The sequence below is a fragment of the Coregonus clupeaformis genome, chromosome 14, assembly GCF_020615455.1.
Source record: "Coregonus clupeaformis isolate EN_2021a chromosome 14, ASM2061545v1, whole genome shotgun sequence".
Taxonomy (NCBI): Eukaryota; Metazoa; Chordata; class Actinopteri; order Salmoniformes; family Salmonidae; genus Coregonus; species Coregonus clupeaformis.
Genome location: NC_059205.1, coordinates 17,123,285 through 17,261,763, shown reverse-complemented (window position 1 = coordinate 17,261,763; position 138,479 = coordinate 17,123,285). Strand labels below are relative to the sequence as shown.

Sequence of the window (138,479 nt, the reverse complement as noted above, 5' to 3'; positions counted from 1 at the left end):
TAAAATACAGTATATCCTTATGAGATGAGTAATGCAAGATATGTAAACATTATTAAAGTGGCTAGTGTTCCATTTCTTAAAGTGGCCAGTGATTTCTAGTCTGTCTATAGGCAGCAGCCTCTAATGTGCTAGTGATGGCTGTTTAACAGTCTGATGGCCTTGCGATAGAAGCTGTTTTTCAGTCTCTCGGTCCCAGTTTTGATGCATCTGTACTGACCTCACCTTCTGGATGATAGCGGGGTGAACAGGCAGTGGCTCGGGTGGTTGATGTCCTTGATGATCTTTTTGGCCTTCCTGTGACATCGGGTGCTGTAGGTGAAAATGTATGCACTCACTAACTAAGTCGCTCTGGATAAGAGCGTCTGCTAAATGACTAAAATGTAAAAGTAAAAATGTGTCCTGGAGGGCGGGTAGTTTGCCCCCGGTAATGCGTTGTGCAGACCGCACCACCCTCTGGAGAGCCTTGCGGTTGCGGGTGGTGCAGTTGCCGTACCAGACGGTGATACAGCCCAACAGGATGCTCTCAATTGTGCATCTGTAAAAGTTTGTGAGGGTTTTATGTGCCAAGCCAAATTTATTTAGCCTCCTGAGGTTGAAGAGGCTCTGCTGCGCCTTCTTCACCACACTGTCTGTGTCAGTGATGTGTACGCCAAGGATCTTGAAGCTTTCCACCTTCTCCACTGTGGTCCCGTCGATGTGGATAGGGGGGTGCACCCTCTGCTATTTTCTGAAGTCCACGATCATCTCCTTTGTTTTGTTGACGTTGAGTGAGAGGTTATTTTCCTGGCACCACACTCCCAGAGCCCTCACCTCCTCCCTGTAGGCTGTCTCGTCATTGTCAGGTAATCAAGCCTATTACTGTTGTGTCGTCTGCAAAATTGATGACTGAGTTGGAGGCGTGCTTGGCCACGAAGGGAGTACAGGAGTGGGCTGAGCACGCACCCTTGTGGGGCTCCAGTGTTGAGGATCAGCGAAGTGGTTTCCTACCTTCACCACCTGGGGGCTTATTACATGTGACCTTTCCTATAATGAGAAGTTGTTCAGGGGTCTGGTCCTCAGTGCTGAAACAGCAGCTGCATCTGCTGACCACATAGCGGGACCTGATCAGTGATCCTAGAACAGCAATGCTACCCTGACACTTTGGGGGGAATTCCAACCCGAGTTAAGCGCACGTAAATGGAATGTAATTCCCTTTTTATGCACTTGTCTCTCTACACGTATTCTGACCATGAACTTAAGCATGAGAATAGCATGCTAATCAACCTCTATTCGTTTTGGGTGGCGATCAAAAAAATTACGGTTATGGCGGAGGTGTGTCTACAGATGCCATATTCTGACCTTGACTTAATTCCCTCATAATTCCACCACCTTTATGCGCAATGAAACAATGAATAAGGTCAAGCAACTTGTCGGTTCCAAGTGGAACAACATCTAGTTTATTTTTTCAGAAAGAAACAACACCATTCTCCATGCACTGTAAATTACAAATTGATAAGAGCTATCGATAAGAGCAAGGTAACTGAGTAAGCTGTTTGGATAAGGGGATTGTAAATATAAATGACAATTGTTTTAGATCTATTTTACCTTATGATCGCTGGAGACAAATGTGAAAACAATCAAATGGCAGCAAACTGAAGCATATCAACATGTCACCTTCTCCACAGTGAAGTTTATGAAATGATGGCCTTATAACTTGCAAGGATGAAATGTGTAGACCCAAGCTATAGGCTTCTGTAGCCATGCACAAATGACAGTATAGCGCCAAATCTACTGAGTTGTTTTATGATTTCTATAACGTTTTAATTATATGGCCAGACTTTTCACTGTATTTTCTACAATTTGTATCATGTTAAATATTAGCCACTATCGGTAGCCACGGTCAGTTATACCCACATACATATACAACTGTCACTTTAGTGTTAGTTTCCTTACATTTTGCACCATTCCATTCCATAGTTAGTTTACCTTTCTTTCTTCTGTCACGTTTATGTGGTTGTTCCTGAGGATTGCTAGCGCTAGTGGATCATATTAGGCTAATCTATTACAAGTTGTGCAATAATGTTGGACATGTAGCCTATTTGTATCATTATGGAACGCAGACCATACATAACAGTTTAAACCTGGAGCCTGGTGCATGGTTCATGACTACTGGACTCGGACCATAGTCATCACAGTTCCATGATTAGTGAGGATTATTAGGGTAGATTTAAAGGACTACTGTTGAACCCCTATTGTACACCTTCCAATATTCCATGGATTGAACAATTGAATATGGTAACTTTCAGGATGAATCACACCATTCACCAATATATTTTGTCTGTAAAGGCTGTCCAAACCAGTTTTTTTATTATTATTCATAAATAGTTTCCTAACTCTAAATAACATATAAGATCAGAGTATTTTTAAATCTACCAAGTGGTGCTGAAAAGGAGATGAATATACGTGTATTTAGGCCTACATGGCTTTCTTTCATTCTTCTCTCCATATATTCTAGTGAGTCTGGTGAGAAAATTCAAATAAAAGGTACACCAAATTCAAAGGGATTGCTTTAGATAAATGTACTGAAACCCCTATTGAATGCAAGGGAACCACGCCTGCAAAGCCCGATTCGCACCTTCATAAGGTAAGTCTGAATACCAACTACTGAGAAGTGCGTTGGAAAGGCATGCGCAAGAAAGGCGTAAATATCCTAAGTCTGAATCGGGCCCCAAGTGAATTAGCTCTTCCTTGAATTGTATGTGTGTAAGTAAGTGGGGGCGCAGAGACGAATGTACTGCAGGTGTGTGTGGTGGCCTGGCTGGTGATTTGTTAATGGGCTGTAGCCTCAGTCCTATGCCTCTTAATTCTCTGACCATTCATCTTTATTTGATAGCAGAGAGAGCAAATGTGAATATTTGTGCAATCAAAATGGAATATTCACAAGGTATAGATCAGACCTTCAACTGTGTGAAGAAGAAGCCGAAGCGACGGATCAGACAGTGAGGAGACAGACAGGATGTTCTGGTGCTCACCTCTCTTAGAGGCTTTTATTTACAATATTAACAGGTGCAGGACTAATTGGCCAATAAACTTTGTACAGAAAATAACAAACAGGATGTTGACAAAGACTTGAATAAATCAAAGATATTCTCAGTATAAACTATTCCGGCAACAACTCTTTGCCTATAACGAAACTCTGGTATAACTCTACTCTAGCCAACCTGTTCCCTGCCCAGCCTGCTCTCCCCCAGGCATAAACCAACTGAGCACCTAAATTCTCTTTCCAGGAACTCCCTTCAGCTAGGAATGTTCCATCATGATAGCCCCAAAGCACATTTCTACCATAAATGCGTAATTTCCCATGGTCATATAACATCATAAACAACAGTTTTACATAAACACACACTTCAATAACTTGTGCCATACCTTCTTCTTTAAGTCACACAATATACATTCATGAAGTAATTCACCCCTGGCATCACTTTGGTTATTCCTGTCAACCAATAAATGTTCCTCAATGACTCGTAGACGAATTTGCATCATGCATAATCCACCCTTGCACTTCAACAAGGAAACAGCGCGGCGCTTCTGACAAACACACGATTATACTCCACCAACACTTCGATCGTTATTCTAATAATATAAATTATTTCACATTGCTAGAGCATGTACAGTTGAAGTCGGAAGTTTACATACACTTAGATTGGAGTCATTAAAACTTGTTTTCAACCACAAACTATAGTTTTGGCAAGTCGGTTAGGATATATCTACTTTGTGCGTGACACAAGTAATTTTTCCAACAATTGTTTACAGACAGATTATTTCACTTATAATTCACTGTATCACAATTCCAGTGGGTCAGAAGTTTACATACACTAAGTTGACTGTGCCTTTAAACAGCTTGGAAAATTCTAGAAAATGATGTCATGGCTTTAGAAGCTTCTGATAGGCTAATTGACATAATTTGAGTCAATTGGAGGTGTACCTGTGGATGTATTTCAAGGCCTACCTTCAAACTCAGTGCCTCTTTGCTTGACATCATGGGAAAATCAAAATAAATCAGCCAAGACCTCAGAAAAAAAAGAATTGACCTCCACAAGTCTGGTTCATCCTTGGGAGCAATTTCCAAATGGCTGAAGGTACCACGTTCATCTGTACAAACAATAGTATGCAAGTATAAACACCATGGGACCACGCAGCCATCATACCGCTCAGGAAGGAGACGCGTTCTGTCTCCTAGAGATGAACGTACTTTGGTGCAAATCAATCCCAGAACAACAGCAAAGGACCTTGTGAAGATGCTGGAGGAAACAGGTATAAAAGTATCTATATCCACAGTAAAACGAGTCCTATATCAACATAACCTGAAAGGCCGCTCAGCAAAACCACTGCTCCAAAACCGCCATAAAAAAGCCAGACACCAGTTTGCAACTGCACATGGGGACAAAGATTGTACTTTTTGGAGAAATGTCCTCTGGTCTGATGAAACAAAAATAGAACTGTTTGCCATAATGACCATCATTATGTTTGGAGGAAAAAGGGGGTTGCTTGCAAGCCAAAGAATACCATCACAACCGTGAAGCACGGGGGTGGTAGCATCATGCTGTGGGGGTGCTTTGCTGCAGGAGGGACTGGTGCACTTCACAAAATAGATGGCATCATGAGGAAGGAAAATTAAGTGGATATATTGAAGCAACATCTCAAGACATCAGTCAGGAAGTTAAAGCTTGGTCGCAAATGGGTCTTCCAAATGGATAATGACCCCAAGCATACTTCCAAAGTTGTGGCAAAATAGCTTAAGGACAACAAAGTCAAGGTATTGGAGTGTCCATCACAAAGCCCTGACCTCAATCCTATAGAAAATGTGTAGGCAGAACTGAAAAAGCTTGTGTGAACAAGGAGGCCTACAAATCTGACTCAGTTACACCAGCTCTGTCAGGAAGAATGGGCCTAAATTCACCCAACTTATTGTGGGAAGCTTGTGGAAGGCTAACCGAAACGTTTGACCCAAGTTAAAAAATGTAAAGACAACGCTACCAAATACTAATTGAGTGTATGTAAACTTCTGACCCACTGGGAATGTGATGAAAGAAATTAAAGCTGAAAAAAAAATCATTCTCTCTACTATTATTCTGACATTTCACATTCTTAAAATAAAGTGGTAATCCTAACTGACCTAAGACAGGGAATTTTTACTTGGATTAAATGTCAGGAATTGTGAAAAACTGAGTTTAAATGTTGTCACGATCGCCTATGAAATACGACCAAAGCGCAGCGTTGGGAGTGAACATGACTTTAATGTAGAAATAACGACAAAACAAAACACGATCCGTAACGTCCTCAGTACATAGACTGAACATAGAACAAAAACCCACAAACAAACAGTGAAACACAACAGTATATATATGGCTCCCAATCAGAGATAACGAGCCGACAGCTGACACTCGTTACCTCCGATTGGGAGTCATTGACCAATCACCACTAAACACAAACAAAATGAAACTCACCCAACCCCAACACCACCAAATGAGATACACCCTGGCTCTAACACACAGTCCTAGAACCAGAGTGTGACAGTACCCCCCCCCAAAGGCGCGGACTGCGACCGCGCCTAACTACAAGCAAACAGGGGAGGGCTGGGTGGGCATTCCTCCTCGGCGGAGGCTCCGGCTCCGGGCTTCCTCCCCACTTCCTCTCCAACCCCCCAAAGTACCCCTGGGCCTGTCTAGCCCCGCTGGCCGGAACCGGACTGACGACACGCGCCCCCTGGCTTGGTGCGTGGATCCTGGCTGGACGGCTCTGGCGGATCCCGGCTGGACGGCTCTGGCGGATCCCGGCTGGACGGCTCTGACGGATCCTGGCTGGACGGCTCTGGCGGATCCTGGCTGGAAGGCTCTGGCGGATCCCGGCTGGACGGCTCTGGCGGATCCCGGCCGGACGGCTCTGGCGGATCCTGGCTGGAAGGCTCTGGCGGATCCCGGCTGGACGGCTCTGGCGGATCCCGGCTGGAAGGCTCTGGCGGATCCCGGCTGGACGGCTCTGACGGATCCCGGCTGGACGGCTCTGACGGATCCTGGCTGGACGGCTCTGGCGGATCCTGGCTGGAAGGCTCTGGCGGATCCCGGCTGGACGGCTCTGGCGGATCCCGGCTGGACGGCTCTGGCGGATCCCGGCTGGAAGGCTCTGGCGGATCCCGGCTGGACGGCTCTGGCGGATCCTGGCTGGAAGGCTCTGGCAGATCCCGGCTGGACGGCTCTGGCGGATCCCGGCTGGACGGCTCTGGCGGATCCCGGCTGGAAGGCTCTGGCGGATCCCGGCTGGACGGCTCTGGCGGATCCCGGCTGGACGGCTCTGGCGGATCCCGGCTGGACGGCTCTGACGGATCCTGGCTGGCCGGCTCATGGCTGGCTGACGGATCTGGCTGCTCATGGCTGGCTGACGGATCTGGCTGCTCATGGATGGCTGACGGATCTGGCTGCTCGTGGCTGGCTGACGGATCTGGCTGCTCATGGCTGGCGGAAGGATCTGGCTGCTCATGGCTGGCGGAAGGCTCTGGCTGATCCTGTCTGGCGGAAGGCTCTGGCTGATCCTGTCTGGCGGAAGGCTCTGGCTGATCCTGTCTGGCGGACGGCTCTGGCTGGACAGGGCTGACGACGCACCCCGTAGGCTCGGTGCGTTGAGCAGGGACAGGCAGAACCGCACTGGGGACACACACCCCTGGCCCTACACGGGATCAGGAACGGGCCGGACCGGACTGGAAACACCCCCAGTACCTCTCGCCGTGCCTCCACACTTTCCATCCCCTTCGTAACCAGTGGCCCCCTTAAACTGGCGGCCATATCTGCCAACCTCCTGCACTCCTCCAACCCGTACACCTGCTGCCCCGACGTCGTGAGCCCCCCCCTAAAAATTTTCTGGGGGTCTCTCCTCTCCGTGGACCAGGCCTCCATCATTCTCGCCCAATTCTCGCTCCTCTGTTTCCAATTATCGCCCTTCAGCTCCTGGACACGCTGCTTGGTCTGGTCTTGGTGGGTTTTTCTGTCACGATCGCCTATGAAATACGACCAAAGCGCAGCGTTGGGAGTGAACATGACTTTAATGTAGAAATAACGACAAAACAAAACACGATCCGTAACGTCCTCAGTACATAGACTGAACATAGAACAAAAACCCACAAACAAACAGTGAAACACAACAGTATATATATGGCTCCCAATCAGAGATAACGAGCCGACAGCTGACACTCGTTACCTCCGATTGGGAGTCATTGACCAATCACCACTAAACACAAACAAAATGAAACTCACCCAACCCCAACACCACCAAATGAGATACACCCTGGCTCTAACACACAGTCCTAGAACCAGAGTGTGACAAATGTATTTGGCTAAGGTGTATGTAAACTTCCGACTTCAACTGTACATTTAAAAATGGGCAGCTTTATACACGGTAGAAACATGGTTAACAAGTTACATTGTTTTAGTAACTGGCATGCAAAACAAACACGACTTTGCGGCCTTACAGTGCCTTCGGAAAGTATTCAGAACCCTTGACTTTTTCCACACTTTGTTACGTTACAGCCTTATTCTAAAACGGATTAAATAAATATAAATCTTCAGCAATCTACACATAATACCCCATAATGACAAAGCGAAAACAGGTTTTTAGAAATTGTTGCAAATTTATAAAAAATAAAGAACAGAAATACCTTATTTACGTATTCAGACCCTTTGCTATGAGACTCGAAATTGAGCTCAGGTGCATCCTGTTTCCATTGATCATCCTTGAGATGTTTCTACAACTCAATTGATTGGACATGATTTGGAAAGGCACACCTGTCTATATAAGGTCCCACAGTTGACAGTGCATGTCAGAGCAAAAACCAAGCCATGAGGTCGAAGGAATTTTCCGTAGAGCTCCGAGACAGGATTGTGTTGAGGCACAGATCTGGGGAAGTGTACCAAACAATTTCTGCAGCATTGAAGGTCCCCAAGAACACAGTGGCCTCCATCAATCTTAAATGGAAGAAGTTTGGAACCACCAAGACTCTACCTAGAGCTGGCCACCCGTCCAAACTGAGCAATCGGGGGAGCAGGACCTTGGTCAGGGAGGTGACCAAGAACCCGATGGTCACTCTGACAGAGCTCTAGAGTTCCTCCGTGGAGATAGGAGAACCTTCCAGAAGGACAACCATCTCTGCAGCACTCCACCGATCAGGCCTTTATGGTAGAGTGGCCAGACGGAAGCCACTCCTCAGCAAAAGGCACACGACAGCCCGCTTGGAGTTTGCCAAAAGGCACCTAAAGACTCTCAGACCATGAGAAACAAGATTGTCTGGTCTGATGAAACCAAGATTGAACTCTTTGGCCTGAATGCCAAGCGTCACGTCTGGAGGAAACCTGGCACCATCCCTACGGTGAAGCATGGTAGTGGCAGCATCATGCTGTAGGGATGTTTTTTAGTGGCAGGGACTGGGAGACTAGTCAGGATCGAGGCAAAGAGGAACGGAGCAAAGTACAGAGAGGTCCTTGATGAAAACCTGCTCCAGAGTGCTCAGGACCTCAGACTGGGGCAAAGGTTCACCTTCCAACAGGACAATGACCCTAAGCACACAGCCAAGACAACGCAGGAGTGGCTTCGGGACAAGTCTCTAACCTGTTAATTTGTGATATATGTTAACATACTGTATGTGACTTGCTCTATCATAATCAGTCACATTGACCCCAAAACACATTTGGAGTTTTATACAGTGCTGAAAAGAGGCAAATGTTAGCTTTCTAATGAAACCTACATGATCTCTCTACTAGCTGTAGAAGAACGCACATCTGCACAGTTTCACATTGTACATCCCTCTCTCGTTTAATGACATGCGCCACTCATTCTGTCAACCCATTCATCCATAAAGCAGCACACTGTCGTAAACCATAACAACATACAGCACGTCGTACCATACATAACACAAATATCAAGCGAGTTATGCGCCATTACATGCTGAGCGTGTTTTTGAGAACGTGTATAGGCTATACTCAAACACATTTTTTCCGTCTGACACGTCCCTGGGTACAGCACACAGCATATGCAGATGTGCCCAAGCAACCCTCTCACAAACCTAGGACCTGAATTTTTATGACAGCCACACAGCGTAAACGACATCTGAAAAGAGCTAAAACAGGAAAGGGGACGGAGGGTGTGAGAGCTAAAAGGGGTCAGAGTAAGCTCTGGTCTCTCTAAACAGCAACTAAAATTAGAAATGTTAAAGAAAATATGACCACAAACACACGTCACCAGAGAGTAAGGACTGACAGCCTATTTGGATCCGATTCGTGTGGGCTTTGGTTAGAGTCTTTGCCGCTGGTCCACTTACTTGAGATGTTGAATGTTTGATTTAGGAAAACACTCAACATGATCACGCGTCAAAAAGTTTTGTACTTGCGCCACACAGAGGACTTGGTCTCAAATGTCAGTAACACCCGGATGTCTGCTCTCTTAAATCCAGGGATCCGTCCTGGGAGCGACATTGTGTGGACATCATCAAAGTTGTTGATATAGTGGACAATTCTCTGAATATCCTCGTAGGACATCACCCATTTGCTGGCGAGATGACCACCACACCTCTTCTTCCTTGGAGCCACACCATGTTCCTTGTAGAACTTAATCACTGCAGTCAGCTTATCTGACTCCCGAGTGACGCAGCGGTCTAAGGCACTGCATCTCAGTGCTATAGGCGTCAATACAGACCGAGTGACGCAGCGGTCTAAGGCACTGCATCTCAGTGCTATAGGCGTCACTACAGACCGAGTGACGCAGCGGTCTAAGGCACTGCATCTCAGTGCTATAGGCGTCACTACAGACCGAGTGACGCAGTGGTCTAAGGCACTGCATCTCAGTGCTATAGGCGTCACTACAGACCGAGTGACGCAGCGGTCTAAGGCACTGCATCTCAGTGCTATAGGCGTCACTACAGACCGAGTGACGCAGCGGTCTAAGGCACTGCATCTCAGTGCTATAGGCGTCACTACAGACCGAGTGGCGCAGCGGTCTAAGGCACTGCATCTCAGTGCTATAGGCGTCACTACAGACCGAGTGGCGCAGTGGTCTAAGGCACTGCATCTCAGTGCTTGAGGCGTCACTACAGACCCCCTGGTTTGATTCCAGGCTGTATCACAACCGGCCGTGATTGGGAGTCCCATAGGGCGGCGCACAATTGGCCCAGCGTCGTCCGGGTTTGGCCGGTGTAGGCCGTCATTGTAAATAAGAATTTGTTCTTAACTGACTTGCCTAGTTAAATAAAGGTAAAATAAATAAAATAAAATATGTAGAAATTATGAAACCAGAAAAGAAATTATTTCAAACATGCATTTAATATGTGCTGGAAGGCACAATGTATTCTCTGCTCTTTTTTCTATTCATGATACAGTCTACTGCTACTCATTCCGCCTAAAATGACATACCCAAATCTAACTGCCTGTAGCTCAGGACCTGAAGCAAGGATATGCATATTCTTGATACTATTTGAAAGGAAACACTTTGACTTTGTGGAGATGTGAAATGAATGTAGGAGAATATAACACAATAAATCTGGTAAAAGATAAAAACAAAACAAAAACACATGCGTTTCCTATTTTTATTTTTGTTGCATCATCTTTGAAATGCAAAAGAAAGGCCATACATTGAGATAGGAAGCTGGGGATAATTTAGATGTTGTCCACAACAGGGCAACAGTGTGTGTGCAAAGTTTCAGACTGATACATTCAAGAATGAGAGAGCTCACGAGTTTGCCCAAATGTACCCAAGTGGCCTCCAAGTGGACGAATTGGTCAATTGATACATTTTAAAGTACATAACTATAGAGAACATAGAAAAATGCTATGGTAATAAAACATTTAAGTTTACACACTCCCAGGAATGTCATACATGATGTATCACTAGCTTCCCTAACAGGTACTAACAGGAGACGCGACGAGAACGCTGATCCAAAGCCTCCCAACACAGAAGTTAACTATTTAGATAAGGGCCATGTTAGCACACACACCACAAACCACACACAAAGTGAGAGAAATAAACTATTGACGCACTATTTACAATTAGAGTATTTAGAACACCCACAGTTCTCTACACAAGATTGTGCTGCTGATGCCAAGTCCCATAGCAGTCTCTTTCTGCTGTGAAGCAGAGGGTAACAGCACAAGTAGTGCAGGTGATGGGAGATTTCTTGTGGCACCGAGTACAACGACGCTTCCCTGTTGTGCTCTTTTGGCCCTGAGGCACATTCAGGTCTGCAGTTATGTATTTTGGCCGGGCGGTGGTGGGTGGGTGTGGAGCCAGAGACAGCAGCAGGGGTCAGACTGGAGGAACCAGTTCCTATGTTTGAATGAGTGGGGGATGGAGGACTTGAATGTGGTCTCTTTGGAGTTGGCTCCCAGAGGTCATCTGAGTCTCTACCACTATTGAGGATTTTCAAAAATTCAGCTGGAAGTTTACTATTACTTATTTTATTGAACCTTTATTTTAGCAGGGGGTGAGCCCTGCATCAATACTTTTACGGATGAGCCCTGCATCAATACATCAAATACACAACACATACAGTGGGGGAAAAAAGTATTTAGTCAGCCACCAATTGTGCAAGTTCTCCCACTTAAAAAGATGAGAGAGGCCTGTAATTTTCATCATAGGTACACGTCAACTATGACAGACAAATTTCGAAAACAAAATCCTGAAAATCACATTGTAGGATTTTTTATGAATTTATTTGCAAATTATGGTGGAAAATAAGTATTTGGTCACCTACAAACAAGCAAGATTTCTGGCTCTCACAGACCTGTAACTTCTTCTTTAACAGGCTCTTCTGTCCTCCACTCGTTACCTGTATTAATGGCACCTGTTTGAACTTGTTATCAGTATAAAAGACACCTGTCCACAACCTCAAACAGTCACACTCCAAACTCCACTATGGCCAAGACTAAAGAGCTGTCAAAGGACACCAGAAACAAAATTGTAGACCTGCAACAGGCTGGGAAGACTGAATCTACAATAGGTAAGCAGCTTGGTTTGAAGAAATCAACTGTGGGAGCAATTATTAGGAAATGGAAGACATACAAGACCACTGATAATCTCCCTCGATCTGAGGCTCCACGCAAGATCTCACCCCGTGGGGTCAAAATGATCACAAGAACGGTGAGCAAAAATCCCAGAACCACACGGGGGGACCTAGTGAATGACCTGCAGAGAGCTGGGACCAAAGTAACAAAGCCTACCATCAGTAACACACTACGCCGCCAGGGTCTCAAATTCTGCTGCGCCAGACGTGTCCCCCTGCTTAAGCCAGTACATTTCCAGGCCCGTCTGAAGTGTGCTAGAGTGCATTTGGATGATCCAGAAGAGGATTGGGAGAATGTCATATGGTCAGATGAAACCAAAATATAACTTTTTGGTAAAAACTCAACTTGTCGTGTTTGGAGGACAAAGAATGCTGAGTTGCATCCAAAGAACACCATACCTACTGTGAAGCATGGGGGTGGAAACATCATGCTTTGGGGCTGTTTTTCTGCAAAGGGACCAGGACGACTGATCCGTGTAAAGGAAAGAATGAATGGGGCCATGTATCGTGAATTTTTAAGTGAAAACCTCCTTCCATCAGCAAGGGCATTGAAGATGAAACGTGGCTGGGTCTTTCAGCATGACAATGATCCCAAACACACCGCCCGGGCAACGAAGGAGTGGCTTCGTAAGAAGCATTTCAAGGTCCTGGAGTGGCCTAGCCAGTCTCCAGATCTCAACCCCATAGAAAATCTTTGGAGGGAGTTGAAAGTCCGTGTTGCCCAGCGACAGCCCCAAAACATCACTGCTCTAGAGAGATCTGCATGGAGGAATGGGCCAAAATTGGGCCAGCAACAGTGTGTGAAAACCTTGTGAAGACTTACAGAAAATGTTTGACCTGTGTCATTGCCAACAAAGGGTATATAACAAAGTATTGAGAAACTTTTGTTATTGACCAAATACTTATTTTCCACCATAATTTGCAAATAAATTCATTAAAATCCTACAATGTGATTGTCAGGATTTTTTTTCTCATTTGTCTGTCATAGTTGACGTGTACCTATGATGAAATACAGGCCTCTCTCATCTTTTTAAGTGGGAGAACTTGCACATTGGTGGCTGACTAAATACTTTTTTTCCCCACTGTATCTATAAACATATAAACAGTGGGGGAAAAAAGTATTTAGTCAGCCACCAATTGTGCAAGTTCTCCCACTTAAAAAGATGAGAGAGGCCTGTAATTTTCATCATAGGTACACGTCAACTATGACAGACAAATTGAGAAAAAGAAATCCAGAAAATCACATTGTAGGATTTTTAATGAATTTATTTGCAAATTATTGTGGAAAATAAGTATTTGGTCACCTACAAACAAGCAAGATTTCTGGCTCTCACAGACCTGTAACTTCTTCTTTAACAGGCTCTTCTGTCCTCCACTCGTTACCTGTATTAATGGCACCTGTTTGAACTTGTTATCAGTATAAAAGACACCTGTCCACAACCTCAAACAGTCACACTCCAAACTCCACTATGGCCAAGACTAAAGAGCTGTCAAAGGACACCAGAAACAAAATTGTAGACCTGCAACAGGCTGGGAAGACTGAATCTACAATAGGTAAGCAGCTTGGTTTGAAGAAATCAACTGTGGGAGCAATTATTAGGAAATGGAAGACATACAAGACCACTGATAATCTCCCTCGATCTGAGGCTCCACGCAAGATCTCACCCCGTGGGGTCAAAATGATCACAAGAACGGTGAGCAAAAATCCCAGAACCACACGGGGGGACCTAGTGAATGACCTGCAGAGAGCTGGGACCAAAGTAACAAAGCCTACCATCAGTAACACACTACGCCGCCAGGGTCTCAAATTCTGCTGCGCCAGACGTGTCCCCCTGCTTAAGCCAGTACATTTCCAGGCCCGTCTGAAGTGTGCTAGAGTGCATTTGGATGATCCAGAAGAGGATTGGGAGAATGTCATATGGTCAGATGAAACCAAAATATAACTTTTTGGTAAAAACTCAACTTGTCGTGTTTGGAGGACAAAGAATGCTGAGTTGCATCCAAAGAACACCATACCTACTGTGAAGCATGGGGGTGGAAACATCATGCTTTGGGGCTGTTTTTCTGCAAAGGGACCAGGACGACTGATCCGTGTAAAGGAAAGAATGAATGGGGCCATGTATCGTGAGATTTTGAGTGATAACCTCCTTCCATCAGCAAGGGCATTGAAGATGAAACGTGGCTGGGTCTTTCAGCATGACAATGATCCCAAACACACCGCCCGGGCAACGAAGGAGGGGCTTCGTAAGAAGCATTTCAAGGTCCTGGGGTGGCCTAGCCAGTCTCCAGATCTCAACCCCATAGAAAATCTTTGGAGGGAGTTGAAAGTCCGTGTTGCCCAACGACAGCCCCAAAACATCACTGCTCTAGAGGAGATCTGCATGGAGGAATGGGCCAAAATACCAGCAACAGTGTGTGAAAACCTTGTGAAGACTTACAGAAAATGTTTGACCTGTGTCATTGCCAACAAAGGGTATATATCAAAGTATTGAGAAACTTTTGTTATTGACCAAATACTTATTTTCCACCATAATTTACAAATAAATTCATTAAAAATCCTACAATGTGATTTTCTGGATTTTTTTCCCTCATTTTGTCTGTCATAGTTGACGTGTACCTATGATGAAAATTACAGGCCTCTCTCATCTTTTTAAGTGGGAGAACTTGCACAATTGGTGGCTGACTAAATACTTTTTCCCCCCACTGTATTATATAGAGTATGGGGAACACAATCACTATAATGAAATATGTGGACCAATAGGCAACAAGACACTCATAAATCACAGCCACAGCATGTCATAGCCAACAAAACATACACATAGGCTATGCTAATACATTGTATGCCTCAGGTCTATATATACACAGCACCTTCGGAAAGTTTTCAGACCCCTTGACTTTTTCCAAATTTTGTTACGTTACAGCCTTATTCTAAAATTGATTAAATAGTTTTTTCCTCTCATTAATCTACACATAATATCCCATAATGACAAAGCAAAAAATGGGTTTTAGAATATTTAGCAAAGTTCTTAAAAATAAAAAACAGAAATATTACATTTACATAAGTATTCAGACCCTTTACTCAGTACTTTGTTGAAGCACCTTTGGCAGTGATTACAGCATCGAGTATTCTTGGGTATGACGCCAAAAGCTTGGCACACCTCCATTTGGGGAGTTTCTCCCATTCTCCTCTGCAGATCCTCTCAAGCTCTGCCAGGTTCGATAGGGAGTGTTACTGCACAGCTATTTTCATGTCTCTCCAGAGATGTTTGATCGGATTCAAGTCCGGGTTCTGGCTGGGCCACTCAAGGACATTCAGAGACTTGTCCCGAAGCCACTCCTGTGTTGTCTTAGCTGTGTGCTTAGGGTCGTTGTCCTTTTGGAAGGTGAACCTTCGTCCCAGTCTGAGGTCCTGAGCGCTCTGGAGCAGGTTTTCATCAAGGATCTCTTTGTACTTTGCTCTGTTCATCTTTGCCTCAATCCTGAATATTCTCCCAGTCCCTGCAGCTGAAAAACATCCCCACAGCATGATGCTGCCACCACCATGCTTCCCTGTAGGGATGGTGCCAGGTTTCCTCCAAATGTGACGTTTGGCATTCAGGCCAAAGAGTTCAATCTTGGTTTCATCAGACCTGAGAATCTTGTTTCTCATGGTCTGAGAGTCTTTAGGTGCCTTTTGGCAAACTCGTAAGTGGGCTGTCATGTGCCTTTTACTGAGGAGTGGCTTCCATCTGGCCACTCTACCATAAATGCCTGATTGGTGGAATGCTGCAGAGATGATTGTCCTTCTGGAAGGTTCTCTCATCTCAACAGAAGAACTCTAGAGCTCTGTCAGAGTGACCATCGGGTTCTTGGTCATCTCCCTGACCAAGGCCCTTCTCACCCGATTGCTCAGTTTGGCCGGGTGTCCAGCTCTAGGAAGAGTCTTGGTGGTTCCAAACTTCTTCCATTTAAGATTGATGGAGGCCACTGTGTTCTTGGGGACCTTCAATGCTGCAGAAATTGTTTGGTACCCTTCCCCAGATCTGTGCCTCGACACAATCCTGTCTCGGAGCTCTACGGACAATTCCTTCGACCTCATTATTTGGTGTTTGCTCTGACATGCAATGTCAACTGTGGGATCTTATATAGACAGGTGTGTGCCTTTCCAAATCATGTCCAATCAATTGAATTTACCACAGGTGGACTCCAATGAAGTTGTAGAAACATCTCAAGGATGATCAATGGAAACAGGATGCACCTGAGCTCAATTTCGAGTCTCATAGCAAAGGGTCTGAATACTTATGTAAATAAGGTATTCCTGTTGAGTTTTTTTATACATTTGCTAAAATTTCTAAAAACCTGTTTTCGCTTTGTCATCATGGGATATTGTGTGTAGATTGCTGAGGAACTTTTTTTATTCAATTTTAGAATAAGGCTGTAATGTAACAAAATGTGGAAAATGTCAAGGGGTCTGAATACTACAGCTACAGTGCATTCGAAAGTATTCAGACCCCTTGACCTTTTCCACATTTTGTTACATTACAGCCTTATTCTAAAATTGATTTTTTTTCCCCTCAGCAATCTAACCAGACCCCTTGACTTTTATATAGAAATCAAAGAAAAATATCTCAAATGAATATGCAACCATTTAAACAACCGCATTAGCATGAGAAGCAAAAACGTATTTTACTGACTGATCTAAAAGTGGATGTTTTCCTTCCAAAAACATTTATTCCGCGTTGGAATCAAAACTGTGCTCACTCAGAGTCCACATCCATTCGTTCTGTGTCACTCTCTTGGTCAATTTCTGCAATAATCTCATCCAAATGTGTATTCTTGGACTTCTATTTAGCTTTTCCACTCTTAGTAGCCATGTTTTACTTTTTCAGTTTTTAGAAAAGTTTGTAGAAGAGAACGAACCGCTGCGTAACGTAAACTACGGTGCGCCCTGTTTGCTTTCCCCTAGAGAATGACACTGTTGCGCACAGCTCTAGTTGGATGGTTGTTTGTCGTACAAAGGGCGTTCTCATACTACTGTAAAGCGCAGCTCATTGGCTATCTAGCCAGCTATGTTTCAAAACGATAGGTGGTCATTGGACCAAGACCCTGTCAATCAAGTGAACACCGCTAGTCTCATTGGTGCGTAAAGATGGCTGTCCTTCATGGGCTAATTGATGTGTTGTGTAGCCAATACATAATGTAGAATGATTAAACACGTTTGGTTGCCTTCTAGAATGTCTGAGGATTGCACAGAAACCAAACTTGACCAGGTTAAGCAAAGTTGTGCTGATTAGATTTCATAATTTGTTTTGTTGTAAATTGAAAGAGTCGGAATTCATGCAAAACGCTGTATACAACATGGATTGTGTTAGAATATAAAAAATTGATTTTATCAAACAAAACTATGCTACATTTTATCTCTGGGACACTCAGGATGACAAATCAGAGCAAGATTACTGAATGTAAGTACATTATTTACCGTCAGAGGTGAATGTATCAAACCAGTTGCCTTGATAAAAGTGTTTTGTTGTTGTGCACTATCCTCAAACAATAGCATGGTATTTTTTTAGCTGTAATAGCTACTGTAAATTGGACACTGCCGTTATATTAACAATAATTTAAGCTTTTTGACGATATAAGACATGTCTATGTCCCGGAAAGTTGGCTGTTGTTTACAATGCCATTCAAGTCAATTATCGCATATTGAGCAACAACTGTCCCGATTTCGGGATACTGATCCAGTAGAGGTTAAATTAACTACCTAATGAACTTTTTAATACTGTTGCAGCACCAACAGAAAACATAAAGTTCTATTACTCTTAAAGACAACTTACGTGTGTAGGAACTTAAATGTTTCTCTGCAGATTTGCTCGCTATCAAGGAAATATGATGTCCTCTGATGTTTTCTTTCTTTTTGTTTGCTTTGTTTGCTCCAAGAGAGGGCCGCCCATCAAAACTCACGGAACAGGTAAGGAGGGCATTAATCAGAGAGGCAACAAAGAGACCAAAGATAACCCTGAAGGAGCTGCAAAGCTCCACAGCGGAGATTGTAGTATCTGTCCATAGGACCACTTTAAGCCGTACACTCCACAGAGCTGGGCTTTATGGAAGAGTGGCCAGAAAAAAGCCATTGCTTAAAGAACAAAATAAGCAAACACGTTTGGTGTTTGCCAAAAGCCATGTGGGATACTCCCCAAACATATGGAAGAAGGTACTCTGGTCAGATGAGACAAAAATGTAACTTTTTGGCCATCAAGGAAAACACTATGTCTGGCGCAAACCCAACACCTCGCATCACCCCGAGAACACCATCTCCACAGTGAAGCATGGTGGAGGCAGCATCATGCTGTGGGGATGTTTTACATCGGCAGGGACTGGGAAACTGGTCAGAATTGAAGGAATGATGGATGGCACTAAATACAGGGAAATTCTTGAGGGAAACCTGTTTCAGTCTTCCAGAGATTTGAGACTGGGACCGAGGTTCACCTTCCAGCAGGACAAGGACCCTAAGCATACTGCTAAAGCAACACTTGAGTGGTTTAAGGGGAAACATTTTGTCTTGGAATGGCCTAGTCAAAGCCCAGACCACAATACAATTGAGAATCTGTGGTATGACTTAAAGATTGCTGTACACCAGCAGAACCCATCCATCACACACACACACGAACTCAGCCACTGACAGATAGACAGACACTGAGACACGCACACATTCCACATTACTCACTCACAGCCAACTAAACTTGATTAATAGTTGAATGGCAAGCACTTAACATTGGTGAGTTCATTCATCTGGTCACGTCTCTTGACCATCTCCTCGGGGGTAAAAAGCAAATAGCAGGGCTTTCCTTCGTTGGACTGTGAACTTGCGAGCCTTTTCAATTTCTTGCCCAGCATCACTGACATATTCCCCCTTGACAGACTGAAGCACCGTAATTGATGGCTCCACCATTAATGGGTGGTCATCCTCGGTTGCCTCCTCAAGGGGCTCGGCCTCGACTTCGGTGAGCATGTCTGAGTTGCTGTCTGTGCTGTCTGTTTAGTCTGCAGAATCGCTGATGGAGATGCTCTCCGGCTCAGGTGTCAAAAAGTATTCACCAATAAGTTGACGCCACTGATCGTCTGAACCAGCTCCCAGCAAAACTTTACTATTTAAAAATCTAGTGATTTCTCTCTACCAGGAATCCAACGATGCAGTAGAAAGCTTCGCTAGCTAAGGTGTAGGCAGTAGTGACAGTGTGACTATGTATGATGGGTTTTTGACAGACCTGAAGAGTGGAGAGAAAGAGAGTAAAGCCTGAGCTAAACTTTTTTGTTTTCCCACGGATGATATGCTACAGTAGCTTTGATTGGGAAAACAGGAAAATAATCAGGTTGAATAACCTATTGCAGTTTGATTCAAAACATATAGCTAAATAGTTTGCAATTCATTCATGATTTCGGAATAGGGCAGGGTTTTTTATTGAATTGAGAGATAGTGATATACTCACTGTTGAGCATTCCATTTAAAATAGTGTAAAAATAGAGTCATATTGTCTCAGCACAGTAGGTTACAGCAGGGTTAGAGAGACATGTCATGCAACAATAGGGTGATCAAATTAAGATCCTACACATTCAGAGAAGTAGGCCAATTGTCGCAGCAATAGTCGTGTTCACAACATAATAGTATAGCCTACATCTGCCTTTAGCAGGAAAGGATGTTGGTGAAGTATAGCCATACCAATAAAAAGGCTTATTTTAACTTACGGCTGTAACTACATGAAGTTAATGATGATCAGCTGAGATACCATACTGTGCCTCTCTCCTGTGGGAACATTCAGAACTCACACAGACAAAGACAGACACACACACATCAGCATTGACTATAGCTTAATTGGATATTGTTGTATGTTTAAGAAATAGCTACGTTAGTTATGCAAAGTGCCAGATAGGTAACCATTTACAGTAACTGCTGTTCATTATTAGTAATTCAATAAACACCATCAGCCGACAGAAGGTCTAGCTAAATTAGCTACAGAAAGTAATGGAAAAATCTGACCTTTCTGCAGCAGGTAGCTCTGGCTGGGCAGCTTCATCTTGTAGCAGGTTGAGGGACTAACTTACTTCCACTAGCTACTAACTAGCATGACTATAGCCAGTAACCAGGTAGGGCTAGCTAGCCAACCTGCTAGCTAGTTAGTAGCCAGCTAGTGCTAGCTAGCCAGCTAGTGATAGCTAGCTATTCAGCTAGTGCAAACCAACTTTGTTCAGTTTTTGTTGAGTTTGTTCTATTGGTATGCTAACTTCATAATAAGTTCTGCATCTTAGCTAACATTAGCATTTTTATCTTCGAACAGTCTAATCCTTTCTTTTTCTTTTTTTCCATGTCCAATTTTGTCACAATAAATAAGAAAACAGATAGATTTCCGATTTTAGTTTTTCAAATTCAGAAATGAAAAACGAGCCATTTTCCGTTTTCCACTCTCCGTTTTGACTCGGAAATCAAAATAACAAACGGTACACAGAACCGCTCAACATCGTTCCAGACTTTTTTATATTTCACACTCACTGCCTTCACAAAATGTACTTTGTCTTTTAATATGTCCTAGATCCAATTTGACGGTTTAAATCCAAAATAATTGAGCACTGAAATAAATATGCACATTTCAAAGGCACCACAAATAAAATAAAAACACCCAAAGAAATAGCACGTGTTCATGTGTTCTGTAGGTTGTATCTAATCATTCTAAACATACACTGAAGGCCTGCATAAATCAGAAATAAAAGCGATCACTGAATTCTAAATTAATGGAAGTCATATGGACACAGACATTTTAAAAAAGAACAAAAAAAACAATGGTGCCTTGACGCACGTTTTACAAAATCCTCAACATTTTGCCCCATGTCTGGTCACAGGAGTGCAGTCAATGGTGCTGACCTGCCTGCCAGGGCACTGACTGCATACTGGTCAACCATGCCCCACTACACAAGTATCCAGCTACCACAGCTTCAGAGGACAACACTTACGTGGTCCTCTGTAGCTCAGCTGGTAGAGCACGGCCCTTGTAACGCCAAGGTAGTGGGTTCGATCCCCGGGACCACCCATACACAAAAAAAATGTATGCACGCATGACTGTAAGTCGCTTTGGATAAAAGCGTCTGCTAAATGGCATATTATTATTATGTTGGCGTTAGCTGATGTTGCGCTCCAGGGGGTATTTTTGCTTAGTTGGCCGATCTGTGTTATATTTAACTGGTGTTAACCCCCAGGGAATGGCAAACTGAAGCTCTGATTTCACAGATCTGTTACCCTCCTCATTAGAGGACTGCCATGGCTGTCAAACGCTGGGAGTGATAAATGGGGGGTTAGGATACCCCCTCCCATACCTGTATGTATAGGGTACGACTACGAGGATGAGGTTGCAGGATTTCGAGGAGACCCTATCAGGGTTGCGAACTCTTCAACCCCCAGGATAAGATGGGCATCAGGGCCACGTTCAGTAGCCAAATGTTGCAGATAGAAATGCCACGAAGAGCCGACGCGATTCCTTATTCTACACGTCAGAGGCATGTTTGTTCTACATAGCATATTTCTACCTGAGAGTTCCAAAATGTTGCCTACTGCTGAACGTGCACCAGGTGTACCTCTATTACACATTATACAAAACTCATTTCAACCATTGCTCCTTGCACACCTGCAATGCCCTACAATAATGCAAATGTGCTATTTGCAAGTACAAACATGCTACTTGCTCTGTGAAATAAACATTTTCACTAATAGAAGTAGTGTTTTACACATACTATGTAATGGACATTCACTTTATCTTGCAGATAAATCTTTATTTGATCTACACTGTGGAATTGGAGTTTGTCAGAATTGAAATAATATATACTGAACAAAAATATAAACGCAACATGCAACAATTTCAAAGATTTTACTGAGTTACAGTTCATATAAGGAAATCAGTCAATTGAAATAAATTAATTTGGCCCTAATCTATGGATTTCACATGACTGGGCAGGGGTGCAGCCATGGGTGGGCCTTGGAGGGCATAGGCCCACCCACTAGGCAGCCAGGCCCAGCCAATCAGAATGAGTTTTTATTACAGACAGAAATACTCCTCAGCACCTCTGGGCTGGCGTGGTTACACATGGTCTTTGGTTGAGGCCGTTTGGACGTACTGCCAAATTCTGTAAAACCACATTGGAGGCAGTTTATGGTAGAGAAATTAACATTCAATTCTCTGGCAACAGCTCTGGTGGACATTCCTGCAGTCAGCATGCCAATTGCACGCTCCCTCAAAACATGAGACATATGTGGCGTTGTGTAGTGTGACAAAACAGCACATTTTAAAAGTGGCCTTTTATTGTCCCCAGCACAAGGTGCACCTGTGTAATGGTGTGGTCCTCTGTAGCTCAGCTGGTAGAGCATGGCGCTTGTAACGCCAAGGTAGTGGGTTCGATCCCCGGGACCACCCATACACAAAAAAAATTAAATAATGTATGCACGCATGACTGTAAGTAGCTTTGGATAAAAGCATCTGCTAAATGGCATATTATTATAATGATCATGCTGTTTAATCAGCTTCTTGATATGCCACACGTGTCAGGTGGATGGATTAATCTTGGCATAGGAGAAATGCTCACTAACAGGGATGTTAACACATTTGTGCAGTAAACTTGAGAGAAATAAGATTGGAAGATTTCTGGGATTTTTTTATATCAGCTCATGAAAAATGGGACCAACACTTTACATGTTGCGATTATATTTTTGTTCAGCGTAAAATTGGTTTCCACAAGTCAACAACAGAGGGCACTGATCAGCTACAAGCATACTCCACTACTATACATTCAAGACTATTTAATATTTTTATTTTTCACAGTGAAGCATTTTACATTCGTTGCTTGAATTTACGATGTAAATAACACATTTACGATGTGTTAACACTGTGTTCAAATCTTTGAAGAAGGGTGATCAAACAACCATAGCAAAACCATGCACAGAAAGAACTACAAAGCCATTTATTATCAGTCAAATTATGTATTTTGGTTACTGTCATTGCCAAGTAACATCTTGAACATGTGAAGAAATTAAAATCCAAGCAAAAAGACAGACGTCACAATACAGAGAGGACAGGCAGTGTTTATAGGTTGTTCTGCGTTTTGAATCGTGACTAGGATCAGATCATAAGCCATCACAATGATACCCTAGCCATCCGATTGATCAAATATGATACTTTGATTCTGCAGTTGAGTCAGATTCACATCAACTGAGTCTTAGACAACTTCAATTAGATCCGACAAATCCGTCCTCCTTATTCTCCAACCTAAACAATTTATCAACGACTATAAAATTCCACACAATCTAGAGGAGATTACTAGATTACTAGACTAGTGTCCTACAGTTTGTTCCCACAACAAAGATAAAGGCATAACTGGGCCATCATGCCACTGTTGGTGGTTTAAAAAAGTAAATTCGACAAAGTCGACCAAATTCAGGCCTCTTCATCAGTAGTATGGTCTCCTTGGGTTGTTCTGAAAAAAAAGAAACGTGTTACCAAAAACTCTTACCAATGCCAGGTCATCTGAACAGAACAGTTTGCAGATTGCATTTATGTAGTAATTACCAGTGGGTTAGGCCTGAAGCGATAGGCTAGCATCATCCTCTTTCTGAAAGCGTCATACTCATCGTCCTGTCCTGAGAGCTCAGCGGGCCGGTCCACACCAAACCCTGCCCCGTCAACAGCCGTGATTCCCCTGGAGCAAACCAAACCACAGCAGCTGGTTAGGTGTGTGTGTATAAGCTGTGTAGAAGACCTTGTATCAGCCAATAGAGTGGGTGTTCATGTCCAGTGTTTGCATGTCTTCGTGTGACTATCCCTGAGTCCAAGTGTGTATACTATGTGTCTGTGAATTTGACAGTCCCCCACCTGTGGACAGGGGCCTTGATGCCCTGTCCGTCAGAGCCGAGGCCATCGCCCTCCTTCCAGCCCATCTTCATGAGCATCTGGAAACCGAGGTTCTCCACCGTTAGCTTAAAATCCTTATACTCCGAGTAGTCTGGGTCATGGCCTTCCTGCAGAACAACCCAAAACACAATGCAAGAACATGAGATCATGTGAATAGAATATGTGTTTCCCAAATGGTGGTTTCCGGGTCATTCCTTTTTGGCTGAGGCTAGACAACGAAGGGGTAAAGGGTTAAGTGCCAAAGAGAAGAGTTGGGGAGAAGATTTGGAACTGACCTTGAGTGCCTTGAAGGTCTCCATAAACTTCTCCAGCTCCTCCGGAGGTAGGAAGTCACCAATGAAGTGCTTCCCCTTTCCCATGTCAGTCAGCGACTCCGCCCACTCTGGAGGAAGAGCCAAGCAGCCATTTACGTCAGGGGCGCATTCAGCAGGACACAACGTTTTGAACATTCAGATTGAACGAGGCCCAGGTTAATATGATGAGGTATATCTCAGAGTTGATTAATGAGTTGTTGACACAGAATGTTCTGAAAGTAGTCGTTGATTAAACCAAAAAAAATGTCAGTAATAAACGGATCTTTTCAAGAATCAAATCTCACATTCAAAAAGTTCTTTCACTTTAACATAAACACATTGGGCGCATTTGACATTGCAGCCGACTTTAAAGGCGAGTCGAGACTGACTGATCTACAAATCACCTTGTATCATAAATAACTACTCAATATTATTTATAGATCATTCAGTCAGAATTTACTCATGATACATCATGGTTTTGATGATCTCGAACACGGCCATTGTCTTCATGAATCTTACCACGTGTTTTCTCCATCTCCATGTGACGGAGGCGGTGCTCCCAGGTGCCAGCCTGCTGGTCTACCTCCTCGTCACTGTCGTACTCATGGGAGTGGTCCCGCACCGCCTTCTCCCACATCACCTGCATCTCCGCCATCGCACGCTTATGCTTCATGATCATGTCAAACATCTCCTGCATCTGGGGTGAGAACACAGACACACATGCATGTGCAGGCCGGACACACACCTCAGTCAAGGTTTCAGAGACGGATTTCAAGGTGGCTGAGAAAGGACGCAACTGAGCCCATCTGGTCTTGTTAGAGACTAGGTTTGAAGTATGCTGGGCACTCCCATACCAAACCAAGGCGCGCCCAAAATACTAAAATTATTAACACTGCCCAGTCCCCGACAATTCAAACAGTGAAAGTACAATTTGTTGCCATAGTGTATTGTGCTCTGTCTGTCTGTCGGTCAAGCAGTACCTCCTGTTGCTCTTTGAGCTGTTTCTTCTGGTCGTCTGAGAGCTCTGTTACCCCGACCAGGCCCACAGGCTTTCCCTTCTTATAGCCCAGATCTCTCAGTTCATGAACTGAAACACACCACACACACTCAGCAAGGATGGACACAACACAGGGCCAGGATAGACATACCTTACAAACACTGTTTTTAGTCTAAGATATACTAAAACAACGGTCTCTTGTTCTAATATTACTATATTTCTTAATTTGTTGGATTTGCATGTATCGTTTTGTATTGTTAGGTATTACTGCACTGTTGAAGCTAGGAACATAGGCATTTCGTTATTTCCGCAATAACGTCGGCAAAATAGGTGTACGCGAAACCAATTACATTTGATTAGATTTTTATGTGTGTGTGTGTGTTATACAAGAGAGGCTGTGTATTATGGGTGTGTGTGTACCAGAAAGACACGGGCTGGCCTCTGGCTCTTCCTCCTTGGGGATGAAGATGGGTGGCAGCGACAGATCCACCTTGTCGTCCTCTGACCCCCAGCGGCTCTTCCTCTTCCTCTTAACCATGGGGGGCCCTGCTGCTTCCTCTTTTATCTCCAGACCCGGCTCGAGCTTTACCTGGCCCAGCAGGTAGGGGTAGTGAAGAGGCGGGGGAGGGGCAGCCGGCCTCTTGAGCCCCACTCCAGGCTCCTGCTTGATTGGGGGGCTCTGGTCATTTTTGGCCTGGCGGTACTCCTCCACCTTCTCCTTGTAGAAGTGATGGCCGGGGCTTTGGAGGTCATAAAGAAAACTGAGAAGAGGAAGAAGAAATAAGCCATCTTTTATGGTATTTTGTCCACTTTACATGTTAGGTTTTTAATAAAGTAAGCAATACTATGACAAATCAATTTCTTCTTTGGGATCAATAAAATACAATTGGATCAATGCATTAAACACTCATTACAATATTTGAGACTGTCACTTACCTGAAGGCAGGGTTGTCCTGGTTGTGCTGGGCGGCGATGGCTTCTACCTCGGGGCCACCGTCGGCCACAAAACTGGCCAGCTTCTTGGCCACCCTTTGGGTCTCCTCGTCCACTGGGGGGGAGACTTTAAGCAGCCTATCAGTACTGGGGCTCAACTCACACTACTACCGTACCGTACTCAACTGGCCCTCACACACCAGTCTACAGCCAGTAGGGGATAAGAAGAGGGGGGAGCAGGGGGACATGGTGGTGATTGGGGAAGTGGATTGTATGGATTTGATACTAAAATATAGGCCTAATCTTACATTTTTTTGAATAAATAACACCATGAACAGTGGGCATTATAAATGCTGTCTGTCGTGAAGGACTTTTCAGTAAATAATTGTGTATCTGTCATTTGAAGCTTCGGTCCTCATCGTTTGTGTGCAATGGTTACTTTCAACATAAACTAAAACACGCCAAGGAGGGCTAGCTATATATATATATATATATATATATATATATATATATATATATATATATATATATATATATATATATATATATATATATATATATATATATATATATATATATTTCACACACACATATATAAACTCAGCAAAAAAAGAAACGTCCTCTCACTGTCAACTGCGTTTATTTTCAGCAAACTTAACATGTGTAAATATTTGTATGAACATAGCAAGATTCAACAACTGAGACATAAACTGAACAAGTTCCACAGACATGTGACTAACAGAAATTGAATAATGTGTCCCTGAACAAAGGGGGGTCAAAATCAAAAGTAAGTCAGTATCTGGTGTGGCCACCAGCTGCATTAAGTACTGCAGTGCATCTCCTCCTCATGGACTGCACCAGATTTGCCAGTTCTTGCTGTGAGATGTTACCCCACTATTCCACCAAGGCACCTGCAAGTTCCCAGACATTTCTGGGTGGAATGGGCCCTAGCCCTCACCCTCCGATCCAACAGGTCCCAGACGTGCTCAATGGGATTGAGATCTGGGCTCTTCGCTGGCCATGGCAGAACACTGACATTCCTGTCTTGCAGGAAATCAGCCATACTGCTCGTTCTGTGCGTGGTGGCATTGTCATGCTGGAGGGTCATGTCAGGATGAGCCTGTAGGAAGGTTACCACATCAGGGAGGAGGATGTCTTCCCTGTAACGCACAGCGTTGAGATTGCCTGCAATGACAACACGCTCAGTCCGATGATGCTGTGACACACTGCCCCAGACCATGACGGACCCTCCACCTCCAAATCGATCCTGCTCCAGAGTACAGGCCTCGGTGTAACGCTCATTCCTTTGGCGATAAACGCGAATCCGACCATCACCCCTGGTGAGACAAAACCGCGACTTGTCAGTGAAGAGCACTTTTTGCCAGTCCTGTCTTGTCCAGCGACGGTGGGTTTGTGCCCATAGGCGACGTTGTTGCCGGTGATGTCTGGTGAGGACCTGCCTTACAACAGGCCTACAAGACCTCAGTCCAGCCTCTCTCAGCCTATTGAGGACAGTCTGAGCACTGATAGAGGGATTGTGTGTTCCTGGTGTAACTCGGGCAGTTGTTGTTGCCATCCTGTACCTGTCCTGCAGGTGTGATGTTCGGCTGTACCGATCCTGTGCAGGTGTACAGTGGTTACAAGTGGTCTGCCACTGCGAGGACGATCAGCTCTCCGTCCTGTCTCCCTGTAGCGGTCTTAGGCGTCTCACAGTATGGACATTGCAATTTATTGCCCTGGCCACATCTGCAGTCCTCATGGCTCCTTGCAGCTTGCCTAAGGCATGTACACACAGATGAACAGGGACCCTGGGCATCTTTCTTTTGGTGTTTTTCCAGAGTCAGTAGAAAGGCATCTTTAGTGTCCTAAGTTTTCATAACTGTGACCTTAATTGCCTACCGTCTGTAAGCTGTTAGTGTCTTAACGACCGTTCCACAGGTGCATGAACTGTTTATGGTTCATTGAACAAGCATGGGAAACAGTGTTTAAACCCTTTACAATGAAAATCTGTGAATTTATTTGGATTTTTACTCATTATCTGTGAAAGACAGAGTCCTGAAAAAGGGACGTTTCTTTTTTTGCTGAGTTATACACATATATATATATATATATATATATATATATATATATATATATATATATATATATATATATATATACACATACATACATACATACATACATACATACACACACACACACACACACACACTGGGGAGAACAAGTATTTGATACACTGCTGATTTTGCAGGTTTTCCTACTTACAAAGCATGTAGAGGTCTGTAATTTTTATCATAGGTACACTTCAACTGTGAGAGACGGAATCTAAAACAAAAATCCAGAAAATCACATTGTATGATTTTTAAGTAATTAATTTGCATTTTATTGCATGACATAAGTATTTGATACATCAGAAAAGCAGAACTTAATATTTGGTACAGAAACCTTCGTTTGCAGTTACAGAGATCATACGTTTCCTGTAGGTCTTGACCAGGTTTGCACACACTGCAGCAGGGATTTTGGCCCACTCCTCCATACAGACCTTCTCCAGATCCTTCAGGTTTCGGGGCTGTCGCTGGGCAATACGGACTTTCAGCTCCCTCCAAAGATTTTCTATTGGATTCAGGTCTGGAGTCTGGCTAGGCCACTCCAGGACCTTGAGATGCTTCTTACGGAGCCACTCCTTAGTTGCCCTGGCTGTGTGTTTCGGGTCGTTGTCATGCTGGAAGACCCAGCCACGACCCATCTTCAATGCTCTTACTGAGGGAAGGAGGTTGTTGGCCAAGATCTCGCGATACATGGCCCCATCCATCCTCCCCTCAATACGGTGCAGTCGTCCTGTCCCCTTTGCAGAAGAGCATCCCCAAAGAATGATGTTTCCACCTCCGTGCTTCACGGTTGGGATGGTGTTCTTGGGGTTGTACTCATCCTTCTTCTTCCTCCAAACACGGCGAGTGGAGTTTAGACCAAAAAGCTCTATTTTTGTCTCATCAGGCCACATGGCCTTCTCCCATTCCTCCTCTGGATCATCCAGATGGTCATTGGCAAACTTCAGACAGGCCTGGACATGCGCTGGCTTGAGCAGGGGGACCTTGCGTGCGCTGCAGGATTTTAATCCATGACGGCGTAGTGTGTTACTAATGGTTTTCTTTGAGACTGTGGTCCCAGCTCTCTTCAGGTCATTGACCAGGTCCTGCCGTGTAGTTCTGGGCTGATCCCTCACCTTCCTCATGATCATTGATGCCCAACAAGGTGAGATCTTGCATGGTGCCCCAGACCGAGGGTGATTGACCGTCATCTTGAACTTCTTCCATTTTCTAATAATTGCGCCAACAGTTGTTGCCTTCTCACCAAGCTGCTTGCCTATTGTCCTGTAGCCCATCCCAGCCTTGTGCAGGTCTACAATTTTATCCCTGATGTCCTTACACAGCTCTCTGGTCTTGGCCATTGTGGAGAGGTTGGAGTCTGTTTGATTGAGTGTGTGGACAGGTGTCTTTTATACAGGTAACGAGTTCAAACAGGTGCACTTAATACAGGTAATGAGTGGAGAACAGGAGCGGTTCTTAAAGAAAAACTAACAGGTCTGTGAGAGCCGGAATTCTTACTGGTTGGTAGGTGATCAAATACTTATGTCATGCAATAAAATGCAAATTAATTACTTAAAAATCATACAATGTGATTTTCTGGATTTTTGTTTTAGATTCCGTCTCTCACAGTTGAAGTGTACCTATTACAGACCTCTACATGCTTTGTAAGTAGGAAAACCTGCAAAATCGGCAGTGTATCAAATACTTGTTCTCCCCACTGTACATACATACATACATACATACATACATACATACACATACTACCAGTCAAAAGATTGGACACACCTACTCATTCAAGGGTTTTTCTTTAATTTTTACTATTTTTCTACATTGTAGAATAATAGTGAAGACTTAATCTATGAAATAACAGATATGGAATCATGTAGTAACCAAAAAAGTGTTAAACAAATCAAAATATATTCTTCAAATAGCCACCCTTTGCCTTGATGACAGCTTTGCACACTCTCAACCAGCTTCATCTGGAATGCTTTTCCAATAGTCTTGAAGGAGTTCCCACGTATGCTGAGCACTTGTTGGCTGCTTTTCCTTCACTCTGCTGTCCGACTCATCCCAAACCATCTCAATTGGGTTGAGGTCGGGAGATTGTGGAGGCCAGGTCATCTGATGCAGCACTCCATCACTCTCCTTCTTGGTAAAATAGCCCTTACACAGCCTGGAGGTGTGTTGGGTCATTGTCCTGTTGAAAAACAAATGATAGTCCCACTAAGCCCAAACCAGATGGGATGGCGTATCGCTGCAAAATGCTGTGGTAGCCATGCTGGTTAACTGTGCCTTGAATTCTAAATAAACCACAGACAGTGTCACCAGCAAAGCACCCCCACACCATAACACTTCCTCCTCCATGATTTACGGTGGGAACTACACATGCGGAGATCATCCGTTCACCCACACCGCGTCTCACAAAGACAGGGCAGTTGGAAACAAAAATCTCAAATTTGGACTCCAGACCAAAGGACAAATTTCCACTGATCTAATGTCCATTGCTCGTGTTTCTAGGCCCAAGCAGGTCTCTTCTTATTATTGGTGTCCTTTAGTAGCGGTTTCTTTGCAGCAATTCAACCATGAAGGCCTGATTCACACAGTCCCCTCTGAACAGTTGATGTTGAGATGTGTCTGTTACTTGAACTCTGTGAAGCATTTATTTGGGCTGCAATTTCTGAGGCTGGTAATGAACTTGTCCTCTGCAGCAGAGGTAAATCTGGGTCTTCCATTCCTGTGGCGGTCCTCATGAGAACCCTGTTTCATCATAGCGCTTGATGGTTTTTGCGACTGCACTTGAAGAAACTTTCAAAGTTCTTGAAATGTTTCGTATTGACTGACCTTCATGTCTTAAAGTAATGATGGACTGTCGTTTCTCTTTGTTTATTTGAGCTGTTCTTGCCATAATATGGACTTGGTATTTTACCAAATAGGGCTATCTTCTGTATACCACCCCACCCCACCCCGTCACAACACAACTGATTGGCTCAAATGCATTAAGAAGGAAAGAAATTCCACAAATTAACTTAAGGCACACCTGTTAATTGAAATGCATTCCAGGTGATTACCTCATGAAGCTGATTGAGAGAATGCCAAGAGTGTGCAAAGCTGTCGTCAAGGCAAAGGGTGGCTATTTGAAGAATATAAAATATGTTTTGATTTGTTTAACACTTTTTTGGTTACTACATGATTACATATGTGTTATTTCAGAGTTTTGATGTCTTCACTATTATTCTACAATGTAAAAAATAGTAAAAATAAAGAAAAACCCTTGAATGAGTAGGTGTCCAAACTTTTGACAGGTTTCCTCCAGACGTGACATTTTGAAAAACTCCAAGCGGGCTGTCGTGCCTTTTACTGAGGAGTGGCTTCCGTCTGGCCACTCTACCATAAAGGCCTGATTGGTGGAGTGCTGCAGAGATGGTTGTCCTTCTGGAAGGTTCTCCCATCTCCACAGAGGAACTCTATCACAGTAACCATCGGCTTCTTGGTCACCTCCCTGACCAAGGCCCTTCTCCCCCGACTGCTCAGTGTGGCCGGGAGGCCAGCTCTAGGAAGAAACTTCTTCCATTTAAGAATGATAGAGGCCACTGCGTTCTTGGGGACCTTCAATGCTGCAGAAATGTGTTGGTACCCTACCCCAGATCTGTGCCTCGACACAATCCTGTCTCTGAGCTCTACAAACAATTCCTTCGACCTCATGGCTTGGTTTTTGCTCTGACGTGCACTGTCAACTGTGGGACCTTATATAGAGAGGTGTGTGCCTTTCCAAATCATGTCTAATCAATTGAATTTCCCACAGGTGGACAGGTAGAAACATCTCAAGGATGATCAATGGAAACAGGATGCACCTGATCTCAATTTCGAGTATTATAGTAAAGGGTCTGAATACTTACGTAAATAAGGTATTTTTTTTATACATTTGCAAAATATTATGGGGTATTGTGTGTAGATGGATATTTTTTTTATATAATCAATTTTAGAATAGGGCTGTAACGTAAGAAAATGTGGAATACGTCAAGGGGTCTGAGTACTTTCCGAATGCACTGTATGTATCTCATCCACATGTATAAAGATAGATTGAATGGTGTTCTTTTCATCTGTAGTCTTTGGAGCCGAGAGCAAGCGTGTGTGAGAGTAAGAGAGAGAGAGAGAGAAACCGATATAGGTAATCTTACCATTAGAACGTGACGGCGTCTCAGGTGTTGGGTTATCCTTTCGGAGTTCAGCAACTCTCTTTCGGTAATAAAGATAGTCCCGGCTGTTCTTATCATACAAGAATCTGTACGGTGGAAAAGGAACAGATCTTTATATCAGGACAAAAAGAGACCACATTACATACTATACATTCAACATACAGTGGGGGAAAAAAGTATTTAGTCAGCCACCAATTGTGCAAGTTCTCCCACTTAAAAAGATGAGAGAGGCCTGTAATTTTCATCATAGGTACACGTCAACAATGACAGACAAATTGAGAAGAAAAAAAATCCAGAAAATCACATTGTAGGATTTTTAATGAATTTATTTGCAAATTATGGTGGAAAATAAATATTTGGTCACCTACAAACAAGCAAGATTTCTGGCTCTCACAGACCTGTAACTTCTTCTTTAAGAGGCTCCTCTGTCCTCCACTCGTTACCTGTATTAATGGCACCTGTTTGAACTTGTTATCAGTATAAAAGACACCTGTCCACAACCTCAAACAGTCACACTCCAAACTCCACTATGGCCAAGACCAAAGAGCTGTCAAAGGACACCAGAAACAAAATTGTAGACCTGCACCAGGCTGGGAAGACTGAATCTGCAATAGGTAAGCAGCTTGGTTTGAAGAAATCAACTGTGGGAGCAATTATTAGGAAATGGAAGACATACAAGACCACTGATAATCTCCCTCGATCTGGGGCTCCACGCAAGATCTCACCCCGTGGGGTCAAAATTATCACAAGAACGGTGAGCAAAATCCCAGAACCACACGGGGGGACCTAGTGAATGACCTGCAGAGAGCTGGGACCAAAGTAACAAAGCCTACCATCAGTAACACACTACGCCGCGAGGGACTCAAATCCTGCAGTGACAGACGTGTCCCCCTGCTTAAGCCAGTACATGTCCAGGCCCGTCTGAAGTTTGCTAGAGTGCATTTGGATGATCCAGAAGAGGATTGGGAGAATGTCATATGGTCAGATGAAACCAAAATATAACTTTTTGGTAAAAACTCAACTAGTCGTGTTTGGATGACAAAGTATGCTGAGTTGCATCCAAAGAACACCATACCTACTGTGAAGCATGCGGGTGGAAACATCATGCTTTGGGGCTGTTTTTCTGCAAAGGGACCAGGACGACTGATCCGTGTAAAGGAAAGAATGAATGGGGCCATGTATCGTGAGATTTTGAGTGAAAACCTCCTTCCATCAGCAAGGGCATTGAAGATGAAACGTGGCTGGGTCTTTCAGCATGACAATGATCCCAAACACACCGCCCGGGCAACGAAGGAGTGGCTTCGTAAGAAGCATTTCAAGGTCCTGGAGTGGCCTAGCCAGTCTCCAGATCTCAACCCCATAGAAAATCTTTGGAGGGGAGTTGAAAGTCCGTGTTGCCCAGCGACAGCCCCAAAACATCACTGCTCTAGAGGAGATCTGCATGGAGGAATGGGCCAAAATACCAGAAACAGTGTGTGAAAACCTTGTGAAGACTTACAGAAAACATTTGACCTGTGTCATTGCCAACAAAGGGTATATAACAAAGTATTGAGAAACTTTTGTTATTGACCAAATACTTATTTTCCACCATAATTTGCAAATAAATTCATTAAAAATCCTACAATGTGATTTTCTGGATATTTTTTCTCATTTTGTCTGTCATAGTTGACGTGTACCTATGATGAACATTACAGGCCTCTCATCTTTTTAAGTGGGAGAACTTGCACAATTGGTGGCTGACTAAATACTTTTTTTCGCCACTGTACTGTTAGTTCATCCATACAGACTCACGAGAAAACAGGGTTGTCCTTGTAGTTCTCCTTGGCCTTCCTCTCTAGCTCAGGCCCTCCCTCAGCCACAAAGGCTGCCAACTTGTCCAGGATAAGTTGTGTGTCTCGGTCCTCTGGGGGAGAAACTTTAAGAGGGCTATGAGTACCTTACCTTTACTCTACTGTAGAAGGCTATGCGAACTCAGGAAAAGCATTATTCTCAGGCAAGCAGCTACTCTGCCACTAGAATACACAGTCAATGACATGGGTGAAATGACAACAACAAGTAGCCTAGGACAGCATCTGACCGGCACACAGGCTACTGGCAGTCCTTTGATGTCTAAAACCAGATCATTGATTACCTTTGATCTCTAGGAAACTTAAATCATCAACTTCCTCCTCATCATCATCATCATCATCTGGGGAGCTGAATATGCTAGGCCTTTGGGGGCGAAGCGGGGTCTTCTTTGACTGGGAGTAGTTCTTAAACTGGTTCAGCATGCTGCTGATGCCTAGACCGGGACGCTTGCCGATGAGAATGCTCTTCTTCTGGGGCTGAGACACTCCTGAGGACGGACTGGGGATGGATGAAGATGGGGCTTTGGTGTCACTGCTGGAGCCTGGAGAGGGTACACAATTGGGTTAACACTCACTGCAGTGTTTCCTTAATTGTTTAATGAATCCAGAAGAAACAAGTAATTCATCAATTATTACTGTTATCATTTTATTTAATCATTTCTGTACCATCAAAATAAAGTCCTAACACATTTTCTATTGAAACCAATTAAGTCAAAACAGCTACCCATCTCACCAGAGTCAGCGCTGGGTTTGTCCTTCTGCAGCTTCATAAACTGCTGTAAGAAACTTCCGTCATTCACATACTTGTTGTTGTTCGAAGAGGGTCCCTGTAAACTGGGTAAACTGTAGGGATAAGAAGTCAAAATCAATGGCTGCAATCAACCAGTCAAGTGGACCAATCAAGTACTTGCAGCTGGGATTGAGTAGAAAGGTAGACCTATTTGTAGTGTTTCAGAAACTCAGGTCTACTGTACCTTGGTGGCAGTGGCTTGTTGGGAGTCTGAAGGCTCTTGTTCTTGGCTTGCTCTGCCATCTTAGCCTCAATCTCGCGCTTCTTCTGGGCGATCAGCTCCTCCTGACGGAGAACGTTCACACTCATCCTGCTCTTCTGAGTTGACCGGAACTTGTTGTTCCAGCCACCTCTCCCTACAGTGGGAATAACACAGACAGTCAGTGGAAGAGTTTGGAACAGTTGTCTGTGTGTACTGTTACCAATAATGTTAGTCACAAGAGGTGATCGCGTTTTTATTGCTCTTTGTGAGTATACTAGTAAAGTCACAAATGTATGTGTTGTCACAGAGTTGAGAAGTAGGCCTGGGTTGGTAAAAACAGGTTAGCTTGCTAACTAGGTCGGGTGGCATCAACTTAGGTATTATTATAGTAATAAATAGCTAAAATAGCTACCAAACTACAACCAATTCTGTCATGAATCTCACATATGCAGTTGATGCTGATTGTGGCAATAAATGTGTTTGATGAGTTTTGATGCCTCAACAACAAATCCTGTTTACGAACCGGATTTGATGGAGCAAGAGTTTAGCCATATTTGAATACATGTTACTAGCTATATACAGGTCTGTCATTTCAAATATTGCATAATATTGCGAGCTTATACCTGTATCTCCGGACTCCATAGTTGCAGCTAGCTAGATCTTTATTCGCTGTTATGAGCTAGCTGTTGCTAAGCTAGTTTCCGCTTCCGGTCCGTCTTGTAAATCGAACCCGAGAACAGCGAGAGACGTTCCGTCTCGGTTGTCTGGTAAAGAATCAGAAGATGGCTGAAGCTCCCTTACGGCCCTGTCGGTTTTTCTGTCACCAATGTTCAGCAGAGATCAACCCTCGTCTCCCGGTAAGCATTCCAGAGAGGTTTTATCGTTTAGAAAAGAAAACCATGGCCAGCTAAGTGGGGTTTACGTTATTTCATTCACGATTGCCCCATGCTTCAGCATGACAGCTAGCTAACGCTTTAGGTTGTAGCTAGAACGTTCACGTTGACAGGTGTGTTTTTGTCATTTGACAGCTGGCTTAATTTACAATCTAGCCAGATACCAAAATAACGTGTTGTTTGTCTGATAGGATGTTTCGAGAGCATGCCTCTGTGACTTGTTGGATTAGTTAAGGCGCTAGCTAAATTAGCTAAATGAAAAAGCTAACCCGTAAATTATCTTCCAGTTACAGCGTGTCTGTCTGTCTGTCTGTCTGTCTGTTGTGATATGAGATCTGTTCATGATTCTGACAGCTTGACATCGGTCCCGCCTAGCCCCTCCAAAGGTAGCCTCTTTTAGAATCCGAGAAAGATCAAATATCTTCCATTAGCAATGGATCATTGAATAGATCATCAGCGATTGTTAAAATGATCAACTCTGCGAATGGCGCTACAGCGTGTCAAAGTGTGAGGTCAATAGCTAACTTATATTTTACTTAATTTTTATTTTGAATTCAAGCCACATCTGGTTGAAGTTAGCAAACAATCCTAATTCCCCGGTACATACATAGCCTCCATAGGCATGGTTTTTGTTTTGTTTTGCTTTAGATCAAATAAAAAAAGGAAAGTGTATGAGACTGACTGTTGAGAATTTATGATTATTTATAAATTAGATCTCTGCCTTCCTGCAGGACTTCACCTGTCCACAGTGTGAATCTGGCTTCATTGAAGAGCTATCAGAGGAAAGAAGGTACAGTATTATCTGCTTGTCTATGAGAGTTCGAATCACTTTCAGCAGCGATTTTCCATTGACAGTGCTGTCTGTGTCCACATTGGTTCATAATTGAAGATAAGATGAGAACCTCTCATTTCTGATATTTTGTTCCTTTCCAGCACTGAAAATGAGTCCACATCCACTGCCTCCACCAGCGATCAGAACCGTCCGACTTTTGAGGTTAGTGACACAGAACTGGTATGTTCCTCAACTCAACATTTGGTCCTCATGAATTTATGCACCTTGGTTGGACTGCAAGTGACAGTATATTTCTCCCTTTGTCCTCCTCCCTCAGATTATGGACCACCAGCACATGTTTACATTTCCGCCCGGATACGGACAATTTGCTCTGGGGATCTTTGACGAGAATTTCGACCTCCGAGCGGGGATGCCGACGGAAGACAACCGCGAGACGGAGAACCGGCGGGAACGGGAGATGGCGTCACGGCAACGGTACAGTGCCCGGCAACCGCGGGGACGACACATCCCACGGCGACAGGGACAGAGACACGAGGGAGTACCCACTTTAGAGGGGTATGGAACACTTTACAGCTTTCTTGCCCAATGAATCATTGTTTGCTTGCCCTTTAGGGATGATGCTTGCTTGTGTAGCGAAATTGTTCCGTTTCCTTGAGGAAGGAATTCAGGAAATGACTAAGATGTTTTTCATTGTCCCTCTGCAGAATCATCCAGCAGCTAGTGAATGGAATCATAGCACCCACAGCCATGCCGAACATTGGGATGGGACCATGGTTTGTGTTATTATATAAATACCCTCATACTCTATGTTGTGTCTGTGAACATACTAGTTGCTGTGAGTTTCGAGTAATTTCTTGGAATTTTCTTGATAGGGGCATGCTACACTCAAATCCAATGGACTACGCTTGGGGTGCCAATGGACTTGATGCTATCATTACCCAGGTATACCCAAATCCTCTACATTTCACAAGGGATTCAATTACATGCAATGACATCAAATTCTGGTGACATTTCCACAACCTAATAATACAACTTTCCCTCTCTCCCCTGTAGTTATTGAATCAGTTTGAGAACACGGGTCCTCCTCCTGCTGACAGAGAGAGGATAAAGAACCTGCCCACCATCCAGATCACAGAGGAACATGTGGGTGGGTCAACAACAACAACTCATCAAGCAACCCCAGAGGTCAAAGATCATATTAAAGGAAGACTTCAACACAAAATATGTTCTCTTTAATTCCAGGTTCCAGTTTAGAATGTCCCGTGTGCAAAGAAGACTACAGTGTAGGGGAGACTGTCAGGCAACTTCCGTGCAATCACCTGTTTCACAATGACTGTATAGTACCATGGCTGGAACAGGTATGTGTGCTGCGTTTACACCACGTTTTCATTCATTTAAATGTAGTGGTGTGCATGCATGTGTTCTCATTGAAGGAGCTGTAAACTGAACCTCTTGTGTCTGTGTCCTACTCTACCTCCTTCAGCACGACACATGTCCAGTGTGCAGAAAGAGCCTTAGTGGACAGAACACAGCTACGGACCCCCCGGGACTATCAGGAATGAACTTCTCCCCTTCCTCCTCCTCCTCATCCTCCTCCAACTCCTCCAGTAACGAGAACGCTGCCAACAACTCATAGACCTCCATCACCATCAAACCTCGATAACACCTCCTGCAACAACCAACACCTCATCCCTACCCCAGGCAGACTTACACCCCCACTCTACCACTGGCTCAGGAGAGTCAGGAGGGCTGCCTCTCTCAGTGCTCTGCTAGGCCCTCTGGGAGAAGCTGCTGGGGAGATGACTCTACTCTGGAGGTGAAACAATAAACCGGTTCAGGGAAAATAAAGAAATTATTTGAGGAACAGAACCCAAACCGAAAACAAAAGTGATCTATACAGTTCCGGAACAAAACCGTTATTTTAAAAGCATGGGAACCAGTTAATAACGTCCTTTCACGTTCCTGGCATTTTTTCCCAGTCCCACAAAAATTGCAACAAAGCGCCTATGCAAAGCCCTCACGTCTGCCTGCCAGATGGAAATCTTTGCCAGTGGGTGTGCGTGTGTGTGTATGCTATCTGCCCCTCCCCTCTGAAGTATAGGTTACTGTAGCCTACTGATGACGTTACAAGGGTATTTTTCACTGCTAGTGAAGGATACTATAGTTATCAGGTTTCACATTGGATTTATTAACTACAAAAAGGAAAGACGTGTTTTTAATTATAGTGCTGCTCTGTACACAGAAGCTTGTTAGCTAGCTAGCTAACATTTGCTCTGGTCCAATGTTAAACCAACTCGGAAGTTCAAAGACAGCCAAAGTTCCTCCATAGAAGCCGCTCCTCCGTAGGTATAATTCTGTGGGCCTAATTCATATAATCCATGTCAAAACAAGTTGCCCAGTGCTTCAAGGCAAACTTCCTCCATCCTCCCTTGCTCTCTCCTCACCCTCAAAATGTCAGTTGCATCTCGCGCCCTACACCGTGACTGGCAGCACAGTGTGTGTTTGTCGTTCATTATGATTAAACCATGCTGTTATGACAAAATACAATTTGCTCTTAACGACCTTCCTATACAGATTAAATCGCTTACCTGCTCCACAGCAAGCTGCTCTATCCGCACTGATTAGGAGTTTAATGTTGAGGTTTAAAAATAGGTTTAAAAAGGAACAGAAAGGAACGATATAAACCAGTTCTTTTTTGGGTTCGAACCGGTTCAGAACTTTTTTTGGGGTTCGAACCGGTTCAGAACTGTTTTTGCTGGTCAGAACAGTGGAACAGAACAAAAAAATTATGGTTCTGTTCAGAACGAAACGTTTGGAAAATAATTTCGGTTACAACCCCTGCAATAAACACAATACGTTTATTTTACCCCCCTATTGTGAACTTTGAACACAATCATTCCTCCCCATGAGTGTGTGAACTGGAGTGGACGCTTGCACCGTTCCTGTTGCGATGCTTCTGTTAAGGGACGGAGTGAAGACTAAAATGAAACTGGAGTAAGAGGATGATGAGCACAGGCTGGGGTATAATAGTACCCACAGAAGAACTGAGAGTGGACTACGATTTGACCCAGACATTCATGTCTTCTTGCCACAAGATGGGGACACACATTTTATATTTAAAAGGGATTTTTTTTTTTTTACTCAACCGTGGTGGTACGGACTTCCATGCAGAAGGAGAGAGATTTATGTGTAGATAGAGGTATTCATATTAAGAACATAAACAAGCAGGTCAACCACTGTTCAGCCAACTGAAGAATATCTTACAGAGAGAACTGAGTGTATGCATCTGATTTTAGGATTATTTATGTGTACTTTTGTGTTTTGTTTTGCACAACATTTTGTTTCGTTTCAAGAATGTGGATTTTGGGAAACTACTACTGAGAAAATTGTATTGCATCTCTGAACAGTCATTTTAAGGCTCATATTGTGATTCTCACATTAGAGTCTCAATTGATCTGCATCTTTCAAAAGTTTGGGTATTCTCTAATTTCTTGTAGGCTACTATCAATTGACAAGATTATCTTACTACATCTTTCTAAAATGGCAAACAGATTCTCACTACTGTATGTTTCCTCCTTGAATATCCCATACAATTAATTTCAATTCAATGCATTTTAACCTATTCTAAGTTAATGATTTGTTGGAGTAAAAGCATAATAAAACACCAAAACCGGACTATACTGCAGTTTTGATGATAGCACTACTACAGTATTACAGTATTAGTAGAAAGTGGGTTTTCTTTTGGAAGATTCTAGAATGTTTTTTGATTGGTGAAATATGAGGTGTCTGGAATCGAGTGCCTTGTTCCAATACTTTAGAAATGCACCCTTCCTTCTTCCCTTCCTTGTAGTAAATTCTCACAGATTATTCCTGATAGGTGAAAGTACTACAGTAGCACCAATACCGTCATGTCAGCTCAGTAGTTAGTCACTTCAAGGAAGGTAGGTACTAGGAAGGAACTACTGTAGGAAGGATGAATTTTTTGAAGTAAGCCAACAGGGCCCTGAACTATATTACATATCAATGGCCCTAAGCCAGGCAGTGGTCACGTTCCACTGCTTAGACGTTGCATGCATCAACCAATGGTTGCGTGTGGTAAACTGATAGGTAAAATACCTATCCAGGCGTTGTAAGATCTGGCAACGTCTAAGCAGTGGAACGTGACCATTATGTGAAGCCATTATACAATATTTGCTAAGTGTAGCCATGCTGCAGAACACTGTTACAGCATGCTGATTAGTAAACCAATCAACAGGGCTTAATTATGAGCTTAACCATGGAGCCAATCATAGCTCTGCTCCCCTAGGAGCCTTGTCCTAAAGGAGGAAATGGAGGAAGAATTTGGTCGTAGGCAGCAGCCTCTGGAAACGTGGCCATGTAACACTTCTCACCTTGCTGAATGCACCCTCGTTTTCACTATGCATATTTTATCGCCTTTTCAAAGATGGTACCTGATGTTGTACTGTTGATTCTTTATGTGCATAGTAGGAAGATGGAGGGTGTATTTGATGTGTTCTTTGTAGCCCAGCCTAAATATTCCCCTAACTGCTAGCCCTAGACTTACACCTAAGGTCACTGAAGGGATCATGGGAACATTGAAATGTTATTTCAGACCAAGCAATGTGTCGATAAAGGTTAAAGTATGTTCTAGTGTGTGTAGGCACCCCACCCCACCCAAGTAATGTCCTTATCAGTCCTGCTGGTGAGACTCATCTGTACCTTCCCTCTCCTCTCTACTGCTGCAGCCCTATCAGACTAAACTCATTATGACCCATTTAGAGCTGCCTTATCTTTCTGTGTGTGTGTGTTTGGAGGAGGGAAATGAGAGAAAGAAGAAAGGGGTGGGGAAAAGAACAAAAATAGAGAGAAGGAGACCACCCTGGCCTGGTGTGATCCACACCGTCATCTGATTGGCTTGCTGAGAAGAATAGGAAGTGGAGGAGGATCGAGAAGTATAATGGATTTTTACTGTGTACCTCTCACTAAACCTTTTCCTGTGAATGACTGAAATGTTTATTGCTACTCTATGAATATGTTATAACCAGTCCCCATTTACATTTTATGTTTGAGTCATTTAGCAGACTTACAATTAGCAGACTTACAATTAGCAGACTTACATTTAGCAGACTTACAATTAGTGCATTCATCTTAAGATAGCTAGGTGAGACAACAACACATCACAATTGTATCATGTACACTTTCCCTCCACAAAGTATTTATCAGCAAAGTCAATGTTAGCGGGAAAAGAGAAATGCCTTTTTTTTTGGGGGGGGGTTCTTCTGCTCTGTAGGTAAGCACCGGGGTCTTGAAGATGATGCAAGCTTCGACTGGAAGCTAGTGAAGTGTGCGGAGGAGCGGGGTGACATGGGAGAGCTTAGGAAGGTTGAACACCAGGCGGAATGCAGCATTCTGGATAACTTACAGGGGTTTGATGGCACAAGCGGGGAGCCCAGCCAACAGAGAGTTGCAGTAGTCTATATGGGAGCTGACAACTGCCTGGATTAGAACCTGCGCCGCTTCCTGTGTGAGGAAAGGTCATACTCTGGATGTTGTAGAGCATGAACCTGCAGGAGCGAGTCACTGCTTTGATGTTTGCAGAGAATGACAGGGTCTTGTCCAGGGTCACACCAAGGTTCTTTGCACTCTGGGAGGGAGCCACTGTGTAGTTGTCAACCATGGTGGAGAGGTCTTGGAGTGGGAAAGCCTTTACCGGGAGGAAGAGCAACTCCGTTTTGTTTGAGTTTGAGCTTGTGGTGGTGGGCCGACATCCAAGCTGAGATGTCTGCCAGGCACGCAGAGATGTGTGTCGCCACCTGGGTGTCAGAAGGGGGGAAGGAGAAAAGTGATGTCAGTGTGATGTCAGTGTGAAATAAAAGGTAGCTGAGGTTTTAGCTTGAGGTTGACCTTAACCACAGACCTGGGACCAGATGACCCTAACCCCAATTTGAACCTAAACCATAGATGGTTGAAAGAATACCTGACCTTGTGTCAGTGGTTATAGCTGCAACTTCAAATTCTCACACAACAATGATGAACGTTGACACTGCCTGTTTTACACTGCTTCCAGGTCAGTCCCACCAGAACACCCCAGTGACCCCACAGCAGAATCTGCTCAACCAGCCTTCCATTCTGTCACTCTCTGGGATTCCTCAGATCTCATTGGATCTCTTCCAAGATCAATTTTTCTTTTTCTTTTTTGGAACTCTGCCTTTTATGTAAATGAATCCAGAGCGTCATACTATACCAGGAAGTGGAATTGAGGCAGGCAGCCTCTGCAGAGCGAGAGACACTGTCTTGCAGCTCAGACTGGACCAAGCATCTCACAGACAGCGTCACTGTGAAAAGGTAAGAGACCTGCGGCAGGGAGACTTGGAACACGATAACTCATGATAACCTAATTGACCCCCAGGGAAACTTAGTTCAGCATCGCTGCATGGATGATTGAGACAAGTTCAGTGATTGCAGACAACCTCTGAATGTCATTGACAGACTGTGTGCGATCAGCGACAGTGATTATGAAGGCTGGCTGTGTGTGTGTGTGTGTGTGTGTGTGTGTGTGTGTGTGTGTGTGTGTGTGTGTGTGTGTGTGTGTGTGTGTGTGTGTGTGTGTGCATCCTCTCATGCAGGTCCCATTGATACTGTAACAGAAGAGCAAGGTCTCAATGTACAAGGTAAAATATCAGGTTATATATGAAGAGTTTTGTTCCAAAACGTGATATATCAATTTTGTTTTAAATGTTGGTCAATTGACATTAATTAAAAACACATCTTGTGAAAGAGATAGAGCTATTATTTTTGCATCTTAGTGAAAAGACAGACATGATTTTGTTTGAAATATATTGCAAGGCTATTTTATTTTAAAGAGACAAATAATAATGTTTCTTTTGGACAAAACGCCATATATCCACCCCAAACAACAGAACTCCAATAAAAAAAAGTATCCTGATTGGGTTTTAAACCGTTACATGTAATAAAGTATCGATACTTAAATAAATATTGAAATAATCCTATATTGTGCAAATATCACATAGCCTATGTATTGTATCCAGAGGGAACAGTTTATACAATGTGTGTTTTCTTTATGGACATTTAAGCAGCTTTTTGAACGATTTTATGGGGGTTTTACAGTTTTTTGTAGTATAAATCAAGGGAAGCTTTTTGAGTTTGATTATATAACCTACACTTTAGGGAAGGATTTAAGGAATAATAAGGATATTGAAAGTCTGTCACAATTCATTTGCTGGTAAAGGATGGATTGATTCTTGAGTGACACAGCCCGCTGTTTGCAGCCTCCATATGTTTGCAGCCAGAATAGCCCGTTATTGTTTCCCGTCGCTGGATCTTGGCTCTCTCCTGTATATTCGCTTTTTTAGAAGGTTTCCTCTTTAGGCCAACAGGAACAGATATCACAGGCTCCAAACTGTCGAAGGGATCCATAACCGAAAGTTCCACGACACGAGTTAAAAGCTAACGTAACGCTAGGTAGCCAGCGTGCGAACAGCTGAGTGACAGCTGTCTTTCACAGTATCTGGCTGACTACGCCAGGGGTTAGCCAAAATGAATAAGATAAGGTTCTGATTACGTTCCTAAGTGTGGAAAAATATTTAGACAAACCTAATTTACGAATGAACAGACAAATATAATTAACATAAATGACCCATTTTTGCGGCAGCGCAAAAACCATATGGAACGTCCCATCCATCTGAACGGTGGATATAGCCAAAGCCATATATTTACAGTGAGGGAAAAAAGTATTTGATCCCCTGCTGATTTCGTACGTTTGCCCACTGACAAAGAAATTATCAGTCTATAATTTTAATGGTAGGTTTATTTGAACAGTGAGAGACAGAATAACAACAAAAAAATCAAGAAAAACGCATGTCAAAAACGTTATAAATTGATTTGCATTTTAATGAGGGAAATAAGTATTTGACCCCCTCTCAATCAGCTCATGCAAAGGAATGTATTTTTTGTAATTGCAGTTGCAGGCTTGTGGGAGGAGCTATAGGAGGACGAGCTCATTGTAATGGCTGGAATGGAATTTATGGAATGTAAATGTGTTTGATACCATTCCATTTATTCCATTCTAGCCATTACAATGAGCCCGTCCTCCTATAGCCCCTCCCACCGGCCTCCTCTGGTCAGTTGAGTTTAATCAAAAATCACAGCACATACACTCGTAATGGCCGCCAGTCCACCCATTATACCATCATTGACTTGAATGGGGATGCCCGTTTTATTGCTTCAAAGCTGTATCTTTGAAGAGAATCTTTAATGAAAACCCAAATAGTTAGATTCAAGGACATGCTTATAAAAGGTGCATTTCGATAGTTGCGGCCTCCTCCCCTTATCTCTTGATTCCCATGCCCTGGTATGGAAACATGCGATAGGGGAAAGGGATGGATGCCTATTGGGAAGTTGCTGTTGCTGTGGGAGTTCACCGGCTCATCAGCGCAGATTAGTTGAGGTAAAGGAAAAAGACTAGTATCACTTTGAGATCTCTTTCAATGTATTCCACCTGTATGGACACTAGAGGGTGCTACACACCTATTTGACATCTTCTCATTGAAAAGACCCTCAAAAAAAGTATATAATTGGTTCATTGCGACGTTTTAATTGAGCTTTTGAATGCTGTGAGTCATTGACCCTAAATGAATCCAAATTATGATTTTAGCTGATAGCTTGTTGAATATTTTGGGAGTTTGATTGATTAGAATTTCATTGTAGGTTAATTGAATAAGGCTAAAGTTTTACAGTACGTTTAGCTGGATGTGACTTAATCACAGAGCAACTGCCATCAAATTGTTATTAGACGTGATAAAAGAGAAACGATCTTGAAGCGATGCTAACATGATCTCTGAAAGTGAGCACAGTCACAGATACCTGCTCTTGTATAGTTTGCAAAGAAGTCATGTCCACCCTTCCTCTCTCTCCTTTCTCTCTGCACTCTCTCTCTCTGCCCCTCTCCTCTGTCCCTGATTGGTTTTCTCTAAAGACAATTGGAGGCACAATTTGAGATGCCCATGGACAAGAATGCGACCATGAAAAAGAAGGCTGCGGGCGGAAGCGGCTGTAGCCACATCAGCGCGCCTAAAGTTGCCGCGTCCAATTGTAGGAGCAGCAACAGCGGCAATTGTGTTGACTCGGTCCCCGCTGCTGCTGCTGCTGCCAGCCAGAGCGCCCCAAGTGTGAAGCAGCTCGACGTGGCCAGCAACGCCGTCATGGACGAGGTGGAGGACGTTGAGGAGGAGTCCAAGTTTCAGCATCCGCGGCTGCGCCGAGCTGGTGGGAGCAGCAGTGGCGGCGGTGGTGGAGGCGGTGGCGGTAGTATCAGGATGAAGAACTTTACGCCAGGAGGGGGAGCCGCGGCCACGGCTACCAGAAATAACTCTACCAACAAAGAGCCCAGCCTACTGCAAGTAGAGGACGCGCCTGCTGCCACTGAGCCCACTGTAGCATCCAAAGTGACTGATACCACAACCTGTCCGGGAGATGCTGCCGTGCGCGGCGAGACCAACAGAGCGGCAGGGGAGGAGGCGTCTGGAGCAGCGGTCACGGTAGAGGTTTTAAAAGCGGCAGCAGGTGATGGTTGCAACAGCACCGCTCCAATTTCAAGAATGAAATGCAACAAAAACGGAGAATGCAGGAGGGACTCCGGCACCGGGAGCCTGCGCTCGATCATCTCCAACAAGACTGCCGGGGCGGGGAGGGCCGAGGACGGGGGAACCCTTAGGCGCGGTGCCTGTAACTCAGCCAGGGCCAGCATGGATGGCTCCATCACGCAGGGCCACGGGGAAGGGAGCGCAAACCCCGGCATCACCCCGGTTTCCACCGGCGTCCCCGAGAAAAAGGACTCCAGGGTGTCCTTCTCCAACGCGCCGAGCAGGAAAGCCTCCTCATCGCTGCACGGCTCGACCCAGACCCAGACGAACCAGCAGCCTAGGAACTCTGTCACCTTCCAGAAGCCCGAGGAGGGACCCCAGATCCAGACCGATGATGCCGAGCCCTGCGGAAGCACCTTCATGCAGCGACAATTCAGTGCCATGCTGCAACCTGGAGTTAACAAATTCTCCTTACGTATGTTTGGGAGTCAAAAGGCGGTGGAGAGGGAGCAAGAGCGGGTTAAATCAGCGGGCAATTGGATTATCCACCCCTACAGTGATTTCAGGTAAGGGTTAAGTGCTGCCATTGGTTTCTATGAGTGTGCATGTTGGCGATGCCATGGATGGCCTTTGTTTGGCCCCATAGCACCATCAACAAGTTACAATGAGAATCCAGGGGCCCAGAAGTAGAATGCCTATTGTCAATGTTCATTGTGCAACACAGTCTATTGTCATTAGTTGTTATAAGCCAGACATAATAACCCATTTTGACCCACCTGTTCTGGCTGGTATTTTAGACTATACATTTAGATTACATTTTATTGAATGAAAACCATCTATATAGTGATTTTCATTAAACAATGGGCCATTGACAAAGACAGGTTTTTTTGTAGTGCTTTTTAGAATATTTCAAAGACAACCTGTGCGCAAAGCTTGTGGCAAGGTATAGGCTTTATGAAAAGCGATTATATCGTGTCCTTTCAAGGTTGTAAACAACAGTCGTCTGTTGAATGTCTGGGATAACCAACCAAGCCTTGCTTTTGTATCAATTCGTGAACTCACTCGCATCGATCTCATTCAGAATAATAGGCAAATCTTAACACAAAATTATTAATTCATGCCAATTACTAGGCTATTTACCGTGGGGCTAGATTAAAATATGGTTTGTTTCGAGTCGATCGTAGCGTAGTAGCCGGCTGTGCGCTAGATCCTTGACTAATAGGACTGCCGGGGTGTGTGATGCACTCAGTAATGGAATGTCACCTTGAGCCAAGTGTGCTAAAACCTCAAGCATGCTCACTCGAGACATATCCGCCTCTATGACTCCCCGGATCATGCATTTTAATAATGACGGGTTCGCTTTGCCTTTTATCACCGTTTTATCAGCGATAAGGAGAATCGACATCTCATGTCTTTTGACATACATATGTGGGTCCTCTCGCCTTTGAGAGGGTCATGTTAATTATGCGAAATGGGCCCATTTTATACATGATCATGGAATTACGTCTTTGTGCCACTGAAGTTCGTGATAGACTCCCGAGTGGCGCAGCGGTCTAAGGCACTGCATCTCAGTGCTAGAGGCGTCACTACAGGCCCTGGTTCGATTCCAGGCTGTATTACAATCCGGCGGTGATTGGGAGTCCCATAGGGCGTTAGCATCGCGTCGTACGGGTTTGGCCGGGGTAGGCCGTCATTGTAAATAAGAATGTGTACTTAACTGACTTGCCTAGTTAAATAAAGGTTAAAAAAAATAGACAACTGGGAGCGTTCTTCCCTCGTTTCAGCACCACTCGCGAGTGGACAGCTCCCGCCTAACCCAGAGTGGAGCCGGCAGCTACTTTCGATTCACAAATCACACATCGTATTGTTTTTGTTCATCTCATGTTTACGACTCTGATCAGATTATGTTGATTCAGTACAATACTTTATTGATACGTATCCAATATGTATAATTTGACCGTATAGTTTCGAAGAGAGTTATACAACACAATAATTACAAGTCTCTCATAGGAGTAGGCATGCCATAGTTCTCACAAATATAGGCACTTACAGGGTTATCAAATATGTTATTGTTGTGGTGTAAACTGTGGAGCTGTGCTCATTATCTCTTGGTACACGGTTAAGACCTAGTGCGTCATTCGCAGTGTAATGACTCAGCGTTGCACCTGCAGTGAGCCCTCTCTGACTGCGTGGCCATGAACACTCTTATCAATTAACACTAGCCTACTATCCCTGTACCTCTGACTGTCATCATCAGCAGCACCCAACCGTGTAACCTGCGCTTTAAGCCTTGGCTCATTGCATTTTACTGAACTAGCTTGGCTACAATAATGGTACCAATTCACTTAAGCTATTTTCTTTAGCCATGCAATTTATACAAATATGCATAAACATGCCATTAAGGCATATGCTGCTACTGTTGTTGATGGTAAGAAAAACAACATAGGCCTGTGTTTACTACGATAACAATAGACTAATATAATCTGTGCAGGCCAATCAAGTTCTTCCATACTGATCTCAACAAACCATTTCTGTATGGACCTCGCATTGTGCACGAGGGCATTGTCATGCTGAAACAGGAAAGGGCCTTCCCCAAACTGTTGTCACAAGGTTGGAAGCACAGAATCGTCTAGAAAGTCATTGTATGGTATAGTGTTAAGATTTCCCTTCACTGGAACTAAGGGGCTCATCCCGAACCATGAAAAACAGCCCCAGATCATTATTCCTCCTCCACCATACTTTACAGTTGGCACTATGTATTTGGGCAGGTAGCGTTCTCCTGGCATTCGCCAAACCCAGATTTGTCTGTCAGACTGCCAGATGGTGAAGCGTGATTCATCACTCCAGAGAACGTGTTTCCGCTGCTCCAGAGTCCAATGGCGGTGAACTTTTCACCACTCCAGCCGATGCTTGGCATTGGGCATGATCTTAGGCTTGTGGGCGGCTGCTCGGCCATGGAAACCCATTTCATGAAGCTCCCGACCAACAGTTATTGTGCTGACGTTGCTTCCAGAGGCAGTTTGGAACTCGGTAGTGAGTGTTGCAACCGAGGACAGACAATTTTTACGCGCTACACGCTTCAGCACTCGGCGGTCCCGTTCTGTAAGCTTGTGTGGCCTACCACTTCGTGGATGAGCCGTTGTTGCTCCTAGACGTCTCCACTTCACAATAACATCACTTACAGTTGACTGGGGCAGCTCTAGCAGGGCAGACATTTGAAGAACTGAATTGTTGGAAAGGTGGCATCCTATAATGGTGCCAAGATGAAAGTCAATGAGCTCTTCAGTGAGGCCAATCTACTGCAAATGTTTGTCTATGGAGATTGCATGGCGGTGTGCTCGATTTTATACACCTGTCAGCAACGGGTGTGGCTGAAATAGTCAAATCCACTAATTTGAAGGGGTGTCCACATACTTTTGTTTATATGGTGTATTTTCTACACTGGAGGTGTACTAAAACAATGATTTACAACAATAATGCTCATTCTCATTCATCAATCATTAATTTTCATCTACCTTCAGGTTATGCTCAAACCCTATGCCCCAACCCGAGCACGCCGTTCTGCCACCTCTGGTCTCTCCGCCGTCCCACCCCCATAGGGGGTCAGCTCCCGCTCAGCCCAGTCCAAGCTCTTCTCTGTCCTGGCACCCCAATGGTGGAACGAGTTTCCCCCTGAAGCTAGGACAGCAGATTCCCTGCCCATCTTCCGAAAACAACTGAAACCCTACCTCTTCAAAGAGTATCTTAAATAAGACATCTCAGTCTTATCCGCCACCCTATAAAAACATAATTAAAATACAATTGCACTTATCTTTTCTTACTAGCACTGACTTTGTATTGAGGAAAAATGTATTGAGGAAAAATGTACTTACTACGACTGTGATATGTTGCTGTCTCACCTAGCTATCTTAAGATGACTGCACTTACTGTAAGTCGCTTTGGATAAAAGTGTCTGCTAAATGACTAAAATGTCAAATGCAAATCAATATTAATTAGCTTAACATAATCCTTCATCCTAACATATTGTAGGTCTTAGTTACACTCCCACCAGTTTTTGTTAAAAAGTCTCCAGTGCCTATCAGTTTCCCTTAGTGACCCTCTCTTGCCTCTATCACTCTGCTTTTGTCCCCGATTCCATCCCTTTCCTCTCCCTCTCACTTTTACCTTTCCCTCCTCCACACACACACACACACACACACACACACACACACACACACACACACACACACACACACACACACACACACACACACACACACACACACACACAAACTCTCCCCTCTCTCTCTCTCGCTCCCTTTCTCTCTCTCCAGGTTCTACTGGGATTTCACAATGCTTCTCTTCATGGTGGGTAACCTGATCATCATCCCGGTGGGCATCACCTTCTTCAACGACGGGACAACCACCCCCTGGATCATCTTCAACGTCATCTCCGACACCTTCTTCCTCATGGACCTGGTCCTCAACTTCCGCACGGGCATCATCATCGAGGAGAATTCCGACATCATCCTGGACCCCAAAACCATCAAGAAGACGTACCTGAAGACCTGGTTCATTGTGGACTTTGTCTCCTCCATCCCCGTGGATTATATCTTCCTGATCGTGGAGAAGGGGATCGACTCTGAGATGTATAAGACGGCCAGGGCCTTGAGGATCGTACGCTTCACTAAGATCCTTAGCCTACTGAGGCTGCTGAGGTTGTCCCGGCTCATCCGTTACATCCACCAGTGGGAAGAGGTAGGGACCACACTCCACACAGCCCCCGAAACGCTACATTGCATCTATTCATCACTTTTCACAATAGGTCTCAAAGAACTTGTAAGGGGGAAACTCAAACTCGCCTCATCAACTATTTATTGTCATGACGATAGGTTAAAGGATGATAACTATAGTATACACATAGCTCCATTCCCTCGGTCTCCTGGAGCTTGTAAGATGGAAACTCATCTTATCCACTGCTAACGTATAGTACCCACTCACAGCATCATGGCTACATACTACATGGTTTAGGATAGTCACTATAGAAAGCTATGCTAGAAAGCTACATGGCTATGCTAGACAAGTACAAGTGTTGTCAGAGAGAAGGTACATTAGGGAGGTAGGACAGCAGTGTATAGAAGCAATTTACAGAAGATGACATAGGCTCACAGCAGCATCACTACATTTCCCATGACAAAAATGATAATGGATTGGATTCTTTTTTACCACACTTTCCACTGTAGGTCTAAAGTACTTTACTCTAGATGTAAAGTGTTTTTACATTATACAGTGGTCAACTCACCTCATCACACTACTAATGTGTAGTTACCCTTGGGAGAAAGTAGGCTAACATCCCTACATGACCCATGGTTCAGGGTAGTCACTAGATGGCCAGGCTAGAGAGGACAAGTGGCTATTGTCATGGAGGAAGTAGTCTAAGAGCCAGGATCGCGCTAATGCTGATGATAGTAATGAAAGTGGGTAGTGGATTTTAGGTAGTGATTTTGGGTAGTGAGGGTTAGTGAATTGTGGGTAGTGAGTTGGGTAGTGAGGGGTAGTGAATTGGGTAGTGAGGGGTAGTGAATTGTGTGACAGGTTGTCCAGACAATTTGTCTAGGTGGAAAATCATAGCTAAGTATTAAATATTTGACCGGCCCACCGCACTGTTCTGTACCCAGGAACTCTTGGTCCTCCATCCATTTGGACTTCTGCATAGATTAATATCAAAGCAGACTTTGGTCTAAGTGCTGTCAGATCACTGAGTTCCTTCTAAGACCTTTAGTTGTTGGCTGACAACCAATAAGCTGTGAGTCAGACGATCAGTCTGGACCCAGCCCTGCCTGTGTTTGTTCCCAGTCGTTTGTCGAGGGCCAGGAGGTTTACTTTGCTGTTCTCGACCTGTCTCCCTGCGAAAAATGTGTGATGTTGTTGGCAGGAGGGTTTAAACTTTGAAACACCCTTTGCATCCTAATCAGCATCAGTGTCATCGCCGTCTCCCCGTTTGACCCGGATGGGTGGTAATATGACACACCGGAGGGGGTGCTCACTGTGATTATATGTCTGGCTAATTGTTATTATTATTATTATAATTCAGTTAGGCTTGTGTTCCTCGTAGGGTAGCCTTTAAATGTGTCTCCATTCATTTTCTGTCTCTTTGTTAGCTTCGGAAGGGACTTGATTGGTTGGTTTGTCCTTCGGCCATTATATCTAGTTTTTCGTTAATCTACAATATACCTCTGCTCTATTCGTTTTTGTGTTCTCTTGGAGGGGCCTTTGTGTTTGGTTGACTCCCTGGTCCGTCTGTCTATCCCTCATCTCACATCGATGCCACAAGAGGTCCGATGGTGATAATGGGATCACTCAACTTTTCTCTTATGGAAGTATTGGCAGGCCAGGTCTGGCGCTAGCTGGCATTTTGCAGTGGTGCGGATGGTGGATGCACTGGGCCCTGTGTGTGCCCCTTACCGTTGGATAATTGGATTTCTGAAGACATGATGCGACAAATACACAGAGCGGTGCACAATGGTTAGAGGAGGAAACTTGGCATGCATGGAAGATGACAGACAGACAAATATACAGCAGTCAGATGGACGGATGGAGCAGTTGGCAGATCCTGAATGACAGGCAGATATATCCATCAGATGCCATATTTGAATACTTCCGAAATGCATCCTTCCTTTTGCTAATTAATCACTGATCTGTATGTAGTTGGATAACTGAGTTTAAGATCTCTCCACCCTTTTGCTCTTATTCATAACTTCTAACAAGGAAGCATAGAAGGAATGAAGGAAAAATGCTTGTTTTTAGTGTTTGTACAGGAATGAAGGAATAAAAGAAGGAAGGATGCATGCTTTGAGTGTTTGAACAAGGCCATAGAGTGGAGTTTGGAGAGGAAGTGTTGACAGTGCCTCTCCACTATTTAGGGTTGAATGGTGTGCTCTTAACTTACACTGTACTCTCTACTAATGGGAATTGCCATGGCGACATAGCTCTTTGTGCTGTGGTAATAGCAGTTTGCTTTTGTTGTTGTTATTCACTCTTCCAATTGATTATGTGAGTGTTCATTGTTTTACACACCAAAACAACATGTTGTTTGGAAGACTAGAGGGCTTCAGTGAATAAGTCCTTCTAGTGATTACATTTTCACACAAAAATACAGAGAATATGCCTCATTGTTTTCTATTACTGCTTCCCTTTGGTTATCTGTTTTCAGATTTCTCATAAGTCAGTAAGAACCTTGATACTGTCCATGGTGCTGATTAGAGCCATACAGTTTGCCAGTCAGTTACATGTTGGCACCAAACGTTCCATGAAAGTAACATTCTAATCTGCATTCTCTGTAGAATGTAATTGTCTTGGTACCTTTGGTGCTAACATGCTGCTCATTCGGATTCTATATCTTAAACCGAGTTAGCAGAACTCTGGATACTGTGGCTCTGGCACTGCATTCTAAGAAATAAGGGTACAGTATTGTTCCCTGGGGTACAAAGATCAAAATACACATAATTTACCTTCAGAGATACACATATGATCTCACATGGTACTATACGGTACCTTTTAGGGTAAATGTGCGGATAATCTAGTGTAATGGTACATTTTTATACCCAATATTTTGAAAATAAAGGTACAATCATCACATTCCCGCTCTCAACGTACGGTGAAGGTACATTTCTGTTTCCCAGGGTACAGACATATTTTGTGGACCCTCAACTCTCGATGGTACTAATCTGTACCTTTACTTAGCAAAAAAGCAATGTATTGAAGAAGGTACATATTTGTACCCACCAAAAAGTACAATTATGTTTTTGCCACTTAAAAGGAACTAACGGCTTTGTCACTGTGGTGGCACCCTAAAAGGCCAATTGGTACCATAATCATTATCATTCTGATATTTTCCAGCATGCTCCACTGCAGGTAGATTTTTTAGAATTGTTTTAAATATCTGTGTTTATGCATTTACATTGATTGATTGATTAATCTTATGCTACACAAAGATAAATAACATACATTTTTCTAAACTAAACTAATCCAATCAATTAGTTAGATTTTTTGCACCCTTTACTGAAATTGTTGTTCCAATTTAAATGCCTTAGGTAGTCTCCTCACAATGTTCCTAACCCTGGCAGTCATTCTGAATGCAGGTTGCAGGTGAATAAAAAGTCAAACTGTTGGATAGCCTAAATCTGTCTGGATTCCAATAGGAATTACACATCACTTTGCATGCCAGTATAATGTGACATGCAGGTAGGGTTGCAAAATCCTGATAACTTTCCCAATATTCCCAGGTTTTCCAGAAATCCCGGTTATAAGATTCCTGGAAATGGGAAGGAACGATGATTGATGTTTTGTATCTGGCTGTAACAAATGTCTGCTTTGTTCCTGCTGTGTCTGATGGCCGACTGATGGGAAGCTGTCTTTCCTCTTTCATTAATCATGCTTGGTACGGTCCAAGGGAACAGCAGGCAACATGGTGCTGCTGACTGGAGTCTTCTTCTTTAATCCTGCTTCTAGGACTTGTCATCTTGATCACTAGAGAAATTTGCATTAAACAGGAAATCTCAAATTAAACAGGAAATCTTTAAGAATTCTGTGACTGTGATTCTGTCTCTTTCTTTCTTTCTCGCTCTCTCTTTCTCTTTCTCTCTCTCTCTCTCTCTCTCTCTCTTTCTCTCTCTGCTTCTCTATCTCTCTCTCTTGCACAGGCACACATTCACACACGCATGCACACACAGACACAGACACACACACACACACACACACACACACACACACTCTCTCTCTCTCTCTCTCTCGTCCTTTCTCTCCACTTGAACTCATTCTCTGTCTCTATCTCTGTTTCAGATCTTCCATATGACCTATGACCTGGCCAGTGCGGTGATGCGTATCTTCAACCTGATTGGTATGATGCTGCTGCTGTGTCACTGGGATGGCTGTCTACAGTTCCTGGTTCCCATGCTGCAGGACTTCCCCTCAGACTGCTGGGTCTCCCTCAACAAGATGGTGGTATGTGTTTGATTAATGACATCGTTTACATTCATAAGTAAAACCAACAAGTAGAGAGGCCATAGGAAACATCAGTCATAAGCCATTCATTAATCAATTCTTATTCATGAATCAATAAGAATAGTCTCCCACACTTTTACACAATACACATATCAGTGGTATTTAGTAACCACAGAGGCATTTCATAAGATAGGCTCAACACTCGCTCGCTTTAATACAGATACTGTTGTTGATTTATCGATTGCCCAAAAGACCTTCATCATATTGCTCTTGATGAAAGCTTCCTAATGAAGGCTTATTGGGAAAACACATCAATGTGTTTTAACTAGAAATCAATCCAATGATTAGTTATATTGATGGTTCTTTGAACTGTCTCCTGTTAGAACAGTCAGCCAGTGAACCAGACACAGCCATCAGAGCCATCTAAGAATGAGCGAGGGAAAGCTGTGAAAAAGAAAAGGAGAACAAGACATGATTTGCACACCTCCGCATCCCTCCCTCTCTCCCTCCCTCCCTCTCTTTCTCGCACCGGGGTGGGGCGATGACAGGAAAGATTAAAGGGGTGAAAGGGAGGAATGGGAATGTGTCCGGGCAGCTGGCTCCTTTGTTCCTGTCTCTCTTCTCTGGGAGATAAAAGCCCACTGTTTATACACTCTTAGAAAAAAGGTTTCCAAAAGGGGTTTTCAGCTGTCCCCATAGGAGAACCCTTTTTGGTTCCAGGTAGAACCATTTTTGGTTCCAAGTAGAACCCTCTGTGGAAAGGGATTTACATGGAACTCAAAAGGCTTCTACCAGGAACCAAAAGGGTTCCACCTGGAACCAAAAAGGGTTCAAAGGGTTCTCCTATCGGGACAGCCAAAGAACAGTTTTAGGTTATATAGAACCTTTTTTTCCAAGAGTGTAGGTCCATCCGTCAGTCCAGCCTTTTACAGGCCCATGAAAAATTGCCCCGTTTCCCAGGCCCTAGCCACGAGGCACAGCTCTAAATGGGGTTTTAAACGGATTGGGTTCTGCTCCCCTGCCGTCATTGGGCCTGTAAATCTCGTACATTTTCTGTTAGTCAACATTTTTCCTGCAGAGAAGATGTTAAAGTGTGTTCCTTTTTATCAATGTACAGAACTAATACCCCATCAAATGAATCCCCCGGTGGGCCTTAAGCAATGAGAGGAGAACATTTGTGTTTTCCTTTCATCTTAGTTGTGATGGAACGAATCCCTCTTGGTTTGTGATGTTTGATTGAATTATGCTAGACTGTTATCTGTGCTGTGTTTTAATCTGTTTGATGTTTAAAATCAGGTCAGTTGATTAAGAAAGGTGAATACGACTTTGGCTCTGCTTCCCAATCTTACAACCTTGGGAAGTATTGCAGGCTTGTTTGAGAATGTGATGAGAACAGTGGGGATCATGTGGATCGGCCAGGACACTCTCTCTAATGAAAGGTTCGGAACATCACATCGCCACCTCTCAGGAGCGTTATTGTCAGTTCCCATAAGTGGGATGTCAGACTGTAATATACCTCCATGACATTCTCTGACAGATACTTCATGTCATTCCTATGACACCCCAATACAGGCATTCTGTCTGGCCAACTCAAAGTAAAAACTCAGAGTTTATCCTTCTATGATAGACACCTAGGGGACCTGAGGACTGTATTGTATACTGTATAAACTCCCACACGACAATCTCTCCCAACCTGACAGCTAGCCTAGCTCTGGCAGGCCGTTGACTTCCTCCTCCTCCTACTCCCCCACCTTATATAATCAAGGCCAGGATCTCTCCAGAGGGCCATCACTCTGCAGCGAGCAGCCCAGGTTGGCAGGATGCAGTGTCCCCCGAGGCCACCGGAGACCTCCCCCCTATTGAGTGGCTGGCAACTTGTAACATTAGCCACTGTGTAGCAGCCAGGACATCCATCATCACTACTAGACCTACACACGCTAAAGTACAGGCCAGTGGAGGTGTCAGGAGGGTCCACTGGCAGTAACTCATGGAGGGCGAGGTGAGGCGGATGGGGGCGAGGGCGGGTGGGTTGTAACCCTTTTGAAGGCGAATAATTCAGTCATAGAGCCGTATAATTCCAAAATACACTATCTAGAACCTAAAAGGGTTCTTCGGCTGTCCCCATAAGAGAACAATAGCAATTACCGAGGCAATTAAGCATCGATTCATTGAACATTTTAAATAGACGGATGTTACAACCACCAGGGAACGATGATCAATTCTAGTCCGTTCTATCAATTTTAATTATATGTTGGGAGGGATTGTGGATTAACAGAGAGAGAGAGAGAGAGTTAGTTTTTCCTGAGCAGAGAGAAGAGCCATGCGTCACAGGAGTGAAGGGGCTAAATGGGTAATGATAACGGCAGCAGGAGCAAACAAACAGAGTCAGGCTTTCAGAACTGTAATTATTGGTGTTGACTAAACGCTACCATAAAGAACAGACGTGCTTCATTGAGACGACTGGGCAAGATATACAGAGACTCGTGTACCTTTAGAGAAACTGCTTCATTGAGACAACAGTCTATGTCACAGGAGACTGGTGAAGGGAGGAATACTCATAATGGCTGGAATGGATTAATGGAATGGCATCAAACACATGGAAACCATATGTTTGATACATTTCCATTTATTCCATACCAGCCATTACAATGAGACCGTCCTCTGATTTAAAGTAAAACAAGCCACCACTGCCCTCTATTTGTGCGTTACTGCATATACAATAACTAGTCTATCCCACTGGGCAAAAACTGGTTGAATCAATGTTGTTTCCACATAATTGCAGTATCAGGGTGGGCTAAAGTGAATTTAGAGTTAACACTACATAATTAACTGCGATCAGACCCCCAACATGTACTGAGTGGAAACAGTCGTTTGAAATCAGTGAATGGATTAGACATAATGAGTTTGTTTTCACTGTCTGAAAGAGACAAAGGAAGAGATCATATCTAGCCCCATTAGCTGGTCTGTTGTAGCCATGTGACAGTGCAATCAGCTGAATCAGATTTGTAGTACTAGGACAAAAAACAAAACGTGCACCCCATGGGGTCCCCAGGACCGAGTTTGGGAAACGCTGGTCTAGGGGGTCGGCATAGGCAATGACTCAAAGGTAAAGGCACAGGAGCGCAGTGCAAACAAAGAGGCTTTTATTAAGAAAAGGCCAATTAAATCCTGGCTCCTTCAGAGCTCTACAGCAGGGTTCTTCAATTCCGGTCCTGGAGGGACGATAACACCTCTGTTTTTCATCCTCTCCTTCTAATCAGGGGCTAATTCAGACCTGGGACACCAGGTGAGTGCAATTAACTACCAGGTAGAAATAAAAAACAGAAGTGTTTCGGCCCTCCAGGACCGGAATTGAAGAACCCTGCTCTACAGCGTCAGATTTTAAACATAGAAAACAAAACAAAGTCAACAGAACTAACCAAAAGCTTAAACGCTGCAAATCATATCGGTCCTAGCAATACCTCACGTGACATGTGCTCTCCCCCAAAACGAGCGCTGCACACATATAAGTCTTTAGGCTGTCAATTAGAGGGCTGCCACACCCTCATTAGGGGAACCGTGCTCAGCTGCAGCTTGTTCCCCTAGCTAGCGTTCCTCGTGCTGGCTAGGCTTAGCCCTGCTGCTCCACAGCAGTCAATTAGAGGGCTGCCATTCTCGTTAAGGGAACAGCGCTCAGCTGGAGCTTGTTCCCCTAGCCCTGCTGCACCACAAGCCAATTCATTCTAGCGTATGGAGAACTAGGGTTTGCCAGAAAACAACATATTGAAACTAACAACAACATGGGAACAAACCCCTCTGTAGATTCCCTCTGGGACTTTATATAGACTACGTATATGATAAAGAGCGTATGGGCAAGCAAATTCATCATATACAGAGAAAGGTTAGCTAAGCTTCTACCACAGTGCATGTGGAGCTCAGTAGTTCCATGTTATGATAATAGCCTTTCTCTGGTCTTATCTACTCTACTGCTCCTCTGTGGAACCCAAAGGGCCCTATTAGACACATCCATTAGAGCTGCTGTTTCCCTTCCAAAAAAGGCTTTATGAGAAAAGACTGAAGCCATACGAACGGGACCAGACTCCCACACTACAGACCCCATCATCATTTGGCAGAGGTAGAGATAGATAGGAAAAAAGAATGACACCGTTCCTCTGGTGCTGGGAATGGATGGGCTCTGAAAAGAGGATGTCTGGCCTTCTGCTCACAGATTAAACAAATATATTACAGTGTAGTGTTCTCCTCCCAGTGGTATTGATGGAGGGAGAGCGATAAGGGGGGGGACAGAAAGAGAGAGAGAGATGGCCTGGCTGTCACTGCCTGGCTGCAGACAAGGCTTCATAATGTGCTGTATTGTATCTGCTGATATTTGCTCAGCTTATTGCTCCCCAACCACACGTGTCGATCGTCTCTCATTGGCTGTCTCTCTCTACGTGCCTATCACGGCCAGTCCAAGCAAAGCCCTGGCCCCCTTTTTGTTCTGAGAAAGGGAAAATGTATGAGAATGTGCCAGCGCAAAGCAAACATACATCTATATCTGGGTTCTGGGTTCTTTTGTTTGTTTGTGTTGGCTATGACCCAGTTCCTTTGCGGTGAGGTCGACTGTACTGATCGGGTATAGCTTATGTATGATCTGGACATACTACTTGTGTACAGTGAGCCAGCAGAGCGTCTCAAAGAAAAGAAACGTAAAAAAATATTGGGACACAGACCCTAAGGATTCAAGGAGACCCCGATGTCATCAATGACATCCTGTTCTCCTCTACCTACTACTGCACTTCCAAGCCAGGCTCTCATAACCTGAGCATATAGCCTCCTATCCCAGAAGTGTTTTCTGATGGGAAAGAACCAAATTGGTTTGAACACTATGGGGGAAGCTCCCCATAGTCCATAGGAAGTCTAGGTAGAGCCTCACTTGGTGAGGTATAGCATCCGTTTCATAGTTGAACAGATTTTTTATACATGTATCGCTTTGATCCTGTATGCTCCAGTGTGGTTAACCCCTGAGAGGATAGACTGCCTCTTTCTCTCTCACTCATTCACTCACTCACTCACTCACACACACTCTCTCTCTCTCTGTCTCTCTCTCTCTCTCCCTCTCTGTCTCTTTCTCTCTCTCAGCTGCCTGGGCTATTTCCAAGCCAAAGTGCTCATCACTCATCCATTATTCACTCTACTGTTTCTGTTTCTGTTTTCACATCCACCATTTAGCCCCAGCCCCTGCAGTGGGGCCAACGGTTATTTTAATAATCTGTTTTCCTTCTATTTTATTGCCTGAGTAAAACACTCTCTCCTTTCCACTCGAACCATTTTAATACAGCAAGTCCTAGATATGGATCAGATAGTGCCCAGGGTTCTACTTAAGTGATAATGCCTGAGAAGCCGGTGTTTGGAGGATATATTGCCATGGGTGTTGTTAGGCCCGAGACGAAGTCGAGCTGTCACAGTAATGGGACAACAATATTTATTCTGACTTCAACAGGAAAAAAGATCAATGACTGCTCATGTAGCTGAGATGCTGGCTTGGCACAATAAATTCCCACATGCACACAAACATGGTGTGAAATCATAATGCATTTCCAAAGCATACTGTACTGCAGGATATTCCTACCAGCTCTCACGGTCTCAAGTCAGAATTAGACGTTCGTCCATGTTTCTCAAATGTCAAATTTGGAAGTTGTTCCAAACGTCAAAGTGTTTAAGGTTAAGTTTAGGCATTAACTCTGCATTTTTAATGTTAGGGTTAAGTTCAGGCATTAACTCCAAATTCTTAAGGTTAGGCATTAACTCAGAATGGTTAAGGTAAGGGTTAAGGTTTGGAGTTATATCAAAAACAATTTTTTATCACTGGATTCGACCTTGCAATTGGAATCAGAGGCAGATGTTTAAATAAGATGAATGAGTCACATTGTGTTCATCCATTATTATGTGCAAGGCTCAGTAGGAAGGAACCCTTGGGGACCCTTGTAAAAGGTAGGTCTACATAGCGAGGTGGGGACGGCGTGCAGTGTGTTATGACATAGTAAAAGGTCATTTCCATGTGAAATGACTCATGAGCACCAACATGTGAAGTTTATAGGAGCATGTCAAATTGGGTGTCAAATGAAAGCTAAGAGTCTATATTCTTTAGAAATTAAGGCATATATTTTAATGTTTCCACAATTTTCCCATCCTAAAAATGTGGAATAAGCAAAGGCTTTGATTTCTGGTCAAGCAGATGGTAAGGGGTCTTAGAAAACATCTACTAGAAAAAGTAACAGTAAAGACCCCTGCCAACTAATATCAACACTTATATTTAGTTTTGGAGATATTGTTCTTCCTTCTGTAAGTTTAAGAAACATTGCCTTACATGCTGACCACAATGCTCGTGTTGCAAAATACAGTGAGGGAAACAAGTATTTGATCCCCTGCTGATTTTGTACGTTTGCCCACTGACAAAGAAATGATCAGTCTATAATTTTAATGGTAGGTTTATTTGAACATTTCTGGCTCCCAGGTGCCTTTTATACAGGTAATGAGCTGAGATTAGGAGCACACTCTTAAAGGGAGTGCTCCTAATCTCAGTTTGTTACCTGTATAAAAGACACCTGTCCACAGAAGCAATCAATCAATCAGATTCCAAACTGTCCACCATGGCCAAGACCAAAGAGCTCTCCAAGGATGTCAGGGACAAGATTGTAGACCTACACAAGGCTGGAATGGGCTACAAGACCATCGCCAAGCAGCTTGGTGAGAAGGTGACAACAGTTGGTGTGATTATTCGCAAATGGAAGAAACACAAAAGACCTGTCAATCTCCCTCGGCCTGGGGCTCCATGCAAGTTCTCACCTCGTGGAGTTGCAATGATTATGAGAACGGTGAGGAATCAGCCCAGAACTACACGGGAGGATCTTGTCAATGATCTCAAGGCAGCTGGGACATAGTCACCAAGAAAACAATTGGTAACACACTACGCCGTGAAGGACTGAAATCCTGCAGCGCCCGCAAGGTCCCCCTGCTCAAGAAAGCACAAATACAGGGCCGTCTGAAGTTTGCCAATGAACATCTGAATGATTCAGAGGAGAACTGGGTGAAAGTGTTGTGGTCAGATGAGACCAAAATCGAGCTCTTTGGCATCAACTCAACTCGCCGTGTTTGAAGGAGGAGGAATGCTGCCTATGACCCCAAGAACACCATTCCCACCGTCAAACATGGAGGTGGAAACATTATGCTTTGGGGGTGTTTTTCTGCTAAGGGGACAGGACAACTTCACCACATCAAAGGGACGATGGACAGGGCCATGTACCGTCAAATCTTGGGTGAGAACCTCCTTCCCTCAGCCAGGGCATTGAAAATGGGTCGTGGATGGGTTTTCCAGCATGACCCAAAACACACGGCTAAGGCAACAAAGGAGTGGCTCAAGAAGAAGCACATTAAGGTCATGGAGTGGCCTAGCCAGTCTCCAGACCTTAATCCAATAGAAAATCTGTGGAGGGAGCTGAAGGTTCGAGTTGCCAAACGTCAGCCTCGAAACCTTAATGACTTGGAGAAGATCTGCAAAGAGCAGTAGGACAAAATCCCTCCTGAGATGTGTGCAAACCTGGTGGCCAACTACAAGAAACGTCTGACCTCTGTGATTACCAACAAGGGTTTTGCCACCAAGTACTAAGTCATGTTTTGCAGAGGGGTCAAATACTTATTTCCCTCATTAAAATGCCAATCAATTTATAACATTTTTGACATGCGTTTTTCTGGATTTTGTTGTTGTTATTCTGTCTCTCTCACAGTTCAAATAAACCTACCATTAAAACTATAGACTGATCATGTCTTTGTCAGTGGGCAAACGTACAAAATCAGCAGGGGATCAAATACTTTTTTCCCTCACTGTAAATGTACACATACATGTTATTCAATCATTTCATCTAAACTGCTCATGCGCGTCAACGAACGTCTGCGTAGCCAGGCGCTAAAACAGAATAAATAAAATAAACTTGGTTCTATTTTTGACACGTGACGTGCTGCAAGTCCCGCCTCTCCCATCTCCTCATTGGTTTTTAGGAGCATATACCCACGTGGGTGATTGAAAGATGAACTGAGGTCCACACTCCAGTCCAGTTGGTGGTGGTAATGCACCTTAAAGTTGGTTGCCAACTGACATATAAAGTCCACATAAGAAGAAGAAGAAGAAGAAGAAGAAGAAGAAGAAGAAGAAGAAGAAGAAGAAGAAGAAGAAGAATGTGGACAACCGCGGCATTGAAACGAGCCTACAATGAAAACTAATGGGACTGTAGCGACTGTGTTAGCATCAAAATCCGGGGTGTGAACTAAATTTCGATTCAGCGTTGATTGACATGGTAATGGCCCAATAGTATTGGAGAAAAGTTGAAAAAACGGACCCCGCTGACACTGTACGTTAAAGTGTGACATGTCACAACATAACGTACGACACGCATTATTCAACTAATTCTGTGCCGTACAGCCTCTTTCCACCAGGTGTAGTGCTTCTAAAAACAAGAAATTATCAATGGTGAGTTCATCATTTACATTACATTTACGTCATTTAGCAGACGCTCTTATCCAGAGCGACTTACAAATTGGTGCATTCACCTTATAGCCAGTGGGATAACCACTTTACAATATGTTTTTTTTTCTTTGGGGTGGGGTAAGGGGGGGTAGAAGGATTACTTTATCCTATCCCAGGTATTCCTTAAAGAGGTGGGGTTTCAAGTGTCTCCGGAAGGTGGTGAGTGACTCCGCTGTCCTGGCGTCGTGAGGGAGCTTGTTCCACCATTGGGGTGCCAGAGCAGCGAACAGTTTTGACTGGGCTGAGCGGGAACTGTGCTTCCGCAGAGGTAGGGGGGCCAGCAGGCCAGAGGTGGATGAACGCAATGCCCTCGTTTGGGTGTAGGGACTGATCAGAGCCTGAATCAATAGTTAATTCAATCAATTGTTAATTTTTCTCCTAATCACTGAGAGCCATCATGGCTCTCAAAACGTGACACCCACAGTTTAATTGTGAAAATAAATGTAGCGCCGCCCTAAAAACCCTATTCAAATTCGACACAAACCTTCAAATAGGTATGTAATGAGACATTATATAAACTATTTATCGTGTTTTATTTACATTTTACAGGTAATAAGTTGGACAAATCGGGTGAAAAAAGCCGGTTCCCCACACGACATATCTCCCCCTTTCACTATGACGCAGTAGCTTTCACTTCCCCACCCGCCATTTTTAAAAAGACCCAGAGGAGCTCCATTGCTTTCTTCGATCATGCAGAGACGGGCAGCATGAAGGTCTCGTCATTGACTTTGCTGGAAAGGGGAGAAATTCTGCTTTACAATGGTATTCATATAACAGTTGACCTGGAAGTATTATGTTTTTGGGGCACTAAAATAAGGTCAAATGTACGGAACAGCGTGATGTACAAAAGTACGTTAGCTACCGTTACTACTGAAGAAGGAGAGATTACTAGGTTTCCCCTTTTATCTGTGTATTAAAAGTCGGAGTAGAGAACACACGAATTTGTGTGACTCAAAATGAGTCAGAATTCTACAAAGATCCAGAAAAAAGGACCTCCAAACACCGGCTTTGAGGGCATTATCACTTTTATACAACAGGTTACCAACATATTCAAGTAATGATTGACATATTTTCATTCAAAACGTTATTTGGATTAATTTATTCATACTATTTCATCCTTCCACAAGATATAGTCCCGACACAAATCTAGGGTTGCTACCCAAGCTGGCTGGTCGTTCATTCTATCGACTCGGTTGCCAGAGACACAACCCAGTCGTTCAGTCTTTTTTTTCTGTATCTATGAACGCGACCCAATCTTTGGTTCTAAATGTTCCATTGCCATACTGGCTGGCAATGTTCTTATCCTTGCTTGCTAGCTAGCCAACCAAGCCTAATTTACAGTCACGTCAAAAAGTGCAGCCAGAATAACAGCAAAGTAGCTGCATTTGCATTTGCTTAAGCTTTTTTCTAGTGATATTTATTTGGATACATCCATAACAATGAGCTAATGAGGTGCGATTTCACCTGTCATAGAAAATGTGCTCACTCGTCAGGACATTGTTGTTCAGAGGAGCTAGCCAACAACACAGCTAACACAATCACTTCAAACTGACTGCAAACTAGCTACTCTTCGTTTCGTTTGACCTTTTTCCAATTTAAATGTATTTGTATATATCCCAAAAAATTATGTCAGCTGATTCATGATTTCGACTGGCTGAGAAACGCTGCCTGCCTGTCTGTCTCGCCCCGACTTATTCATTACTATGGGACAGCAGGAGATCGAATTTGAATATTGAAACAATGTTGCAAATGTTGGTTTATATAAATCTCCGCTGTTGAAAACGAAATGTTAGTCTAAAAGAAATGTGAGATAATGTCTAGATGCTTTTTATAGTGGAGATCAAGTTTATAAATTGCTTGGCTGGGCTGATGAGACAGTGGATTGCGCAGTCAGATGGAACAGACTAAATAGGCATTTTAACGTCATAGATTTAGCCGGTGTTAACTTGTGGAATAGACGCCGGCTGGAATGCAGTTTTAACCAATCAACGTTCAGGATTAGACCCACCTGTTGTATAATGTATGTTGTTTCAGTAGTAGAGTGTACCTGTAGCTGTTAAAAACAAAGAGGAGAAACAGAATAGGTTTGTTGTACGTGCAAGACAAATTCCCTCCCCAATAAAGTTTCTCTATTCTATTCTATTCTATCATAGTCAATTACATTTAAACCTGCACCACTGAATGCAGTCTGGAGGGGAGAGCAGCACCAAGTGGAAAATGTTGACTGCAGCCTCTAGCTGTAACCTTTCCCTGCTCTGTTCTGCTGTGTGTCGTGGGTGGTGGAGAAGGGGGTGGAAAATAAGAAATCTATGGAGGCCTTGACTCTGTACAGTACATTGTGTGCTTGGTGGGAATAATGGATAACTGAACTGCTTATCAGTGGGGCACAAGGAGTTGTTGACATCAGAGGCTCCCTGGATAGGGGCTATGTTCCAACACTATCAGCCGGTCCCAATTCACCCCCTAGTCCTTCCCTTTGACCATATCCATTTGATGTTTTGCAGATCTGTAAAGTGTTAGCAATATGGTTGAAGCTCCACCACTGCACTGCTTATACCTATCCAGACGCTTCAGATCTGGAAACGGCAAAGGGTTATGGCCAAGGGGAGGGAGTATGGAGTGAAGTGGGACTGGCTGGCTTCCTTTCCTTGTGACCTTTCCTTCCACTAACAGACAGATGAAAGGGTTGTAGCGGTCTCTATCACTGTCTCTTCAGCTGTCAATGCAATTCAAATAAGAATTCAACAAGGAGGAAAGGAAGCTATTCAAATGTATTGGGACTTGGCCAAGCTATTAGGACATGCCCTTTAATTGCTTCTTTACTGGATATTTTCTGTAGACTAAACATCCCTCACTGCAAGAAATTGCTGAGATTGTACCAAAAACAAACTGCAATATTTCAAATCGACTGGAGAACACTTACTGTAATACAAAATTAGTTTGGAATACTGCACCTCTGCACCTTAAATTATTGGCGTCATCTCATGGACATGCATAAAAATTCATTCTGCTCCACAGTATTGTGTTTTTTTGCATAATGTCACCCTGTGTGTGTGTGGATTCAGATTTGTGAAATGGCATATTTAATTGCCTCTCATTAAAGGAAAACTCCACCCAAAAACGTTTGGTATTTGTTTCATTAGTCCATTGATGACATAGCCCAAAATGTTGCTTGTCAGCAATCAAGTTTTCAAGATATGTAACTTTAAAAATACAGAAATCATCGCCATACGGGGATGATATATGTATCTTGAAAACTTGATTGCTGACAAGCAAAACGTTTTGGGACAATGTCAACAATGGACTAATTAAACAAAAACCAAAAGAGAGTTTTGGGGTGGAATTTTCCTTTAAAGTCTCTGTGGAAATCAGCTCAGAACCTCTACCTCTCACTGATTAAGGGTCACAGGATTCCCCCAATATCACTCTCTTTCTTTCTTTCTTTCTTTCTTTCTTTCTTTCTTTCTTTCTTTCTTTCTTTCTTTCTTTCTTTCTTTCTTTCTTTCTTTCTTTCTTTCTTTCTTTCTTTCTTTCTTTCTTTCTCCCTCTTTCACTCCCTCTGTCCCCCTTTCTCACACACCCTAATTATCCTTCTCGTCCTCTCTCCCTCTCTTTATCTCCCCTGAGTCCTCATTTATACAACTTCCTCTCCTTGTCCCCTTTGTCCCTAATTCTCCCTTTCCTGTCCTCTCCATCTCCTACCCTCTTCCCGGTCTCTCTCTCCCTGTCCATTTTTGTCTGTTACTTTGAGTCACCAACTTCCTCCGTTCCATCTTCTCTCCTCCCCAAATGTGTTTCTTCTGTCTTTCATCCATATTTAAAATGTTTTCTGTTTAATTTCTCTCTTACTCTCTGCAGAATGACACCTGGTCGGAGCTGTATTCGTTTGCAGTGTTCAAGGCGATGAGCCACATGCTGTGTATCGGCTACGGTCGGCAGGCCCCAGAGAGCCTGTCTGATATCTGGCTCACCATGCTCAGTATGATCGTCGGGGCCACCTGCTATGCTGTGTTCATAGGCCACGCCACCGCACTCATCCAGTCCCTGGACTCGTCCCGACGACAGTACCAGGAGAAGGTAAGGAGCCTCTCCCGTCATCAATTCTGTTCTAACTATTGTGATGATCATGTTGCCTGAATGGTGCAGTGAAAATATAGCTTCCTTTCCTGTGTATTAATACATGAATAATTAATGAATAAATGAACTACCATTACTCCTTTAGTTCTAGACTATTCTTCATATTCATATTAACAATTACATAGTAAAATGTAGTGATAATTAATAAAGTAAGAATTATTTTATTTTATTATTGAACCACTAGGGACCATTTTGTTTTACCTAGTAGGTAGAAAAAATATAATTTTCTATATAATTCTTATTAGTGGTTATGAATTGACCATGTTCAATTTGACTGCACTATTTTCTTTGATCCAAGTTAGCCCACATATTTGAGGGTTTATTAAGAAGAGAGAGGGGAGAGAGAGAAAGAGAGGAGATATTGCGTGTTTCTCCGTTCTCCTTACAAGCCGTGCTCAAGTTTCTTTCCCTTCACAAACCACAGCCTCTGAGGACCGGAGAGGGAATCCAATCATCAAATTAGGAATTGAGTTGTGTAAAGCCACAAAATAATTTTAAATCAATTAAATGAATCATGGTACATTATTGAGGGGGTCAAATTGACCGGTCTCTAATATTGAGGGGTTCATGACCCCCCTGTCCCCCCCACAAGTTATGCGCCTGTGTGTGTGTGTGATGAGGTGTGAATGACGGAGTCAGGCGCAGGAGGTAAATCACCGAAATCAAGAGTTTATTTAGTGTACAATAATGTAGCGCATATAACGACAGAACGAAACTAGCACAAGGGAAAATCAACTTTGGCTGCATACAAGTAAAGAGTAGCTCAACCGAGCTACTCACTCTCACAACGAACAATCACTCACAAAGGACAAGGGGGCAGAGGGAACACTTATACACAGACTAATGAGGGAATGAGTACCAGGTGTGTGTGATTGACAAGACAAGACAAATGGAGTGATGATAAATGGAGCGGTAGTGGCTAGTAAGCCGGTGACGACAAACGCCAAAACCTGCCCGAGCAACGAGGAGGGGCAACCTCGGCTGAATTCATGACAGTGTGTTTGTATGTGTGTTTGTTGTGTGTGTCTCAGTCAACCGATCTCAACCTAATTGAACACTTACGGGAGATTCTGGAGCAGCGCATGAGACAGCGTTTTCCACCACCATCAAGAAAACGCCAAATTATGGATTTTCTTGCGCAAGAATGGTGTCGCATCCCTCCAATAGATTTCAAGTATGGAGTGATTTCGGTGCAAACAGAAATTGTATTTTAATTTTATTATTTTGATTTTGTGTTAGGATATTGCATTTGAATTGAATGTTTTTGACTGTTTAAAGCACAAATCAAATGTGTATTTCATGATTTTAAACTGAATTGAATGAGTATTGCATTGTTAAAAAAAAGAATGTCAATTGAATATTCTAATGCAATATTGTATATATTCAGTTTCAATATGGTAGATATTGCAGCTATTGTCAAGTTTACAAACCATAATTTCAAGTTAATCAAAGTTTCATATATTCAACTCCTCAGATGCATTCAGATTCAGTTTTCAAATTCAGTTCTCTAAATTCAGATTCAAAACCAGAGACAACATCCTGGGCCCGGTTTCCAAGAGCATCTTAAGTAAGGCTAAGTTCATCATTAGAACCTTCGTAGGAGCATCGTTAAATCTCCGAGCTGTTTCCCAAAGCCATTGTTATTAAAGTTGCACTTGAAAACGCTCGTAATCTAACGGCTCCCTCAGACCCCTCGTAGAACAGCTACAGTGGCTTGCGAAAGTATTCACCCCCCTTGGCATTTTTCCTATTTTGTTGCCTTACAACCTGGAATTAAAATGGATTTTTGGGGTGTTTGTATCATTTGATTTACATGCCTACCACTTTGAAGATGCAAAATATTTTTTTATTGTGAAACAAACAAGAAATTAGACACAAATACAGAAAACTTGAGCGTGCATAACTATTCATATGTTTGGGGAGTCTCCCACATGTCTTTTGGTGAAAACCAAACGTGTTTGCTTATTTTTTTCTTAAAGCAATGATTAATGCCCTCCTTGCCTGGTCCGTGGGTTTTGGTGGGCGGCCCTCTCTTGGCAGGTTTGTTGTGGTGCCATATTATTTCCATTTTTTTATAATGGATTTAATGGTGCTCCGTGGGATGTTCAAAGTTTAGGATATTGTTTTATAACCCAACCCTGTACCACAACTTAGTCCCTGACCTGTTTGGAGAGCTCCTTGGTCTTCATGGTGCCGCTTGCTTGGTGGTGCCCCTTGCTTAGTGGTGTTGCAGACTCTGGGGCCTTTCAGAACAGGTGTATATTCTGGGATCATGTGACAGATCATGTGACACTTAGATTGCCCACAGGTGGACTTTATTTAACTAATTATGTGACTTCTGAAGGTAATTGGTTGCACCAAATCTTATTTAGGGGCTTCATAGCAAAGGGGGTGAATACATATGCATGCACCACTTTTCCGGTATTAACTTTTTAGATTTTTTTGATAAAAGTTATTTTTTTCATTTCACTTCACCAATTTGGACTATTTTGTGTATGTCCATTACATTAAATCCAAATAAAAATTCATTTAGATTACAGGTTGTAATGCAACAAAATAGGAAAACGCCAAGGGGGATGAATACTTTTGCAAGGCACTGTAAGTGCTGCGTTTTTTTGCCCTCCCGCGTCACTTTATACACAGAAGATCTCCGCTAAACATAGAATCACATGGTTCATCTGTCTCTGTGAACCGGTAACTTCAGAACAAAGTTGACTACAAATACAAAGTTGCCAATGTCTTTGCAATTGATACAAACAAGCAACGTTTAAAAATATGCTTCAAATTAAAACCGAGATGACTGCATAAAAATATAAACAGTAAGCTATAGGCCTATTTCAATCATATTGAAATACATTTCCTGTTCAATAAATAAAGTTTTATTTTGCTACTTGTAGGCTACTGTCTGTAATTTGTCTCAATTTATTTCATGATGTGTAGCCTAACATGTGCTCAATGATGTGCCAAATCGGTGATTTAGTGCATTGTTATTGGGTAAGCATTAGAATAAACCGCTTCAATATTTGCAGCTGTAGGTGGTAATATTTCTCTAGGAGCTGATCCGTTGTCAGTATTGTGAAATAATTACAATGTTAAGGAAAGATTTGAATGGAGAAAGCTGATCCGAGAGCAGCGCTTCCTTTCTTTCGATCCTATCAGTATCGACACATGCTCCAACTATGCACTTAGCGACCATTCTGTCTGCGTTGTGTTTTGGGAAACGCATGTTACATCTTCGGCCATTGTAGGAAAGATGCATTGTTAAAATACTCGAAAGCCTAAGTTCCATCGCTATCGGGAAACCGGGCCCTGCTACTTTACCAGCCAGGAAGGGTAGAGGAGAACAGATAGAATCAAGCACTCTCTGCAGAAGCTTCTGGCGGTTTCTGAAGCCAATTTGGCATGTTGAAAACATTTTCCCTATGAATTTGGCACTGGCGTTTGTACCGCTTTGGCTATAAGCTATTATGACCGCATTCCTGAAAGCTAAGACTCTCTGGAGCATGGATTTGCATTCTGTTCCCCTCTATGATGATCATAGCTCGCCTTAGAAGGGAGTGTCACAGAAAACGCAATTTGGGCCCCATAAGAATATAGTTGAATAGCCCTTCTAAGGATAGCCCTACTTAATCTTGTGACTTTGACCCAGGTCTCCTGCATGTCACAAGACTGTGTTAGCCCACTTAGACAAAGCCCATAGGGATTAGTCCAGGAAGCTAACATAAGTCTTCAAGTCTGCAGCAAGGTTCATCGAACCACCTTGGTTACATTTCGCCCCCCTTTGACCTCATACTCAGAGATCACGGCACCAATATACTGTAAGTGAGGCCTACTGCACAACAACAACATTTTCTGTGGCAAACAGAAGCAGAATTATCTGTGCACCCCATTTAATGAGAGTGCAACAGAGGATGTTTGGTGACCCGTCCATGTGATGAGTAGCCTCGTAATTACCAGACTGATTACCACGTGTAGCGAACCATTCATGTAAGCTTGCGGGATCAGGCCGTTCACAAGGCTATGTGATGAGCAACCTTAGCTGAGACATGAAGACATGTTTTAGTTTGACTGATAGGGTTCTAACGCAGGTCTGCTGTGCACCAGACAATTCAACTTTTCAGGTCTCAGAAAAGTTACTCATCACATAAGCGTGTTCACCGAACCAGCTGTGTTACACTTCACCCCCCTTTGACCTCCTCCTTGAAGAGATCCATCCAAGTCCCAGGACCAATGCCTAGGCTTTAGCTCAATAGGCTAACACAGTCTTAACCCAGTCAGTCACATGTTAACAATTTGCCCGAAATGGCCAGTCCGCCCCTGCTTGAAGCTAGACTATGTCTAACACAAATGAACACATGTCAAACTAACACATCTTCAGGTCTCAGGCAAGGATTTCATTACATAAGCATGGATCACCAAACCACGCAAGTAACTTTGCTGGATCTTGAAGACTTACACTGAGTGTACATAACATTAGGAACACCTGCTCTTTCCATGACATAGACTGCCCAGGTGAATCCAGGTGAAAGCTATGACCTGTTAAATTCACTTCAATAAATGTAGATGAAGGGGAGGAGACAGGTTAAATAAGGATTTTTAAGCCTTGAGACATGTATTGTGTATGTGTGCCATTCAGAGGGTGAATGGGCAAGACAAAAGATTTAAGTGCCTTTGAACGGGGTACAGTAGTAGGTGCCAGGCGCACCGGTTTGAGTGTGTCAAGAACTACAACACTGCTGGGTTTTTCGCACTCAACAGTTTCCTGTGTGTATCAAGAATGGCCCACCACCCAAAGGACTTCCAGCCAACGGCCAGCTAGTGGTTGAAAATGGGTCATTGATGAAAGAGGACAAAAGAGGCTGACAGGGATTGTGCAGTGCAACAGAATGGCTACAGTTCAGTACAACATTGGTGCCCAAAGACCCATAAAATAATGGGTTATGGCAACTGACGGCCTTACAGAGTTCCACTTCTTTCAGCAAAAAACAAGAAACTGCAGTTGCAGTGGGTTAAGGAACAAAAATACTGGACACTGGAGAATTGGAAAAACATTGCCTGGTCTGACGAATCCCAGTTCCTGCTGTTTCATGCTGATGGGAGGACGAGGGTATGGAGAAAACCACATGAGTACATGCATCCATCATGCTGCATGTCAACATTTCAGGCTGGTGGTGGTGGTGCGATGGTGTGGGGTGTGTTTTCATGGCACACATTGGGCTTCTTGATAAATGTGGAGCAATGTTTGAATGCCACAGGTTATCTGAACATAATTTCCAATCAGGTGCATCCCCTCATGGAAGCGGTGTATCCATGTGTGAATGGATTTCTTCAGCAGGATAACGCCCCATGCCACAAAGCTAGGATAGTCCAGGAATGGTTCCACTAACATGACAGTGCATTCAGCTTACTGCAGTGGCCTGCCCAGTCACCAGATCTCTACTATTCGGAGTAGAGGTCCATTACCAGGCAACTTGACACAACAGTGGAGTCAACATGGGCCAGCAGCCCTGTGGAACGCTTAAGACACCTTGTAGAGTCCATGCCATGACGAATTGAGGCTGTTCTGATGGCAAAAGGGGTGCAACTCAATGTTAGGAAGAAGTCCTGAGTTCGAGTCTACAAATGAATTGAGTCAGGGGGAAGTGGTACTCGCTAAGCAGGCAGCGTGTCGTCCTTTACATGAACTTCCTGAACTTATCCCTATAGGCTTAAGCTAAGTGGGCTAACACAGTCTTGTGACTTGCAGGAGACCTATTTCGAACCCAGTCAGTCACAAGAGCAAGATTTAAATACATAAAGGCTATCTTTAGAAGGGCTATTTCAACTATATTCTCATGGGGGCCAAATTTTTGTTTTTGGTACACTCCCTTCTAATGCAGTCTGTGATCATCATAGAGGGGAACAGAAACCACATTCATGCTCCAGAGAGTCTTAGATTTTACCAAAGCGGTTCAAATGCTAGAGCCAAATTCATTGGAAGAAAATAAATTCAACATGCCACATTGGCTTCAGAAACCACCAGAAGTTTCTGTTTACCACAGTAAGTGTTTGATTCTATCTGTTCTCCTCTACCTTTCCTGGCTGGCAAAGTACCTGGGCCCGGTTTCCCAAAAGCAGCTTAAGGCTAAGTTCATCGTTAGAACCTTCGAAACCATTTCCCAAAACCATTGTTATTAAAGTTTGCACTTGAAAATGCTCTTTATTTACAGACTGCCTCAGACCAGCTAAGTCCGTCGTTAGATGCGTTTATTCCCTACCGTGTCACTTTATACACAGAAGATCTCTGCTAAACATAGAATGTATGTAACCGCAGTTCTCTGAAGGAGATGAGAGAGACATCTCACTTTGGGACACGCCCTCTTTTGCGGGTCATTGGTTGAATTCTTATTCAATCACGCCTAACAGGCCAATCAGACCTTTGTGGGTGTAAGCCCCGTGTGTCTATATAACACCCCGCCTTGCTCTTGTTTCCTCATTCTAAGAACTACCTCTTACACAAGTCGTGCCTGGTGAGTTTTCTCATTCATCTCCTTCAGAGACTCGGTTCAACATCTCACTATGGGACACTTGCAAAATGCTCCAATAGCCTGTTGTGGTACATGGTAATGTACCTGATCCATCCCTGAACAGTGTCCATGATGTGGCAATTCCTCTAGTGGAATGTGCCCGGACACCCAGGGCAGACTGCAATCCACGACAACTGTACGCCTTGGCGATAGCCTCCACTACCCAGTGGGAGAGGTTTTGTTTGGACATAGCCCTACCCCGAGCAGGGTTGGCAAAGCAAATAAACAGTTGGTCACAACTCCGGAATGGCCTAGTCCTGTCCATGTAGATGCACATCGTGTGCACCTGACTCAACGTGTTAAGGCCCCGCTGCTCTGGAGAAGAGAACGGCGGCGGGTGGAAGGGAAAGAGGTCAGTGGCTTGACTACTATAAGTCATGGGAATGACCTTATGAATGAATGCGGCGTTAGGACGTATCGTAACCTTGGAGTAGTCAGGGGCAAAATGAGTGCATGAAGGATGAACCGAGATCGCATGAAGGTTGCTAACGCGCTTGGCCATGGCGAGCAACAGGGCCGTCTAATAAGACCATCTTAAGATCCACTGTCTTCAGGGGTTCAAAGTGAACGGCTGTAAGCGTATCCAGAACCAGTGCCAAGTCCCATGTGGCAAGTGGCTTTGCAAGTGGCTTTGCGACCGGACGGAGACCTAGTCCTACATGGCAGGCTGAGATCGGCGCCAAGCAGACCTTAACGGTGGAAAAAGCCTTGCCCTTGTCTAGTAATTCCTATAGGAAGGAGAGAACGGCAGGGATGGAACACTGAAAGGGGACCAACTCGCGTCTCTCACAACACCTCTCGAATACCCTCCACTTCAGGTCTTAAAGACCTCTTGTGGAAGGGGCTCTGGCACGCTGAATTGTGGCAACCATGTTCAGAGGCAAGCCCACTGAGTCTAAGTTGGACCTCTCACAGGCCAGGCCCAGAGATCCATCAGCTCAGGATGAGGTTGGAATATTTTGCCCTGTGCTTGGGATAGCAGATCCCTGCGCTGAGGAAGGTGCCATGGTTGCACATACAGGAGAGGTACAATCTCCGCCAGCCATGGCTTCCCAGGCCAATGCAGGGCTATCAGGATGAGGGATAGACCGTTCGATCTTACTCTGTCCAGAGTAGTGGGGGGATCAGGCCCACGGGAGGGAAGGCATACAGAAGCACGACTGGGCACTTGTGGGCCAGTGCATCCACGCCTAGAGGAGCGTTGTGATTCACACACCTCCTCGACAACTTCGGGATGAAGTTGCCACTCCCCTGATAGGGGGTTCCCCAGCGACAGTAAATCCGCACCCGAGTTTAGTCTGACTGGCACGTGTTGCTCTGAGAGACAACAGATGTTTGTTGCTCCATAGCAAGATCTTTCTCGCCAGAGAGTGAAGTTGACGGGAGTGCATTCCTCCTTGGCGGCTGATATACGCCACCGTAGATGTATTGTCTGACCTGACCATGATGAGGATTTTTCATTTAGATAAACAAAGTTAATCACAACATGACGAACACGGAGCCAGGGTTAAACATGGGTACATCTCTGTTGCTAGGCAAGAACTTAATAGGTTCCTCTCACTGGGTGTGTGTGAAATGGGGATCTGAACTAGGGTCGAATTCCTCGCTCTTATCTAATCCACGGCTGTCCTACCTAATCAGAGACTGAAACCAGACTGTTGCCTTTTGCCTCTCTCCTCAGACAAAGTCCTGAAAACGGAGCCAGAGTTGAACAGAGTTCAGACTAAACATGATTAATTACAGCATGACGGGAGGGGAGAGAGGGGTTGAGCTTGGGTATGTTTGAGAGATTGAGCGTGGACCTGTCATGTCCAACAATCAATCTCTAGGTCAAGCTAAGGTGAGCCGGGGTTGAACAGAGTTCAAACTGAACATGATTATTTTTGCATGACAAGGGCTTGATTGATTGTACCACCATTGTTTCCAAGCTGAATACAGAGAGGAGATGTCAGATATTGCCACTATCATGGACTGAGGAGGTGGGCGGAGCGGTTGGGAGGTGGAAACTGGAGACAGTGGTGGGAGAGCCCAAGAGGGAGGGGTTTTGAGCGAAGTGTGTGTGAAATGACTATATAAACTGAGAGCTGGGGGGTGGAGAAGGAGATGTTTTGCAAACCACCTCGGCTTTGTCTATCGTAATAAAGTATATCTTAATTCTACAGAAACTCTAAAAATACTTTGGTTCTTTGATCAGTATAAGGACGGATTTGCTCCAACAACCAGTACGTGTTGGCCCTGTAGGAATAGACAGAAGTGCCTGAGGGCTAGTAACACAATGTAGAGCTTGAGAACGTTGATATGGGCTGTACTCATAGAGTCTGACCATACGCTGTTCACCGTACGCCCTTCGTGGTCTGCCCCCCATCCCGGTAGTGACGCATCCGTCATCACTACCTTGCTCATGAAGACTCTCCCAGTAGGGCAGCCCTGCGTCAAGAGGGATCTGATATAGAAATTAAAATATATACAGGTTAAAAGTAATGACTAAATGTTCCACCCTTAAATATAGTTGTGAAATGTTCTTGTTTTCAGTATGATTAGTACTTTCTTAGTAGTGACTAATTATTACACTCCGAAACTGTGTGAAAAGTGTTAGAATCATAAGACTATAAACTGATAATATGTGTAGCTTAGTTAGAAGTACAATGAGGCAGTCAGAATATTGTGAGAACGGCGATAACTGAGGAATGCAGGGAGTAGACTATGATTGTCATGGTTTCGGCCGAGGCGGCTCCTCCTCCTTGTTCGGGCAGGTTTCGCCGGTCGTCGTCTCCGGAGTACTAGCTGCCACCGCTCTATGTTTCTTGTTTGATTGGTTTTGTCTGTTAGTCACACCTGTTTTGTGTTATGTCTCATTTAGCACCCTATTTAGTTTCCTTGTTGTTAGTTTAGTGTTGTGTGTAATTGGTCGTGTCGTGTTGTTGCGCTACCCGTGTCGGTACGCTATTTTCATAGCTTCCTCCTTGTGTTTAGGAGAGTATTTTCGCACCTGTGTGTGCGCTCGCTATTTACGCCTGTGTGCGTCCTTTTGCCTCCGGGCTGTTTGGATTATTTTTGTGTGCTCTAGTAAAGTCTTGTTGGACTTATCCTCTGCTTCCTGCGCCTGATTCTACACCACACCAATCCACAGCAACGTGACAGAATTACACACCACACATGGAATCAGCAGGAGCACCCGTCGACATCATGGAGGAGCGTCTCCTTGGTCAAGAGCACCCGAATCAACCAGATCGGGCACGCCTTGGAGGGCGTCATGGACACCCCTTCGTCGATGGGAAACCAGCGGGGTTCCCACAGCCCCACCTATCGCACCATCACCACCGGACAGCCAGCCCGTCCATCGACCGGAACCCAGTGGGATTCGGCTCTCGCTCCCGAGGGCGTACGACGGCACCGCTGCCGGGTGTCAGGGGTTCCTCTTACAAGTGGAGCTCTACCTTGCCACCATACACCCGGCGCCCTCGGGATACGAGGCGTTTCCGCCCTCATCTCCTGTCTCACCGGCAAGGCGTTGGAGTGGGCCAACGCCGAATGGAGGGGAATAGACGCCGCCACAGTCACCTATGCGGAGTTCTCCCGCCGCTTCCGTGCAGTCTTCGACCATCCACCAGAGGGGAGGCGGCGGGGGAGCGTCTATTCCACCTCCGACAGGGGATGAGGAGCGCTCAAGAGTTTGCGCTGGAGTTCCGGACTCTAGCGGCTGATGCTGGGTGGAATGAGAGGGCCCTCATAGACCACTTTAGATGTAGCCTTCGGGAGGACGTCCACAGGGAGTTAGCATGCAGGGACACTACACTAACATTTGACCAGCTGGTGGACATGGCCATTCGACTGGACACCCTGCTTGCGACCCGCAGACGTCCCAGGTGGGGGCCTCCCATTCCACCCTCCAGCGCCTCCGAGCAGAGTCCGATGGAGCTTGGAGGTGCTGGCGCTAGAGGGAGAAGAGGTAGGAGCCCGAGGGGGGCAGTCTCCTGCACCAAGTGTGGCCGCGGAGGGCACACCGCGGCTAGGTGCTGGGGAGGGTCCCCTGGTGAGGGAGATGGCAGGTCATACAGTGGGGAGTCCTCCCAGGTGAGTAGGCGCCCTACTTACCCAGAGCTTTCTGTCGTACACATTACATTACCTGTTTGTTTTCCACAGGTTGCACCTCGTTCCCAGCAAAAGGCGCTAGTCGATTCAGGCGCAGCTGGGAATTTTGTAGATCGGAAATTCTGTGTTAAGTTAGGGATTCCCCTCCTTCCAGTCGAAAAGCCCTTTCCTGTACATGCCTTAGATAGTCGTCCGTTAGGATCTGGGTTGATTGGGGAGGTCACAGCGCCACTTAGGATGATGACGCAGGGGGGTCATGAGGAGACGATTCAACTCTATCTGATCGACTCTCCTGCGTATCCGGTGGTACTGGGGCTTCCCTGGTTGATTACCCATGATCCTACTATTTCGTGGCGAGAGAAGGCTCTTAAAGGGTGGTCTGCTCAGTGTGAGGGGTTATGTCTGGGTGTTTCCGTAGGGGCGACCTCGGTGGAGAGTCCGAACCAGATGCCAGCACTGCACATTCCTCCTGAGTATGAGGATTTGGCGCTCGTGTTTAGTAAGACCAGAGCGGCACGGTTGCCACCTCATAGACAGGGGGATTGTGCGATAGACCTCCAGACAGGAGCCGCGCTTCCGGGAGCCATGTGTATCCTTTGTCACAGGAGGAGAAAAGGGCAATGGAAACTTACATTGCCGAGTCTCTGAGACAGGGATACATACGGTCCTCCACTTCTCCCGCGTCCTCGAGCTTCTTTTTTGTGAAGAAAAAGGATGGAGGTTTGCGTCCGTGTATTGATTACCGCGGTCTCAATCAGGTAACTGTGAAATATAGTTATCCACTCCCGCTGATTGGGACCATGACGGAGTCATTACACGGGGCACGGTTCTTCACAAAATTGGACCTCAGGAGCGCGTATAACTTGGTGCGCATTAGGGAGGGCGATGAGTGGAAGACAGCATTTAGTACTACCTCCGGCCATTACGAGTATCTCGTCATGCCATATGGGTTAATGAATGCTCCATCAGTCTTCCAATCGTTTGTAGATGAAATTTTCCGGGACATGCAGGCGCAGGGAGTAGTGGTGTACATAGATGATATTCTTGTGTACAGTTCTACTCGGGCCGAGCATGTAGCCCTGGTGCGCAGGGTATTGAGGAGACTGTTGGAGCATGACCTGTATGTCAAAGCTGAGAAATGTCTGTTCTTTCAGGAGTCAGTTTCCTTTTTGGGTTACCAGTTGTCTGCGTCAGGGGTGAGAATGGAGGTGGACCGAGTGGCAGCCGTGCGTAATTGGCAAACCCCAACTACGGTTAAAGAGGTGCAGCGGTTCTTGGGTTTTGCGAATTACTACCGGAGGTTTATCCGGGGTTTTGGACAGGTGGCAGCTCCCATAACGTCTCTTCTGAAGGGGGGTCCGGTGCGCTTGCAGTGGTCGGCTGAGGCGGACAGGGCCTTTGGGAGACTGAAGGACCTGTTTACCTCGGCTCCGGTGTTGGCGCACCCGGATCCCACTTTACCCTTCCAAGTTGAGGTGGACGCGTCTGAGGCCGGTATCGGGGCAGTTCTTTCTCAACGATCCGGTACACCACCTAAGCTCCGCCCCTGTGCTTTTTATTCTAAGAAGCTCAGTCCGGCGGAGCGGAATTAGTGACGTAGGGGACAGGGAGCTGTTAGCCGTAGTACAGGCCCTAAAGGTGTGGAGGCATTGGCTTGAGGGGGCTCAGCACCCTTTCCTCATTCTGACCGACCATCGTAACCTGGAATACATTCGGGCAGCTAGGAGACTGAATCCTCGCCAGGCTCGATGGACTATGTTTCTCGCCCGGTTTGTGTTCAAGATCACTTACATCCCTGGGTCCCAGAACGGGAAGGCAGATGCTCTGTCCCGTCGGTATGACACGGAGGAGAGGTGCGTGGAGTCCATTCCCATACTACCGGAGTCTTGTCTGGTGGCACCGGTGGTGTGGGAGGTCGATGCGGAGATCGAGCGGGCGTTACGCACCGACCCTAGTCCTCCACAGTGTCCGGTGGGTCGGGCTTACGTCCCGCTCGAGGTCCGGGATCGGCTGATTTATTGGGCTCACACGTCCCCCTCCTCTGGACATCCAGGTATTGGCCGGACAGTGCACTGCCTTAGTACGAAGTACTGGTGGCCAACGTTAGCCAGGGATGTGAGGGTTTATGTCTCCTCCTGCTCAGTGTGTGCCCAGTGTAAGGCGCCCAGACACTTGCCCAGGGGTAAATTACAGCCCCTGCCCGTTCCACAACGACCCTGGTCTCACCTCTCGGTGGATTTTGTTACCGATCTTCCCTCCTCACAGGGGAATACCACCATCCTGGTCGTTGTGGATTGGTTCTCGAAGGCCTGTCGTCTCCTTCCCATGCCGGGTCTTCCTACTGCCCTACAGACCGCTGAGGCTCTATTTACTCACGTCTTCCGGCATTACGGGGTGCCCGAGGATATAGTGTCCGATCGAGGCCCCCAGTTTACCTCCAGAGTCTGGAGAGCATTTATGGAACGTTTGGGGGTCTCGGTGAGCCTTACCTCGGGTTACCACCCGGAGAGTAATGGGCAGGTCGAACGAGTCAACCAGGATGTGGGTAGGTTTCTGAGGTCATATTGTCAGGGCCGGCCGGAGGAGTGGGCGAGATATGTGCCCTGGGCCGAGATGGCACAGAACTCTCTCCGCCACTCCTCCACGAGACTAACCCCTTTCCAGTGTGTGTTAGGGTACCAGCCGGTTCTGGCACCGTGGCATGAGAGCCAGATCGAGGCCCCCGCTGTGGATGAGTGGGTGCGGCGCTCGGAGGAGACGTGGAACGCTGCACACGTCCATCTGCAGCGTGCCATACGTCGACAGAAGACGAGCGCCGACCTACACCGCAGTGAGGGGCCAGTGTACGCACCTGGAGATCGAGTCTGGCTCTCAACCAGAAACCTGCCCCTCCGCCTGCCCTGCCGGAAGCTGGGTCGGCGGTTTGTGGGGCCTTTTAAAGTCCTGAGGAGATTGAACGAGGTGTGTTACAGGTTAGAACTACCTATTGATTACAAGAATATTAACCCCTCGTTCCATGTGTCTCTCCTCAGGCCGGTGGTAGCTGGTCCACTCCAGGACTTTGAGATTGAGGAGACTCCTCCGCCCCCGTTGGACATCGAGGGGGCTCCGGCGTACACTGTTCGGACCATCCTGGATTCGAGACGCCGGATGGGGGGTCTCCAATATCTCGTGGAGTGGGAGGGGTACGGTCCGGAGGAGCGGTGCTGGGTGCCGAGGAGGGACATTCTGGATCCGTCCCTGATGACCGAATTCCATCGTGGTCATCCTACGCGCCCTGCTCCGCGTCCTCCTGGTCGTCCCCGAGGCCGCGCGTCAAGGGGGGGGTACTGTCACGGTTTCGGCCGAGGCGGCTCCTCCTCCTTGTTCGGGCAGGTTTCGCCGGTCGTCGTCTCCGGAGTACTAGCTGCCACCGCTCTATGTTTCTTGTTTGATTGGTTTTGTCTGTTAGTCACACCTGTTTTGTGTTATGTCTCATTTAGCACCCTATTTAGTTTCCTTGTTGTTAGTTTAGTGTTGTGTGTAATTGGTCGTGTCGTGTTGTTGCGCTACCCGTGTCGGTACGCTATTTTCATAGCTTCCTCCTTGTGTTTAGGAGAGTATTTTCGCACCTGTGTGTGCGCTCGCTTATTTACGCCTGTGTGCGTCCTTTTGCCTCCGGGCTGTTTGGATTATTTTTGTGTGCTCTAGTAAAGTCTTGTTGGACTTATCCTCTGCTTCCTGCGCCTGATTCTACACCACACCAATCCACAGCATGTCACGCTCTGGCTCCGGGACTGTGTAGTTTGAGCCAGGGTGTATTCATTTGGTTGTGTTGGGTATAGGGTGTGTTCATTTGGTTGTGTTTGGTTTTGGTTGTAGTGTCTTGTCTCGTCATGTGACTCCCAATCGGAGGTAACGAGTGTCAGCTATCGGCTCGTTATCTCTGATTGGGAGCCATATTTAAACTGTCAGTGTTCACCTTAGGGTTGTGGGTTTTTGTTCCATGTTTCAGTCTGTGTACTGAGGACTTCACTATCCGTCATTGTTTATTGTTTTCTCGTTCGTGCACTTTAACTTTAATAAAGTCATGTTCGCTACAAACGCTGCGCTTTGGTCCACTCCTTCCGTAGACGGCCGTGACACAGCAACGTGACAATGATAAGAACATGTATGTATGTGTGTGTGTGTGTGTGTGTGACCTGATGGTCAGGAGAGCAGTTTTCAAGTGGAAAACTACAAACCGCTTAAAGAGGGGTGAGATTTTTGTATGACGTGTGCGTATAAAAATATTGTAAGACCATTTTGTGGCAGAATTCTCAATGAATAAAGGCCTGACTATGCAGACCGGGACTCTGTCCGTTTCTTGATCCAAAAGCATTACAACCTTTTGGGAGACGCACAGAGACACTGAAATAGTTAGTTAAATGATCCTGTTATGAGAATTAATCAATCAAATGTATTTATAAAGCCCTTTCTACATCAGCAGATGTCACAAAGTGCTTATACAGAAACCCAGCCTAAAACCACAAAGAGCAAGCAGATGTAGAAGTGTGGTGGCTAGGAAAAACTCCCTAGAAAGGCAGGAACCTAGGAAGAAACCTAGAGAGGAACCAGGCTCTGAAGGGAGGCCAGTCCTCTTCTGGCTGTGTCGGGTGGAGATTATAAGAGTACATGGCCATTAAGGCCAGATCGTTCTTCAAGATGTTCAAACGTTCATTGATGACCAGCAGGGTCAAATAATAATCACAGTGGTTGTAGAGGGTGCAACAGGTCAGCACCTCAGGAGTAAATGTCAGTTGGTTTTTTATAGCCGAGCATTCAGAGGTCGAAACAGCAGGTGCGGTAGAGAGGGAGAGAGAGAGCGAGGGACAGAGAGAGGGAGAGGGAGAGGGAAAGAGAGGGTCGAAAACAGCAGGTCCGGGACAACGTAGCACGTCCGATGAATAGGTCAGGGTTCCATAGCCGCAGGCAGAACAGTTGAAACTGGAGCAGCAGCATGACCAGGTGGACTGGGGACGGGGACAGCCAGGAGTCGTCAGGATGGGTCTCTCCAGTGCCGATAGACACTTTGCAAGGAGAATCACATGCCTGTGCCTGTGGAGAGACTGGTCCAAGCAGAGTGAGGTCACCCAACTCTGGAAGTCTTATGAGGAGGAGGAGCTTCTCCCTCCTCTGGGACTTCGTTGTCAACGGAGTCATCCTCGAGCAAGGACGAGGGCGGGGAATTACTTTCCATGTACTTCGCTCTACGTCTAAGGATACCGGAGTGATAACTAGCGGGTGATGATAGCCAGCCTGAGTGATGATAGCCAGCTAGCCGAGCCGTCACGTGAAATACCAAGTGCCGAATCTGTGTGTAAACCAAGCAACTCAAGGTAGAACGCACAGTTAGGTTATCTTTCACACTAGAATGTAAAAGGGATGGTGCTTCAATGGTGGGGTAACACACTGTGAAGAAACAGCACATCTTGTGTTAGCCAAACAAACCGAATCTGAGTTTAGCCCAGAGGTTGCTAGCTAAACACCTGTTATGCTGTTAGCTCGCTAGCTATCTAAGACACTAGAAAGTTCAGCTAGTTAACTCCGAACGGTGGGAATCGAAGGAGAGCTAGAGACCACGGGTAGAAGAGCTAATACTACTGGAAACCTGCTATTATCAGGATGCCGCCCCAATTCAACTACAATTTCTGTTGGCACTGAAATCGCTCCACTTGTAGAATCCATTGAAGCTGTTCTGGCAGTTCGTAGTGGCCCAAAGCCCTATTAAGACACTATGTTGGTGTTTCCTTTATTTTGGCAGTTACCTGAAGGTACCAGAAAGTACCTGTAGTATAGTAGTTTTGCACCATATAGCTTCTCTGTAAATCCCAGGTAAATACCTGCAGGGCCCAACCAGTAAGCTGTAGTGTTATTGAGTAGTGTTGCAGTAGTGTTGCCTGGTGTTAGCAGAAGCTATAGCAACACAACGCAGCGTGAGCAGCTCAGCAGCCCGGCTGTCTCCAAGCAGAGTCTCTGTAGCTGGGGAGCTGGGGGAGTGTCGTTGCCTCTCAGCAGCCAATCAGAGCGAGCGGGTGTGTTCGCCCAGGTCACCGTGGGCTGGGGGTGGCAGAGGAGGAAGGAGGGGGGGTTAGATATGGGAGATGAGGGGAAGGTAGGGTGGGGGGATATGACGTCCCTCTGGGCAGCAGCAGAATTGATGAGACAGCAGACCTGTGTGTCCTGCCGCCAATGTTGTCCTGACATTGGCCCCCTCTTTCCCTTTTTAACTCTCTTATACTCGATTGCCTTTCCCTGCCTCTCCCACTCTATCTCTCTCTCTCACACACACACACACTATCTCTCCTTCTCCATCTTCTTCTCCGTTTTCCCCTTTTCTGTCTTTCTACCTCTCTCTCCATTTCTCTCTCTCTCTATTTCTCTCTCTGTCTCTCTCTCCCTCTTTCTCCTTCCCTCTGTCTGGTGGCTGTGTCCTTCAGAGGTGCAGTGCTAACTGGATGCTACAGGGAGCCAAGTGAGGAGGAGGAGAGGAGGGGAGGGGAGGAAGAGGAAGAGACCTGTGGGCTATAGAGGGTTTGAAGTCTCTTACCTCTTATACGTAAGCTTTCTATGCGCGCTATGCGATTGTTGGACATAGTCGGAGATTTCGGAACAATGATAGTCATGGTTTTCTGGGAAGATCCTCTGTTATGGCAATGCTACTTTTCATTTCATGTCAAGGTCTCTCCTTTGAGGAGCTGAATGTAATATCAGTTTCCCCTGCTCTCACGTGATCAATGGCAGTGGCCGCTTTTACTGAACCTCCAGGCAGCAGACAGTGACAGGTTTACAACAGACAAAGTATTAAGGAAATCAGACAGAGCAGATGGAAGAGAGGCAGGGTGAATACTAATACAGAGATGATATATCTGAATTTTGGTGTTCTAGAATGTCCAGGTAAATGAAATATTTTCTTTCTGCCTCCCAGTGTAAATGTACTTCCATCTCAAAGTTCTTCAGGAAGTACATTTACACTGGTAGCCAAATTAAAGTCGTCATGGTGAATAGAACAGAATTAAAGATTTGTAATAGAGTTGTAATAACTCTTTAATTGGTCTGTACAGGTGTCTTTTATTTGTATTACTCACTCTCTAATGCTTCTGCATCGTTATCATTCTAGCACTCAACCATGCATTGCAGTGAGGCCAGGTCAATACAGAAACTCTCTCTCTCTCCTTATGATCTGTTGTCAATTTGTTCTGCAACTCTGCTCTGCGAAGGATTATGGTTCCTGAGCTGAGGACGACGATATGTTTATTAAAACGTCCAGAGAAGAAACTGCCAGGCCAGTGAAGCTGCTCGCTGCCAGAGGAATTTGCTATGCATCAAACTATTACTGAGTGTGACGATTTAAACATTCTCCCCCTGCTGACCCGGAAGAGTAGGTGCTGCCTTGACAACAGTTAATGGGGTTTCTAATAAAATACTAAATACTGAGTCAATCTGTCTTTGTGGGTTCGCGCTGTAGCACAAGGGTGGCCACTACTAGCCAATCCTGGTCCTGGAGAGATAAAGTGGGTGCAGAGTTTTGTTCCAGCCCAGCATTGAAACACCTAATCCAATGAATCATGCAAGAGTCATTGGATTAATCAGGTGTGCTAGTGCAGGATTGGTCACCCCTGCTGTACCATATAACTTTAGACTTAGACTCTGTTATTATAGTAGCTTAGTGCTAAGCACGGGTCTTCCCATGACCAAGCTGCCTGGCTGAAGCATGTTTACATCTGTCTTCTCTCGGACACATATCCAATGAGTCACTGACCACCTCCATTACGAGGTTTTGGGTTCCATGTAAAACTCTTTCTACATGGAACCCAAAAGGGTTCTACCTGGAACCAAAGAGAGTTTTACCCGGAACCAAAAAGGGTTATCTCATGGGGACAGCCGAAGAACCCCTTTGGAACCTTTATAGCTCTTAGAATAGATGTACAGAAACCTATTCAGCCATTCAATGGAGACCACCATCCTGTGGTCATTAGGTCTCTCAGAGTGAATCTCAGTGTTATTTTCTTCTTCTGATTTCTTAATAATCCAATTATAACACAGCTGTGGTGACTTTAATGTTTCTGATGACCTAAAGCGTGTTGTTTTACCCACTGCTCAAGTCTCCTCTGCCGGGATGGGGAATGGGGAGACAGGCTTTGACTTGGCTGTCACCAGCCTCTCTCTCACTGCTAGATATATTCTAATGAAGCGATTTAGTCTGGAATGGATTAATTAGTTCTGCATCCGAAAGGCTGTCCACGCTGAACCAAAATAGAATTCCTCATGGTGGGGAGCGAGGATCCAGGGGAGAGGAAAAGGTAGAGAGGAGAGAGGGATGAGGGGAGGCCATTGGGTGGGTTTGAGATTAAACAGCTTTAAAGATGGATGTTGCAGAGACATGTACATGTACAGTGGCTTGCGAAAGTATTCACCCCCCTTGGCATTTTTCCTATTTTGTTGCCTTACAACCTGGAATTAAAATGGATTTTTGGGGGGTTTGTATCATTTGATTTACACAACCATGTCTGGGCTTTGACTAGGCCATTCCATGACATTTAAATGTTTCCCCTTAAACCACTCAAGTGTTGCTTTAGCAGTGATCCTCTGTCCCAGTCTCAAATCTCTGAAAGACTGAAACAGGTTTCCCTCAAGAATTTCTCTATATTTAGCGCCATCCATCATTCCTTCAATTCTGACCAGTTTCCTAGTCCCTGCCGATAAAAAACATCCCCACAGCATGATGCTGCCACCACCATGATTCACTGTGGGGATGGTGTTCTCGGGGTGATGACATAGCATTTTCCTTGATGGCCAAAAAGCAAAATTTTAGTCTCATCTGACCAGAGTACCTTCTTCCATATGTTTGGGGAGTCTCCCACATGGCTTTTGGGGAAAACCAAACGTGTTTGCTTATTTTTTTCTTTAAGCAATGACTTTTTCCTGGCCACTCTTCCATGAAGCCCAGCTCTGTGGAGTGTACGGCTTAAAGTGGCCCTATGGACAGATATTCCAATCTCCGCTGTGGAGCTTTGCAGCTCCTTCAGGGTTATATTTGGTCTCTTTGTTGCCTCTGATTAATGCCCTCCTTGCCTGGTCCGTGAGTTTTGGTGGGCGGCCCTCTCTTGGCAGGTTTGTTGTGGTGCCATATTCTTTCCATTTTTTAATAATGGATTTAATGGTCCTCTGTGGGATGTTCAAAGTTTCAGATATTTTTTTATAACCCAATCCTGATCTGTACTTCTCCACAACTTGTTTGGAGAGCTCCTTGGTCTTCATGGTGCTGCTTGCTTGGTTGTGCCCCTTGCTTAGTGGTGTTGCAGACTCTGGGGCCTTTCAGAACAGCTGTATATATACTGAGATCATGTGACAGATCATGTGACACTTAGATTGCACACAGGTGGACTTTATTTAACTAATTATGTGACTTCTGAAGGTAATTGGTTGCACCAGATCTTATTTAGGGGCTTCATAGCAAAGGGGGTGAATACATAGGCACGCACCACTTTTCCGTTATTTATTTTGTAGAATTTTTTGAAACAAGTAATTTTTTTCATTTTACTTCACCAATTTAATAACCTTTAATAATGGCGCCGGAGAAGAAGGCTGCCGTTTTACAGCCCTCTAACCAATTGTACTATTATGTGTGTTTTTCTGCGTTATTTGTAATTTATTTTGTACATAATGTTTCTGCCATCGTCTCTTATAACCAAAAAGAGCTTCTGGAGATCAGGACAGCGATTACTCACCTCGTATTGGACGAAGATTTTTTCTTCAACGAGGCTGCGAAGGATATCCTACAGACACACGACAAGGCCCAAATCCCCGTCATTCGCATGAGGAAGAGACAGAGATATCATGGACGTAGGTCGGGGTGCCTTGTAAGGATCCGACGGCGAGCGAGTAAACTGCCGCTCCCATCAATCCTATTAGCCAATCTTCAATCATTTGAGAATAAATCGGATGACTTAAGATTACGGTTATCCTACCAACGGGACATTAAAAACTGTAATATCTTATGTTTCACCGAGTCGTGGCTGAACGACGACATGGACATCATACAACTAGCGGGCTATACGCTACATCGGCAGGATAGAACGGCTGACTCCGGTAAGACAAGGGGTGGCGGTCTGTGTATATTTGTAAACAACAGCTGGTGCACAAAATCAAATACTAAGGAAGTCTCAAGGTTTTGCTCGCCTGAGGTAGAGTATCTTATGATAAGCTGTAGACCACACTATTTATCAAGATAGTTTTCATCTATATTTTTCATAGCTGTCTATTTACCACCACAAACCAATGCTTGCATTAAGATTGCACTGAATGAGCTGTATAAGGCCATAAGTCAACAGGAAAACGCTCATCCAGAGGCAGCGCTCCTAGTGGCCGGGGACTTTAATGCAGGGAAACTTAAATCAGTTCTACCTAATTTCTACCAGCATCTGAAATGTGCAACCAGAGGAAAAAAAACTCTAGACCACCTTTACTCCACACACAGAGACGCATACAAAGCTCTCCCTCGCCCTCCATTTGGCAAATCTGACCATAACTCTGTCCTCCTGATTCCTGCTTATAAGCAAAAACAAAAGCAGGAAGCACCAGTGACTCGGTTAATAAAAAAGTGGTCAGATGACGCAGATGCTAAGCTACAGGACTGTTTTGCTAGCACAGACTGGAACATGTTCCGGGATTCTTCAGATACCATTGAGGAGTACACCACATCAGTCACTGGCTTCATCAATAAGTGCATCGATGATGTCATCCCCACAGTGACCGTACGTACATACCCCAACCAGAAGCCATGGATTACAGGAAACATCCGCACTGAGCTAAAGGGTAGAGCTGCCGCTTTCAAGGAGCGGGACTCTAACCCGGACGCTTATAAGAAATCCCGCTATGCCGTCCGACGAACCATCAAACAGGCAAAGAGTCAATACAGGACTAAGATTGAATCGTACTACACCGGCTCTGACGCTCGTCGGATGTGGCAGGGCTTGAAAACTATTACAGACTACAAAGGGGAAGCACAGCCGCGAGCTGCCCAGTGACACAAGACTTCCAGACGAGCTAAACCACTTCTATGCTCGCTTGAGGCAAGCAACACTGAAGCATGCATGAGAGCACCAGCTGTTCCGGATGACTATGTGATCACGCTCTCCGTAGCCGATGTGAGTAAGACTTTTAAGCAGGTCAACATTCACAAGGCCGCAGGTCCAGACGGATTACCAGGACGTGTACTCCGAGCATGTGCTGACCAACTGGCAAGTGTCTTCACTGACATTTTCAACATGTCCCTGACTGAGTCTGTAATACCAACATGTTTCAAGCAGACCACCATAGTCCCCGTGCCCAAGGACTCTAAGATAACCTGCCTAAATGACTACCAACCCGTAGCACTGACGTGTGTAGCCATGAAGTGCTTTGAAAGGCTGGTCATGGCTTACATCAACACAATTATCCCAGAAACCCTAGACCCACTCCAATTTGCATACCGCCCCAACAGATCCACAGATGATGCAATCTCTATTGCACTCCACACTGCCCTTTCCCACCTGGACAAGAGGAACACCTACGTGAGAATGCTATTCATTGACTACAGCTCAGCATTCAACACCATAGTGCCCTCAAAGCTCATCACTAAGCTAAGGATCCTGGGACTAAACACCTCCCTCTGCAACTGGATCCTGGACTTCCTGACGGGCCGCCCCCAGGTGGTAAGGGTAGGTAACAACACATCTGCCACACTGATCCTCAACACGGGGGCCCCTCAGGGGTGCGTGCTCAGTCCTCTTCTGTACTCCCTGTTCACCCATGACTGCATGGCCAGGCACGACTCCAACACCATCATTAAGTTTGCCGACGACACAACAGTGGTAGGCCTGATCACCGACAAGGATGAGACAGCCTATAGGGAGGAGGTCAGAGACCTGGCCATGTGGTGCCAGGATAACAACCTCTCCCTCAACGTGACCAAGACAAAGGAGATGATTGTGGACTACAGGGGAAAAAAAGAGTACTGAGCACGCCCCCATTCTCATCGACGGGGCTGTAGTGGAACAGGTTGAGAGCTTCAAGTTCCTTGGTGTCCACATCACCAACAAACTATCATGGTCCAAACACACCAAGACAGTCGTGAAGAGGGCACGACAAAGCCTATTCCCCCTCAGGAGACTGAAAAGATTTGGCATGGGTCCTCAGATCCTCAAAAAATTCTACAGCTGCACCATCGAGAGCATCCTGACTGGTTGCATCACCGCCTGGTATGGCAACTGCTTGGCCTCCGACCGCAAGGCACTACAGAGGGTAGTGCGTACGGCCCAGTACATCACTGGGGCCAAGCTTCCTGCCATCCAGGACCTCTATACCAGGCGGTGCCAGAGGAAGGCCCTCAAAATTGTCAAAGACTCCAGCCACCCTAGTCATAGACTGTTCTCTCTTTACCGCACGGCAAGCGGTACCGGAGTGCCAAGTCTAGGTCCAAAAGACTTCTCAACAGCTTCTACCCCCAAGCCATAAGACTCCTGAACAGCTAATCATGGCTGCCCGGACTATTTGCACTGCCCCCCCCACCCCATATTTTTACACTGCTGCTACTCTGTTAATTATTTATGCATAGTCACTTTAACTCTACCCACATGTACATATTACTTCAACTACCTCAACTAGCCGGTGCCCCCGCACATTGACTCTGCACCGGTACCCCCCTGTATATATAGCCTCCCTACTGTTATTTTATTTTACTTCTGCTCTTTTTTTCTCAACACTTTTTTTGTTTTATTCTACTTTTTTATTAAAAATAAATGCACTGTTAGTTAAGGGCTGTAAGTAAGCATTTCACTGTAATGTCTGCACCTGTTGTATTCGGCGCATGTGGCCAATAAAATTTGATTTGATTTGGACTATTTTGTGTATGTCCATTACATGAAATTCAAATAAAAATCCATTTAAATTACAGGTTGTAATGCAACAAAATAGGAAAAACGCCAAGGGGGATGAATACTTTTGCAAGGCACTGTAACTGATGTCATGTCGGACAGACATGAGAGTTGAGTTCAGCTTCAAGATGACGTGTGATGATTTGATTTGACACAACTATTTCCATCTATTTCCATTGGGATTGGAATATGTTTTTTATGTTTTACTGTAAGGTAAAAATAGTGTCACACAGTTTGTACCACATTGTATACCCCTGGGTAGATGTGAACGTGGTAGAACATCCTCCATCTTGCTGTCAACAGTGAATGGAGAATCATTGCACCACCAAGTGCTAAACATAAATCCATGAAAGCCAATGTTAAGATCACATCAAGATGTCCTCTCTCACACTGTTTTGCGGCAGCATAGAGTGCATTCGGAAAGTATTGAGACCCCTTGACTTTTTCCACATTTTGTTACGTTACAGCCTTATTCTAAAATGGATTGAATTTCCTCATCAATCTACACACAATACCTCATAATGACAAAGCGAAAACAGGTTTTAATAAATTTTTTCAAATGTATAAAAAATAATAAACAGAAATACCTTATTTACATAAGTATTCAGACCCTCTGTTAAGAGTCTCGAAATTGAGCTGAGGTGCATCCTGTTTCCATTGATCATCCTTGAGAAGTTGCTACAACTTTATTGGAGTCCACCTGTGGTAAATTAAATTGATTGGACATTATTTGGAAAGGCACACACCTGTCTATATAAGGTCCCACAGTTGACATTGCATGTCAGAGAAAAAACCAAGCAATGAGGTCGAATTAATTGTCCGTAGAGCTCCGAGACAGGATTGTGTCGAGGCACAGATCTGGGGAAGGGTACCAAAACATTTCTGCAGCATTGAAGGTCCCCAAGAACACAGTGGCCTCCATCATTCTTAAATGGAAGAAGTTTGGAACCACCAAGACTCTTCCTAGAGCTGGCCGCCCGGCCAAACTGAGCAATCAGGGGAGAAGGGCCTTGGTCAGGGAGGTGACCAAGAACCCGATGGTCACTCTGACAGAGCTCTAGAATTCCTCTGTGGAGATGGGAGAACCTTCCAGAAGGACAACCATCTCTGCAGCACTCCACCAATCAGGCCTTTATGGTAGAGTGGCCAGACGGAAGCCACTCCTCAGTAAAAGGCAGCCTCCTTGGAGTTTGCCAAAAGGCACCTAAAGACTCTCAGACCATGAGAAAGAAGATTTTTTGGTCTGATGAAACCAAGATTGAACTCTTTGGCCTGAATGCCAAGCGTCACGTCTGGAGGAAACCTGGCACCATCCCTACAGTGAAGCATGGTGGTGGCAGAATCATACTGTGGGGATGTTTTTCAGTGGCAGGGACTGGGAGACTAGTCAGAATCGAGGGAAAGATGAACGGAGCAAAGTACAGAGAGAACCTTGATGAAAACCTGCTCCAGAGCGCTCAGGACCTCAGACTGGGGCGAACATTCACCTTCCAACAGGACAATGACCCTAAGCACACAGCCAAGACAACGAAGGAGTGGCTTCGGGAGAAGTCTCTGAATGTCCTTGAATGGCCCAGCCAGATCGCGGACTTGAACCCGATCGAACATCTCTGGAGAGACCTGAAAATAGTTGTGCAGCGACGCTCCCCATCCAACCTGACAGAGCTTGAGAGGATCTGCAGAGAAGAATGGGAGAAACTCCCCAAATACAGGTGTGCCAAGCTTGTAGCGTCATACCCAAGAAGACTCGAGGCTGTAATCGCTGCCGAAGGTGTCTGAATACTTATGTAAATGTAATATTTCCTGTTTTTGCTTTGTCATTATGGGGTATTGTGTGTAGATTGATGAGGGGAAAAAAACAATTTAATCTGTTTTAGAATAAGGCTGTAACGTAACAAAATGTGGAAAAGGTCAAGGGGTCTGAATACTTTCCGAATGCACTGTAGATGGCCATCAAAGTGACACACAGATAATGGACGTCATTTCGACCCTCTTTGGGTGTTTGTCAGTCTCCCTCCGGGCGCTGTAACGCATAGGCTAACCCTTTCTCTCATTTCTCAATCACATCGGAGAGCTGTCAGGTTGTAAAAATCAATCTGGCACTCGGACATGTTTTTCAAAGGCAAGTCTTTAAACCGCAGCTATTTAAGCCAATCAGCAGCCAATCAGATAGTGTTTTGCTGACTCATTCTGCTGTACTTAAAAGAGTGTAAATCCCTGGGGACGGGTTTGACCTCTGACCTCCATCATTATCCACCAATCAGAGGGGGCAAAGAGGAATACGTTTTAAAGGCGCTGCAAGGTCAATCTGACGTCTGCATTGGTCGTGCAGCATTTACGGTGATGTGGCCTCTGCAGATGTCAGGGCATTCATACTTCTTGCGCTTCGCCGAGCAGCGCAGAGCTGTTGTGAAGGAAGTGAGTTTGTGTTTATACAGGACCTCCTGCCCTCACCTACCGTCAACCAATCATGTTAATGCTGAACTATACGAAGCCCTCCGCATTGTTAAAAAAATTTGAGAGGCGCTCAGTGATGTGGTACGGAGCTCAATTTGGCCTCTGCGTGCCTCTGGAGGCTTAGCAATTGCGTCAGACCATTCATACGGTGCCTCCGACCACATTTTCGGATCAAGCATAAATTGGCTCTTATGCTCAACAAGGCCAAGGAGTAGTATTCCCTTTATAGTGCACTACATTTGACCAGAACCCTATATGCCTCAGGCATCCTCACCAGGACCAGATGCCTATCAGCATCACCATTAGGTTCTGGGCTGTTTCTGTCAGCAACACCTACCCCACCATACCTTCAGTTCAGCACCTCATCTGCCTGTCAGAGAGCAGCAGCTCTTACGCAGCTAAGATGTCTCATTACGGAACACCATCATTTAAAGGAGCAAAGCTTTCATCACCCATTGGAGATGTCACTTCTTTTTTTTTGCATTTTAATTATTCAACTGAGCTTGTTAGAGTTATATAGCTGTTCAGTTCCTTGATATGGTACTACCGTCTAGTAATAGATTGTTAATAGATTATGAATAAGGCAGTTATTAACGCTCTATTACTTGTCCTGGCTCCTTTTTTTAGATAACAGGGGTGTATTCTATTTTCTCTCATTATACAACTACAGTCACCCCCAGAACAGAGTTTTTCTGCCCAACAACCCACCCACACACCCACACCCATGTCATGTTAACAAAAAGAGTGACTACATTATGCGTGTCAAATAAAATAAAATAAAATGATATTTGCCACATGCGCCGAATACAACAGGTGTAGACATTACTGTGAAATCCTTACTTACAGCCCTTAACCAACAATGCATTTATTTTTTTTATAAAAAAGTACAATAAAACAACAACAAAAAAGTGTAAATAAAAGTAAAGTAAAATAACAGTAGGGAGGCTATATACAGGGGGGTACCGTTGCAGAGTCAATGTGCGGGGGCACCGGCTAGTTGAGGTAATATGTACATGTGGGTAGAGTTAAAGTGACTATGCATAAATAATTAACAGAGTAGCAGCAGTGTAAAAAGATGGGGTGGGGGTGGGGGGGCAGTGCAAATAGTCCGGGTAGCCATGATTAGCTGTTCAGGAGTCTTATGGCTTGGGGGTAGAAGCTGTTGAGAAGCCTTTTGGACCTAGACTTGGCGCTCCGGTACCACTTGCCGTGCGGTAGCAGAGAGAACAGTCTATGACTAGGGTGGCTTGAGTCTTTGACAATTTTGAGGGCCTTCCTCTGACACCGCCTGGTATAGAGGTCCTGGATGGCAGGAAGCTTGGCCCCAGTGATGTACTGGGCCGTAAGCACTACCCTCTGTAGTGCCTTGCGGTCGGAGGCCGAGCAGTTGCCATACCAGGCGGTGATGCAACCAGTCAGGATGCTCTCGATGGTGCAGCTGTAGAACTTTTTGAGGATCTGAGGACCCATGCCAAATCTTTTCAGTCTCCTGAGGGGGAATAGGCTTTGTCGTGCACTCTTCACGACTGTCTTGGTGTGTTTGAACCATGATAGTTGGTTGGTGATGTGGACACCAAGGAACTTGAAGCTCTCAACCTGTTCCACTACAGCCCCATTGATGAGAATAGGGGCGTGCTCAGTCCTCTTTTTTTCCCCCTGTAGTCCACAATCATCTACTTTGTCTTGGTCACGTTGAGGGAGAGGTTGTTGTCCTGGCACCACACGGCCAGGTCTCTGACCTCCTCCCTATAGGCTGTCTCATCGTTGTCGGTGATCAGGCCTACCACTGTTGTCGTCGGCAAACTTAATAATGGTGTTGGAGTCGTGCCTGGCCATGCAATCATGGGTGAACAGGGAGTACAGGAGGGGACTGAGCATGCACCCCTGAGGGGCCCCCGTGTTGAGGATCAGCGTGGCAGATGTGTTGTTACCTACCCTTACCACCTGGGGCCGGCCCGTCAGGAAGTCCAGGATCCAGTTGCAGAGGGAGGTGTTTAGTCCCAGGATCCTTAGCTTAGTGATGAGCTTTGAGGGCACTATGGTGTTGAAAGCTAAGCTGTAGTCAATGAATAGCATTCTCACGTAGGTGTTCTTCTTGTCCAGGTGGGAAAGGGCAGTGTGGAGTGCAATAGAGATTGCATCATCTGTGGATCTGTTGGGGCGGTATGCAAATTGGAGTGGGTCTAGGGTTTCTGGGATAATGGTGTTGATGTGAGCCATGACCAGCCTTTCAAAGCACTTCATGGCTACAGACGTCAGTGCTACGGGTCGGTAGTCATTTAGGCAGGTTATCTTAGTGTCCTTGGGCACGGGGAATATGGTGGTCTGCTTGAAACATGTTGGTATTACAGACTCATTACATTTACGTCATTTAGCAGATGCTCTTATCCAGAGCGACTTACAGTTAGTGAGTGCATACATTATATATATTTTTTTATTTTTCATACCCCCCGTGGGAATCGAACCCACAACCCTGGTGTTGCAAACGCCATGCTCTACCAACTGAGCTACATCCCTGCCAGCCATTCCCTCCCCTACCCTGGACGATGCTGGGCCAATTGTGCGCCGCCCCATGTGTCTCCCGGTCGCGGCCAGCTACGACAGAGCCTGGATTCGAACCAGGATCTCTAGTGGCACAGCTAGCACTGCAATGCAGTGCCTTAGACCACTGTGCCACTCAGTCAGGGACATGTTGAAAATGTCAGTGAAGACACTTGCCAGTTGGTCAGCACATGCTCGGAGTACATGTCCTGGTAATCCGTCTGGCCCTGCGGCCTTGTGAATGTTGACCTGCTTAAAAGTCTTACACATAGAAGTGGTTTAGCTCGTCTGGTAGGCTTGTGTCACTGGGCAGCTCGCGGCTGTGCTTCCCTTTGTAGTCTGTAATAGTTTTCAAGACCTGCCACATCCGACGAGCGTCAGAGCCGGTGTAGTACGATTTCAATCTTAGTCCTGTATTGACTCTTTGCCTGTTTGATGGTTCGTCGGAGGGCATAGCGGTATTTCTTATAAGCGTCCGGGTTAGAGTCCTGCTAGGGGAGATAGTAGGACAACTCTATCTAACAGTTTTCTGACAGTATTATTGGTTGCCAGGGTGTTCTGCTAACGATAATATTTAGTTTTCTGTTCGGTTCCTAAATGATGAATGAGATTCAGTTTTTGTAAATGTTTAATGGTTTGAGACAAAAGGGAAGAAAAATAGTGTGTGTGTGTTTTAACGTGTCAGTGCCAGTTAAGATCCAGGCCTGTGTTATGTTTGTGAAGGCTTTATGAGTGCTGGGTGGAGTGGCATGTTTGTGAGACAGCTTCTCTGTTTGACGTAGGCTGAATTGCACAGAGGCTGACATAAAAGTGCACAGAGTAATCTCTCTATCACGCACAGCTCTACAGCTTTACAACCCCATAAATTTCCTCCTGACTGCCAGCCTGGCATCCCGAGGAGGGTTGGGATCAAACACCATGCCAGTTATACACCACCTGATACACTCCATTGATTTAGAGTTGGTCAGCTTTGGTTTCCCGGACACAGATTAAGTCTAGTTCTAGTATAAAAAGCAGTAGTCCTAGACTAAATAAGATTTGCCATTAAGCATACTTTTTAGTCCAGGGCTCGGCTTAATCTGTGAAACCGGCACTTAGTTTTGACCGTGGTTGGTCCGGCATCCACTTTAGTAATGTGTAAACTGCTGCAGCAGCGTTTCAACAATGTCTGATTGCTTGGTATTGATTAGCTGATTGAATGGGCTTGTTCTGGTCCTTTGCTTGTTTTCATGTTTTTGTCCACTTTCAGTGGGTTTCAAACATCAATCAAATTTCCCTCAATAGTACTCAGGAATATGTCACTTTGCCTTCAATGGTGCCCTGATTGCATGGCTTGAAATGAACAGCTCTTTGTTTGCAAAGGGCTGGATAGGCTAGTGTCTGTCTACCCCACCTCTTGTTATTATGTTTCCAGAAATAAATATGTTTCCAGTAATTTTGAAATCGTAAGGTTGAAGTTTAAGCTCTATGTTGACTTTGAGGTAGTGTAAGTGACTTCACTACTTTATTCACTCTTTCATTCTCTCTCTATCTTTCCTCCTATCCCTCTCTTTCACTCTACAGTACAAACAAGTGGAGCAGTATATGTCCTTCCACAAGCTGCCGGCTGACTTCCGACAGAAAATCCATGACTATTACGAGCACCGGTACCAGGGGAAGATGTTTGATGAAGAGAGCATCCTGGAAGAGCTGAATGAACCACTCAGAGAGGTAATTCCCTGCCTAGACATGCACACCATGAACACACACACAGTTCACACGCACGCGCACACACACACACACACACACACACACACACACACACACACACACAAACATTACTAACAAACTATGTCTATCCAATATTCAGGAAATTGTCAATTTCAACTGTCGTAAGCTGGTGGCATCCATGCCACTGTTCGCCAACGCAGAGCCCAACTTTGTGACGGCCATGTTGATCATGCTACGCTTCGAGGTCTTCCAGCCCCGTGATTACATTATCAGAGAGGGCACCATCGGCAAGAAGATGTACTTTATCCAGCACGGAGTCTGTAACGTCATCACCAAGGGAACCCTGGGAATGAAGCTCTCTGATGGCTCCTACTTTGGAGGTATGGGCCTGAACCACAATACACACAGAGTTCAATTTAATTCATATTTAGACATACTGAGATCACTGGAGACAGTGCTTTCTGTGTTTTGCTTTACATCGTTGTACTCTATGTCCATGTTCTCAAATTATGAAGTGCTTTGTTTGTTCGGGTATTCCTGTGTCCCTCGGCTCTCAAAACTAGCATAACCAGTACTTTATTGTAAGTGTAAGACAATCCCAGATGACTGGTAGCTGAACAGATACTGTGTGGTTTCTACAGTATATTTTAAACAGAATTAAATAGAACGTTATTATATTGTATCTCTGCGACATTTTGATCTATCTCTGTTTCCTGACCCTGTTTCCCTTTTCCAGAGATCTGTTTGCTGACACGTGGCCGGCGGACTGCCAGTGTTAGAGCGGAGACGTACTGTCGTCTCTACTCCCTGTCTGTGGATAACTTCAATGAGGTTCTGGAGGAGTACCCCATGATGAGACGGGCCTTCGAGACCGTGGCCATCGACCGACTGGACCGCATAGGTACTGAAGCAAGCTCTGGGCCCTGTACCAATGCACCTTGCTTGTACCTTCCTTGCGCCCTTCCTCAAAGTAATCACTGGTCTGACAGTACTGTATCTGTGAAAGCTGTGGAAGCCTTGCTTTCATCCATCCAGGTGTTAGATCAATGATAACCAAGGGAGGAAGGAAGAATGCATTTTAAAGTAGTCAAATATGACCCTCGTTTTACTGCTTCTCTCCCTTGAAAGAGAGTAATAAGCTACCTGTGTGATAGTCGTTTTCGTGCTAGTGGTACCCAGGTGGTTCCACAGATAAAGGTTATTATAGTTTTGTGATTGTATATTAGTTTTTAATTGTATTCATTTTTTAAATTGTTAGTTTTTGTTTTTGTTCATTTTCAGACCTGATCTGCTAGTTTTTTTATTTAGTTTTAGTTTTATCAAAATATTTATATTTTGTTTTTAAATTATTCCATTTCAGTTTAAGTTTTAGTGTTCGGGACAGAAAGCATGCATGTGAGGCATGGAGACATTTGTGTTGGATGGTTTTTTGGTGTTTTTTAGGATGTTACTTCTTGCCACTGGGGGGCAGTAATACATAAGGTGATGGGTAAGGTTCTAGGTTCGGTTAGGTTTAAATTATAAAGTCACTTTCATTGTGACTTGAATTTAAAAGGAATAGTGCTGAGACTGCTGCAAAAAAAATATGGTGGAAGGAAACTCTCTTTCACCATATTTACACCAATCCAATGCTTTTTAACTTTAATAGTACATGTAAGAAGAATCAAGTTAGCTACCTAGCCAAATTTTTCCCTGTTAGCTAGTGATAGCTAGTGATTGTGATGCACAAGCCAAAAAATTATAATTTTTTTGTTACAAATTTCATGATGTTTTATTTTATTTTATTTAAGCTCGTTTTCAAGTCAAAGATAATAGTTTCAGTATAGTTTTAATTTTTCAAACGGGTTTGTAAATTGTTTTATTTCAGTTTAGTAAATCGTTTTTTCATGATTAGTTGTATTTTTAGTTTCAGTTTTAGTTTATTATAATAACCTTGCCACATATGCTGCAGACACACCAGTGTTCCAACCAATCGAGACTTGGGACAGATTTATTAAGTGGATGCACCTGTTATTTTCACAAGGGAGAAGAGGACAAAAACAAGGCTTGAAATATGACAGTTTTTTTATTGATACTTCATCTTCACATTGGATCCTAATATTACGTATTGATATAAATGTTTTTTTATTTTACCTTATGTTATATATTTTTATGTTTTACTCCCTCTTAGAAATAGCAGATGCAAACTTATCTATGAAAAAGATCTCTAGCCCAGGCAGTCAGTTGAGTAATGCTGTTGCCTCAGCATGCTATAGGACAGTGTTCATTGATAAAGTGACACTATGACCCTCTTGTTCTCAGCATTTTCCTTGAGCATTGCTTCTTGCCCAAAAAATACCTAGTTTGAAGGTCAGAACATACCGTCTGTGATCCTCCTCCCTTATCTCTTAATTTGTTCTTCCTACTTCTCCTCCTCCCTTGTCCTCCTCTTCCTTCTACCTCATCATTTTCTACTCTTCTCCTCCTCTTCACTTCATCACAGGCAAGAAGAACTCCATTCTGATGCACAAAGTGCAGCACGACCTCAACTCTGGCGTCTTCAACAACCATGAGAATGAGATGATCCAGGAGATCGTCAAGTACGACCGTGAGATGGTCAAACTGGTGGACCTCCAGAGACCCCGCACCATGTCCATGACTTCCTCCGTCCCCGGGAGCATGTTCTCCCCCGCAGGGCCTTCCGGGGCAGGGGCCCTCGCCAGCCTCCAGCAGGCTGTGGCCATGAGCTTCTGCCCCCAGGGGATGGGGCCGATGGGGGGAATGGGGATGCCGGGGATGGGGCTGATGGGTATGCCGATGGGTATGCCGATGGGTATGGGTATGGGGACTGGGCCGATGGGGCCAGGTCCGATGGGAACGGGGACGGCGTCTGGTTCGGGGTCAGGGACGCTGCAGTCCCCACGCATGTTGCGGAGGTTCCAGGTGGTCCATAGCCTGTCCCAGAGCCCAGTCTCTGCATCCCCTCTCCAGTCCCAGCCACCCCAGATGGCTCATGCAACAGGGGCGTTTGGGTCAGCTATCTCCAGCCCACCAGTCCAGAGCCCTCTGGCGCACCCGGGACGGACATTCCAGTACATGGGAGGCGTGGGGCCCTCTGGGTCTCAGTTGTCCCTGGTGCAGCACCACGTTCCCAGCCCCACGCACACCATCCAGAGGCCCTCCTCGTACAAGAGCACCCACTCCCTCCACTCGGGCACCCTGAGCCAAGACGCCCGTGCCCTCTCCTCCTCCCAGCTCTCCCTCCCTCAGGAAGGAACCCCTGCCGCCACCCCCAGCCCTCCCCAATCAACCCACCCATCCACCCACGCCTCCTCCACCTCCATCGGCCCCCCTCAGCCCACTCACCCTAGCCAGCCGGGGCCCTCCGCGGTGGGGGTCCAGGTTGGGGGAAGACCTGCGGGAGCTCCACAACGTGTGGCCTTCGCCTCTACTCCTCCCCCAGGAGGAGCACCTGGGATGGGGGCGGCTGTGGCGGCAACTGGGTCGGGGCTCCTGGACTCTGGGGTCACCAACAAGGATTAGATCGATAGCCTACCGGAGTTAGACTCGGCCCGGAGCCGGCTGTCTTCCAACTTGTGACCCTATGAGAGGTGCAGAATAGAGGCCTTTACGTGGGTGAATGTAAACCTCTGTTTGAATGACCTGACTGGTTGGCTTCCTTACCGACCTGGCCGGCTGAATACGGGCCACATGGTCAGTCATTCATACAGAATGTCTTGTGTGTCGGTCGGAGTCAACGAAGAGGAAAGAGGAACTCTGTGACAAAGAGTCTAAACAATTAAACTAGTTTAACAAAAGGTGAGACTGGACTGTTCTACTGTGCCAGCACCTTTATTCTTAGTAGCACCCCTTACACTCTGCTTCCAAACACTTATATCGCTGTCTTTATTGTAAAGATATTGAGAAAGAAATAATTGTTGCATACTGTGTAGACTCCATACAGTGCAATCTAGCAGGAGCTGGACTTAAAAACGAAACATCAGGGACTTGAATCAAAGGACAATGATGACATTTTACGCTTTCAGAACGTGTTTTTGGGTGTCCTTTTTTCTGTATATGCTGTTGTAGCAAAAATAAATACATTGCTCTTGACATTGTTTAAAATAGTAGTGAAAATAGTGTTTTAGACCGCTGGTCGATCTTACATCGATATGCAAATAGTTTAAATAGTTAAAAAAATGACTGAAAGATAATATCTTCATTGTATCTATTCCAAACCAAAGTTGAGCTTGAACACAAAGTTTGGTTGTGTCTGTATCAACTAAAAAAGAAATGTACAGTCCATTCGGAAAGTATTCAGACCCCTTGACTTTTTCCAGATTTTGTTATGTTACAGCCTTATTCTAAAATTGATTAAATTGTTTTATTCCCTCATCAATCTACACAAAATACCCCATAATGACCATGCAAAAACAGTTTTGTTGAAATTTTTTGCAATCTATTAAAAATGAAAAACAGATATCACATTTACATAAGTATTCAGACCCTTTACTCAGTACATTGTTAAAGCACATTTGGCAGCGATTACAGCCTCGAGTCTTCTTGGGTATGACGCTACAAGCTTGGCACAGCTGTATTTGGAGAGTTTCTCCCTTTCTTCTCTGCAGATCCTCTCAAGCTCTGTCAGGTTGGATAGGAAGCGTTGCTGCACAGCTATTCTCAGGTCTCTCCAGAAATGTTAGATCGTGTTCAAGTCCGGGCTCTGGCTGGGCCACTCAAGGACATTCAGAGACTTTGTCTTGGCTGTGTGCTTAGGGTCGTTGTCCTTTTGGAAGGTGAACCTTCGCCCCAGTCTGAGGTCCTGAACGCTCTCGAGCAGGTTTTCATCAACCCTGACTAGTCTCCCAGTCTCTGCCGCTGAAAAACATCCCCACAGCATGATGCTGCCACCACCATGCTTCACCGTAGGGATGGTGCCAGGTTTCCTCCAGATGTGACGCTTGGCATTCAGGCCAAAGAGTTCAATCTTGGTTTCATCAGACCAGACAATCTTGTTTCTCAGTCTTTAGGTGCCTCTTTAGGTGCCCTTTGGCAAACTCCAAGCGGGCTGCCTTTTACTGAGGAGTGGCTTCCATCTGGCCACTCTACCATAAAGGCCTGATTGGTGGAGTGCTGCAGAGATGGTTGTCCTTCTGGAAGGTTCTCCCATCTCCACAGAGGAATTCTAGAGCTCTGTCAGAGTGACCATCGGGTTCTTGGTCACCTCCCTGACCAAGGCCCTTCTCCCCCGATTGCTCAGTTTGGCCGGGCGGCCAGCTCAAAGAAGAGTCTTGGTGGTTCCAAACTTCTTCCATTTAAGAATGATGGAGGCCACTGTGTTCTTGGGGACCTTCAATGCTGCAGAAAGGTTTTGGTACCCTTCCCCAGATCTGTGCCTCGACACAATCCTGTCTCAGAGCTTTACGGACAATTCCTTCGACCTCATGGCTTGGTTATTGCTCTGACATGCAATGTCAACTGTGGGACCTTATATAGGCAGTTGTGTCCCTTTCCAAATCATGTCCAATCAATTGAATTTACCACAGGTGGACTCCAATCAAGTTGTAGAAACATCTCAAGGATGATCAATGGAAACAGGATGCACCTGAGCTCAATTTCGAATCTCATAGCAAAGGGTCTGAATACTTATGTAAATAAGGTATTTCTGTTTTTTAAATGTAATACATTTTCAATAATTTCTAAAAACGTCTTCGCTTTGTCATTATGGGGTATTGTTTGTAGATTGCTGAGGATTTGTATTTATTTAATCTATTTTAGAATATGACTGTAACGTTTAAAAAAATGTCAAGGGGCCTGTATACTTTCCGAAGGCACTGTAGAAGAAAATGCCATTTATTTAACTGCCTTGATTCCAAGTTTAGAAGCCATATTTTTGGTTTGTGTGGGTGTGTGTGTGTGTGTGTGTGTGTGTGAGTTGGTATGCATGTTTTTGGTTCCATGCTGTTTTTCCAAGAGAGCTGACTCGTGTACTCGTATCTTTACACTGCTTTATCAGGCACGGTTGATTGGATTTGCTGGCAATGGCACAGGCAATATTTCCCAGCTTCTATGTCCAGCTAAATGTGTCTGGGAAGATATCCACTTGTCATGTCAGCAGAAATATACATATCGTGACACTGGAGGCAAAAATAGTGGTAAATCATCTGAGCTTTATCAAAAAGAACCATTCCAAACAACACATACTGTATACTTGCTTGTTTTCATCCAGGTTTATTGATTAATACATGCAATATAATTCTGCAATACTCTTACCTTGCCTATATGTATATACACTCAGTGGCCAGTTTGTTAGGTACACCACCCTGTTCACGAAAATGGTTTGCTCCTAGTGAGTCACGTGGCCTTGTTATATAAAGCAGGCAGACAGGCATCGAGGCATTCAGTTACTGTTCGATTGAATGTTAGAATGGGCAACACGAGTGACCTAAGTTACCTTGAGCGTGGCTTTTCATGCACGACAGTGTCTAGGGTTTACTGAATGGTGTGACAAATAAAAAAACATCCAGTCAGCGGCAGTCCTGTGGGCGAAAACAGCTCGTTGATGAGATGTCGAAGGAGAATGGCAAGAATTGTGCATGCTAACAGGCGGGCCACAAACAGGCAAATAACGGCGCAGTACAACAGTGATGTGCAGAGCGACATTTCGGAACGCACAACTCGTCGGTCCTTGTCACGGATGGGCTATTGCAGCAGACAACCACGCCGGGTTCCACTCCTATCAGTTAAAAACAAGAAGAAGCGGCTCCAGTGGGCACGCGATCACCAACACTGGACAATATTGAGGAGTGGAAAAACATTTCCTGGTCCGACGAATCCCGGTCCCTGTTGCATCATGCTGATGGCAGAGTCAGGATTTGGCGTAAGCAGCATGAGTCCATGGCCCCATTCTGCCTGGTGTCAATGGTACAGGCTGGTGGCGGTGGTGCAATGGAGAGGGAATTGTTTTCCTGGCACACATTAGGTCCCTTGATACCAATTGAGCAACGTTTTCATGTCCAGAAGAATTCAGGCTGTTCTGGAGGCAAAGGGAGGTCTGCCCCGGTACTAGATGGGTGTACCTAATGAACTGGCTATATATATATATAGTGCCTTCAGAAAGTATTCATACCCCTTGGCTTATTCCACATTTTGTTGTGTTACAGCCTGAATTTAAAATGAATTAAATATATTTTTTTCCTCACCCATCTACACACAATACCCCATAATGACAAAGTGAAAACATGTTTTTAGCAAATGTATTGAAAATGAAATACAGAAATATCTCTTTTACAAAAGTATTCACACCCCTGAGTCACTAGTTTGTAGAAGCACCTTTGGCCGCGATTACAGCTGTGAGTCTTTCTGGGTAAGTCTCTAAGAGCTTTCCACACCTGAATTATGCAACATTTGCCCGTTATTCTTTTCTAAATTCTTCAAGCTCTGTCAAATCGGTTGTTGATCATTGCTAGACAACCATTTTCAGGTCTTGACATAGATTTTAAAGTAGATTTAAGTCAAAACTGTAACTCGGCCACTCAGGAACATTCACTGTCTTCTTGGTAAGCAAATCCAGTGTAGATTTGGCCTTGTGTTTTAGGTTATTGTCCTGCTGAAATGGGAATTCATCTCCCAGTGTCTGGTGGAAAGAAGACGGAACCAGGTTTTCCTCTAGGATTTTGCCTGTGCTTAGCTCCATTCCATTTCCATTTTATCCTGAAAAACTCCCCAGTCCTTAACGATGCATACCCATAACATGATGCAGCCACCACTATGCTTGAAAATATGGCGAGTGGTACTCAATAATGTGTTGTATTGGATTTGCCTCAAACATAACGCTTTGTATTCAGGACAAAAAGTACATTGTTTTGCCACATTTTTTGCAGTATTACTTTAGTGCGTTGTTGCAAGCAAGATGCATTTTTTGGAATATTATTTTCACTCTGTCAATTAGGTTAGTATTGTGGAGTAACTACAATGTTGTTGATCCATCCTCAGTTTTCTCCTATCACAGCCATTAAACACTTTAAAGTCACCGTTGGCCTCATGGTGAAATCCCTGCGCTGTTTCCTTCCTCTCTGACAACTGAGTTAGGAAGGACGCCTGCATCTTTGTAGTGACTGGGTGTATTGATACACCATCCAAAGTGTAATTAATAACTTCACCATGCTCAAAGGGATATTCAATGTCTGCTTTTTAAAAATTAATTTGTATCTACCAATAGGTGCCTTTCTTTGCGAGGCATTGGAAAACCTTCCTGGTCTTTGAGGTTGAATCTGTGTTTAAAATTCACTGCTCGACTGAGGGACCTCACAGATAATTGTATGTGTGTGTTAAACACTATTATTGCACACAGAGTGAGTCCATGCAACTTATTATGTGACTTGTTATGAACATTTCTACCCCTGAATTTATTTAGACTTGCCAAAACAAAGGGGTTGAATACTTATTGACTCAAGACATTTCAGCTTTTCATTTTTAATTAACTTCTAAGAATGTCTAAAAACATAATTTCACTTTGACATTATGGGGTATTGTCTGTAGGCCAGTAAAAAAAAAAGTAATCCACTTTAAATTCAGGCTGTAAGGCACTGTATAATTAAGAAATATACAGTATATACAGTGTGTGTATATATATATATATATATTTATATATATATATATATATATGCTGTTCTGGTAACTCATTTCTTAATTTTTTACTGTGAAACCTTAAAGAATCCAGCAGCTGCCGTGGCTTCACTTGTTTTGTTATTATAATCCAGCGACCATCTTGTAACCTTAACCACAAATGTCAGAGGAAGTGAGTGGATGTAGTTTTTTTTGTGGATCAAATGAGGCAAACTGGTTTCAAACCGGTTCAAGGTCATCTGCGGATTTTGTAATGTAGTAATGGAAAACAAGTCCCCAAACTGTAACTTTAAAGTACATTTTTAAATAATATTGTACGTTGTAAAGCAAGACTAACTAATTGACAGAATGCATGCCAATGGGAAATGGAGTGGGGCAGAGGAAGAAGAAAAGTATATCTTCACCTGTGTGAGTTTGGTGTTGTATGTACAGGATATTGAGCAAGTGCAGGTCCTTCGTGTCCAAAACTTCACGAATGTCTGTACGATAAGAATGTATTCCTCAATAATTTGTCAATTCAAGGTTGTGGCGGGTTGTGACTTTGAAGATAAATATTTAAATTATTCTAATCCTGGTGTGCTTCAAAGCCTTCTCTTGCTGAATGTATGCCATATGAGGGGGAAGAGAGCTAATCAGAAATAAACTGCCATGTAAATACAAGGACCGAGATTATTATGGGTGACGATGCGAAGGGAGATTTTGCTGTATGTGTCGCTTAGTGTTTGTGTGATGTTTCTTAGGTTTGATCGTTCTCTCGTTTGGGTGTGTTCTGTATGTAAACTGTATGTTACCCTGTTCCCTGTTCTATGATGAGAGAATACACTTTTTTAATTATTGGGCGTAGGATAGAGAGTTGAAACCATTTCCAGTTTGTCACTGAGAACGAACCCTTTGGTTCAAAGCAACACCGCAAAGTTGAGTTCAGCATTAAGCACATTGTGTCACATTACAATGTTTTAAGCAAAGGGAAAATCACTGCTTCAGTCTTTTAGAATGATCACATCTGGTTAACCTAAAAATGTCTGTGGCGAAATCTGGGAGAAATTTGGCACCTGACTCAATGTGTAAAAAACTGACTTTTGAAGCTTTGAACTTTATCGATCCAGAGTAAAGCTGTTAAATCATGCTACATTTCCGGAAAGATATATCATTTTAATGATTTATGATTGGTTTACTATTTATTTGTTGTAGGTACAGTTTGTTTATGTTCTTGTAATCAACTTGTTGTTTTCATTTTGCATCAAGTTGCCCTTGAATTCTGATTAATTGAACAAAACACACAGGATGTAGTAAAAGTTATACGTTGTAATAGAATGCAGAAGTTCTAAGCAAAGCTGTTTTGATCTCCTAACCTACAGGTGTAGGAGGCCATTTTAGGTATTGAAAAAATAACTATGGAAAGTAATAGTGAATGTGAACTTTCAAGGGCTTAATTTTAATATAAATTCTGGATCATTTGATAACAATTTGCATTATTCACAAGTGTATTACTTATATTTTGAGTATATTCTAAGCCACATATCAAAACCTTATGCTTTAAAACGATCATTTTTTTACTGTCATGTCGCATATTTTAAGTCAGATCATAGTCCCCAACATATTACTATAATATTTTGTTATTTTCTCCCGTGGGAAAGATGCATGCCAAAATGCCAATACAATTATGAGTGAAGTCCAAATGAGTGAATACCTGTTGGTGCTTCAATGCTGTTTCAGTGCAATCAATTGGTCCTCTTACCTAATCCTTGTATGTGCTAATACCAGAGTTTGCCCTATTAAGCTGCTATAAGGACTGTGCTGATATTATTTGTAAGGATTTTAATGAGTGTCCACAGTCAGTGAAAGAGAGAGGGACAGAGAGAGAGAAGAAACACTGCTTTGTTCAGGCAATATCATCTCTGTTTCATTGCAAGAGTTCCCATGCATCCAGCATCAATTTTGATTAATGAATGACGACACCTCAGTGAATTTGGTAACCTTTATCTTGAATCCCTGGCATCTGTTATATCATGCATAAGACAGTGTTATGCACGTTTTAAGATGGAAAATGTTATTTTTAATTTATTGTTACTTCGTTCTCCATAAAAAAAAAGACTTGCAATGGAATGAAAATTAGATTCCCCATTCATGCTTGAAATCGACTGACGATTATTGAGATGATTATCTTAGTTTAAAGTCTATTTTTGCCGTACCAGATATTAAGGGTACTGAATGACTTGGTATTGATGTCTTAGTAAATCAGGATATTCTTTGTTTCTATTTTGAGAAGTGTCTTCTTTGTTTGTTTATTTTGTTGTTGTTTTTTTTACAATTTTCTCCAATGCACATGGACTGTATATACCTTGTGCCTAGTATATCTAGTTTCCACATAGTCTATCTTTGTGGTATGTACATGCCTGTAAAAATGCAAATATGTGTTTTTATTTTCAATTTGCAATATATGTACAAATGTTAGCTAAAGACTAGTACTGCTGAATTAAAATGACAATGTCAGTATATATACATTTCCCTGATTTGGGAAACACAAAATTGCACATTTTTGTTGGTTTGAGCCTTCAAACACCATGTGCGCTGTACTCTGTACTCATGTACTGTATGTGTGTTATACACAGAGTTGTGGGGGCACATTGTCACGTTTTTACCACAATCTGGTGTCACCCAAGCATTTTGTACAATGAGAGGGTGAACTTAAAACAGGCTTTTTGTGAAGTCTATGCAGTCTAGATATCACCTCAGTCAACAAACAGTGTGTGTGGACAACTGAACTCAAAATTGTCCTAAAAAATCTAGAATCATTCAATTGAAAATGAACCCCCAAAATGTGTATCTGAAGACCAGGGGACCAGTAGCAGTACAAAGCTTGAATCCTGGTCTTTATGTCTGTCTGTTTGACAAGGCAATGCATTTGCTTCTGACCTAAAGGAGACGTTTGGTTAATAATTCCTTGTGGGACCTTCAAATCTAGAAATTGCTGTGTACCAACTACAATGATTTAAAAACGTCAACTAGTCTGACAATTATTATACCTTAGTGTTGTAGCTACTGTAGCCTGCTTATCTAAGCCTTCTCTCCGCTTCAGGACTCTCTGTATAATGTGTGTGAGTGTGTTTGTGTGTACCTGTGCCTTTCCCGCTACACTGTTGGTCCCACTTGAGAACACCAAGCTAGGTCTGCTAGCCGCCTCAAGCAGAAACAGACACAATCTGAGAGCTGGCATCTGAAAAGAAAAAGCAGTTTATTTTCAACAAAATACATTCTACTGCACTGTAGCCAGCATTCCTAGCAGTGGCTGTACTACAAAGGTTCTCAGAACTCAAGTAGCATACTTTATTTCAGCCACTGTGGGTTTATCCTATTCTGGCACTGAAAAAACTGATTTCTCCGATTGTTGTCACTCAGTGTTTGTCGCCCCTATAGAGGTTGTTTTAGAGCCAGCTTGTGTTTGGGTCTTCACGCTTCACTGAACTCCATACTGTACTCTGTCTGAGCTGATATCTAACTGTCCAATCTCAAACTGACCCCTAACCCGTACTCCTAAGTACTTCTTGTACTCTATATCTGGAAGGAATGGATAGGTTTACTCAATGTGGTAATAGCTCCACCTTGTCCTTTGATAGGCTTGATGGAACTTCTACCATAATACTTACACCTACCCAATCCTTTCAGATGAACATAAGTGCATAGGGGTAGGAGGCCCTAAAGGTGACTTTGGGATAGGGTATGCAGCTTCCCTCCACTCTCTCAGCTCATCCAGAACACAGAGCCAGGCTCTGGTCTCAATAAGCTGGTCTGTTGATCAGTGGCAATGTTGTTAAAGCGTTCCTAACCAAACTATTCAGTGTTGTGCAATAAAAAGATGAGTGCATTGGCATAGTCACGAGTCATGTCCCTTCATTGATTTGTGTGTTTGTATTCAGGGTATACCTGATGAGAATAATGTAGGCTACTTCTGCATGGAGAGGGAGAAGGGGGGATTATCTATACAGGCTAACAGGTTCCAAATTAGTTTATTCATGAATACCAGTGGAAGACACACATGGGCACAGTTAGCCATATAGTGTAGGTGTTTGTACTTAAGACCATCTATGTGAAACAAATATTTTTGAAGAAAACAGCTACAGTACAAATATAGCATGTGGGTCCACAAGAAGCCTGAACAGATGTATGGACCTTTTGATTTGTTGTTACAAAACAGAAGCAAACAGGCACACAAGCCCAGTTAACCTCTACGGGATCGGTGTCCCGTATACGGGATGGTTGAGCTAATGTGCGCTAATGTGATTAGCATGACTGTTGTAAGTAACAGCAAACTTTCCTTATATGGGCAGAAAGCTTAAATTCTTGTTAATCTAACTGCACAGTCCAATTTACAGTAGCTATTAGAGTGAAAGAATACCATGCTATTGTTCGAGGAGAGTGCATAACAACAACGTATCACGGCAACTGGTTTGATACATTCACCTCTGAAGGTAAATAATGTACTTACATTCAGTAATCTTGCTCTAATTTGTCATCCAAAGGGTCCCAGAGATAAAATGTAACATAGTTTTGTATGATAAAATCAATTTTTATATTCAAATGTAGGAACTGGGTTATAAAGTTTGAACCCTTGCTATCTCTGGCTCCAAACCCACCCCGCATGGCCATCTAGATGTGTGAAAGTTAGTGTAGAAACTAGCACCGTTTTTTTATGATCCATCATGTATGACATTCCTTTTTGTATGTTCTCTATAGTTATGTACTTGAAAATGTATAAATTGACCAATTCAGCACATTTGGGCAGACTTGATACAAAATAGTCCAGTATTGCAGTGCTTCACTGGATCAATCTGAAACTTTGAACACACACTGCTGCCATCTAGTGGCCAAAATCTAAATTGTGCCTAAACTGCAATACTATATTGTGGCCTTTCTCTTGCACTTCAAAGATGATAAAAAACGAAACAAAAAAACAAACACATATCTTTTTGTTTGTATTATCTTTTACCAGATCTAATATGTTATATTTTCCTACATTAATTTCACATTTCCACAAACTTCAAAGTGTTTCCTTTCGAATGGTATCAAGAATATGCATATCCTTGCTTCAGGTCCTGAGCTACAGGCAGTTAGATGTGGGTGTGTCATTTTAGGCGAAAATTTAAAAAAAGGGTCCGATCCTTAAGAGGTTCATCACAAAGGGTGCTGTCTCTTTTTCTCTCTCCGCCCTGGATACAAGATCTATCTCTCATTTTCTATCCCTCTCTCTCTCTGCAGACAGGGGCTCTTCTGCATCCCTGATGAGCTGTCTGAGTCTGGGAGCCTCCTAACACTGGTGTGTGTGTGTGTGTGTGTGTGTGTGTGTGTGTGTGTGTGTGTGTGTGTGTGTGAAGAAACAAGTGAGTATGTGTGTCTGTGTGTGAGTGTGTATGTGTATGTTCATGCGTGCGTCAGTGACGAGGGCAGCCCAAGGACACACTCCTCTGGCGCGGCCCAGGAACAGCTACAGCACAGCTCCCACCCTCTGTCTCTGTCGCTGTCGCTGTCGCTGTCTCTGTCTCTGTCTCTGTCTCTGTCTCTGTCTCTCTCGCTCTCTCGCTCTCCCCCTCTCCCACCTATCTCCCCTCTCCCCTTCACCCTCTCTCCCTTTTTCAATGTTCTCTCTCTCTCATTTCTCCCTCCTCTTCTTCTACCCCTCTGTATCTCCCTCTTACCACCATTCCACCATTCCACCTCTCAGGACACACAGAGTGCAGTGATCCAGGCTGGAGCAGAGATAGAGACACTAGGGAGATAATAACAGGGGCACTGAATTATGAAGAACCGTTCCTTGCAGCATAATTTCTCATAAATCTGTTTTATAATGTGAATAAAGACATATACATTGTGTGTATAGCTTTATCTGGATTTGTACAGAAGTGTAATTCCTTCCCTTCCGTTCCTCTTTGTTGGTAGTCCTCTACAGCGTCCCTGGATGTCCTGCTGGCCTACTTCCATTAATCACATTCTCACTTTACACCCCCTGGCTGTTTCCCTCCAGAGGGGAATTTGCGTATTTAGTCACTAACTGGTATCCCCATCCATCCCCTTCTCTGTCTCCTTGCACCTAACAGCAACTTCTCTCTTTCTTTGCTTATTTTGGAACTAATTGACCCTGCACTAAGCCCTGCCCCCTTAGTTACTGTTGCTACCTTGGTCAACATTTTCCCGGGAAGCTCAATTCCCCATTTAAACTACTGGGGAAAAAAACTCACAATATCTCAAACACTCACAACAAAATTAAACACAGACTACCCCTTGCAGATCAGGAGACTCGGGTATGTTGTGGTGGACTGTCATTCCAATTGCTTCACGGGAACCTGGTAAAAGGAAGTTTGTAGTGTGCCTAGCCACTATGGCATTGAATACACTGTCAGCATGCATTCAAGGCTACTAACCACTTTTGGAGCTAACTAGGGCTCTCAAATCGTATACTGATGTCAACAGCAGATGAGAGTTTTATTAATAATTTAGCCAACTTATTACTGCATTGTTGGGTTTGGAGATTGCAAGAAATGCATTTCACTGTACTTGTGCACGTGACATTAAACCTTGAAACATATTAGCTAGCTAACATACATTTAGAGAAAACAAGTTATGTTAACTGTCTAGCTAGCTAGCTTTAGCAACATGTTTAGCGGTGGTCAAAGAGACAGAGCTAGTTAATCAGCTAGCAAACAATGCAAAAAAATATAATTTCAGATTAGAAAAATACTTCATCAATATGCTCTGCATTTCAAAAATCACAGTCACAGTGCCGCTGAAGGACTGTTCAATTATTTAGCAATTTAAACAATTATAAAATAAAAAATGTCAACCCTGTTTTTGCCATTGCCCTTATTGTCTTCCATGGGCTTGAAACTTGAGCTTGTCCAACGGGAGTTGGACACAAGCTTGGTTAGCAACAGTTGCTATCCACCGTAGTGCTGTGATTGGTTGTCCAACATTCTGGGGCGGGCTTAGTGAAGGGTTTATTGGTACACTCCCCCTCCCCCTACCTACTCTCCAGAACCCTTTATCTCTCTTGTTAGGCCAGGAGGTTAGCTCTCAGTACCATCTGCATTCTATGTGCTGTGTTCTTGGAAACATGCATAATGATGACGCTATGTATTACAGTTTACCTTTACATTGTGGAAACAGTTCTCGCCCGACAGCACCGATAGATCTCCCTGGAATAATTCAGTAGGTTAATTTCCCCCTGTTGAAGTATATATGTAGCTTTCAGTACGTGACTCTTCGTGACAATGTGCCAGGTTACTAAGAGTTGCATCAACTAAGTATACTCTCTCTCTCTCTGTCTCTCTCTGTCTCTCTCTCTCTCTCTCTCTCTCTCTCTCTCTCTCTCTCTCTCTCTCTCTCTCTCTCTCTCTCTCTCTCTCTCTCTCTCTCTCTCTCTCTCTCTCTCTCTCTCTCTCTCTCTCTCTCTCTCTCTCTCTCTCTCTCTCTCTCTCTCTCTCTCTCTCTCTCTCTCTCTCTCTCTTCCCTTTATGCTTGATGTATCTTTCTTTATCTACTCAACTGGTTTTGCCCTACAACTGACCTTTGACCTCAACATCCAAGGACTGCCAATCAGTCCACAATTCAATAACAATAACAGTGACATTCTTTTTGATGTTAGGCTAATATACATAATGCAGTATGGGCACAACGACAACGCTTTTGCAACCCAATCAAAACGCATGTTAAAATCATCCTATGCATGAGTAGGACTATATCAATACACAACATATGATCATGATTTACAACCCCTATTCATGATGCATCATAAAATGTTGTGTCTACTGTATAAAACATATTCAGCCTCTCTTGAAGGAAAAAGGATGCTCAATAAAAGTTGATACAATTTGTATTTGTTTAAACCAAGACATTTAATCACTAAATCCTTATGAAAGGTAAAGCATTAAAAGCCAAAGCCAGGATACAGTACACATGTTGGTCCTACATAATCACCATAGTAAAACATCCCTTTAAATGCTTCTGCAGCAGTGGAGAGGGACATCTGTAGGGGGTGGTGAACGGGGTCAAGTGTTCTGTTACTGTAATATACACAGCTCCCCTGGGAGGAGGGCACACTGCATAACACACTGGAACCAGGGGACAGATGGGGACTGATGAAATGTGTGCAAATGATCTTAGTGCTGTCTTCATGGTTTGTTTCTCTTATGGAAAAATCAATAAGTTGTTCATGGCCAGGTTTATTTTGGAATTGAAATTACGTTGTTTTTACACTGAACAAAAATATAAATGCAACATGTAAAATGTTGGTCCCATGTTTCATGAGCTGAATAAAAGATCCCAGAAATAATTTTCCATATGCACAAAAAGCTTATTTCTCAAACATGTTGTGCATAAAATGTATTTACATCCCTGTTAGTGAGCATTTCTCCTTTGCCAAGATAATCCATCCACCTGACGTGTGGCATATCAAGACGCTGATTAAACAGCATGATCACAACACAGGTGCAACTTGTGCTGGGGACAATAAAAGGCCACTTTAAAATGTGCAGATTTGTCACACAACACAATGCTACAGATGTCTCAAGTTTTGAAGGAGCGTGCAATTGAAATGCTGACTGCATGAATGTCCACCAGAGCTGCCAGAGAATTTCATGTTCATTTCTCTACCATAAGCTGCCTCAAACGTTGTTTTAGAGAATTTGTCAGTACGTCCAACCGGCCTGGGTCTCAACCCCGCCCTGTGCAATTGGGTCCTGGACTTCCTGACGGGCCGCCCCCAGGTGGTGAAGGTAGGAAACAACATCTCCACTTCGCTGATCCTCAACACTGGGGCCCCACAAGAGTGTGTGCTCAGCCCCCTCCTGTACTCCCTGTTCACCCATGACTGCGTAGCCATGCACACCTCCAACTCAATCATCAAGTTTGCAGACAACACAACAGTAGTAGGCTTGTTTACCAACAATGATGAGACAGCCTACAGGGAGGAGGTGAGGGCTCTCGGAGTGTGGTGTCAGGAAAATAACCTCCCACTCAACGTCAACAAAACAAAGGAGATGATCGTGGACTTCAGAAAACAGCAGAGGGAGCACCCCCCATCCACATCGACGGGACAGCAGTGGAGAAGGTGGAAAGTTCCTTGGCGTACATATCACTGACAAACTGAAATGGTCCACCCACACAGACAGTGTGGTGAAGAAGGCGCAACAGCATCTCTTCAACCTCAGAAGGCTGAAGAAATTTGGCCTGTAACCTAAAACCCTCACAAACTTTTACAGATGCACAATTGAGAGAATCCTGTCGGGCTGTATCACCTCCTAGTACGGCAACTGCACAGCCCACAACCGTAGGGCTCTCCAGAGGGTGGTGCGGTCTGCACAACGCATCACCGGGGGCAAACTACCTGGCCTCCAGGACACCTACAGCTCCCGATGTCACAGGAAGGCCAAAAATATAATCAAGGACAACTACCATCCGAGCCACTGCCTGTTCACCCCGCTATCATCCAGAAGGCGAGGTAAGTACAGGTGCATCAAAGCTGGGACCGAGAGACTGAAAAACAGCTTCTATCTCAAGGCCATCAGACTGTTAAACAGCCATCACTAGCACAGAGAGGCTGCTGCCTACATACAGACTTCAAAGTCACTGGCCACTTTAATAAATGGAACACTAGTCACTTTAACAATGTCACTTTAATGTTTACATATCTTGCATTACCCATCTCATATGTATATACTGTATTCTATACTATCTATTGCATCTTAGACTATGCCACTCTGATAATGATATTGACGTTGCTCATCCATATATTTATATATTCTTATTCCATTCCTTTACTTAGATTTGTGTGTATTAGGTTTTTGTTGTAGAACTGTTAGATATTACTTGCTAGATATTGCTGCATTGTCGGAACTAGAAGCACAAACATTTCGCTACACTCGCAATAACATCTGCTAACCATGTGTATGTGACAAATAACCTTTGATTTGATTTGACAACCGCAGACCATGTGTATGGCGTCGTGTGGGTGAGCAGTTTGCTGATGTCAACGTTGTGAACAGAGTGCCCCATGGTGGCGGTGGGGTTATGGTATGGGCAGGCATAAGCTACAGACAACGAACACAACTCCATTTTATCGATGACAATTTGAATGCACAGAGATACCGTAACGAGATCCTGCGGCCCATTGTCGTGCCATTAATCCGCTGCCATCACCACATGTTTCAGCATGATAATGCACGGCCCCATGTCACAAGGATCTGTACACAATTCCTGGAAGCTGAAAATGGCCTTCATACTCACCAGACATGTCACCCATTGAGCATGTTTGGGATGCTCTGGATCGACGTGCACAACAGCGTGCTCCAGTTCCCGCCAATATCCAGCAACTTTGCACAGCCATTGAAGAGGAGTGGGACAACATTCCACAGGGCACAATCAACAGCCTGATCAACTCTATGTGAAGGAGATGTGTCGCGCTGCATTAGGCAAATGGTGGTCACACCAGATGCTGACTTGTTTTCTGATCCACGTCTCTACCTTTTTTTGTTAACGTTTCTGTGACCAACTAATTTAAAAGTTTCAATAATGGATGTAGCAACTAAGGATTTCCCCTTTAACAGGCAGTGACCTTCATACAGCAGAAATATGTCACCGTTTGAAAGTGATCCATTAACCTGCCTCCCAAAAATTTATTCTGTCCGCTGCTCCGTGAATGTCCCGCAAAATCGCTCCCTTGTCCCGCATTTGGGCTTTTTAGATGTGGCCACCCTAATTCCACCGGTGGAAACATTGCTACTGCAACACGTTGTTAACATCATATTTTCATATGTGAGGAGAATAACCTTATTTCAACCCCACATGTGAACTTGCAATTCCACCATATGTGGAGTTTTCTTACATGTGGAACTGCAAATTTGATTTTCACTTTCACATGTGGAAGTGCGAGTTCACATGTTAAAAACAATCACATGTAAAAATCAGCTGTATAGTGCTAGGGCAAAAATCTAAAAACTTTAACATGTGGAAGTGCAATACCACATGTAAAAGTGAGATTTTCACATGTGGAGTTTTCTTATATGTGAACATGCAAATGTAATTTTCACTTGATTGAATTTCACATGTACATTTACCTTTCTAGCTTATAGACTATGTTAGAGTTTACACACCTTCTTCCAATGAACTGTGGGGAGGTCAAAATAATGAAACTTTCTACCAAATCTATTCATTTTAAAATGTTGATTGCTTCTACTTGTCATTATCATTCACATGATGATAAGACAATATGTGATTTTTTATTTTGCTAACATATGATGGGGGTCCCTGGGTCGCTGGTTAGCCTGGGCGGGGGTCCCTGGGAAACGTTTGAAAACTCCTGTCTTAAGTGACCGCGTTTTCACGAATTTGATTATATAATCGTCAAGCCCATTAAAAAGATTAGGGGACAGGACCCGGAAGTATGATGTAGGATGATGTCACTTGCACATAATATATTCCGTAGTGGACTTTAACATTCCTTAGAGGATTCCAACATTCCGTAGTGGGTTGAGTGAAGATTGATGAGTCTAGTGGAGTCTCACATTATATAGAGGATTTAAACATTCCGTAGTGGACTCTACCATTCTGTAGTGGAATCCAGCATTCCATGGTAGACTAACGTTCTGTAGGACTCCAACATTTCGTAGTGGGGTGAAGATTGATGACATCACGTGCAGCAGGGCAGCTTATTCTGGGCTGAGAAACACCATGCAGCAGTGGTTTCATTGCCAAGAGAGCAGGGGAGAATCCCCTCAGCATTTATCATCATCATACATCATGGCCCAGGGTCGTAGAGAGAGCACCATTGTTCCATTCCCTCACATGTCCTCCCCATAGGGTTGAAAATAATGTTATAATGTTACTGACAGTGTTTCTAGACATTGTGCAAATAATCAAAATGGACTAAGCCCAGAGTGCACAATAATAACAACATTTCGTTTTTTTATGTACACCCAGCAGGCAAAACTGTCATAATGACGTCATTGTAACCAGTTTTGTCCTCTGGGCAGGCTCAAGATCCCTCTGCCAGAAACCCTTTAAAATGTCTATTCAGCTGTATAACCCTGTCATACTTTGTTAACCCCTGTTCTAACCATGTATATAACCTATATTTGACTGGGTGGGTTTGCTTATGAAGCAGTTCTCATTTACCTGTAAGTAATTCTGACAGTGGCTTTGCCCCCTCCTGTGTCCTCAAACAGCATGCATAATCACAGCTAATGACACATGCAGCAGTAGGGAAACTATTAGTGTGACATTTTACATTTACATCATTTAGCAGATGCTCTTATCCAGAGCGACTTACAAATTGGTGCATTCAACTTATGATAGCCAGTGGGACAACCAATTTTTTTCTTCTTTTTTTTATGGGGGGTAGAAGGATTACTTTATACTATTCCAGGTATTCCTTAAAGAGGTAGGGTTTCAAGTGTCTCCGGAAGGTGGTCAGTGACTCCGCTATCCTGGCGTCGTGGGGGAGCTTGTTCCACCATTGGGGTGCCAGAGCAGCGAATAGCTTTGACTGGGCTGAGCGGGAACTGTGCTTCCGTAGAGGTAGGGGAGCTAGCAGGCCAGAGGTGGATGAACGTAGTGCCCTCGTTTGGGTGTAGGGTCTGATCAGAGCCTGAAGGTACGGAGGTGCCGTTCCCCTCACAGCTCCGTAGGCAAGCACCATGGTCTTGTAGTAGATGTAAGCCTCAACTGGAAGCCAGTGGAGTGTGCGGAGGAGCGGGGTGACATGAGAGAACTTGGGAAGGTTGAACACCAGACGGGCTGCAGCATTCTGGATAAGTTGTAGGGGTTTAATGGCACAGGCAGGGTGCCCAGCCAACAGCGAGTTGCAGTAATCCAGACGGGAGATGACAAGTGCCTGGATTAGGACCTGTGCCACTTTCTGTGTTAGGTAGGGTCGTACTCTGCGAATGTTGTAGAGCATGAACCTGCAGGATCGGGTCACCACTTTGATGTTAGCGGAGAACGACAGGGTGTTGTCCAGGGTCATGCCAAGGTTCTTTGCACTCTGGGAGGAGGACACAATGGAGTTGTCAACCGTGATGGCGAGATCATGGAGCGGGCAGTCCTTCCCCGGGAGGAAGAGCAGCTCCGTCTTGCCAAGGTTCAGCTTGAGGTGGTGATCCGACATCCACACTGATATGTCTGCCAGACATGCAGAGATGCGATTCGCCACCTGGTTATCAGAATAAATAATTGTGTGTCGTCTGCGTAGCAATGATATGAGAGAACATGTGAGGATATGACAGAGCCAAGTGACTTGGTGTATAGAGAGAATAGGAGAGGGCCTAGAACTGAGCCCTGGGGGACACCAGTGGTGAGAGCACGTGGTGCGGAGACAGATTCTCACCACGCCACCTGGTAGGAGCGACCTGTCAGGTAGGACGCAATCTAAGGGTGGAGAGGAAGATCTGATGGTTCACAGTATCAAAGGCAGCGGATAGGTCTAGACGGATAAAAGCAGAGGAGAGAGAGTTAGCTTTAGCAGTGCGGAGAGCCTCCGTGACACAGAAAAGAGCAGTCTCAGTTGAATGACCATTCTTGAAACCTGACTGGTTTGGATCAAGAAGGTCATTCTGAGAGAGATAGCAGGAGAGTTGGCTAGAGACGGCATGCTCAAGAGTTTTGGAGTGAAAAGAAAGAAGGGATAATGGTCTGTAGTTGTTGACATCAGAGGGATCGAGTGTAGGTTTTTTGAGGAGGGGTGCAACTCTCGCTCTCTTGAAGACGGAAGGGACATGGCCAGCGGTCAAGGATGAGTTGATAAGGGAGAAGGTCTCCGGAAATGGTCTGGAGAAGAGAGGAGGGGATAGGGTCAAGCGGGCAGGTTGTTGGGCGGCCGGCCGTCACAAGTCGCAAGATTTCATCTGGAGAGAGAGGGGAGAAAGAAGTCAAAGCATAGGGTAGGGCAGTGTGAGCAGGACCAGCGGTGTCATTTGACTTAATAAATGAGGATCGGATGTCGTTAACCTTCTTTTCAAAATGGTTGACGAAGTCATCCACAGAGAGGGAGGAGGGAGGGGGAGGAGGAGGATTCAGCAGGGAGGAGAAGGTGGCAAAGAGCTTCCTAGGGTTAGAGGCAGAGGCTTGAAATTTAGAGTGGTAGAAAGTGGCTTTGGCAGCGGAAACAGAGGAAGATAATGTAGAGAGGAGGGAGTGAAAAGATGACAGGTCCGCAGGGAGTCTAGTTTTCCTCCATTTCTGCTCGGCTGCCCGGAGCCCTCTTCTGTGAGCTCGCAATGAGTTGTCAAGCCACGGAGCAGGAGGGGAGGACCGAGCCGGCCGGGAGGATAGGGGACATAGAGAGTGAAAAGATGCAGAAAGGGAGGAGAGGAGGGTTGAGGAGTCAGAATCAGGAGATTGGAGGGAGAAGGATTTAGCAGAGGGAAGAGATGATAGGATGGAAGAGGAGAGAGTAGCGGGAGAGAGAGAGCGAAGGTTGCGACGGCACATTACCCTCTGAGCAGGGGCAGAGTGAGTAGTGTTGGAGGAGAGCGAGACAGAAAAGGATACAAAGTAGTGGTCGGAGACTTGGAGGGGAGTTGCAGTGAGATTAGTAGAAGAACAGCATCTAGTAAAGATGAGGTCAAGCGTATTGCCTGCCTTGTGAGTAGGAGGAGACGGTGAGAGGGTGAGGTCAAAAGAGGAAAGGAGTGGAAAGAAGGATGCAGAGAGAAATGAGTCAAAGGCAGACGTAGGGAGGTTAAAGTCAAACAGAACTGTGAGGGGTGAGCCATCCTCAGGAAAGGAACTTATCAAGGCGTCAAGCTCATTGATGAACTCTCCAAGGGAACCTGGAGGGCGATAAATGACAAGGATGTTAAGCTTGAATGGGCTAGTGACTGTGACAGCATGGAATTCAAATGTGGAGATAGACAGATGGGTCAAGGGAAAAAGAGAGAATGTCCACTTGGGAGTGATGAGGATTCCTGTGCCACCGCCGCGCTGACCAGATGCTCTCGGGGTATGCGAGAACACATGGTCAGACGAGGAAAGAGCAGTAGGAGTAGCAGTGTTTTCTGTGGTAATCCATGTTTCCGTCAGCGCCAAGAAGTCGAGGGACAGACACATAGTTGACAGGCTACAGAAAAAGGCTACAATAATGCAAAGGAGATCGGAATGGAATGACCATCTGGGAAAGCGAGAGAGCGGGGCCTCCCTCACTTACATTTCACTGAAACACTCAAATATAACTCTCTCAACTTCCACTTTAGAAATTATAATTGTTGTAAACTACAGCGGTTCAATGTTTTCTGGGAATAGACTCTAACTTAGTTTATTCAGCTAGCTAACTTGGTACAGTATTCTTCTCTGAAAACCGTCCAGGGCACCGAATCCTATGACGCCATAGCCAACTAGCATGCCAGCCTCCAATAACACGGTTTAGCACCAATACTCGTTTACAACAAACCACCAGTGTGTTAACACGCCAAGCAGATCATTCGTGTCCGTGTCTAACGTTGTGTAAAGTTTTGGGTTAGTTTTGACAGTTTGAGTGAGTACGTCGTCAACTTATTCAGCCAGTTAGTTAGCTAGAATAGTTAGCATACTAGCTAGCCATTGCTCTCTGCCAACGAACCAACCCCTCCTCCCACGGCACGAACACACAGAGAGAGCCAAGCTAACGTTAACTAGTCACCCATGTCCCGAATTCCCTTGAACGACTCTGGTTACCAGTATGTAAAAACAAAACACAATACATGTAGGTTATAACTTACCCTTAGTAGCTACTGTTAGCCAGTTAAGTGCAAAGCTAGCCACTGAATCGATTCAGCCAGTTCGCGTCTGTCCCAACGGAAAGAAAGCGTCTCCAAATTTTAAAGCTAGGTCGTTCCAACTATTGTTTAGTTAGCTATCCAGGTAGCAACAAGCTAGCTACATTTCGAGTAGAGTAGCTACTAACTACCTAACAGCAAGGTATTCACTAGGATGCCATGCCGGGAAGGACAAAAGTACCAATAAAAAGGTATTGTAAGTGCATGAGCTATGCATGCATCCAAGTGAATCCAATGTGGTGATTATGTTGAACAAAGGACTATACACCCCACTGAGTGGGAAATACGACCTCTGGCTAGATAACAGTGACGTATATTCATGGATGCCAAGGGAAGCCAGGCTTCCCCAAAAATTTGACCATTAAAAAAATAACAATTATAAAACAATTTATCTTTCGTTGCTCTGTGTTTTCATAATTTTCCTTCAATTCGCAAGTGGCTGTATCTGTCTCGCTGGAGAAATCATCTAAGCGAGGGAAATAGCACCCCTCTGTCTCTATATGTGTAGCCCATGCATCTGATGCTGTCTGGACAAAAAGAGTATGACATGTTGCCGCTGTAGCATTTGATTGATTGATGCCAGCGAGCATTTGGCCTTTGTTGATACATAAAACAAACCCCCCAAAAATAGCCAATCAGCGTTGAGGGTGGTCCTGGTGCAGCAAACCACCATCACAAGCAGACCAGATTATTGTGGCAGTTTGGATCCACAATGTCCTTGTAAAAAAAGTAATAATAATCTGGTCTGCTTGTGATTTGTTGTTGTCCTGTAGTAGCTTGCTAGCTAAATTGGCCCTTTTCTAAACCATGGATTGAGATGGCGATTTGGACTTGGTGTTTTTACTTAATTCTCCGTACAGGCCAATGATTTTAACCATAAATTCATACATTGTGCCACTGGAATGAGATGATTGAAGTTTAATATGTAGCCTAGATGTACTAGGTTCAGGTTAACTAGCTAGCTAGCTAACTTAGCTGGTTCATTGTTGCCCATGCGAGGAAGTTAGGCTAGCAAAATTTTTTGCCAGGTAGCCTAGTCTAGGTCTAGGATATCAAAAACTAAACGTTTCCAACACCTTGTAGAATCCATGCCCTGAAGAATTCAGGCTGTTCTGGAGGCAAAGGGGAGACCGACCCGGTACTAGATGGGTGTGCCTAATAACCTGTCCGGTGAGTGTATAGCCTAGTTGATTTGATGATGTTTAAAGTTGAAATGGTGCTGGAATAGCGGAGGCAGTGCACCTTGTTTTCTTTGTGCTGACTTTCTGTAACTCTGTGGTTCTAAATCAGTATTTGTTTAGTAAACTGTCAGAAATATTAACTTGCTTGACCATGTTGTAGGTCATGTCAATGTTTGTTACATTCAATATTTGCTTTGTGGACTTTACTGGACAGATGTTGCTCTCCAGTTTTACATTTACATTTTAGTCATTTAGCAGACGCTCTTATCCAGAGCAACTTACAGTTAGTGAATACATATTTTTTTATACTGGCCCCCCGTGGGAATCAAACCCACAACCCTGGCATTGCAAACACCATGCTCTATCAACTGAGCTACATCCCTGCCGGCCATTCCCTCCCCTACCCTGGACGACACTGGGCCAATTGTGCGCCGCCCATGAGTCTCCCGGTCGCGGCCGGCTGCGACAGAGCCTGGATTCGAACCAGGATCTCTAGTGGCACAGTTAGCACTGCGATGCAGTGCCTTAGACCACTGCGCCACTCAGGAGTTTTGTCATGAAACAAACGTATGTGTGGTTGAATTTATTCCGCCACTGTTTGACTGTTGTCTTTTTGTTGTCTCTGCCTTGTATATCACAGTGGTGTATGAACGAACACAATTATCACAACATATGTTGTAATATGGCTTTTTTCCTGGCTTGGGTTCCCCAGTGATTTTACCCACTCACCGCTACTGCTAGATAAGCACCTCATCCAGTGCTTGAGGAATCCTAAATCATCTCATCCACTGTCTCTGGTTCCGCTGAAAGCAGGGTTAGTATAATGGGTGGAAAAGTAAACCTGTGCCAGCACAAAGATACAGTCTGTTCCCTAGATTTCTGTCTCTGGGACCTCTCAAAGTCTCCATCTCATCTGAGTACAGAGGAGTGTAGTCACCACTGATTTGCTATTTTTGGGATGTTTTGTTCCTGTGTCTTTCAGAAATAAATGATCTGTGACTAAGTATTTTGTAATGAGTGCTAAACAGAAGTTTAGACAAAATTGGATTTGATGAGAGTAAGTTATGGGAGGAAGAAATGGGTGGGAGTGAGACAGATGTTTTCTTAGCAATAGTTTTGCAGCATTTCTGTCAAAGTCAATGTCAATTGTATGCAACATATTTCGTAACATATTTCATTTAAATGGATTTCATAAGTATCTTTGATTACAAAGTTCTTAATAGAATTCTGCCTCAGTAGATTTTCATCTAGTCCTTGTCATCAGTGGAAACAGTCAGTCAGGGGCAAAGATGAGTCAAGCCTGTGAGCGTCACCTTGTGGCACCCTAATCCCCACATAGTGCACTACTTTTGACCAGAGCACTATATAGGTAATAGGGTTCCATTTTGGATACATCCTGTGTCTGTCTGTTTGTTGACTATGACAGATTCACACAGACAGAGGGCTGATGTTGGAGACAGGGATCACTCTTAATCAGGGACCTAATCTGATTTGAGTAAGATATGGAAGCAGTTTCCCTCTCATTCATCAGGCTCAGCCCATCTCCTGCCTCTCCTTCACTGCTGTGACCTCTTCATGATACAAACACACACAAACACACAAACATACACATGTACACAGTATGCACGCACTAACATTGTTTCTTCCCGACGCTGCCAACCTGACTCAATCAATGACAAACACCGGTGGAATTTATGAGAACGAAGGAGTACAAACTGTTTTAGAAATGGTCTGTCCTGACTGTCCACACACACCTCTGCTCCATCCATCCTTCTCTCTCTACATTGATCCTGCTCTGTTCCCTCTATCCATCACAGCACCCGGAGAAAGGCAGAAGAGTGTGTTTTCCAGGCTGGCAGCAGCCCAGGCCATTTTCATCTCCTCTCTTCTCCTCTCTTCTCTTCTCCTCTCCTCTCTTTTCCACTCCTCTCCTCTCCGCTCCTGTCATCTCCTCTCCTCACCACAGCACAACACAGCCATCCCGCTGTTAGCGGATGTAGCAGTAAGCATCAGCCAAAAGCATTGTGAGAATTGTGAGTGAAGTAAGGGTCTGAATAATATTAGACCACTTTATGCTCCATTAGAGGGCATCAGCATTGACACTGAGATGGCGCTGTGGAAAGCGGCCATTTCCCTCTATTCTGTTGGTGAATGTACAGTCACTGGAGAACTGGATAAACTCAGTTCGAGACTATCCTATCAATGGGACCTGTAGAATTGTAGTAACCTATAATTCAGGATGGAGAGGCAGAGTCTTCTGCACCAGGGACGTTGCGTTGCCTGTACTGCGACCAGGCAGGTCACCACTGCGACTCATGCCCGGAGAAGCCATGAAACGGGAGGGCTCGCTAGTATCGGGAGAAGTGCTAGCGAGCCGGAACCGAAACCCCAACTCCAGAGACTCCCAGACTTTTCTCCCTGTCAGGGTTCAGTGGGTCCGCGCTGCGCGTCGGGCGCATGCACTGGTGGATTCTGGGGCCGCGGGAAACCTGATGGACGCGGGGCTGGCCGAAGGGTGCAGCGTTCCATTACTCTCCCTCTCCGAGCCGGTTCCGGTCATGGGCCTGGACAGCCGGTGCGTGTCCGGGTGGCGGGGGGACTATGGGAGGATATCCAGTTTTTAATTGTAGACTCTCCTGAGTGTCTCCTCGTCCTCGGGCACTCCTGGCTGGTCGCCCACAAACCCCGGATTGACTGGCCCACTGGGTGCCTCATCCTGGAGGGAGGCTCCGCTCCAGTCCTGTTCCGGTCTCCACCGACCACTCATCAGCCCAAACCACTGTCCCAGACCACCTACCAGTCCTCACCTCTTCCCCAGGTCCCGCACTCCGAACTGCCTACCATCCTAGCAGGAGGACGGTGGCTACAGACTCTGTCACCAGCCCAGACCTGGCAGGCGTTCCCCGGGAGTATTGGGATCTGGGGGAGGTGTTTAGTAAGAGGCGTACCAAGGGCCTACCTTCCCACAGGCCATACGACTGCGCTATCGATCTCCTGCCGGGCGCCATGCCCACACGATGGCGATTGTTTTCCTTGTCGCGGCCGGAGACGCTGGCCATGAGGGAGTATATCGACGAGGCACTTGTCAAGGGTCACATCCGTCCCTCTACCTCACCCGCGGGCGCTGGCTTCTTCTTTGTGGGGAAAAAGGATGGTGGGCAGTGGCCGTGCATTGATTACCGGGCGCTCAACGACATCACGGTTAAGAAAAGCTACCCACTCCCCCTGATGACGACGGCATTCGAGTCGTTGCAGGGAGCCCGGGTCTTCACCAAGCTGGGCTTACGTAATGCCTACAACCTGGTGAGGATTCAGGAGGGGGACAAGTGGAAGACGGCTTTTAACACACCCAGTGGACATTACGAGTACCAAGTCATGCTGTTCGGTCTAGCCAACACGCCTGCGGTGTTCCAGGCGTTGGTCAATGATGTGCTCCAGGACCTCCTCGACCACAGCGTCTTTGTGTATTTGGATGACATCCTAATATTTTCGAAAGACATGAGTGAACACCAGCAGCACGTTCGGCAGGTCCTCCAATGCCTTCTCCATCATCAGCTCTATGTCAAGGCGGAGAAGTGTGTGTTCCACACAGAGCCAGTCAGCGTGGTACTGGATTGGCCCCAGCCCTCATCCCTCAAGCAACTACAACGGTTTTTAGGGTTCGCTGATTGTTATAGGCGATTTATTCACAATTTTAGCTCCCTAGCCGCTCCCCTGACAGCCCTCACCCAGTTCCTTCACCTGGACCCCGGAAGCGGGGTAAGCATTTACATCGGCCCCGGTCCTCAGGCATCCTGATCTGTCCCTGCCGTTCATTGTGGAGGTGGATGCTTCAGACGTTGGGAGCAATCCTGTCCCAGCGGTTCCTCACGGACGGTAAGACTCACCCCTGCGCGTTCTTCTCCCGTCGGCTGTCCCCGGCGGAGCGGAATAACGACGTGGGGAACTGTGAGCTGCTAGTGGTCAAGCTCGCCCTGGGGGAGTGGAGGCATTGGCTAGAGGGGGCCGCCCATCCATTTGTCGTATAGACTGACTACAAGAAATTAGCCTACATTCAGGGGGCTAGCAACCCAGCTACGTGGAGTCAGTGACTGGCGTGGGAAGAGTACGCCCACAACACCCTTCTCTGCTCGTCCACCGGCCTGTCCCCCTTCCAGTGCCAATACGGGTACCAACCCCCCCTATTCCCAGAGCAAGAGGAGGAGGCGGCAGTCCCGTCGGTCCAGGCCCACATCAGTCGCTGTCGCTGCACCTGGAGGCAGGTACGGGCGGCGCTTAAGCAGGCCTCGGTCAGGTCACAACATCAGGCCAACCGCAGGCATTGCCCGGCCCCGGTCTTTCGCCCGGGACAGAGGGTGTGGCTCTCCACGCGGGATCTTCCCCTCCGCGTGGAGTCCAGGAAGCTTTCCCCCCCGGTTCGTCGGACCATTCAGAGTGGTCCGACGAGTCAACCCAGTGGCCTACCGCCTGCAACTTCCCCCCACCATGCAGGTGCATCCCACATTCCATGTGTCCCTCCTCAAGCCCGTCGCCACCTGTCCCCTGGCTCCCCCTCCTCATCCTGTTGCCCCGCTGCGCCTCGTCGGAGGCGGGGGGGCACTGTTACAGGAGGGGGTCGCAGTTCCAGAGCGACCCACTAGGTGTCATCCTCCGACAACCTTAGGCATCTCCTCACTCACAGTCGGGACTAATCATCATCCTATTGGTGTCACCTGTGTCTATCTGTTCACCTGTGTATTTATGCCCTCACTTCCCCGTGTTCCCTTGCTCAGTTTTCTCTGCTAGTTTCTCTATGTCCAGCAGTACTACTCAGTGTCTGATCGGAGACCTATGTACAGGTACTTGAGAAGTGTTCTCCCTGTTTCGTTATTTGTTTCAGTATTAGGTAGTATTTAGTATTTTGGCTGTCAGCTGGGTTTTGGAGACTTATTTGCTCCGCCTTTCTTTTATCGTGATAAGTCTGTTATTTTGTATTTTGGCTTTGGGACCACCAGTAAAGATCCTTGTTTCACCATCTCTGCCTACTGCCTACTGTATATCCTACACCGCACCTGGGTCACACCTCACCCCAGCTCTTACAATCGTGGACTACAGGAAACGGAGGGCCAAGCATGCCTCCATCCACATCGACAGGGCTGTAGTGGAGCGGGTTCCTCTGTGTTCAAGTTGGGGGCTCGTCCGGGATCTTGTTTCCCAGGTAGTCGCTCTAGACACCTACTCTGAAGCTCTGCTGTGCCCAGATATTTTAGTGTTCAAAATACACTTTTGTGGTAGAGTTTCTTTCACTGAGATCCACCCTGGGGGGTTATAAGATTGGTGGAATCATTTTGAAAGTTGCATAAACACACAGGCTAATAAAATAAAGCCATGGACTTTAAGTTGGAAGCATTTGTGGAAAACCCTACATGGGAGATGTGAATTAAATGTACAAAGGCAAATCTGCTTGTCAGTTCAAAGCATTATGACATCAAGGTAGCATCTGGCAATCCAAAAGGAGGAAATCCTTCCGGAGAGGGAGGTTGATGAAATGGGTCCCACAGGTGGTAGAATACATCTCATAGTCGTGCAACTAAGGGAGTTAGAACTAAAGACAAAGTTGGAGCAAAAAAACATTTGAGATTGAACACCAGAAATAAGAGCTTGAGCAAAGGGAAAGAGAACAAGAACGAAAACGTGCAGCCAGACTAGAACAAGAACAAGACGAACGTACGCATGCCATTCGATTGAAAGAGATGGAGTTGGTGTTCACATCACTAAGTAATTAACATGTTCCGCACACACCAACGCAGACGTGAAGAAGACACGACAATGCCTCTTCCCCCTCAAGAGGCTGAAAAGATTTGGCCTGGGCCCTCAGATCTTGACTGGATGCATCACCGCTTGGTATGGCAACTGCTTGGCATCTGTCCGCAAGGCGCTACAGAGGGTAGTGCGTACGGCCCAGTACATCACTGGGGCTGAGCTCCCTGCCATCCAGGACCTCTATACCTGGTGGTGTCAAAGGAAGGCCCTACAAATAGTCAAAGACTCCAGCCACCCAAGTCATAGATTGTTCTCTCTGCTACCGCTCAGCAAGCGGTACTGATGCACCAAGTCGGGAACCAACAGGACCCTGAACAGCTTCTACCCCCAAGCCACAAGACTGCTTAATAGTTAACCAAATAGCTATCAGGACTATCTGCATTGACCCCCCTTTTCACTAACTTTTGACTCATCACATTCACTGCTGCTACTGCTTAATATTTATCCTGTTGCCTAGTCACTTTACCCCTATCCATATGTACATATCTACCTCAACTACTTCATACCCCTGCACATCGACTTGGTACTGGTAACCGGTGTACATAGCCAAGTTATTGTTTGCTCATTGTGTATTTATTCCTGGCATTAATATCTTTCTATCATTTTTATATTTTTCTCTCTGCATTGTTAGAAAGGGCCCGTAAGTAAGCATTTCACTGTTAGTCTACACCTGTTGTTTACTAAGAATGTGACAAATAACATTTGATTTGATTACAGTGAAATTCATATTGCTAAGGATTAGCAGTCTTCAATTACACTTACTGTTAGTTAACGTAGCTGCCTGAAAGGCAATTTAAACATGATACACTTTATTGCTAAATGTGCATGTTTTAACGTCAGTTTTTAAATGCAATCATATGTGACATTATGAAGATGAGATATTGGCCATCATTTAGTTTCACCCCTGATAAAAACCATTAAGTAATGAGACTAATGGTGATATTCTAAGGAGGGATGAGAAGATTATTCACACCTTTCATCTGGGGAATTGGAAGTACAGAGCGGCGTTCTCTCTCTCTCTCTCTCTCTCTAAACCTCCTCCAGCTACACTGTAAAACAAATGTTGATTCAACATACAATTGTAAGGCAACCAGCTGCAATAGGATTGTGAGTTTGCAAAATGCATTAAAGTCGATTCAACGTACAATTGTAAGACAAACAGCTGTAATAGGATTGTGAGTTTGATCAACATATGGGCATATAGCTGAACCAACAGACATTCTCAAGTTTAATTGTATGTTCACTCAACTTTGAATTTTAGGTTGAGTGAACATACAATTCAACTTGAGAATTTATTCTACCTTATTTGCATATTTCCCAGTGCAATACATATCATAAGGCCTGTTTTTGATGGCCTAGTTACACCCTAATGCAGTGGTCTGAAACTCCTGGTTTACAGGCCACATCAAGCCTGCAAATCACATTATGTTATCTTGCAAAGTGATGTGTAATGTCTATTGGAGTCCAGCCAGAGTTAGGACATCCAACAATTTGAACTTTTAATCACCTGCAACCTGCATTCAGAACAACTGCTGGGGTAGGGAAGATTGATTATTGAGACTACCTAAATCATATAAACTGGGACAAACATCTCAGTAACGTGCAAAAAGTCTAAACACTAACAGATTGGATTACAACTAATAACAACAAGATTACTAATGTAAAGCATACTGTGTCCATAATAAGTATATAGGTTATAGGTTGAGAGCTTTTGTGAAAGAGCACAGTTAGAAAAATATGGCATATAGAAGCAAACCAGATGGACATCATGAAAATGATCAAAGGAAGTTCAGGGGTAAAAACAAACAAAATATAATTATTATAGAATTTGACTGTGTCCATAAAATGTATATAGTATGTATGGGCTGGAAGTAGAGGCCTAAGCATTGTTGTTCACTAGTTTACTCCAATTGGGGAAGGGGTGGTGGGGTTGGAAAGTAATGAAGGGAAATATAATTTAAAAAAGGATATGTGTGTATGTATGTATATATGCGTGTGTATGTGTGTGTATGTATGTATGTGTATGTGTGTGTATGTGTATGTGTGTATACAGTGAGGGAAAAAGTATTTGATCCCCTGCTGATTTTGTACGTTTGCCCACTGACAAAGAAATGATAAATCTATAATTTGAATGGTAGGTTTATTTGAACAGTGAGAGACAGAATAACAACAAAAAAATCCAGAAAAACGCATGTCAAAAATGTTATAAATTGATATGCATTTTAATGAGGGAAATAAGTATTTGACCCCTGACTTGGTACTTGGTGGCAAAACCCTTGTTGGCAATCACAGAGGTCAGACGTTTCTTGTAGTTGGCCACCAGGTTTGCACACATCTCAGGAGGGATTTTGTCCCACTCCTCTTTGCAGATCTTCTCCAAGTCATTAAGGTTTCGAGCCTGACGTTTGGCAACTTTAACCTTCAGCTCCCTCCACAGATTTTCTATGGGATTAAGGTCTGGAGACTGGCTAGGCCACTCCAGGACCTTAATGTGATTCTTCTTGAGCCACTCCTTTGTTGCCTTGGTCGTGTGTTTTGGGTCATTGTCATGCTGGAATACCCATCCACGACCCATTTTCAATGCCTTGGCTGAGGGAATGAGGTTCTCACCCTAGATTTGACGGTACTTGGCCCCGTCCATCGTCCCTTTGATGCGGTGAAGTTGTCCTGTCCCCTTAGCAGAAAAACACCCCCAAAGCATAATGTTTCCACCTCCATGTTTGACGGTGGGGATGGTGTTCTTGGGGTCATAGGCAGCATTCCTCCTCCTCCAAACACGGCGAGTTGAGTTGATGCCAAATAGCTCAATTTTGGTCTCATTTGACCACAACACTTTCACACAGTTCTCCTCTGAATCATTCCGATGTTCATTGGCAAACTTCAGACGGGCATGTATATGTGCTTTCTTGAGCAGGGGGACCTTGCGGGTGCTGCAGGATTTCAGTCCTTCACGGCGTAGTGTGTTACCAATTGTTTTCTTGGTGACTATGGTCCCAGCTGCCTAGAGATCATTGACAAGATCCTCCTGTGTAGTTCTGGGCTGATTCCTCACCGTTCTCATGATCATTGCAACTCCACGAGGTGAGATATTGCATATAGCCCCAGGCCGAGGGAGATTGACAGTTCTTTTGTGTTTCTTCCATTTGCGAATAATCGCACCAACTGTTGTCACCTTTTCACCAAGCTGCTTGGCGATGGTCTTGTAGCCCATTCCAGCCTTGTGTAGGTCTACAATCTTGTCCCTGACATCCTTGGAGAGCTCTTTGGTCTTGGCCATGGTGGAGAGTTTGGAATCTGATTGATTGATTGCTTCTGTGGACAGGTGTCTTTTATACAGGTAACAAGCTGAGATTAGGAGCACTCCCTTTAAGAGTGTGCTCCTAATCTCAGCTCGTTACCTGTATAAAAGACACCTGGGAGCCAGAAACCTTTCTGATTGAGAGGGGGTCAAATACTTATTTCCCTCATTTAAATGCAAATCAATTTATAACATTTTTGACATGCGTTTTTCTGGATTTTTTTGTTGTTATTCTGTCTCTCACTGTTCAAATACACCTACCATTAAAATTATAGACTGATAATTTTTTTGTCAGTGGGCAAATGTACAAAATCAGCAGGGGATCAAATACTTTTTTCCCTCACTGTATATATATGTATATACAGTGGGGAGAAGAAGTATTTGATACACTGCCGATTTTGCAGGTTTTCCTACTTACAAAGCATGTAGAGGTCTGTAATTTTTATCATAGGTACACTTCAACTGTGAGAGACGGAATCTAAAACAAAAATCCAGAAAATCACATTGTATGATTTTTAAGTAATTAATTTGCATTTTATTGCATGACAGAAGTATTTGATCACCTACCGACCAGTAAGAATTCCGTCTCTCACAGACCTGTTAGTTTTTCTTTAAGAAGCCCTCCTGTTCTCCACTCATTACCTGTATTAACTGCACCTGTTTGAACTCGTTACCTGTATAAAAGACACCTGTCCACACACTCAATCAAACAGACTCCAACCTCTCCACAATGGCCAAGACCAGAGAGCTGTGTAAGGACATCAGGGAGAAATTGTAGACCTGCACAAGGCTGGGATGGGCTACAGGACAATAGGCAAGCAGCTTGGTGAGAAGGCAACAACTGTTGGCGCAATTATTAGAAAATGGAAGAAGTTCAAGATGACGGTCAATCACCCTCGGTCTGGGGCTCCATGCAAGATCTCACCTCGTTGGGGTATCAATGATCATGAGGAAGGTGAGGGATCAGCCCAGAACTACACGGCAGGACCTGGTCAATGACCTGAAGAGAGCTGGGACCACAGTTTCAAAGAAAACCATTAGTAACACACTACGCCGTCATGGATTAAAATCCTGCAGCGCACGCAAGGTCCCCCTGCTCAAGCCAGCGCATGTCCAGGCCCGTCTGAAGTTTGCCAATGACCATCTGGATTATCCAGAGGAGGAATGGGAGAAGGTCTTGTGGTCTGATGAGACAAAAATAGAGCTTTTTGGTCTAAACTCCACTCGCCATGTTTGGAGGAAGAAGAAGGATGAGTACAACCCCAAGAACACCATCCTAACCGTGAAGCATGGAGGTGGAAACATCATTCTTTGGGGATGCTTTTCTGCAAAGGGGACAGGACGACTGCACCGTATTGAGGGGAGGATGGATGGGGCCATGTATTGCGAGATCTTGGCCAACAACCTCCTTCCCTCAGTAAGAGCATTGACGATGGGTCGTGGCTGGGACTTCCAGCATGACAACGACCCGAAACACACAGCCAGGGCAACTAAGGAGTGGCTCTGTAAGAAGCATCTCAAGGTCCTGGAGTGGTCTAGCCAGTCTCCAGACCTGAACCCAATAGAAAATATTTGGAGGGAGCTGAAAGTCCGTATTGCCCAGCGACAGCCCCGAAACCTGAAGGATCTGGAGAAGGTCTGTATGGAGGAGTGGGCCAAAATCCCTGCTGCAGTGTGTGCAAACCTGGTCAAGACCTACAGGAAACATATGATCTCTGTAATTGCAAACAAAGGTTTCTGTACCAAATATTAAGTTCTGCTTTTCTGATGTATCAAATACTTATGTCATGCAATAAAATGCAAATGAATTACTTAAAAATCATACAATGTAATTTTCTGGATTTTTGTTTTAGCTTCCGTCTTTTACAGTTGAAGTGTACCTATGATAAAAAATTACAGACCTCTACATGCTTTGTAAGTAGGAAAACCTGCAAAATCGGCAGTGTATGAAATAATAATATGCCAATTAGCAGACGCTTTTATCCAAAGCAACTTACAGTCATACGTGCATACATTTTTTGTGTATGGGTGGTCCCAGGGATCGAACCCACTACCTTGGCGTTACAAGCGCCGTGCTCTACCAGCTGAGCTACAGAGATACTTGCTCTCCCCACTGTATGTATGTATGTATGTATGTATGTATATATATATATATATATATATATATATATATATATATATATATATATATATATATATATATATATATATAGATATATATATATAGATATATTTGGGAGAATAAAAACATATGGGGATTGGAAGTGATGCAGACAATTACATTGATGGAAGTTACAATCTATCTGAAATATTAAAGCTGATATTTACCCTCAAATTTTTTATATATTTTTTTTAATAAGAAAATACAGATTGGATTAGTTTAGAATTTTTTTTAAAGACATTTATGTTCGTGTAGCATAAGATTAATCAACCAATCAATGTACATGCAAAAACACAGGTATTGAAAAAACAATTCTGAAAATCAACCTGCAAGAGAGCATGTTGGGAAATATGATAATGATGGGCATGGTTTTAAATGGTTTTGAGCAAACATACATTTGTAATTTTACTCAACAAGCTCAAATTCAGCTCACTTTGAGCAGAGTTTGTTGATTCAATGTAACATTTTAAGGCAACCAACTGCAATAGGATTGTGAGTTTGCTCAATATTTGAGCAAATAGCTCCACTCAACTCACAGAATAACGCTGATTAAGCAATTGGCTTTTTTACAGTGTCCATAAAGAGCAGATAAGGTTCTCGCTGTCTCGCATGGACATGCACATGCATGCGCATACACACACACGCACACGCACACACCAATGGAGGCTCCTCAGAGGAGGAAGGGGAGGACCATCCTACTCCGGGAATTTCATTTAAAGAAAATAGTGAAACATTAAAAAAGTTATCCTTTCTAGATAAAACTATACTAAATATATTCACGCCACCAAATAACTGATTAAAACACTTTTTTTCAATGAAGTACTACAGTAGCCTCAACAGCACCCTCTAGTGTAGCACCATGGTGTAGTCAGAGAACAGCTATATTCCTTCCGCCTCTGGGTACATTGACTTTAATACAAAACCTAGGAGGCTCATGGTTCTCACCCCCTTCCATAGATTTACACAGTAATTATGACAACTTCCGGAGGACGTCCTCCAACCTATCAGAGCTCTTGCAGTATGAACTGACACTTTGTCCATCCAATCAAAGGATCAGAGAATTAATCTAGTACTGAAAGCATAAGCTGCAGCTAGCTAGCACCGCAGTGCATAAAGTGTGGTGAGTAGTTGACTCAAAGAGAGAGAAAGACAATAGTTGAACAGATTTGAACAAATTATTTTCTTCAGGAGAGAGAGCTACCTATATTTAGTTGAATTTTTTCTTTCTAGTTTACCTTTCACTGACTTAGCTAATGCAGCTAATTTAGCCTACTCAACATCCTGACTCAAACAGAGTATGCTACTTATGTTAGCTAGCTGGCTAAGGCTATCCAACACTGCAACTTTTCCAAGTCAAGGTAAGCTTTCGGTTTTATTAATTTATTGCCACCGGGGCATGCCGGTGCAACTGCTAAACTACTTGCTGTACACTGTATTGCGTGATTGTACACATGGATTGGATTGTGGGTTTACTAACACATTAGTTCTAGTTTGTTGAGTATAACGTTAATATGCTGACAACGATGTAGGCTGTGTAGCGGTTATGGTATTAAGGTTTGGCTTGAAGAAGTTATTGCACCTGGTCACAGACAGCTGTTGTGTTGTGCTCTGAAGTCCACATTCAAAGGAACATGGGAGGGGAGGAGTGTAGATGCAAGAATGGCTTTTTTTTACAACAAGCAAAGTGATGATGCTGTATGCGGCTGCTATGAAAATTTAATGTGTTTGCGTGTGATCAGGGGTGTATTCATTCCACTGATTCTGTTACAAAATGTTAGCGAAAGCAAACGGAATGAAACAGGGAGGGATGCACATGCACCTGAATTTGTCCAATATAAAATGTTGTTTTAACTGTTTGGACTAATAATTACTATGGAACGCCGATTGGGTCTTTGCCTGTCAAAAAAGATACACGTCAAATAACACTATTTGACACGTCAAATAATACAATTATATTATATAATGTTGTGTGTGCTGAATTTGCATATGCAAGCCAAGCGCCACCACTACGATCAGTAGCACTGTCAAAGCTCTACAAAAAAAAGTCTGCAAACAAGCACACACCGGCCACCAACGATGTGTTTACAATAGCGCGTTGGCAATAATGCATTATTTGTTCGACCGAATCGGGAAAACGTCTGTGTGAGCATTTGAAATAAGAGCAGGATCAAACAAGCAGGATCAAAAAAATTTGCAAATATCTTTGATACAGATGTTATTAGCAACTTCTGGGGTAGCTAGCTAGCTTTAGCTTGGTAACGTTACCTAGCTAGCACCAATGTAACTAACGTTAGCCTGAAAATAATGACCAATAGAAACTGCAGTCATTTTCAATATTCTTAGCAATTATTTGGGAATCCATGTGAGTAATTATTAGCTAGGTAGCCATTTGAACTTGAAATTGAACTTAAATTCATGAAAATAACTAGCTAGCCAGCTACTTCACCCTTTTGCCCAAAGCTAACGTTATAAGCAGCCAGTAAACTTCATCTGTCTGGTGAGGCTTGACCGGACCCAGTGTTGCCAACTCCTCAGTAAGGAAAGTAGCTATTGGCTGTCCTAAAAGTCGCTAAATGACGTCATCGCCTAATTTGCATAATTGGCCATGTGCATGTCATTGTGATGGACACTGTAGGAGAGAGGAATAACGTCGTGGGAGAGACAAAAAATTATTTAAAAAAACACCCTAAATATGTTTAGAACTACAAATGAACTTTCTTCTGTCTATTGTTGTTTTAAAAAATGTTTTACATTTACATCCCGCCCTGAATGTAAGCCAGGGCGGGATCAGCCAGTGGCGGCTTCCCGCATGCGCGATTCATTTGCACTCTGGACGCGGAGGGGTGAACATCTCCTGCTCTGACTGCAGCTGGGAGGGACTGCTGCGCGAGGACTGGGCCGCCTGTGAGCACCCGCGTCAGCACCCGTCCACGGCAGCACCCGCTGCTCGTTGAGAAGAGTAAGAATGATACGTGCTTTCACGTCAGACTCTCCAAAAGTCTCCCACTAACACCAGAAAA

The 138,479-nt window shown here is 44.5% G+C and overlaps 3 protein-coding genes across 4 annotated transcripts; 2 read left to right on the top strand and 1 right to left on the bottom strand.

Annotated features, from left to right (window-relative positions):
• Positions 1 to 22,877: 22,877 nt before the first annotated feature.
• Positions 22,878 to 36,059, bottom strand: LOC121581208 (SURP and G-patch domain-containing protein 1-like). The gene is made up of 14 exons (XM_041896661.2): positions 35,969 to 36,059; positions 35,328 to 35,499; positions 35,087 to 35,196; positions 34,638 to 34,895; positions 34,298 to 34,421; positions 32,489 to 32,592; positions 26,227 to 26,350; positions 25,711 to 26,051; positions 25,274 to 25,380; positions 24,813 to 24,990; positions 24,276 to 24,382; positions 23,962 to 24,107; positions 23,659 to 23,788; positions 22,878 to 23,566 (listed from the first exon to the last, which is right to left on the bottom strand). The coding sequence occupies exons 1-14, from the start codon at positions 35,985 to 35,987 to the stop codon at positions 23,540 to 23,542; spliced, it is 1,947 nt and encodes a 648-aa protein (XP_041752595.1). The 5' UTR covers positions 35,988 to 36,059; the 3' UTR covers positions 22,878 to 23,539.
• Positions 36,060 to 36,103: 44 nt separating this feature from the next.
• LOC121581207 (E3 ubiquitin-protein ligase RNF126) lies at positions 36,104 to 39,077 on the top strand. Of its 2 annotated transcripts, none has more exons than XM_041896660.2 (9): positions 36,104 to 36,202; positions 36,970 to 37,028; positions 37,172 to 37,232; positions 37,348 to 37,586; positions 37,736 to 37,804; positions 37,904 to 37,973; positions 38,085 to 38,178; positions 38,274 to 38,389; positions 38,515 to 39,077. In XM_041896660.2, exons 1-9 carry the CDS (start codon positions 36,128 to 36,130, stop codon positions 38,665 to 38,667), a joined length of 936 nt encoding a protein of 311 aa, XP_041752594.2. In that variant the 5' UTR covers positions 36,104 to 36,127; the 3' UTR covers positions 38,668 to 39,077. The 2 variants fall into 2 exon arrangements, with proteins under 2 accessions (XP_041752594.2, XP_041752593.2); XM_041896659.2 differs by having other exon boundaries at positions 36,952 to 37,028.
• Positions 39,078 to 46,455: 7,378 nt separating this feature from the next.
• Positions 46,456 to 102,935, top strand: LOC121581206 (potassium/sodium hyperpolarization-activated cyclic nucleotide-gated channel 2-like). Its single transcript, XM_041896658.2, has 9 exons — positions 46,456 to 47,199; positions 50,947 to 51,370; positions 55,454 to 55,615; positions 68,034 to 68,252; positions 98,467 to 98,613; positions 98,753 to 98,993; positions 99,350 to 99,514; positions 101,096 to 101,368; positions 101,489 to 102,935. Exons 1-9 carry the CDS (start codon positions 46,649 to 46,651, stop codon positions 102,133 to 102,135), a joined length of 2,829 nt encoding a protein of 942 aa, XP_041752592.2. The 5' UTR covers positions 46,456 to 46,648; the 3' UTR covers positions 102,136 to 102,935.
• Positions 102,936 to 138,479: the final 35,544 nt, after the last annotated feature.

Coding starts and splice junctions, on each gene's coding strand:
- LOC121581208 (XM_041896661.2), bottom strand. Junction 34,422..34,637: donor AAGTTTCCTAGAGATCAAAG/GTAATCAATGAT, acceptor GCCCTCTTAAAG/TTTCTCCCCCAGAGGACCGA. Junction 23,567..23,658: donor GCTTCAGGCCTAACCCACTG/GTAATTACTACA, acceptor CTTTTTTTTCAG/AACAACCCAAGGAGACCATA.
- LOC121581207 (XM_041896659.2), top strand. CDS start 36,128: ATGGCTGAAGCTCCCTTACGGCCCTGTCGGTTTTTCTGTCACCAATGT. Junction 37,233..37,347: donor AGAACCGTCCGACTTTTGAG/GTTAGTGACACA, acceptor CTCCTCCCTCAG/ATTATGGACCACCAGCACAT. Junction 38,390..38,514: donor TAGTACCATGGCTGGAACAG/GTATGTGTGCTG, acceptor TACCTCCTTCAG/CACGACACATGTCCAGTGTG.
- LOC121581206 (XM_041896658.2), top strand. CDS start 46,649: ATGAAATGCAACAAAAACGGAGAATGCAGGAGGGACTCCGGCACCGGG. Junction 98,614..98,752: donor TGAATGAACCACTCAGAGAG/GTAATTCCCTGC, acceptor TCCAATATTCAG/GAAATTGTCAATTTCAACTG. Junction 101,369..101,488: donor CCAGGGGATGGGGCCGATGG/GGGGAATGGGGA, acceptor CGGCGTCTGGTT/CGGGGTCAGGGACGCTGCAG.